This window comes from Cheilinus undulatus, linkage group 11 (genome assembly GCF_018320785.1).
Source record: "Cheilinus undulatus linkage group 11, ASM1832078v1, whole genome shotgun sequence".
NCBI classification, from domain to species: Eukaryota; Metazoa; Chordata; class Actinopteri; order Labriformes; family Labridae; genus Cheilinus; species Cheilinus undulatus.
This window is the reverse complement of record NC_054875.1, coordinates 32,752,981-32,897,159: the sequence shown is the minus strand read 5'-3', so window position 1 is coordinate 32,897,159 and position 144,179 is coordinate 32,752,981. Positions and strand designations below refer to the sequence as shown.

The 144,179-nt window shown below is 38.5% G+C and overlaps 1 protein-coding gene across 1 annotated transcript; it reads right to left on the bottom strand.

Moving 5' to 3' along the window:
* Positions 1–38,335: 38,335 nt before the first annotated feature.
* On the bottom strand, positions 38,336–140,984 carry opn7b (opsin 7, group member b). Its single transcript, XM_041799706.1, has 6 exons — positions 140,765–140,984; positions 60,485–60,572; positions 60,243–60,405; positions 57,428–57,555; positions 42,646–42,980; positions 38,336–41,969 (listed from the first exon to the last, which is right to left on the bottom strand). Exons 2-6 carry the CDS (start codon positions 60,570–60,572, stop codon positions 41,487–41,489), a joined length of 1,197 nt encoding a protein of 398 aa, XP_041655640.1. The 5' UTR covers positions 140,765–140,984; the 3' UTR covers positions 38,336–41,486.
* Between the last annotated feature and the right edge of the window lie 3,195 nt (positions 140,985–144,179).

Below are 144,179 nucleotides of genomic sequence, written 5' to 3'. Positions count from 1 at the left end.
TTTGGAATAGGGGTTGTAAAAGTCCATCTCTTATTACTGAGCTGAGCCATCCTTTAAAAGAGACAGGTTTCCTATTGCAACCAGTGGGATCAGGGTTTACCATGTCAAACTGTACTTAACCAAACCAGACCTCTTGGTGGAAAATGACCATACACGAGCCCTGTGCATTTTCATAGCTCATCTCTGTGAAGAGATCACTTTTTGCCCCTTAACTTCAATACAACATAGCACCATCTGCAAACAACCTGCTTGAAAACTTGCACTTTTATCAATCAGTACCATCTCAATCAAACTATGTGGTAGTAAAGTGGCATTGTAAGCTGGTTCAGCATAACAAGCAGAGATTTTTCTTTTAACAGTTCTTCCTTTGCTGTTATCATACAGGGAGTAACTTTTTTTTAATTTTGGTTACTTTGTATGCTTCTGTGCATTACCCCTAGCTATTGCCAATCAGAAAACCTACATGAAATCTGGGACGAGGATATTTTTCATACATTTGCTTCGTAGTGCACATTCAAAATACAAAAAAAAAAGGGGCACACTAAAGAAATATTACTTGAGAGCACATCTGTTAGCATTTAGCTACATCATAGAGCTGGACTTTCTTGTGGACTTTGAATTCAGACAACACTGTGGCTATGACTCATGATGTTTTGGAACTTGAAGCTTACGAAAAGAGAGTGACAGTTCTATGAAATCAGCTTTTCTAATGACATAAAAGGTGTCCTGATTAAACCAATCAACAGAAAAAAAAATCTTAATTACAGCATTACAATCTTTTACCCCCCATGCTGAGCCCCATTAATTACCTTTTGCTCCACAGGCTTCTCTTATCCACGACCTTCCTTCTCCTTCACGTGTAATCTACGCAGGACTCATGTCTCCAGTGTGTCTGAGAAGTGAAGACGAACGTGAGGATGGATGTGTTCGAGGAAAAGTAAGAAAACGTCATGATAAGCTGCAGCTTGATGAGTGAGGAGAGAGATTAGGGGCAAAAATGAGTCCACCTCAAAGCTGAACATATAGCCGCCTGGGGCAGAAACTATATCCCTGTATGGTAGATAAGCTTTGGCCCAATGACAGCTGGAAGTCTTATCTGTTCATTATCGAATAATAATGAGCGGTACATTTCTCCAGACTATAAAAGACAGACAGATTGGCACTATGTGTTTCAGAGAAACTGCAGCCATTCTGTCTTCATCTCTAAACGACTCTGTCTTTGCATCATACTACTGTACTTTAGAGGTAAGAGAAGTTTTAGATGGACTCAGTGATACCTTCAGACATAGAAATGAGGAGGAATAAAGAAGACTGCAGATGAGGGAATCAGAGACCACAAAGAAGAGCTAATTTCCATCATAGCTCTTGGCTAATTTGTTTGAACTATTTCAAAGACAGGCTTTTGGGTTTCTTCAAGCCCCTGCTCAGTCTCAGATTTACATGGTCTGGACCATTGCAGAGCTACAGGGTTAACAGTCCTTAGCCACTTTTACATCCCTAGTTTAAGAAAGGTCTATGACACCTTACTGTCAAAGAAAATTGGATACTGCAGCAATATTAGAAGTCTTATTGTATATTGCATGCTTTTAATAAAAGTTTACTATTGTGTAGCATCCCTCTTCTTTTAACAACATTATGTAAATGTCTGCAAAGTGAGGAGACCAGTTGCTGGAGTTTTTGGAGATGTCTCAACAGTCCTGGGTCTCCTTCTGGATTTTTTTGTTTTATGATGCACCAGTTGTTGTCTATTGGTGGAAGGTCGGCACCCAGTCTGTCCCTTGTCAGCACAATAAGTACCTGACAGACATGTCAATCAATCAGCGCTTACAGCCTCATCCAATCCCTCTCACAACTCAACTCTCACAAGCCAATGACAGCCCGGTTTACTGACCCAAACTTACCGGTTTGTTAACAAAGTTAGCTAAAACAGCAGGAGGAAGGACTTCTGAAGCGAAGAGACGTTTCTGAGATTTATTTTTACAGTGAATGTTTGTAGGAACCCTGATGCTCAAACCCCGCAGCTGCAGATGCTAACTAGACATCGGGCAGCTGCCACTTTTAAACCCATGTCATGATCACAGACTGATAGAACATCAGTCTCCTCTGAAGCTCAGCGAGAAGCAACATCACAACACCAGAAGCTAACTTCTCTTCAAAACCCCACCACCAAGTCCAGTAAAGTCTTGAGCTCTCAAAATGAAACGCTGCATGAAAACCCCAATTTTTTTTACCCCTAAAAGGCTGCAGCAGCAAGATCATACCTGTTCTTAAGAGTGCAGATTTTCATCTTTCAGACTTATTTAAAAACCACCATGTTGGCAGTTAAATGGATCTGAAGAGACTTAATGTAGGCTACTTCCTACAAACTGTAGCCTACAGAGGACTAACTGGCTCAGAAAACTGAAAGGATGCTCTGTGAGGGTGTGTAAGCTGGCTGAGTAAACATCTAAAGGGCTTCATTTCACCTGTGATCATCTGTGATAAAATTAGAATTATGTTCTAAAACCGTGCTTGATTGGAAGTTGAGGGGTGAGCGTATGGCATAGAGCTGCTGTCTGTGTTGTCCCACACCTGCTGTTTAAGTTTAAATCAGGTTATTAGCCTTATTGTGCAATATATTTTTCTATGTATTTAGTACATGCAGTTGCTACAGGCCTGCATGTTGACTTGTGCAGACTATAATAATGTTGACGATTCCAGAATCTTTGTTTCAAAAGCCTGTTTGCATTTTGCTTTTGCTGTCATTGCTCAGTTTTTTCTTGTGCAGCTTTATTGCATCGAGCTTAGCAGATATTGGTGCTTCTCATTGTTGGCATGAAAAAGGAAAGATTTATTAATAGTTGTTCCAAGCTTTCCTAGAAATAAGAGTTCTGCTGATTGTACTATTGTAATTTCTGATAAACTCGGTGTGCAAACAATATTCAAAAATCCAGAATCTTTGGAATTTATCAGGCGAAAATTCCGGTCTATGTAAATTTTATGATTTGTTTATTTCAATGCTGAGCAAAATTTATTCTCAATAGCTTATAATAAACAGATTTTATTTACAGCCATGGTTTCAATACGTCGCTCTGATAAGTTTAGAGTTTATAATAAAGACAGCAGTGAAAATCCATGCAGCTGAGCAGCTGATCCATGCGCAGTTAGTGCCTGTTAGAGTCCTATAAAACTGGAACTGTCTGATAAAACACAGAAGTCCACAGTGCTGTTTGCAATATTCACTGATAACTGAGAAATACTGTTAGGACAGATGATCAGCTGGTTCTTTTTTTGTCACTTCTCAGTCATTTTCAGTGCGAGGAGCAGGAGCTGACTATCATGCCATCAAATATAAAAAAATGTTTTCAAGATGTTATAAAAGTGTTATATAGTTAAGCCAATGATTATTATATGGTTATATGACTGGGCAGAGGTTGGCCATTGTGTCCTCACAAACTACGCACAGTAAACTCAAAAACCAGGTGATTCAATCTTTATTTATAATGCAGCAATCCATAACCAAACAAGACACTTAACAAAATGGGCAGGTAATAGATCATACCCTTTGTTAGACTGTTTACACAAATAGAAAAGAATGAGATCCAGAAAAAGAGAAAAAGGAGATGCAGAGAGAGAGAGAGGAGGCAGAAATAGAAAGAACAGGGTATAGAAAGAAAAAACAGAGAGATACAGAGAGAGGAGGTAGTTGTAGAAAGAAAGAAAGAATGCAGTGCAAAATTACTAAGATAGATCTGTGGCCGTCTTGGCTATAAAGCTTTCTTAAACTACCTTGGATATGGCTATAAGGTCAGCAATAACGACAACACAATGTGAACATGTCTACCCCCTAACACTAAACCTAAATATGGGTCATAATGAGCCTTTTGGCACAGACAATCTTTGCAGCTATCTGGAGAATTTTTAGCAGTTGTGGATCTGATATCTTTCCTCTTTAACTTGTTTCTGGCCCATCTTAATAGCCTAATCCACCTTTTCTGCTCCTTTTGAACTACGCTACATATAATGAAGGGCATTAACGTCTGTCTTCAACCTGTTAAAGCCAAGAGCTCAGCCAAGATGATCCCTTACCTGCTTTTCCTTTCAGACACTGCTAAGGTAAAGCATAAAGCTCTTGGTGCTCCTTTAACACCTGAAAGCCAGATAGGACATTTCAGTACCATTTATCATTTCTGCCTTCAATTACTGGCTTATATTGACTGCATTCATGTAGTGCCTCTGTCAAATGCTTTAGAATCTGTCACAGAATCACATTTGCACAAATGGATCATGGCAGTAAGTCGACATGCCCGGCTCTGGATCAACCACTGGAAGTAAATGAGATTCAAGTATCAATGACATGATGACATGAAGGCAGGAAGAGTGGGGGGTTTGGATTATGCAGTCATTCTTGTGTAACCCAAGCAAGTTCATAATTATCTGTTTCTGATACAGCTCAGTCAGAACAGAAGGTCAGCGGGGATGTCAAAAAGTCAAACATGCTGATCACATTTACTGAACACTGAAACTAACACGGCTGTATGCGTTCCACGCTGTAAATATCATACCCTGAATATAAACGGGAAGTGGCTCATTATTGGGATACTGTCATGTGTGTAGACATCCTAAGTCCAAATAGGTCATTTGGAAGGTCAGTGGGAATATGTGTTATGAAACAGCATGGGTGCTGGGACTGTGGGGTGAAAGTTGACAGGGAGGAAAGTAGAGAGATAGAGAGGGAGACATATGGTGCTGTCCCAGAAACAGAAGGGATGTGGAAGTGGCCATGTGAGAAAAGATGCCGGATCAGCAATGGCTCTCTCTCTCTCATGTTCTATTGGCATGAACAAACATTTAATGTTATTGCCAAAGAATTGTGCAAAAATATGAACACAATTATATTGCTCTTTCAGAGCAGATCTGCTATAACTTACTGGTTGAACGTATTCACAGTTTTAATTTTTCTTTCAAATTTCAGCTCTATTCATAAACAAGTCTGGCTGTTACATTCATGAAATAACCAAACTGCAAACATTACAGACTAATGGTGTGTTACATTTAATCTTAGAAACTCAGAAATTTCCACTACACATCATCAAAAATGCGCCCTGAACTCAAAATACTGACTGACCTTCAGGACCCCCATTTATAAGCTTGAGGCAAATGTAACACATTAAACTTGGGTATGAACTCTTCACCAACTCATCCAAGGTAAATGGTATGCAGCATAAGCAACATTTCAAAAATAAAACAGAGACAAAGGTCAAAATCTTATCTGAGGAAAAATTATGTATAGACCCATTTGGAGTCAACATTACATGAATGTTGACTCGCTTTAGGTTTGTTAAATTTAGATGGAGCTAACGTAGCTATGCTAGCCATGTGGTTGATGCAACTACAAGCCAATTTAGTTAAGTTAGCTTTACCAACGTGAGCTTTAGCAAGCTTTAGTAATCGTAGATAAAGTTAACGCACAGCTTATATAGCTGCTTTGTGACCTTAGCCTTGGCTATGTTAGCTACATTAGCTGTGTGAAGTTTGTTTAAATGCTGTGTAATGTCACACAGGAACGCTGCAGGACACACCCACTCCTTACGATCCGAAAAGGAAAAACGAGAGGTTTCCTCTTGACCGACGATTAAAGGTTTCAGTGGTTCCAGCAGGTCCATGAAATGTGCAAGCTTTAGATAACCATCTTACGTCAGTGTGCACACCAGATCCCCACAGTGAGTGTTGAACTCCTCGCATAGCAGTTTGATAACATCTCCCATCATGTCATTGAAACACTTAAACCTTGCAAATAAGGCCTGTTGATGCACTAGGCAGTGGTGTGAGAAAATATCAGCAGCACTTTCCTTTTTCAGCGCCTCTTTCAGCAACGCCATGGCCCCATTCCTCTTACCCAGCATCACAGGTGCGCCATCAGTTGTGAATGTGGTCATTTTTTCATGTCCAACTTCATGCTTTGCAAATGATCCCAGTACAGCATTTCTTATCTCTGAACCCATTGTTCCATTTTCTAGTGGAACCACATTCAGCAGCTCTCCTGTAACTTCGTACTCACTGCTGATTGCCTGGACAACAATCAGTAACTGGCGTGTCATTGGTATCCAGACTCTCATCACTCAGCTGACCCCTTTCAAAATACATCTAATGTTTTCTGAAATGTCTGATGCTCTTCTAGCCACAGGAGAGTCCGATAGTTGTCATTTTTCACCTTTCTTTCCAGGTCTTTTTTCTCAGGAAAAAAAGTGGAACAAGCCAGCAATAAGCAGTCTTTCACAAATTCTCCGACAGTATACGGCTTCATTTCTATCAGTTCATTCCTCAGTTAATCTCTCACTTGAAGTCACGTGAAAAACATTTTTCTTTGCAGCTCGGCTTTGTTTTAGCTTTGCTAGCTTTTCAACCCTTAGCTCTCCATGTTTTTGGAAAGTCTGCTCCGAACTTTGGGTGTTTAGTTTCATGACGGCGCTGCAAACTGGAGCTTTTAAACAGTGAAATGACATTATCACAAAGCAGACACATTTCCCTTGACACAAAGTAAAACTTGAGATCCCACTCCTCTTTAAATGTTCCTCTTCATACTTGCACTTTTTGCCATGTTAGCTTCATGCTTAGTTGGTTTAAATCTTGTTGAGTTTGCGCTTGTTTTAGCACAGTAAACAGAGTATGAGACCTGTGATGAATTGTGTTAGCTGGTTGATGCAGTTGAGGGTTGCAACAAATTATTTCTGTAGAGTATTTTTCCATTTTTTCATTTATATATTGTACTTTTTTTAATTAAGTAGGGCTTAAAGGAGCCACAACTAGTTATAAAGAGCAACATGTGTCTCGAGAGCCGCAGGTTGAGTATCACTGATTTAGAACTTTATTTCTGATAAAGGCTTAATCACCGACACTAGTTGGAAATAAGCAATGGCTGTGAACTATGTGCTGCACTTTTGCTTCAGGCTCTTTACTGCCATTATGTTAAACTACATTCTCCACATCAAACCAAATAAACTCAATTACTGCATGAAACACTGACAGACCTAGTTGGCAGGCATGCTTTTATGACAACTCCACTATATGATCAAACAACTTGCACAATTAAAATGTGGGAGTTGGACTGAGAAAATCTGTCAACTTTATATATTTTTATTATTAAGATTTTCATTGCACATTGTCTTCTTCCTTAAATAACCAAAGCTGTCCCACCAAAACTCATCCTTGAACAGCCACTTTCTAACTTTTGCAACCTCATAACATTATGGAGAACATCATAACCTGCTGTAACTTTTACATAACTTCACATAATGAGCAGAAAGGATTGAAGCTGGAAACAGTCCAGAGATTAGAGAGGAGACACATTTTCATTGTCTTAAGATCTCTGCGTAACTGTTTGATCTGCATGCCCAGAATACCCCAAGGATGTTGCAACCCAGACTGCAGTTTGATGCACTGTTTTTATGTGCAGAGTCACTTGAGCATCTCTGATATTTTGATTTAAGTGCTCAGATAATGTCTGTGAAATAAAATCCCTATGAGGGAGTGAAACACTCCCAACCAGACTTAAGGTAAGCTCAATCATTGCCTCTTCTCTCTGCTTTTCACACTTAGGAGAGGAAAAAATAAGTTCTTGGTTTGGCTGACAACCCTGGTCAGAAACATACAGTGCAAATATGACATTGTCACAACCTAGCAGGACCCATCATAGGCATCATACCGCCACTCTGAATCAGTCACGATGGGGCCAACGGCTGCCCATCATGTCTGTCATTTTATGATCAATCTGTTGCCCTTGGCCACACTACGGGGATATAACCTGGAGACGGGCAGCATTTCACCCGTGCCATTATTCAGCAGGAATCAGTCACCGTCAGATCCTTCACCCGAGACTTTTCTGTTTCAGAACCTCAATCCCAGAGTGAATGAGAATCTACAGGCCAAAGAACACGACACAGAAAGAGTACAGGCACGTGGGTAGAGAGCTGTGGTTATTCACCCACCTGAAGCTACTCTTTCATTTTCTTCTGTAGGGTCTTAGTCCTGCTCAAGCAGAGATGGCACAGAGGAGCGGCTGGAAATCAAAAGAGATCTTCTGAAAATTTGCCTTGAGCATCTAGAGAGAGAATTTCTCGAGGCCTCAAATAGCAAATTCTGCTCCTTGTGAAAACTTCATTGCATTCTTATGTAGTCAGGTAAGCTTTGCAGAGGGATAAGAGGTTGCAAAGTATTCATGTGACAACAGTTTTAAAAAAATTACTTAGGACTCAGGAGAAAAGAAGACAGTAATTTCAGAAAACGTCAATAAAACAAAGTCTGCATGTTGGTTTAAGATGTTTAAGATGTTTGGACAGGATTACAAACCCATGTAAAATACCTCCAACATTTCTAACAGAGATGTTAGAAAAGTCGATTAATATCAGAATTGCAAAGATCATTCAAAGGTCACATATTTTACCCTTTTAAGACAAGTTTATTTTGGCCTCAGAGGTCCCAAAAACATGTCTGTAAAGTTTGTTGCTGAAGAAACAACTCAGTATTGGATTTTTGCATGTATAAAACCCCACCGTTTCAGCCCTGCTTAAAACGAGCTGTTTCTATGTCTGTGGCTTTTAATGTTAATGAGTTGTCTGACCTCGCCCCTGGCCAAGCCCCTCATAGGAAATGGATGTGGCTTAATGGATGAGGGCGGAATTTTCTTCCAAGTGTTGAGGGCTAACTGATCCTGGGGGTGGTGCTAACTCCCCATATGACATCATGAAGGGAAAACCTGAGAACGGCTTGTTTCAGCAAACATTTTCTGAAAGGTGGAGAAAGAGTGGGGGGAGGGGATGGATTTTTTTTTATTCTTGGGGGTGATTATGTACGGCCAGGGGCACATATTTTTGTTACAAAAGCCTGAAAGAGTATATTTTGCATAATATCTGACCTTTATCTGGTTGTGAATAGATTCCAAATGTCCAAAAATTAATGTATTCAATTTACATTATATCATCCTTAATATATTTTCAACGGCTTGAGGTTTAAGCAAGGCAAACCTGTTACTGGTATTTTCTCATAGACTGTAGAAAGAATTGGACAAACCCCATGTGACGTCAGTCGTCTGCTTACAATAGGTGGAGTAAAATGGCTTTTGAAGCCAATCCGTGGAGGCTTCCACATTGAAATCGCGGTCTTAACCAAACTTTGGATCAACCTAACGGCCCGCCCACTAAGCGCGACTTCCTGTCAGCCTGCTAGCTAGCATTCTGGTTGACAGGAACAGAGCCTCTGCCTGCCTTGAAGGGCATGTACTAAGAGTTGCTGTTTGTATCACATCACTTGCATAAAACTCTGACGTGCCAATGAGGCCTTTATTTCCAAATTTGGACAAATAGCATATGTGGTAGCACAAGCTACATATTTGTAATTTGTGGTTGATTGCTAAAAACCTGGTATCCTTGATTCCTTACATCATTGATACATAAAATCAGCTGGTTCTTCTCGGAATAAAATATTTAGTGAATGACTTTTCGGCCTTTAAATGCAAACTTAAATATTATTCGCATGGGATTAATATTAGACGACCCCTGATAATTTGTATACTAATCCCTAAATGCTATTAATAACCTGTATGTTTCAAAATTTTGTTAACAATGTTCTCTATTATTATTTTTCATCAGAAAGGGAGCAGAAAAAGCCACGCAGCTGTAAAAAGAAAACATAATTACCCCCCTAAATTACAGAGATGCCAATTCCCATGGGCTTAGCTATACTGGTGGACCCACAGCTGAAATATGTTTGGCATGGTTAATTCATATGGGATTTAAATCACAGACGTCCTGAGTGATTATTACAAATTAACAGAGGTCCCTATAATACTGATCCTGTGCATAACAAGCTTTGATAATGGTGAGCCATTCTGGTTAAGCTTGATAGTACTGAAAAATAGCAGAGAGTACTGTCTATTGCAACAGAAGTGTGAGAAACTACAGTAGTTGGTTTATTTGCTGGTCATAAAAAGTAATTCTTCAAATTATTCAGAAATACCTTTGTCGGTCAACTAAACAAGCAAGGTGTTTTTCCATTGCGACTGTAAATGCAGACATGGAGTGATTTTTGTATGAAATTTGCTTAGAGTCAGGTACAGGTAGACACAAAACAGATAGGGAAATAGATGGGATGGTCTAGGTTTAGGGGATAAACTTGCAAATATCTGCAGGTATATGTTGCAAAATGCTGCTCATTTTATCACTGTAGCTTGTCTCAACTATGATGATTTGTCAGCATGCCAAATTGGGCATAATAAGACTGAAGCTATATGTCATGTAAAGCATATTTCTGTCATTGAAGCATTACTCTCCATGGCTTCTTTAAGGCCAGCTCTATCTGGACTACTGATTCAAGGTCCAGTATAATGTCTCTGTGATGTCTCACCTTCAGTGTGAGGGCCAAGGAGACGTAATGCAGGGACAAAGTGATTCCACCTTTGTGCCATCAGAGGCAGTGGAGGGAGGAGAAGGGATCACTATAGGAGAGTGGAGTCAGGGAAGGAGAGCTGTGCTGCATGAGTGTGTGAATGTGGAGACCCTGAAGTCTCACTTTGGCAACAGTGTAATGCAATGTGAAATCATGGACTGATATAACCACCAATGTTACGCCATCAGTGTGAAAGTACTAAAATGTGATGATGACAGAGCTCTAGGCAGGAACATTCTGTCATATTTATTATGGGCCAAAACATATGTCATAGGCGTGCACCACTGCCAAGGAGTAAACTACATGACACAGGCTTGACAGGCAGCCGTTATCGATGTTAAATATTAATGAAGCAAAAAATCTCTTCCAAGAAAAAGCTTACAGTGCAGTCTTTTGCTTTTCTTTTTATGATTTGAAACCCTGCCAGCAGCTTCCGCCCCATGCTTCTCAAATGACACTGATTTGTCCATTCATTTCCAGACCAGGCTAAATGATTCAGATAGACATGGAATCTGGTCAGTCCATTGGCTGAACAGATTTTTTGAGCATGACTGGAGTTAGTAGAACTCAAAATTTCAGAGGCAAGCGATTACATAAAAATTTGAATTAGTACTCACTGAAAAAACAGTATTTGTTTAGTGGCAGATACTTAACCATTTTAAGGTATCAACTCAGTTTTCAACTCAACTTTATTACTTTAAATAACACTTTGGAAACTTTCCTACACTTAAAAATTCTATTTAAACCAACCCAAAACAGCATGTTTAAGTATTTTTTTTCATAAAGCTACATGTTCTTCATACACTGCAACTCAATTTGCAAGAATGTAACTTGAGTTTCAACTAGTTAGCATGAGTTCAATAAACTTAATTTGATTGCTTGTTACAACATAAGCCATTTTTAAAAGTTTCTTTCCCAATTTCTTTTTAGAGTGTATGCTGAAGTTGGCCAACACAGGCGGGACTGCTCTGAGTCATTAACTTCACTAATGGTGCTAAGGTGTGTAATGGCCAAAGGCATTCTTGGAAAACGTTTCTGATTAAGAAGTGATTGTGAAATAATTTGAGAACAAATACAAGACATATTTAAAATGATTAAGTACTTTTTACTTGAAACTAAAAATGTGTTTATTAACTCATAAAATAGAGATGAAATGTTTGTTTTAGATATTTAGGTCTTTTTAACATCATTCAACTGTTAAGTCTTACAGTGAGGATTTATAATACAGTTGACTTGCAGATCCAATCCTATTTGGAACCAGAATAAAACATCAGATGAAACTCTCATTATTCCATTCTTTTTTTTTTTTTTTTTTTGTATTTGACAGAAAATAGATAAAACTGTAAACAATCCATTTTCTTGTTTTCATCATTTCAGTCACAAACATGGAGAAACAGATAACACATTTTTTAAAAGTATAATAATAGGCATATTTGCTATATATAATGTATTAAAAACAATGTCAGTGGTAAAAGTACTTGTGATTTAATGAACTATGTTAATATTGAGAGGAGAATAAATTCATAGGAATAAATAAGCCTGGACTGCTTGAGGTATTTATCCATGTATACAGCAGGAGTCAGCTTTCCCAATGGGTCACATGATTTCCTTTTCCTCAAGTATTTCATTAAGACAAAGAAATTAAATAATTGAATTGAAAAATTGTATTATTCGTTTATCTGTTTTTGTCACGAAAAAAAAACAAAACAAATGAGAAGGCTGTTGTTTTTCCATCTTTTCCATGTTCTGTCAAAAACAAAAAAGTGGCAATGAGAGTTTGTCTGTTTTTTGAGTCTGGTTTCAAACAGGAAATGGATCTGCCAAAAAATATACTGGCCCATTTACCGCTCCTGTAGAAGCCAGGAATAACTATATATACCACACACTACGGGTGTAACGGTACAGAAAAATTTCAGTTCAGTACATACCTTGGTTTTGAAGTCACGGTTCAGTATGCTTTCGGTAATTAAAGTGAATAAATAACTTTAAAAAAAAAAAATTAAATTCTATTAAAATAAATAGGCTGAATGAATTACATTTAAATTATTAATGATGCTGCAATCCCCTTCAAAAGGTCTTTAATGAATAAAAATATTGATAAATAAATTTTTCTTTAAATTACTAGGTTATTTTTATTGATGTATTGACACATTTACACCTATTCTTTGAACGCTACAATTTCCCAGCCAGCTAAGTCAGCTTAAGCATCTATCCTGCTGATTTCACCATGAACTTCAGCACTGGATTACTTTTTTAACCACTGGGACCTACTACAAAGTTTGGGAGAACTTTTCACAGCCCATCTTGGTGGATAAAGAGGTTAGAGCCATGTGAAATCTGAGGATAACTTTACCTATGACACAGCTGCAGACATGATGGCGTACCCTCACCCCCTCCTCTGAGGCTGACAGGTTGAAGGTATGCATTTAGAATTAGTTTGATTCACAAAACCAGAGCATCATTGTTATAATAAAACGATCTTAAATCATGGAAAATTCATAACTGGCTGGTGAGACTTTTTGTTATTCCTCCTCGTTACAGTGACGTTCCTGTTTGAGTGGTGCCTTTTCAAATGCTTTGATTGGTCTGCGGACAACTTGCTGTCAGCGACACACCTGCTGAATAATGTCAGCGCTACTGTTGTCTTTGTCCACTGTTGTATTTTACTGGGAAACAAAGTGTTCGTAAACAGGACACTTTTATTTGGGAATATTCAGGCTGTTGCTGTCTGCTGAGGTTGTGTGGTTGCCAGGACAGTGTGACAGTGAGTTGTTCTCTCGTTTTCTGTTGTGTATGAGCTTCATTCAACATGTATCCATTCAGTACACGTCTGTACTGAACCGAGAGGCCTGTACCAAATCACACACACATAACATACATAACTGTAACCAATCAAGGTCAATTTGGATGTATCTGTAACTCCATTTGAAATAGGATAAACAGATTCCAACAGGAAATCAGAAAACCTGGGTTAAAACTGCCTTTCCTTGTCTGGCGTTTCAGCATAGTGTCTGAGTCACTGGCGGAGTCGTTTAATGTCCAGAAATGTCCAGCAACCCAGCCCACAATAGTTCCTGGGCCTTTGGGAAGCACTACCCTTTCAGCAAGGACTCTTTAAGGGATAGACTTTCTAATCTGTAACTAATTCAGACCCTGGTTCATGTGGTCAAAAAGCACCTCAGTTTGGCAGCATCATGGAAAGGCTGAAGAGTATATTAGTGGCTCAGTAAACTCATGGTGATGCTCATGTTTAGCAGACTTTAAAAGGTAGTCAGTATGAATGAATAATGTAGGAAAACATTTTAGTTTTTTCTGACATTTTAAAGATGATTTTCATGTATATAGAAAGCATATATAAGCTTCATACTGCTCTATGAATTGCAGTTTTAACCTTTATTTTACTATGACAGTCATATACTTGAGGTAAGTGTCTACTATGGGGCAATATAGTTTTCATTTTATTGAAAACTGACCATAAACAAGAATGCTATACTGTCTTTCTGCCACATTTTACAATTCTCCATTGTGAATAAATACTGCCCTTCACATACAACAGACAGGATGCATTTGCCACACTTGAGTCTTGTTCAAATCCAAGCTCATCAAATTGGATGTGTGAAGTTATCAGAGCATAAAAGATCCCTGTGAATGACACCTCTGCCTCCAGTGACCAGTGGATGATAAATCACTGAATATAAATGATAATGTGTTCTAGCATCTGCTCTGATCAGCACACTCTTCACAGCACAGGTCTGAGGTAGTCACATAAAACAGCTCTTCATCTGGACCTTGAGATTGTGTATTTTGAGTAAGAGGCCGTGACTGGTGTCATTCACTGAAAGAGAAGATAATCTCTGAGAGAGACTTTTATAGAGCTTAGATTTATCCTGTTTCTGATTTATCCTCTATGTATGGGATGATGCAAATTCTAAATACTGGCATTTTCTCAAGAGAAAACAGAATGATGTTTGGCTTGTTGCCTTGTCAGATTCAGGACTGTAGTAAAAAACAACTATTTGAACTGGATTGCAGACTGCTTGTAGCTTTTGTATTACTTTTCAGAGGAGCATGTATCCAGTTAAAGTTGTCATGTTGTACACAGATCTCATTTTTGAGTTCTTTTTGAGCTCAGAAGATTTTAAAGTGGCCACTTTGATATGTGTGTTTTTTAAATAAATAAGATAACCCCCCAGACAAATAAATAAATAAATAAAATCACAATAATAGGAATGAAGATAAATTAAATGAAATAATAAGATTGAAAAAACATCTTGTACATTTTAAACACATAGACTGGTTCATATATCCATTGCATGAATATATTTCACATTAATCTGGGATAGCTCCCATAGAAAGCGTCTGGGAAAGGCAGGACTTTTCAAAAACTTCTCAGAAGGTAATTGGACGAACATTCTGTCTGTCAAATTCATGATGGACCAATCAGAGCGACAAAGCCAAAATGGCATTGTGCGCATGCGCCACTCTTGAGCTGACAGACTACTGCTGCCTTAGATTGTTAATGGTGAAGCTCCTTGATAAATAACATTGATGCCAAGGCCAGTCGGGGGATTGCAAAAACATCTTCTCTGCCAAGAAAAGCTTTTGTTTTTTTTAAAAAGAGTTCTAGGAAAACTGATGCTATGCTAAAGCTTTATCCAAGGTATTGACCTTGTTGGAGGCAGCCATTACAACGGCTTTGAATACAACTAAACCCCGCCCAGTAGTGCCCCCCGTACAGCTCTAAAGGTATAGTCAGTCAGTCAGTCACATACAGACCCATGTGGTCAGCCAAAAATGAAACACTTTACATTCAGGGCATAAATATATGGCTGTTCTGCCCTGTGCAGCATTTCTTTTTACTTGTATAGTTCTATGAGGCAACTTCCTGTCTGGACAGAGCGTAGGAGGCAAAACACCACATGTAGGCCCGAGGAGGTAGACTGTCGGCCATAACAGAGCACAGGACGTTCATCCGTTGCCATCCTGTTAATGTGACATAAGGAGCATTGCCTGTAAGTTCTAAAATGTTCATCATCTGTTCAACTATTTGTATCAAAGCATATTTTGTGATATTATTGTATAAATGATGGGAATGTGTTTATGCTAACACTGTTGGCTGCTTTAGAGATGTGCTAGCAGGTAATATACGATTTAGTGATTAGCATATTTAACATTTAGCATTATAGCATTAGCCTGTTTCGCATTTAGCTTGTTTATTGATCTTTGCTTGTATTACTTTTAGTTTAGTATGGAGCTAATCGTGCTTTGACATTTGACATTTACCTCTGTATAGCAACAGCACAGTGACTGTGTTGTACTACATCTTAAGTTTCACTCTATATTCACATCTTCATGCGCCTTAAGTCTGCAATAAATATTCAGAGCTAGAATGTGACATCCCAACTCTAATATCGTTTGTGGAGGGAGTTTAGCTAGCTGTCTAATTGGGGTTGCTACGTGTTAAAGAGGACAGTATAATGGCACTGAGTAAAATTAGGACAAAAAAATACTTAAATGGTAGAACATCTAAAAATAAATAGAAAAAGTTATTAGATAAAAAAAATGTAAAAGAAGGCACTAGAATATGAAATAGGACTAAATGAAAACAGCCATGAAATTCTTAGAAAAAAGGCAGACATCCTCTTGTCAATAGTCGGATGTCGAGTTCAGAGAGAGAGGAAATGACATGACAGCTGGAGAGTGGACGGCTGTAACTTCCAGACACAGCTGATAAAACTTGTGGAGGATTGAAGGGAGGAAGGGATTCGGTTGACTTCTTGAAGGATTTAGTGAAAAAAGGTTGACAGTAGATGGAGGTAAGAGTTGTTAAGCAGGTTTGGAGAGTGGAAAGCACTGCATGGTGACAGCAGGGTGAGGAAAGTAGAACAAGAAGAAAGCACGTAAAAATACAATCTAAATATAGAATCATTAACAGTTGTGAAAGCTACCTGGTGTATGAACAGTTTTAACGTGAAAAAGCATCATCTGTATCATGACTGACATTTCCATAAGCCAGAGAGTGTTCACTTTGACATAAAGCCTTTTTAAAATGTTTAGTGAATATATAAAGCACTGTCCTAAATATCTTAAGAGCCCTCACAGGCATACACACGTCTGAAGGAGTCTATTTTAAGATGTCCCTGGGACTTCAATATTTAATCCAGTTAAATTTATACTTTTCAGATGATTAACTCCGTAGTGAGCCCTGTTTCAACTTTTCTAGAGACTCTGTATTGATTTTTTTGGGGCACTCTCCATCAGCTATCCTGCGTCCTGCTGGGCCAGCAAACTGACTCCTATCAGATACATCAAGGTGCTGAGTTTTGACCTAAAATGAGTTCTGTACAGGCCTTTTAGGAAACCAGCTCTGCATGTGCAATATTTCTACAATCAGATTTCTACAGGATCATTCTGTCTGGGGATGCCAACTTCACTGTTTACATGGATGCCAAATGAAACTATCTGATGTGGTAATGCATGCAGTTAGAATTTTTTTTAGAATGTAATATTTTTGACATGTGAAGAGTTGTCTCTCATTTCTGATCTGATCTACCATTTCAGCAGTAAATGTTTCATTTTCAATTGTTAATATGTACAGAAGAGGATTTGGACCAGTGTTCTTCTAATTGGAGAAAAAAACCCTCAGAATTCCAAGCTTAAAGTCAAAAAAGTCAGATTTCTATATTCTGTATTATATTTTGTCTTCACAGGGAGATCATAGATATTTTGGTGTGGGTGGTAGCGACTGCACGCACTGCTGGAGCGAGGTGTAATGGTCGGAAATCCAGCATGAGCAGGCAGGAGTGGCATAGAGAAGAAAGCCCCACTCAGGCTCAGCCCTGGATGATCTATTAGTTGAAAATTCTTGATACCTTCAGGTTTATGAACGCTTGTGCAACGCTTCAGAGTGAACAACACTTAGGTTTCCTCTGATTTAAGAAATTAGCTGATCAGCTCTTCATTCATCCAAAATTTGGGTGCTAAATACACACATTCATTCACAGGCACAACACTATAAATGAAAATGATGCAGATGCTTTGGGGACTTTCTTTGTGGTTATTTTTATTTTTTATTTTTTAAGGGAAATAGAGCATTTATTTCCTTTAACTGATTAATTCAATGAAAACGTAACAAAGTAATGGTTTACTTAAATCAAACTAATGCGATATATTGCATCCTGTTCAACAAAAAGTAATCTGAATTCTTTGACAGATTAATTTTAGGTCCTTTCCACCGAGCGGTCTGGTTCAGTTTGGTACGGCACTGCACACATCTTTTTGTGTTTCCATATATCAAAGGTTTTGAGACTATGAAGCTTAAAGGGATACTTCAACATTTTGGCAAATTTACCCATTGCCATAATCCCTATAGTTTTAGGAGTAGGTTCGTTACCTTTAGTTGTTGGTGCAAGCTGTTTTTAGATTGGCGAGGCTGAGATGTGAGCTGCTCAGCTAACACTATGGAGACATATGGTATTTCCGGCTTTCCCTCATCAAACTCATCAAATACACAATCAAACAATTCCAAAATGCTCTCGTGGACAAGTTGTGACCTGCACATTCACCACGCTATGAAATAATCATAGAACGTTACGAGAGTGGATATGTTTTAGAGGCAGATTCAAAGCTGGAACTACACTCCAGACATGGCTGCTGGGCGGAGTGATTTTCTCCTCCTCTCCCAGGAGGAGTTGGAAAATGTTGCTAGGGAGAGAGATGTCTGGGTTGACTTGCTTAGCCAGCTGCCACTGCGACCCGACCCTGGATAAGCAGAAGAAAATGGATGGATGGACATATCTGACAAAAATGAGGATATACTGTAAACTCACAAAATAAAATAAAATGCTTTATACACAGATGGTGGTCACCAAGCTGTCGCATATAATTTCTGCATGTGCCTCCTAAAGAATGCCTGCTATATTTCCACAAACACATTTTTGATGCCTGGAAGATTGTATCAGGAATAATTTCACAATAATCAACACGTGTTATTCACAAAATAAGAAAAACAATGCTTTACTGGACATGGAATATATAATAATAGCATATCAGTGCCACATGTGATAACATGGAAACATTTTTATGCTGTTGGTTTGGATCTAGAAGAAGGAATGTGCTCACTTTCAGTTCCAGCCTTTTAATTTTTGAGTCCTTAAATCCTCCACTGAAATCATACTGGATGAAACTTTATAAATGTATTTGCTCCACCAAATAAATCCCAATTGCTTTATTATCCCCCGCTGTTTCATCCGAAGCCATCGGCAAGCAAAAGACTATACTTGTCATACATTTGCATGCTAATGGGCGCATTTAAGCATCACACTCACAGCATGGCTGAGCTGCAAGAATAAAGGCTGTTTCATAATATTTGAGTAAAAGCTGGCGATGTAAAGTTAGGGGTTTTAAGATGAGTAAATATGTTTATGAGGACACAAACAATAGGAATCAGGTAAAACAATGCATCATGTGAGTTTGTCAAATCAGCCTTTACCAAAAACAGTCTTTCATCACACAGGCTATTTATACTGAGTGTTATACTTTTGTTCCTCCTGTGGAAGTTTTCACAGCATCTCTTTTGGGGATTATAGTGCTTCAGTGAAATATAACTTAAAATCCTTCATCAGCATATTTATATATATGTGGCACAGTGAAAGGAGAGAACCAACTAGAGTTCAGTGAACTAAAATCTGCACTTTAAATACCATCACATCCAGCATGTGCACTTTCTTCTTCACAAGAATTAGAGCTGACACTTGGATTGGTTTGATCATGTTAAACATTCCCATGTATAATTAATCCACTTAATCCAACCTCTGTCTAGCTTGCGCCTAGTTTGCCCACTTTCAAGATAGCAAAATGTAGACGGACACGACCCAAACTGCTGTGCGATCTTTAGATCGTCATCGATAAAGGGACCAATATGCCCAATACTGATTACACCAAATGGGTAACACATCAAATTCAAAGCCAACACTGGAGAGCTTCAGAAAGACAAACATGAAAGAGAGAGGTACATTTTCACATTTGCATTTCTAAAAAATATGAAAGCCCTAATGATGAGTCATGAATTCTGAGCAGACCTACAAAATGTAATTAGTTATATGCTGAAGTCCAAGGCATTAAACCTACACTCCTGCAAACTGAGCTTTTTCTTCTCATTTGAATAAGAGTGAGTCAGCTGCACCCGCGCTGATACAGCATGAGTGCACAAACGAACATAATTTTCCCCAAAAAGTCAACATTTCTGTATTATAAATCCTTTCTCTATTGGTGTTTTGTAATATTCTAATATTTTGAGATAGTGGAGTTTTGCTTTTTGTGAGCTGTAAGCTGTAATCATCAAGATTAAAACAAAAAGGTCCTGAAATATTTCACTTTTTGTGTGATGATTGAAGCATAAATGGAAGTTTTACTTTCTGAATTCAATTTCCAGAATATTCTGGGTTAGTTGTACCTGTATGTTTAGAGTAGCCCAGGACTTAGAGGAGTGCTGCATCTCAAACTCAAATAAACAAGAATGCAGCTCGTTTCTAATATGTTTTTAACACAAAATTCTGCGTTTCACCATCTGCAAAGCACTGCTTATTTTACACATCCTGGTTGAAACCCTGGTACTGGACTCATCAGCCAAATTGTATGTGTACATAAACTCACTGGCCACTTTATTAGGTACACCTTGCCAGTGTCAGGTTGGGCCCCCTTTTAACTTCATAACTGCCTTAATTCTTCGTGGCATAGTTTCAACAGGTGTTGGAACATTAATTATTTTGGTCCATATTTGGTCCTAACCCATGCATTTGCTGTAGATTTGTCAGCTGCACATGATTGATGTGAATCTCCTGTTCCACCACATCCAAAAGGTGCTCTACTCGGTTAAGATCTGGTGACTGTGGAGGCCATTGGAGTAAAGTGAACTCATTGTCATGTTCAAGAAACCAGTTTGAGATAATTTGAGCTTTGTGACATGGTGCATTATCTTGCTGAAAGTGAACATCAGAGGATGGGTACACTGTGGTCATAAAGGGATAGACAGGTAGGCTGTGGCATTTCAACGATCCTCAGTAGGTACAAAGGGGCACCAAGTGTGCCAAGAAAATATCCCAAACACTATACCACCACCACCTGCCTAAACCATTGTCCAAGGTAGGATGCTTTCATGTTGTTTACGCCAAACTCTGGCTCTACCATTTGAATGACAACTGAAATCAGGACTCATCACACCAGGCAACGTTTTCCAATCTTCTATTGTCCACTTTTGGTGAACCTGTCTATTATCCTGAATCAGTCTAACCATTCTCCTCTGACCTCTGACATCAACAAGGCCTTTTTGTCCACCTAATATTTACATCCCAATAGATCAGCAGTTTCTGAAATACTCAGACAAGCCCGTCTGGCACCAACATCCATGCCATATTCAAAGTTACTTCAATCCCTTTTCTTCCCCGTTCTGATGCTCGGTTTGAACTTCAGCAAGTCTTGACCACATCTACATGCCTAAATACACTGAGCTGCCATGTGTGTTCTTATGACCTACAAAAACTGAGAGCTAAAGAAGATAAAAAAAGAATGCTTGCATTTCTCCTTTTTGCCAAGTTGACTGAAGAGAGCCAGGACGGCCTTTGGGTGGAATTAACTTTTATTTGTTTGGGATGGGAGAGGAGTTAAGGGAGAATTACAGTCCACTACTGCAAACCAAGTGTGCTTATTACAATTTATGACTAAAATTCACTTCCTGGCTGTGCCCTGTCATTATCATCTGATCTAATACCTTACAGTCCAGATATAATGCCAATAAACAGTAATTAAAACAACCATAAATAATTACCCATCCATAAGTCAGTGATGGTCCTTCTCCAAGAGTTGATGCAAAGAGCTGCAGTTCTCTCAGACAATAATTCAGCCATCATCACTTTTATTTGTCTCAAGTGATTAAAGCACATCTCTAAGATAAGATAAGTGAACATCATGATGAGTTGAATGGTTTTCAGGTGACAGCTGAAGTGATATCTGTGCATAGTCTCAGTGTGGGATGTGGTGGACTTCAAAAGGCTGTGTAGCAGGTAGTTCTAAGATTTCAAAGTGATGTGAAGCATCAGGTCTGTTTCAGATTGAATTTGGGAGTTCAGATGTGCTCTAGGTAAATTACGATTGAAATAAGAAATATGAAGCAGGTGAGGCTGTATCATTATCAGGATGTGCAACAGAAGTTTGAGAAGTGTAAATCTTGGTGCTCAGTGATGAGGTTTTCTGTGCATTTTGTCATTTCGTACACACAAATATTTGAGCTCTTTCCAGGGTGAAGATCATTACAGACTCTGTGTTCAGTGTTGATTTGTGTTGGGCTTGTTCTCCTACTGTGCTGATCAACTGAGAAACCTGAATAAACTATAGAGGCTGCTACAGCTTCATACAGCACCCTAAAGACACAAACCGTGCCGAATAAGACCTGTTTTTTTGACATGGCATGCTCTGTTCCACTTTAAGAAATGCATTTTCATGTGGATGAAGCTGTTTTTGAGAACATACTGTCATATTGGTACAGGAAATGTGCAGGTCAGAAAATTCATTGTGTCATTTCCTGTGTTAAAGGATAGCTCATTCATGTGTGGATGATTGGACCTTAATTCAGCAATGACATTATTTATAAAGGCTGATTTGTTTAATGCAGGCGGTCCGTGGGAGTTGAGTTAGAGTCACTGGAAATCTGCCCATGGGAACAAATTCTCTTCTTTGGTGTGGCTTCAACAGAAAACACAGAAAACAAACAAACAGAATGATGGGAATGTATTTATATTGACTTCACTTTATTGAGTAAATGCACAAAATCCTCTGTAGCATATCACTGTTGACACATTCACAGCATTTTACTGATATTAGGGGTGGGCCAGATGGAAATAATCAATTATCATGATGTTTTTATTGCCGTATCACGATTTTGATTTTATCACGACCCTTTTTCCTTCTCATATTAAGGTTAATTGTAAGTTACTGATCAAAAACAAACAAAACAAAATATTTCCTAAACAATTTTGAAAATGCACAAAGATTACATTTACAAGTCAAGTCTGTCATTTTTTTTCCTTGGCAACACACCGATGGTCAGTGCATACAGTATTGACATAAGTGTGCATTTAGTGTTTTCACTGCCAAGTAAGAGAGTCTGGAGGTCTCCTGAATATTTTTTTAAGCACTTGACATTTCTTTCCCAAATTCTGATCTATTTATGAAGCCAATTTGTGATTTTCCCATCACTTTAGAATTACGATTTGTGTTTACTCTTTTTTTTGTTTTTAATCTACTTTAGTTTTCATCAGGCATGTTTCAACATAGGGATATTTATTTAAAAAAACTATATAAACAGAATCACTACAGCAGTACATTTATACAAAACAACCCTCTGTTCACAAATTCAGCTTTGAGTTTAGTCTCGTAAAAATGACAAAATGATCAAATTAAAAGAGCCTAGAATTTGATTAATTTATGACATGTAGTCCTGCAGTGAATAGGTTATGTTATTTTAATTTAAACATAATCTTGATTTTAATTCATAAAGGGGTCCTGAAAATGTTTATTAAAGAATGACTTGGGACATTACACTTGTACAAGCCTGCTGCAGAATCGCATGAGAGACAGAGCTGCAGTTTTGATGGCTTTGAGCTGCATATTTGCAAATAAAAGCATTAAACTCGATGATTACAGAGTCCAAACTTTTTGAAATAACTTTTTTTTTTTTTTTTTTTTTTAAGTTTCACTCATTATGCTGTTATCCAAACAGTTAGCCCCGAGTAGGCAGGCAAAGAGTCTTGTTAATAATGACACTAAACACAGAGAGAGCAGAATGATATCGGCTGTAGAAATGACAACAACAGGATCAGATCTGCTTCTGCAACGCTCACCTCTGCTGACTGTAGTGTGTCACATCTCTTCCCTGTTTGACTCCCAGTGGACCATTCGAGATACAGCCTCTTGAGATTTTCAAAAAGTTTGTGCACATAAAATCTTTTTTGCACCCTTACAGCTTAGAAAAGCCATGTGGCAGTTCCATATGGGTCAGTTAAAGCTAAGCAAGGATCCTTGAAAAGTCTTAAAAAGTCATACATTGGACATTTGAAATTTAGGGCCACAAAAAGTCTTGTTTTTGCTTGTGAGAGGTCTTAAATCTGAGATAGCACTTAAATAAGGTGTGCCTGTTGTTTAGTAGCCAATTAATCAGATTGATGTCATTCAAGTAGGCATGCAACATTCAAATGAGCATCAAATAGTACAAATTATTACACTATTGATAAGATAGAGGCTTGAAATTTGCCAGAAATCATCAGATTTGGACATTTATGGCCAAGAAATTACTTTCCCCTAAACCATCTGACATGTCATAAACATGTGTGCAGAGAAGTCACATCTGCCTTTCATTTGTCCGTTTGCTGCTCAAAAAGTGGTATTAATTTTTCCCAGTTCAGATCTTTAAAAGGTCTTCCAGTTGATTTTAAAAGTCTGTGGGAACCCTGTTTAAGGCTATTTTAAGTAATAAATGTGAAGTTTCTCCGCTCCATAGGGAAGCTGGAGGGGAGGGCTGAGGGAGCGCAGAGCTGCAACGGTAGAGTGTGTGATGTGGTGATTTCTATGCTTTGGCAGGTCTTTGATAAATTCTATTTCTTCATGTTCTTAGATTGTTGTGCACTGATTTTACCTTAATCATAATTATTCAGAGGGTTCATTTTTCCTTTCAGCTTACTTTAGTGAAGCCACTGCAGCATCTCCCTGCAGCCACAGTGATGTAAAATAAGTCCACCATTGCTCCTTAATGTCTCGTTTAACTTTAATAAACAGGCAGTTCAGTGGACAAGTCAAAACTTATCTGTTTGTGTTGTTACACATTCACCTTTTTACTGTTCCCTTACTTCCTTCTCAATCCATAACAAGTTTCTTTTTCTTCAGTCTACCTGTAAAAGCAAGTCTGTATCCAAACAAGAAGTCAACTGACCTTAGGTCAAAACAGTAAAGCAATCCACAACGGCACAAAAACACTTGAATGCAAAGTTGTGTAATTTTGAAATGTAATAAAAAGGATGTGATTGATTGTGCTCAAGTTCAGAAATTCTGAGACTGATTGTGATGAATAGCCCAATTTGAGTGTAACACTGTAACACTGCAGGATCTGAGTTTGTTAAGCACTTTTTCTAAAATCTGGGTGTGTTTTTCTTTCTCGCTGAAAAATGCAGATTCATCCTTGATAGGCAGAACTGCTTGTGCAATGCTTTAACATTTTGCCACCTTTTCATATAGATTAAATCACCACTGAAGCTCTTCTGCCCATCATACTAAGTCATGACTGACATGAAGTTATGCTGAGCTGCTGCTTTCCTCTCAATCCTGAAAAATCCCGCTCCGGGCTCCTGCAGACCTGGCAGAGTGCAGACGTTTTGGCAGATGGTGTTCAGCAGGGATGTGTTGTTAAGGTGAGGCAGCCTGATTGTGTCCATATGTTTGTGTAGAGTCTAAAGTGCCCTTGTTGACAATCTGTTAAGTGAATGCAATAAGCCAGGTGTGTGGAGAAGCCGCACAGTACCAGACACTTTTATTATTATGTATTCAGAAATTGAAGAGGAAATTTATAATGTTTTCTCTCCAGTTGGTTCAAGGACAGAGATCTAGTTGAAATGGGATTTAGAATTAACAGATTAAAAGTGAGTTTTAATTTAAGGTCATATTGCAGTCAAGCCTATTATATTATGCAGATGGATTAGCTTCTAATAAGAGATTATTGATTCAGTCATGAAGTCAAATAATGGAAAACCATAGAAACATACTGACAATCATTTAGATTATTGTGCGTCTTTCTAGAAAACTCTCACAGATCAGTCAGTAGTTTTGAGATAAAAATGCAAAACACAATGACAAAGCCATTTAGAGCTCAAAATAAAATCATGCCTCCTAAGAGATCAAGTAGCAGTGTGTTTGTGAAGCTATATAGGCTACTCACCTGAAAAACATAGACAGGCACAGGAGAACACGTGTTAGTTAAGCTTAAGTGGGATAAACAATCTTAGACTGTGACTGGCCGGCCCCCCACATCAATCAGTACTTGACTCAACACCTCAGCGTCACCTTTAAAGAAACGTTTGCATTTCCTCAAGGCCATCTTAAAACAATAATCACCCTCCATTAAGAACACAGTGAAGATTTTTCTTGCTGTTGTCAATTAAAAGTTAAAGAAAAAACACATTCCAGCATTCATCTTGAACTAATACCAGACTTCAGGAAGTTAAATTACACAAATACAGTGGGTATTTTGAGGGTTTAGTATAAATTCCTTCCACACAGTGAGAAGAGACAAGCACTGTCTGAGGAAACACAGCGAGGGATTTTGGTATAGACTGTACCTCTAGAAATTATCCGCTCAATCTGCTCAAGTTAGACTGCTGAAACCTGGCTTTTGATCAAAATTCAGGGTATATTTGCAGGGAACAATAACTGTGGTGTTTGATTGTACATTGAAGTGACATTATATGGATCTTGTAATGCCTGTAATTGAACAGAATGAATTAAGATTAGTGTCAGATCCAGTATATTGAGACAGAGTTGAAACAAAAAGGAAAAAGTGGAAATGACATGCAGGAAACGAGCCTAGGGATGAGGAGAAGATATGTGTTTGGTAGATTATTTCTCTGTTGTAAAGACGCTTCAAGGCAATAATTCTTATACCATTGCAAAGCCTGTTCATTTCCCTTTTAAATGGTGCCACATTTGTAAGGAACATACATTTGTAGAATGAACAGGAGAGCTGAGTATGCGGGTTGAGTCCATGAAAAAATGTCCAAATCTTCTCTGTCAATAACAGCTTATTCTGCCGTTGACTCGTGTTTGGTTTTGTTCGGTGGATTGGATAACTGAAGTCATATTGGCAATTTATTCATTTAACAAACAGGAGCCTCAGTAGCATTTTGGAAGAACCATACACAGCCACAACAGCCTGTCACCTCATCCTCATGCTGGTCACACACTGCCGTGGGATGGCATCCCATTCTTCCAACAGTATTTGTCGTAAGTCAGCTTATGTGGTTGTGTTGGTCACTCTGGCACCCCATAGCACACCCAAGATGATCCCAGGAGTGTTCAGTGGTGTTGAGGTCATGACTGCTGGCAGGACATTCCATCCTCTCCACTCTCAAATTCTGGAGGTAGTCTCTGATAAATCCCACTTTGTGGGGTGAGTGTTGTCATCTTGGAGGATAGAGTTCAGTCCCAGACTATGGATATATGGGCTTGCCACTGGTTGCAGAATCTCATCTCCATATCCCTCTGCATTGAGATTGCCTCCAAGGATGACAAACCTCATTTTCCCTGTGAGGGGGATGCCGCCCCACACCATCACACTGCCTCCAACAAAACATGTTACTCTATTGGTGTAGCAATCAGCATAGCGTTCTCCACATCTTCTCCACACTTTGACTCTACGATCCAACTGTCCAGAATCTGGACTCATTGCTGAGTATAATGTTCCTCCACATGTTCATATCAAGCATGTGTTGCTGACACCAGTGCAAACAGGCCTGATGGTGAAGGGCAGTCTTGGCAGGCCTCCTGGCAGCCCTTTGAGAATGGAGATTGGCTGCATGTTCCAGATTGTCTGGGCAGAGAGCCATCGGCCATCCTGCAAATCTTGACTGCAAATCTGTAGAAGACAACCTACGGTTCCTAAGAGCTGACAGGGTGAGGAATCGGTCTACTTGGTGTGTTGTCCTCTTGTGATGCCCACTTCATGGCCTGTCTCTGACATCTCCCATTATGAGGAACTTGGCCTTCAGTTTGGAGATGGTACTTGGGCTCACTCCAAACGATGACACATCTTGGTTTGGCAGAAGATCACTTTGAAGTTTCTTTATTGCAAAGGGCCCTCTCCAGATAAGTCAAATGTGGTATGCTGATTCTTGGAGCAGGCACCTATTGACCACTGTCAGAGGGCGTATGCTCACAGGTGCTGACAATCAGCTATCAATCAGGAACCTGATTGTCAGAACCTGGGGGTATCGGAAGCTTGAAATAAGAGCAACAGCAGAATAAGCTGTTTGGCATCAGCAGAGAAGGTTTGGAAAAATTTCTCATGGGTGCATCCCACATACTCAGCTCTGCTGCTCATCCCACAAATGCATGTTCCTTACAAATGTGGCACCATTTAAAAGGGAAATGAACAGGCTTTCCAGTAATTTCCTTACTTATAGGCACACCCAGGATGCTATTTGCTTTGCAAAGCAGTTTGCATAGTTTTACCCTTTGCATGTGCCCATGGTTTGAATGTATTTTTCTCCAATCTACAAAGGTTATGCATGTGTAAAAGCCCATTTGGTCCAGTTACTCTGTATGGATTTCAAACTTTTCTTGTTTCTTTGTAAAAACACTGGACACTGCTCCACGTTGCTGAATCTCTTCCATTCAGTTGCATCCAATTCATTATTGTACCCAGAGGATGAATTCTATCATTTACATTCCCCTGACTTTTGACATTTTTAGTGCTTACAGGAATGTCAAATGCCCTGACATCTCTTGGATGGATTGCCATGACAGGCTGGTGAGTGTTAGGTCGTCTTGAAGTGTTGGCATAGGCTGTTCTGTAACATGTGTGCCTCATCAAAAATATGGCCACATGTCAGGGCTACAGGAGTGGCTGAGATAACACTGTTGGACTCAGATTAGCCAGCTTGGCAGTTATCTTTTTCTTTCCTGTTTCACACATCAAGCAGAAGCTGTTAAACCTGCAAACCTTGTGCTCACTGCGTCAGCGCTCTGTCACAATGAATCAAGGAACACTCAAAATATGTTAATTGTACAGTGTCTATCTCATATTCATAGAGTGATTTCTCAAAGTAAAAAATAACCTGATAACTTTTATGTCTGCTAAAAATTATTAAAATCTAACTTTATCTTCAGTTTTTTTTAATCGACTACATCAGCCTGGCGGAGTGTATCCAGGGCTCTGGGTTGTGCCCCTGCATTTTCTGCTGTATTGCAATTGAATGGTGCAATTTCTGTGTCCCAGAGTGTGAATTCACATTACATTATGGATTGTGAGAGCAAACTAGGCAACAGAGATTATAATGGGGGCAGAGAGAAGAGTGACAGGAAGCTTATGTTTGTGTTTCTTTCCAAATTCCCCTCTGTACTCTTTATTGTAATATCTCATTTTTCCTATTGCCAAGTCTAATGTTCTAAATGTTCAGTTTGTATCCCTGTAAAGCTTTTAGAATTGCTTTGTGTGTGAATAAAGTGATTCTGCCTGCTCTATAAATACACTTGCCTGGTCTTGCCTAATACTTGAGATATTTTGTTCTTCTTTACAATTTGCAACACAGCCACATAGAGTCATTAGTATTCTCTCTATTTGTTTGACAACAAAGCTGCAGTGTGGCTTGTCAAGGTTGTAGCTGGCGGAGTGCATAAAGCCTCCTTATGACGCACTTCCACCAATAGAAATATAACAGCTCAATAAACTGAACAAAGAGCACCGTTGTTTTCTTTCCTGGAAACCTGAAACATCTTTATTCCATTGACACCCCAGAACAAATCACAGTCCTTGGATGGATGACGTTTTTTTCATACAATCCTTTATATTTTAAACAAAAAAGATGTAAACATTTGTCACAATGCATTTAAAACTTCACTGACAACAACAACGGTAATTTTAATATTTTATAATTATATTTAAAACCATTATAGATACATAGACAGACTTTTTAAACATACATTAACACACATTTATATGTACAACACTTCACATTCAGCCTTGTTTGTGTCTTGTACTCCTGGGGGGCTGCATTAAATTGTTCATGTACACTAGCAAATCTCCTGAGGACAATGTTTGCTTTTCACAAAGAAAAAAGGAAAACAAAGACAAAGACTTTGCTCTTCAGCTGCTGACAGGAGATTCAAGCAGCATCCTCTTCATCACACTGAACTTTATTTACAGCAAATGACCACTGACATACAGAGAGCAGCACACTTCACCATATCATTCAGAGCCCGCCTAGGCTCCAGCATCCGTCATAAAGCATTACAAATGCTGCACATGGATTTTCTGCTGATTCAGGGCCTCATGTCTCAAATGGGACTCATAAAGTCTCTGTCATGTTTACAGGCATCTTCATGACAACTAACAAGACATTTAAGATGAACAGAAAAATTCAAACAGATGAAACAACAGCAGATAAAATGGAGCAAGGGCAAACTGTAATTGCAACTGACTGTCTTTCATGCAAACATTTAACAAAACAGCACTTTGATTTTTCATGTAATTAAGCTCACTTGCTTTAAACTGCTCATCCAAGCAACTGCATACACACAGAATCCTGCTGCTACTAAGATTAATCTTGTTTCAAATGCTCAAGACTCAAACATAAAAGCCACAAATACATTCTGTTATTAATTAGGAGGTAGAAAAGTCACCTTCATAGAAGCTGTATCAACTAGAACATTATAGATTCAATTTCCCACTGGAGTTTTAGAGTCTCTATGGAGCCCAGAACTGAATTATTGTTAAATTGAGCTCAGTTTGAAGTACTCAACAGTTTTGGCCATTATTTCATGGCCGTGTAAGGTTGGTGATCCTACAATTAGGATATAAGCTCAGCTAAGTTTGTCCCCCTTCTAGATACTTAAAGAGTTGAGGGAAAATGGATTCCAGCTGTGTCGAGGGAATCCACAAACCTGCAGGCTGTTTGGCACTAAAACCTTTTAATAGGAAACATTTAAGGGAACATTTTCAAAGCTACCATGTAAGAGGCTGATATATATCATAAAAAAATAAAACCTACTACACTCATGTCTAGACACTGTGGGAGCACTGTGGAAACTCAAACTAAGCAAGTGTATTTGTCTCATTTTTTAAAGAAAATCACACTACACTGGGCTTTGGTTTCGCTCAGTTAGTGGAGAAACTGCCCAGACATGAGGACCTCGGAGTGGTTGCAGGTTTGAGTCCTGATTCTGGTGCTGTTTTGTGCATGTCTTTCCCCAGTCTTTACCCCCCATAAGTCCTATCTTTCTTAAACTGTTCCATCTAATAAAGGCAAAAAGCACATGATATAATTCTTCAAAAATCGTATTATTCTTATAATCCATATTTAAGATATAGGAAGCATAAAGTAGGCCTCCATTGTTTGAATATTTTTTCAAAAAATCTGCTAATGCAGCAAGCATATGAAGTGAGTGTCTTGCTAAGAAATGTACTAAGGATGACCCCAAATAATCGAGTATTTGACACTTTGTTTAAGAGAGCCTCAAATGACCGCCAGTCTCATAGTTGAAAAACAAGGACTATTCTATTTCTGCTTTATGGGGGTGTTAAATGTATAGTTTACATAGATTTGATTGTGTTCTCAGAAAAAAGACATGAGACGATCAGTCAACTATTGGCAAAATCTGACCCATCAGATTTAACTATGCAGATCCTGAGGTGGGGTCATCCCTTGTGCGGACTAAGGCCACATTTACACAGAAACCATCCACTGGAAACAGAATCATCATTTTTATGTCAAATAGTTCATAATGCATCATGACATTTTGCAAGATAGTCTGGCTGCAAAGTGCAGAGAGAGTGGGAGATGTCATCTCTGTCTAAAAATAAAATTGTGTTAAACTTCCAGTGAGGGTAAGGGTTAGGTTTAAATTAAGGGCTGGGATACCGAAAGTTAAAAGTCAAAAATTTGACCAGCAAACCTGATTCTAAACAGGAAATAAGACTAAACAGTCTGCTTACATGAAAAAACGCTTATCCTCCATGAAAACACTCCAATGTAGATAACCTAGACAAGACTAAAGCTAACGAAGCTGTTTTGGCTATGTAGGTAACTCAGCTATGTAGCATAGCTGAATCAAAGGCTAACGAGGCAATGTTAGCTACCTAAGCTACATGGGTAATGTAGCTATGTAGCTAACATTGCATATACATTTGTATACACTCCAAAATGTCAATTTACATAACAGCCAAAACTGTCAACCCCCCCCCCCCCCCCGGCCACATTCTTCAAGCAGTTTTCAAACTTTCAACATTTGGGCACCCAAAACGCCACTTAAGTTTAAAATAAAAAGACAAAATGCATTTTATTTTCATGAGCCCTAACCGCATAGTAATTTTGTATTAATAAGTTGTAATTACCTAGTAATTTCTTGAAAATAAGGTGTAATAATTGAGTAATGAGTGGACTACTTACCAAGAAATAACTTGGAAATATGGTATACTAAGAAAGTATTTACCTAGCCTAGTAATGTATTAATTATTAAGTAATTCCTTGTAATACTGTGGCAATTTTCTGGTAATTAGGCAGTATTTTACCCTGACCCCTTACCCTAACTACTAACTCCTAATTCTCATCCCAGTTCCTAACCCTAACCCCAACCTTTACTCCAGCTCCTAACCCCTAACCCTAAAGCCAGCTCCTAAGCCCTAACCCTAACCCTACTCCTTACAATTTACTGGACCAAAATAAAGAAACTAAGTGGGATTTATCAAGCTATATAGAAAAAATAGTTTCTTATTTCTTAGAAATTACTTGGTAAAATACCACCTAATTACCAGATGATTGCCACAGTATGAGGGTGGTTAGGGTTGGGGTAAAATACCACATAATTACCATTATTATGAGGAATTACTTGATTATTAATACATTATTATTAGGTAAATACTTCCTTATTATCACTCAGTTATTACATGGTAAAATGCCAACTTATTACTAGGTAATTACCACCTTATTCTCATGGCCCACTGAAATTTTTCCTCTTGGCCAATCTTTCTCACAAGCCTTTTTTTCTTGATATCTTGAGAATAGATTAAAAACATCCAGACTCATCATGTGATTTTAAGTACAATGAGACATTTTGTGACAAATACTCTTCCTTAGATTTGAGTTTTTCCAGTCTCTATCTCCTTTTAACACTTTTTGGCTGAAATAATAATCACAATATAATAAATGACTTAGATTTGGCATCTGTACATACACATTATATACATACATGCAAACAAATGTCTACATGAAATCCCTGACGTCTGATATATTCATATATATATATATATATGTAGAGAGAGAGAGAGACAGATGGAGAAAGCTAATGATGTAGAATATACACCCAGGTACTTGCAATAGATTAGAATAGAAAAGAGACATCAGAATCACATTTTCACAGTTATGTTCAGTTGTATCCTGGTTTAGTCTTCCACCTTTGCCCCAGAGAATATGGGCTGAAAAGAGAAAAGCCTGTCCAGCGCAGGGCTGGAAGCCATGTCTTTGATATGTTTATTTGAAAGGTAACCTGCATATTGTTAGAAAATGTCGCCAAGAACATTTTGGCTCAGAGAGTGAGGAAAAGGTGAGGGCAACCTTTGGTTCCAGCAGAAAATCCTTTATGAAATCAAATAATTCTTCAATTTTAACAACACTGTTCTCCTAAACTATCATTGAACTGGAGCATCTTCATCACATCAGGATACAGCCGTGCAGGAAACATTTGCATCATAAACCTTAAATGGGATTCTTGTGACCCATGTGTTCACGCTGGACCTAATAAAGCAAGACATGGAATTAGCTGCTTCCCTGTACACCCACACAGCTGGATACAAAAGACCTCTGTTATATAGATGACAAGATTTTTGTTCATGTCCTTTAAAGGCCTGTTTGCCTCTATAAATGGTGCTTTTTTCCTCCCTCTGACACCCCTGTGTGACCGCCTTAGGCTTCAACCCACACAGACTATGGCCAGCCTCAGGCTACTTTAACCTCGCCTCACACTTAGCCGCAGGTGAAGGATTTACATTTGAATGACACAGCCTAATGCTATCAGAATTTCCACAGCATAAGATTTGTATGACTAGATAAAAAATCTGCTGCTGTTTACACTCACTGATTCTCTCGATAATCTCATTTACTTCTTGAATCACCAAAAAAAAAAAAAAAGTGCCAGGTAAATATAATTCAAATGAGGGTTTGGGAAAGCTTGTGACACTTATATTTTGGACGGGATTTATTTGTCACATGGAGTACAGGACAGTGAAAACTGGATGTACTGTATGGCAGTGGGAGTTCCTTCAGCGAGCAAATCAGGGGCAGCCTCATATGTTTATTTTTACCTTAATCTAGTGGCTGTACTGTTTAGACCAGTGGTTCTCAACTGGTTGAGCCTTGAGACCCACTTATCAGATTCATTCTGTATAAAAAAGTACCATTTGGACCTCAGATTATACAAAACATGATAAATCAATAAAACAGGACCAAAAAAACATGCTGAGAGTTTCACAGACTTTTTGGAGCATTTTTTGTTTCATATTCAAAACCCACCAAAAAAGGGCTTTAGGAACCCACTTTCGGGTCCCAGTTTACCGGTTGAGAACCGCTAGTTTAGACAGAACCATACTTCACTATTGTTTGTTTCAATTTCTCTCTGTAGTAGTTTTTTTATTACATGGACTCCAATGTCAGTTAACACTGAGTATCAAAATGGTGCAAAGGAGTCTAAGAAAATTTCATGTATTGGGAGAAAAACAGATTTTTAACTTTGTTTGTTTCTAACAACAGTAGTTTTTGCCTTCCTCTGCACTGTTGGTGTTTGTTATCATGATCATTTTCATGAAATTTCATTATATTTCATGGGAACAAAGTGCTTTCCAGTCCATGTAGCAACTAGAAAAATAGGGCTGAATGATGCTATTTAGATGCTATTTAATGCTTTTATCCTCATCCTCATCTTATGCAGTTTCCAACAAACACAAGCAAAAAAAAAAAAAAAAAATCATTCAATATTATAATCAAGACAATATAAGATTAAACTGCAGCTTAGCACTTTTGAAAAAAAAAAAAAAATCTGTCAGTTATAACTCTGAAATATAAGAATATCAAATAAGTATTTAACTGGTAAAAATGTATTTACTTAGAAATAAGAAGCTAATTTATGTACATACAGTGCTTTAAATTCCAAGGTCATTTCTTTATTTTGGCCAAAGTGAGTCCGTCCTTTGTAATTCCTTTGTAATTTTTTGGTGACTTCTGCATATCAGCCACTAAATTACAGTGAACCCTTTGCGAATAATTCCCAAGTAATGTCCATATTATCAAAAATGAAACAGCCTTATGTTAAGTTACATAAAGGGCACAATACAAAGCTGTAGTTTGAATGCCATAGAAATGAATTGGGAATTACTGACAAAGGATTCACTTTAATTTAGTCTGTGAAAATAAAGAAATTACACAGAATTATCAAGCAACTGATATAGAAAATTTTCATCTTATTTCTAAGAAATTACTCAGTAAAAATCCACCCAATTACTGAGAGTTGCCACAATATGTGGGGGGTTAGGGTAAAATACTGCCTAATAACCAGTGAATTACTTGGTAAAGTTATATATCAATTGCAAAGTAATTACCACCTTACTCTTGAGAAATTACCACATAGTTATACTATTACTATTGAAAACTCACCTATTTGCGCTGGCTTTTAATACAAGTTGAACTTGACATTTTGACATGCATTCTCTTTGATATTGCTAGATGATTATGTGTTTTATGTGGTTTTTTGTGAGTCATTTATTGTGCTTTTACTGTTTTGTCAAAACCATGTAAAGCACTTTGGTCAACTAAGGTTGTTTTTAAATGTGCTATATAAATAAACTTTGACTTGACTTGACTTGAAAATTACTATGCAATCACTCTAAATTTACTAGGTAATTACCTAATTAATGAGGGAATACTAAAATATAGTGTTTTATGACTCATTCTGATTTAAAAAAAAATCTACAAAAATGAGAAAAGTAGAATTTTGTGAACTATTATAAAAATGACACCTGAATGATTGCATGATTTGTAGTACATGATGTCTCTGCTGCTAACATTTTTGAACGGGTATTTTGTCACATTTCTGCAATATTGCATGTTCTGGAGTGTCAAAATTGCTGCATTAATCTGAATTTTGATCATTTGCCCAACCCTACTAGAAAACCTTTCAACGCCCAAAGCTGGTACTGGGAATGGTATTTGGGACAATAATAAACTTCTTGTCTTATCCATTCCCTCATTCTCCGATAACCATCGTCATGAGTTAGACTTTTGTAATCAGTCACAATGAACGCAAATGTGCAAGACTGCTCAACACTGAAGTTCTTGTCTGACCCTTAAGATTGTGAAATAAGGTCAGTAATGGGTCACACTGGTAAATACTGCTTATTAGTCTTTAAAGTACGAGGGCTTTCACTCAGAAAACCCTTTTGAGTTTCTATTACTTGATTTTCCTTAGTACTTTATAGCACACAATGAATGAGGCATGATCCTTAACACAGCAGTTCTCTTGCTGGAGTCAGGCTGGGGGTGGGGCCTGCATTTGTTATGCTGCAGAATCAGTCTTAACATGGCCTACGCTCTCATCTGACAGAGCGGTAAGTCCTGAGCTAAGCAGGGTCTTACCTCAGAGCTAAGTGCTCTTTGAAAAGCCAAAGTGGCCTATTAGCTCAGGTGGTTAGGGTGGTTTAGTATCAGTTTCTCAGGCAGACACATCCAATTTTCCAAACACTACTTTGAGGAGTGAAACCGGCAGCAGAATGCCTCGCGTGGTGCTGACACGGGGGTTTTGCATGACTTAAAGCAAATTATTTCATGACAAAGTGAAGCGCTTTATTGTCAGGTACTCTATGAAAACTGCACATGGCTGCAAATCTCCCCTCTCAGTCTGTAGGACAAAAGAAATCATGACATAAAAGTCTTGTAAGTGGACCACAACATTTTCCCCAGCAGATCTAATTAATCTCTCCCATGGCAGCTTTTTTTCTTTGATTTCATGACCCATTGAGGAATAGATGACAAAAGTGCTTGTTTGACAAATGCTGGGATTAAACACAACTGTGCTGGGCATTTTTAAAATCAGAATAATGTTGAAAGTGCTGAGGCAAAGCTTTGTATCTCTCATGTAACAGATCTTTTTTATTGAGCAATGCATTGTCTTTTTACTAAGAGGAGCCCTAAAGGCATGTGGCCTAAATCCATGCATAGACATCAAATTAATTATTCCTCTGGCTGGAGGATCAAGTTTATTATGCACATTGCAGTGTTCTATTTGTTGCTGTTTTGTGCGCTGAAGCTAAAAGAATTTGCTGATGCTCTGTTTGTTTCTCTGAGGAGCTGCATGCTTGTATTAACATGATTCGGGATAGAAGATTGGAGAGAATGTACTATGTATTTCTCACACATACAGTATAAATAAACCACAGGATTAATTCCTCTCTTGCACTTTTACATACACACATACGTCCAGGATGGCTTAGGGTCATTCAACCACTCAGAAGGATCCCTCCAGTTTATTACAATTTCAGATCTCATCTTCATGCCTGTCAGTAATAAGAACAATACTGACAAAAGTTAATTGATTTAGTCTGGGAATGAAACGACGGAGAAAAAATAATCTGACCAAGAATGCAAGTTTGGCCTCATACCAGTTTGAAACAAAAACTAACAAAACATTTTCAAGAGAAAATTGCTGGAAAATTTAATCATCACTACTGTCTTTTGTAAACATCATCAGTTTACAGATGGCCTTCCTGCAGCTGTGACCCACAGCCAGGTCAGAGAAATACTTGCTGTTTAACCTTTTATTAACCGGCTGGTTCATGAATGTAATTCTACTGTACATAATTAACAAATGTGTCATGTGCGACTACCTCTAGAGGGTATTACTCTGAAACTACCCGATGTACACAGCCGACATCAGGACACTTGAAGAAGTATTATTGAAGAGTCTTTTCATTAAACCAGCTCTCCATAAGGTTTATGTACGTAACAGTAAATCGCTAGCTTTGCAAAGCAGATGGATACGCTCATTTCCTTGCTTTTCACTGGCGAATCCATCTTGCAAAGCTCTCATCGGAACCATTTGGGCCCGGTTAGAAAGTGAACAGACCAATCAGCGACTAGGGGCAGTACTTTTGGGTGCGGCAGAGTCGTGGCATAAACAAGCAGCAACAAAAGAGGCCGGTGCAATTACGGCAGGAGTACCTACATGTCTATAGTCGCCATGTTTCGTGTTATTCCTCGGTAGCTGCACATGCGCAGCTCGATAGTGGTATGTCATGTGTTTTGTTGCTCTTATTGGCTCATAGAGATGTGACAGACAGAATGTTCATCCAATCACACTCCAAGTTTTTTCAAAGCCTCTGCCTTTTCCCAAACATTTCCGATTGAAGCTGCATTTCAGGTTAGTATATCGCTGTTTTCTTTGAATGCATGAGGATGAAAAGATGGATGAAAAGTGGCACCAACCCTTGCCAGTCTGGTCTCAGTCACTGAAGTGCCTATAAAGGTATTCGCCCCATTGGATGTTTTATTCTTTATTGATCTTACAAATCAATCATGGTCCAGAAAATTGGTGCTTGTAGTCTCACAATTTGTGAAATAAGGATCACCTGAGAGCAGTGAATGTGTCTCAAGTGATTGTAGTTTAAAGATACCTGTGTCTGAAAGCTCCAGACACTTGTTAACCATTATTCCTGGCTGCTATTACACCATGAAGACAAAAGAACACTCCAAGCAACTCAGAGACAAGGTTATTGAAAAGTATAAGTCAGGGGAAGGATAAGAAAAATGTCCATGGCAGTGAACATGCCCTGGAGTTCAGCTAAATCCATCAGGAAATGGAAGGACTATGGCACATGAGTAAATCTGTCTAGATCAGGCTGGCCGTGCAAGGAGACAAGTGAGAGAGGCCATCAAGACACTTATGACTACTCTGAAGAGTTACAAGCTTCAGCAGCTGGGATGGGAGAGACTCTTCATTCAACAACTGTTGCCCAGGTTCTTCACCAGTCAAAGCTTTTTGGGAGAATGGCAAAGAGAAAGCCACTGTTTGGACTCAGGACTAGAGTTTGCCAGAAGGCATGTGGGAGACTCCATGGTCAAGTGGAAGAAAGTTATTTGGTCTGATGAGACCAAAATGGTCTTTTTTCGCCAGCAGACAAGATGCTGTTCAACTCTGTTTCTCTTACATGTTCCTCCGTGCACATTTGCAATGACTCTGGTGTTTTGGTTTAATGCGTTGCCTTGTTAACTGGTGACCCTCAGCTCAATGCATCCATACATAAACTAGTGACAGCAGGCTGAAAACAGAGTTAACATGTGCCTCTTCCCTTAGTTTTTCCCTATAATGTCAAACTAAACTCATCAGGTATGAGTTTCATGAGGAAACACAGGATGAGGGTCAGCACCTTCAAGTCCAAGGCTATAGTTCTCTGTGAGAAAAACGTGGGTTGCTTCCACTGGATGAGGAGTGAATCTTTGCCCCAAGTAAAGAAGGTCAAGTTTCTCAGGCTGAGAGTGGGCAGAACGGACCATGAGACTGACAGGGGGATCGGCAAGCATCAGCAGTGTCGTAGGCGTTGCATTGAACTGTTGAGGTGAAAAAGGAGCTTAGCTAGAAGGCAAAACTTTCATTTTAACTGACAATTTTTGTTCCAACCCTGATAAAAAGGTTTGGGTAGCAACCGAAATAATAAGGCTGTGGATACGAGGGATCAAAATGAGATTCATCTGGTGGAGAAACAGAGCGAGAGGAACAGGTTAAATGAATGAGGATGGGCAATCGTGGTGACTGATGGATTTCACATCATGTAGCCCACAGGCCTCCATAGAAACACTCGAGTCCAACTCAAGTCTGAAGCTTTTGAAGGGCGAGTACTTCAGCCTGGAGTCATAGTTGTGTACCTGTGTACCACACCTCACTCACTCTTTGACTCACTGGTGTGATGAGGTAAAATAACTCCAGTTTTCTAAGAGTATGTTCAACATTAGGTTGCACTGCACAGCACTCAGTAGAGCTTCATAGTGTTTTCCAGCTTTCAGGCGGCCGCTTTGACACATTTGCATTGTTTTGGAGGGGAGCAGGTGAGTATTTGTGAAGTGATGCACACGTTGTGCCAATCATTAGTCCTCCCCCCTAGAAGTCTCCCCAAATACACATTTCTCTCTCTCAGGAAAGTCAAACTATGTCAATTTCTGTGATTTTCTGGGTTTATCAGTGGATTCTCTTTTTACTGGATAATTCTGCATTTCTGTCCATGATTCATGGAAATCATAGGGCACTAGAACCTGGAGTAGAGCTGCTGTTCCATTATGATAAAGGGAGCCAGTTGAGGTAGTTTGGGCCTCTGACGCCTCTCATGAAGCCTCCTGGTCACCTCTTTTTGGAGGTCTTCCAGGCATGTCCAACAGGTTAGAGATCCTGGAGCTGACCCAAAACTCACTGGAGGGATTATGTATCCCATCCCATTAATGTTGCTTGGATGAGGGATGTCTGGGTGACTTGCTTGGCCTGCTGTCACTATGAACTTTGGAAGAGGGATGGATGGCTGGATGGATGGATGACAAATGCACTAGGTTGGAATTCACCAGCTTATAGGACTGCTCATTTAACTAATATAATTGTTGTTTATATTGTTTCTATACGTTATACAGGTTTCCATAAAGACTTTAAAGACAAACCTCTCTGTCCCAGATATATGGTCTGCCTGCATTCAGCACCACTGTTATCCCTGCTGCTGTGTTGACTCTGCGATTCTTCCCTGCCTCTGCACTGCTCCAATTTGCCAAATGAATACTGCACTTCACCTCAACATCATGCTAATTTTTTAGGACGTGCACCAAAGAGACACTTGGGACATGGCGGCCATCATGCGCACGCATACATTTACTTAAAAACTTATAAAACAAGTTTATCTTCCTCCTAATGTCACTAGTTTTTACAGTTCAGCAGCATAGTGGGCTTACTTGAACTTAGACAATAAAAAACATCAAACTTTCTGCTTAAATACAGACTAAAATGTCAGCCATTTTTTAAACCAATTTTGATGTATGTTTGTTTTCACTCTGCATTACTTTGGTTGTAAAAACAAAAACAGAATCATTTCTTACTTGTCAGCACTCCCTGGCACATTTTAAGATCACATGCCTGCTGCAAATTAAACATGCCATTGTGTGACTCAATTTCCATTTTCCTCTTAATCCTTGTCCACAGCAGAAGAGTCTGTTTTATGAACTCTACAAGACTAGCTAGCACTAGCTAATACCTCTGATACAACATAATATGCCTTTTCCTTCTCTTCCCATAATTACTTTCTTCTGAGCATTTTTTTTTTTTTTTTTTCTGGATTTCATGTCTGGAAGCTGCACACATTACTTAATACAAACACGTTATAGATTTTGTTATCCTGAGTCCTTCCCCTGCTCTCCTGCTTTCCTTATTCAGTCATGCCTTCTATGCTGGACACAGCTGATTGAACAAAATTGATATTGGTGACTTGTCTTTGCAGAGGAATCAATGCAAACCTCTCCTGGGCATTATTGATGGAGGTCCTTGTTCATTTAAACTCTAGTTACAATGGTCTCACAAAGCCAAATCCTTCCTTCAAATGTTTTGTTTTCCACCTCCTTCTTAGTCTTAATTAATGTAGATAGAAATGAGGCTGACAGTAATTGAGGCTTTGAAATCTTAATGCATTTTCTCTTTAAAGATAATAAAACCAACCCTGTGGTCCTTCAATTTGAGGCATGCATAAATAAATACTTATCAAATCAAATACATTATTAAATACAGTACTTATAAATACATAAGAGGTCATTTAGGGAGTAGAAGTTTCATTTTAGTTGCTCCTTCAAATCCAGCTTGAATTGATCCAGCTTGAATTGATTTGCATTGGGACTCCATGATCTCAGTCAAAGTGATCAGATAGTTGTGGATGCAGGTTAGATTGACCTAATGAGACACAGATGTATACCACTACAGTTTCCTGTTGTCTGTTTGGCTTGCTTATCCTCCTGGGTTGGCGTCTAACTCTGTGGTCAGTTGTTTTTTTGGCAGTATCACATATTTGAGGCATGAGGAAAAAAACACACTTCTCCAACTTCGACCTTCATCTTTGTAACATTTCTTCTTTCACATAATCTCTTATTTTCCCTTTTCCCAAACCTGCCGTTAATCCTTCATTCCTGCCATATTCATCTCTATTCCTCCTCTTTCCTTTACCTATTCATTGTCATGCTTTGTTTGCGACTTTAGAGGAAGTCGCTCTGCATCTCGTTGGACAGCTGACTCACAGCCACCTCGCTGTGTGCTGATCCTTTAAGTATCCTGGCAGTCTGCTGGGGGCTGTAGTCCAGAAAGTTTTCCCCGGCACCAGCTGCCATTTCAGGGCAAGGACAGTGTCTGCAGGTCCTGTGGTTTTCCACTAGCCCATTTGACAACCTTGTCGAGTTGCACTCTTCTTTGTGATGCGGTCCCTTCTGTGCCGAGCTGGACGGACATCCACAGAGTGACCTCCTGCACAACGCCACATCCCGGCACAGGGACTTGCGGAAGTTTGGCTTGAAAACCAGATAGACTATGGGGTTGTAAAGGGTAGAGGACTTTGCTAATATAGCTGCCACAGCAAAAGCCATGGGTGGAACAGTTGCTGGGTTTCCAAAAGCTGCCCACATGGACACAATGGCGTATGGGCTCCATGCCGTCAGGAAACCGATGCAAACTGCCACCGAAAGCTGAAAAGAAACAAAGCATGAAGTATTTGTACTGTTAGTACATTTACTTAGCAAGCACTACAGTAAACAGGAAAAACCTGTGCTTTTTACTCTCCAGGTTTGATGGCTGTTCTAACAGCATAGCATAGCATGTGTTTGCTTTGAAGAGTGTATCTGTTGTACTGTCTGGGGCTTAAACACAAACTGGGTCATCTTGGCTTGTTTTTAGCCCAGTGCTGTGATTCAGCTTAAACAAAGTTTCCGATGTTGGCGTTGAGGCAAAGTTCAATAAAAGACCCTGTAAAGTGAAACCCAAAGTTTTTGTCTTAACACACTAGATATGTTGGAATAAGGTTGCTGTAAACATGTGAAAACACTGACATCTACATGTGACTGAATTTTGGATTTAGACCATTAGAAAGTTTTTCATCCCACTCCTGGCTGGGTTTAATTTGGGCAGGGCAATTATGTGGGCTGGCGATGTCACCGGCCAACAATGGGGAATTACTCCACCCCCTAAGGCTACAGCAATATAAAATCACTAAGCAGCCTGTTGTTAGCTGATGTCACTGTCTTTATTGTAAAATTCCGTAGTTGTTATTATTTCTTAAGTGCTTTTATTGTGAAGCCCACAATCGGAGAGCTCATCACACCCCAAGTCTTTATGGGTTCGTTTAAATTGAATCTGTTCATTTACCTTTATGATAAGTGCATGTGCATTGGTGATCTTGTTCTGCGGGGACATGTGCTGCTGCACAGCCTGTCGTGATCCCCGGACGGTCATCAGGATGAACGTGTAGGACAGGAAGATGATGGTGCAGGGTACAATGTAGCAGCAGAAGAAGAGGCAAATGATGTAGCTCATAGCTGCAGAGTTCTGGCTGGGTGCGTGCCAGTTAATGCAGCAGGCTGTACCGTAAGGCTCGGCGCCAAACTCCCCCCAACCCGACAGTGGACCCACGGCGAAAATGGCAGCGTAGCACCAGACCCCAGCCACCAATAGGTAGGCGTGGCAGTATGAGAACTTGTTACCTGAGGAGGAGCAGAGCAGGGGAAAGACAGAGGGAGAGTGGGGGGGTGATTACTAACTGATGAGGACATAAAGGAGGACACAGAAGCAACAATATGCTGCTGAAGCATATTAAGTTTGGTTACCTGACACTGAAACAAACAGAGAGCGAAGAGGAGGAAGAGGGAGACAGGAGGAAGAGGTGGGAAGATACATTTAACACAGATTAAACATTGCAATACCACTATAACTTTGGAAAATGGGGGAACTTTTTAAGCAAAGATTGCACTATTGGGTGTGGAAGTATGAAAAAGAATAGGGGGATGGATAACTACAAGAAAACAGCCTAGTAGGGTTAGAACTGAATGTCAGTTGGATGACAGCACAGACCACACCCTCTGGTGGATGCAATTTTTTAGTGCCCATTACTACAGAAGGATGTTTAAATGAGGCGTATGATGTATAAATATTACAGACTGACTTTTGTTTTCAAACCATGAGGATGACTTTTTAATCCTGTGCATCAGCTAATACATAAAATAGAGTGTAACCTCTGGCTTGCACCAATAAGAGATCACCTAGCCCTTGGGAATGCTCATGTAAAGCCGACATAATGACACGGAGCCGAATGCAAACATTATTCTGTGTGTATGGAGTGTAGCTGTACAGCATGTTTACCCAGAGGCCTTCATGTGTGATTAAAAAAAAACGAGGAGCTTCCTGTACCCCTCACACTGTGCACACAAGACCTCACATAAGCAAACACAGCCATCACAGTTTGTCAGTATAAGCTGTTCTCTTTTCTTTATAAATATCTCTAGATTACATCGACTTTGGTCCATTATATTTATATCTTCACAATAACACTTAAACTACTGAATAGCCCTCTCTTTGTTCTATCTCCTCAAGTATTCAGCTGGATTTGATGGATTCTGGTATAAGACTGTTTCACATGTCCACTGAGTGGGATAGACAGTATTTCATATCCATCTGGGCAACACCCCATGCATGGTGTTTGGAAAGGGCAGAAACACTAAAAAAAATCTCAGTGGATAATCCGTCACAATCAAATGTCCAGTTCTGATAGAACTACCACTTTAGCAACATCCTTGCTAATCTCCTCACCAAGTGCCATTGTTTATATCAATATATCTACGTACTACTATATATGTACTTGATGGCTTTCAAGATTAATCAAGTTTAATCAAGTTAATCGCGATTAGTCATAGTCTAAAATTAGTGTACTAATTTTTTTTATAGGGGTAAATCTCATTCTTCGTGGTCCTTTTCAAAAACCTCAGATTAGTACACATCAGCATCTCTATGCAGCCTCTGTGATGTGAAATAAGTCCACAACTGCTCATTAATGTCTCATTTCACTTCACAACTCACAGTGGACAGGTTAAAAGTCCTCTTTACCTGTAAAATGACTTCTTATTTCATTTTAAATCCAGAACAAGTTCCCTTTTGCATGGTTAGGTTCATGTTAAAATCATCGATCTACCTCTAAAAGCAGCTCTGTATCCAAACAGGAGGTCAACGATCTTTGGTTTAAGACAGTAGAAAAATCCAAAATGATTGGCATACAGTTCAGAATGCAAAATGGTGGAATTTTAAATGCAATAGAAAGGTTGTGATTAATTGTGATTAACCCATTAAAACCCCAAAACACAAATTATAGCCAGAAAATTCTAATTTTTGGGACTGAAATGATTATCTAGTTTTTTACTGAAATCCAAAAAAATCAAAATTTCCATAAAATTTAACATATATACATATATTGTGTTTCATTTGATACATTAGGTGTTTTTGGTGACTAATAATCCACTTGAGGGCATTTTTATAATTATCAGAGTGTATTAAGAAGGTTTTTTTAGTAATTTATTGACCACATTGATTTGATAGAGGTATCATAAAAGTATCAAATATGATAAAACAGGCTTTAAGGGGTTAACTACAAAAATTATGAGAATAGTTGCGGTTAAAAATGTTAATCTTTCAAAAGCCCTTATTTTTTGTTGTTGTAATGGTGAGTTACATGTCCTATAGCTGCCATGCTAAAGCTGCTGTGAAAGACAAACTTTTCGTTATTGCTGTGGTAAATCTGGATATTACAGTGCCTATAAAAAGGATTCACTGCTTTGCATGTTTAACCCTTTAACTTATTTTATAAATCAATCATTGTCAATATAATTTGGCATTTTTGACTAAAAACACTCTTTAGTGTTGAAGTGGAAACAGATTTCCACAAAGTAACTCAATTAAATAAAACATAAGTAACATAATATTTGCAAAACTGCTCGAGCAAGTCCAATCACAAATTCTCTATTGGACTGAGGCCTGGGCTTTGACTGGGTCACTCCAGAGCATTCACCTTGTTGTCTTTAAACCTTTTCTGTGTAGCTTTAGCTGTATGCTTCAGATCATTGTTTTGCTGGGAAAAAATCTTCACCCGAGCTGCAGTTCTCCTGCAGACTGAATAAATGTGTCCTCCTATATTTTGCAGCATTCACTTTACTCTTTACCTTTACAAGCCCTCCAGGGTCAGCTGCTGAGATGCATCTGCACAGCATGATGCCGCCACCACCGTAGGAATTGTGTGTTTAAGTGTCAAACATAGCATCATGTCTGATGGCCAAAAAGCATCATTTTGGTCTCATCAGACCAAAGAACTTTCTTCCACCTGACCATGGAGTCTCCCATAAGTGAACAGTGTTCAGTACAGATTTAATGAGTTTCCTTCAACAGTGGCTTTCTCTTTGCCACTCTCCCATAAATCTTTGTTTGGCGAAGAACCCAAGCAACAGTTGCTGTATGCAGAGTCAGCTGCTATAGCTCGTAAACTCTACAGAGTAGTCATAGGTGTCTTGTGACCTCTCTCACTAGTCTCCTTCCTGCACTGATCTGGATAGGGCCCATGTGACAGGGCAACTTCAAGCTGGTGATCCACAAAACCAAGTTGTGGCAATGTTTGGAGAGAGCCCTAGTACCATCTCCAAACTGAAGGCCAAATTCAATATAACCGGGGATGTCAGAGACAGGCCGCAAAGTGGGCAAGAAGATGGCACCCCAAGAATACTGTTTCCTCACAATGTCAGCACTTAGGTACTGTAGGCTGTCTTCTACAGATTTGCAATCAAGGTTTGCAGGATGATATGCCCAACGGCTCTCTTTCCACACAATCCAGAACAGACTGCAGCCAATCTCTGGTCTCATAGGGCTGCCAGGAGGCCTGCCATGACCGCCCATCACAGTCAGACCCGTTTGCACTGGTGTCAGCAACACATGCACTGGAACCTGAACATGTGGAGGAACATTATGTTCAGCAATGAGTCCAGATTCAACTTGTTGTACGAGTTGTACTTTTTGTGCTAAGTTTATATTAATTAATATGACTAAAATCTGATGCAGAAAAAAAACAATATGTGCTTTTCTAAGATGTAGAATAGAGTACTGTAAGGGTTTTGTGTTTGTGTAATGTAATTTATTTGTATGGTCTATTTTACATCCTAGTTTTAGATTTAGTTTGTTTAAAAGGGAAACATTTTCACTGAATGTGTTCATGCTGCATTTACAGTATGAATAATATATTCTGTTCACAGTCGCGTCATTAGTGGCTGATCCCAATTTTATCATTGCTCATGTGCCAGAGTGTGAATAAGAGGATCCATGGGAAACACCGAATTGGCCCTCACTGCTAACTGACTGTAATTGATTTAGACAAGAGCGTCTTCAGTGTGGACTCAGTGAGAAGGAGAACACAGAGAGCCTTATCTCCGATAGCACACAGCCTCTTCAGCTGGATGTCAGCCCTTCTTACATTTCAAGCAGAGGGTGATTAAGCCCTGTGGCACTTGCTGAACTCTGCAGTGCTGGGAGAAGGGGGCTGGTGAGCCTTTACAGATGGATTTTTCTCTTTTCTGATGTGAAGCATCCATTCAGTGATCAAACTCTCCAGCTGTCTGAGCAGCATGTGAAGGATTGAACCTGAGCTCTTTTTAAGAGAGCTTTTCTTAAATTTCAAACAGGAGCCCTCTCACATGGGCTCCTACGTTTGCTTATTTTTGAAGTAACAGAACCAGGAGGAGTTGCTACAGTGATTTTAATGCATTTCAAACAGAATTCTGACTGAAACCTAAACAGTATTCTGCATTCCTAGAACAATAGCCAGTAGTCAAACTGAAGCATGCCTTGGCTTACAAACAAATATAATGTGGTCTGAAAAGAGGAAGGAAAAAGATTAATAAAATGCCAGCTGTCACATAATTTGTGTTCCAACAAAGAATTTACTGTCATTAACTTGACATTTTTTATTACATGACATATACCAAACTGTGTTTGCAGAAATTTACAAGTGCCACAAGATGGCTGTTACAAAACGTCATGTGATGTAGAGGAAACGTACATTTCACTAAGTTTTATCAACATGTGACAGTTTCTAAAAGAACAGTCTTTTAAAGAATGTCAGCAGAGCAGCATATTAAGTTATTCTTACTTAATAAAATCAATGGGCATCATTATTCAGAGTATTTGGGTTGAAGTGATCAATATTCTTGAGTTAAACTCAAACATGAAACTTTGAGTGAAATCTACATATTTTAAATAAGGTAATTTAATTGAAAGAAATAATGACTTGACCAATAGATTAAATTGTTTAAATATCTTTAATAATTTTTGCGTGTTTCATTGATATATTTGAGTATACACTATGAAAAGTTCTCATTTTTACGAACAAAATGTTAGACAGTTCTACTCAGTATTATTAGTGACTTGATTATTCTACTCAGAAAAATGGAGTAAGTGGGGAGGAAGTGAATGAGCGATGTCATTCTCCAACGGTTCTGATTCAAACGTTGCAGTTTTTGCGGGAACAGCTACTCTCAGTCTGACCAGACTTAGGACTACTACAAGACTGCAAAGTACTTTTAAACAATATTATATCTTTACATACACAGCAGTTACAGAAGCAACAGCTAAGCACCCTGTAAGGCCAACTAGCTGGAGGTTGTTAGAAAAATAAATTGTTTTAACTTAAAAATCCCAAATAGCTATTTTCGCTCAATTTTTTTGAGTTGTTGAACACATTTTTAGTTTTAGGTTAACAGTACTCAGTCATTGTAATTGTTTTTTTGTCCCAGAATGCCGTTGGGCATTAGACACATTTGCACCACATGTGAGGACACGTACTCAGGGAGATAAGTTCTGTCTGTAGGGGGTGGGTAGGACATACATTGAATGATAAACTGAAGACAATGAAAGAGAACTCCATGGTTCAAAGTGCACTTTTCACTAATTGTGGTTTGAAGTCACATAAGTCTGACTACATTGGGAGGCAGTAATATTCAAGATTTAAGTATGTGATTGAATAAAAGGATAATTACAGTTGATGTAGAACACGTAGCTTTATTGAAACTACCCAACATAAACCTATGAGTAATTATTACTCAAAAATATTGATTTCTATCACCTAAAAAGTTTGGTGTAATCAGTTTCAACAAGAATTTTTGAGCAGTGTGTACTTATTTTTTGTGGTTCCTCTTTGTTTTCTGCATTTATTTTGAGTAGGGGAGACTGCGGACAGTTGTAACATTTTTAACATTTCTGTCTCTAACGTTGAGCTATTTTAACCCAGTGTGTTCAAACTGCTATACAAACTAGCTTCAAATGTCTGCTAATAAACGGCCTAGAAAATTCCTGTGCAACACAAACAGAAAACGCATGGCTTAATCTCAAATACAAGGAGTGAAATGTTACAATTGACCCCATGGTCCGGGTCAGTTGTAACATACCTCGGGGTAAAATGTAACATTATGAAATAAGGACCATGACAATGACTTAAGATACTGAAAGCTTTTTGTTCAAAATGTTTTAAACAAAATTGCTGCGGTTCTGCACAGTACAGGACTTAAACCACACTAACATCTGAACATTTATAAATGATAAAACTGTACAAAAGGTGCAACTGTGCACTAGCTTCAACAGTCAAACATTAGTGTGTGTTTGTCTAACACTTAAATTTAGAAATAATAAAAATGAACAAAGTGTGATATCATACACTGGCTTCAACAACTGAACATAGGTGTGAGTGGGTGTGTGTGTGTGTGTGTGTGGGGGGGGGGGGGGTTGTATATGCCTAGTTTGTTACTTGGTGTCAGTGTCAGACAGACAGTGGTGACAGGTGTATGGCACTCCTAGAGTGCAAGCTTCATGGGCCCACAGATTACATGTCGTGCACTTAACCCAGGCTTCTTTTGGATTTGACTTATTGAAGTGTTCCATGCAGATAATACAGAAATTATCATCATCAGAGGACTCTGTCTCCTGTGGCTCAAGGTTTTTATTTCCCAGAGTTTTCTTTTGTAGCCTGGGACGTAGTCAGTTTGCTTTGTAAGTATATATGTTGTATAATCAACCTGATATATGTTTGATGAGTACAACTACAAAGTAGGCTATGTAATCACAAAAATAATTTGAGCAAAAAAAAAAAAATTACTTTTTTACCTCAAAATTATGTTTTCCCTCACAAATTTTGCTGTGTCTGCTTCAGGGCACTACTTCTTCACATGTGGACTAAGGACTAAACTGAGCATGTGCAGAGTGGATCAGGTGATTCCTAACTTGTTCCTGATTGGAGCAATTGCAAGTGTTACAGATGACCCATGTTACAACTGTCCCCAGTCTCCCCTACATTTACTCAGTTTAATTTGTTAATTCTACTAACTCAGTTTATGTAGACATAGTTGAAACTATAAGTTAGATTTACTCATTTTTGATGATTTGTTTTCCTTCATTCCAAGACCTTGAAATCTACTCAATATTTTTGAGTGTAATATTTTCAGTGATTTTATTAAGTAAAGAGCAGTTATATTTTTTAGAGTGTATGTGTTCACTGAATTTTATTTAGGGCTTCATAACACAGTGACACAGTGACCTGTCATACAACAAACCTAAATACAGCTTTATTTTCATTTTACAGGATCTTTAAATAAATTAAAACAATAATCAAGCGCCCAGTCTGAAACAGGCATAATAGCCTTCTTTTTCTGCTGTTTTCTAATACAAAACTATGACATTTCAATGTTTTAAGTGCTCATATCCCAAGCATCATAACACCATCATCATCTGCTGTTTTAACTACCCTTTTTTTGTTCTGCACTCAGATTACTCTTATTTAACTTTTAGAGCACTGCTGTGCTTGTGGATGTCACAAATGACATGGATGAACTAATCTTTACATCCTGATATAAAGCTGTGCCAATGCCAGTACAGGATTCCTTCACATTGCTTTCATCTTTTTTGGGATATTTGAGGAGCGCTCTGAAAATAAGGTTGTGCCATGAGTGGATAGTGATACAGGCCCTTATTTGCACTTCTGATAAAGCATTCCCTCCTCTTCTCCCCATGCTCTTCATGTATTCCCTTTATTTGTGCCACACTCAGTGATTGATGTTGACATTGCCTCTGATTGAGATCCATTTAAGCTCATTGGTGCCTGAAAGGCATCTATTTTACAGCCAATAGCACTTAACATCAGGACAGATACCCCATATTGATTCTGTTGTCAGTTAACTGTACGCTAGCTGTCTTTAACTGAACAGCAATTTCCCACCTCCCCTTTGCATTTGCTTCTACTTATACCCCGCCTCCCTCCTGCCATTAGTCCTCTCACTGAGGACATGTCTGACTCATCCAGCTCAGCTGTTTGATGGCCTTCGATCCAACGCTCACAGCCTCATCAGCAGTTGGAGGTGGTCTGAATTTTAACAAATCTTCAGATTCATGTGTTTATGTATTATCACCAAGAGAGAGCTAATTTTCTCTGCCATCAGTAGGAAAAAACAACATAATGTACTCCAGCTGTGACTAAAAACAATAAAAGAGAGAAAAGAAGAAGCCCCCTCCATTACTTTCACTCAGATCCCCAGTGTAACATCACTTCTATTAACTGCACCGTGGTGAGTCATCAAGTGCCTCTTGTTGCACATTCTTAAGAGCCTCTCTCCAGGAGATTTCTGCAAAAATGAGTCAAAACATTTTAGCTGCATGCACTCGGGCCATCTTAAGATCTCCTATAAAAATAGACAAGGTTTGGAGGGGTTGTTGAACACTGCTCATCAGTTATAGTCAGTCCTGTGTGTATTTGAATATTTCTTGTCTCTGCATAGCCAGTTTTCTCCATTTATTTGTTGTTTTCAAATCCAATCAGACTCCTCAAAAAGGCAATGGTATCAGCTCATAATAGAAATCTGTGGAAAGACTTGATGTCTTATAGGCGCAATATGATGAAAGCATAGACTTAATTTTCTAAATTACAACAGTATTTCTCCCAAGGAAGGAAACTTTTAATGGTCTCTTAGACGGAAGAAATTCTGTTTTCAGTGAGTCCTGAAGTTCACAGACATCTAGTGCAGCTAAACCTCAGTTTATTGTACTTTGTAAGGCGATACTGTAGCCCATGTTGGATTTAATGTGATGACCTCTGCATAATAATAACTCCACACATGGAAACTGAACCTTGTGTCAGCAGTGCATGAATGTTATCATGATTATCCTGTAATTTCATTAACATAGCATTCCTGCACAGCTTGTTTCTATTCTACTGTATTTGCAAAGCACAAAATTAAACAGGCTCTATTTGCCCCTATGAACCCACTTGTTCACGTTTGGCACGCTGCGGATTCTTAAAACTGAAAACGTTTCCTCATCATAGGTGGCTTTGCCTAACCTAAAAATCTGTTTGGCTACTGTAGAAATGGTGGTTTGAAAAACATTTTTCAGCCATGTTTGAGAGGTTTTCAGTAAGTTTTGTGGCAAACAGTGTGACTCCTTTTCTTACCGCAAAATCTGGGCTATATGTTTGCTATAAGTTGCATTTGGAGGATCACAAAAACAGAGGATGAGGATAAGAAGAGACAGAGCAGGTGTACCAGGCGACTCATTTCTTCATCAACTTTACAAATATACTCACCACTGTGCTCCTTAAATGTTATTAACCATCTCTGAGGACATTTAAAGTTAAGTTTGGCTGACATGACCAGGATCATGAGTTAACCTGATGGTTAAACTAATGCTTAGAGCAGTGATACTCAACCCAACTTTTATAGTGATGACTTGTGGCTCTTTAAAGTCTTACTTGGAAACATAATTCCCCCAGAAAACTTTAAAAAGGGAAATTTTGACCTTGTAAATGATCCATTGTAATCAGTTTATTTCCAGCACTTATTCAGAAGACTTAAATTGTCAAATTAACCCTTTTTTGTTTGTATCTTACCAGTGGATGTGCGCAAGAAAGAACATGCAATATAGATCAATGATTCTTGAGAAAAGGGAAAAACAGGTTTTAAGCTTGACTTTTTTACATCCGTATTGAGTAATGCATTTTTGTACAATGACCAAAACCGTCGTCTGACAAAGTTCCCAGTTATCTAACACTAATTTTCAGTACTGATATTTAGTAATAAAAGGCTTTATTTTCACTTATTTGACAAGAAAATCTTATAATCATCTGAAATATCTTATCTCTGAATTTCATGACTTCCTAACTTTATTCTTAATATTAACCATAATAAACTAATCTTGTTAAATAAATGAGATGTTATGTAATACAAATTAGCATGAACAGAGAACAATGCATTTTTTGTAAAATGAACAAAACTATCATCTGACAAACATCTGATAGAGTTGAAAAGTATCTGACATAGTTATACGGGGGAATGTACACACTCACACTAACTGGCCACTTTATTAGGTACACCTTTTCAATTGCTTGTAAACACATATGGCTAATCAGCCAGTCACATGGCAGCAACTGAATTCATTCAGGCATGTAGACATGGTCAAGATGACTTGCTGAACTTTAAACTGAGCATCAGAATGGTGGAGAAAGGGGATTTCAGGGACTTTGATTGTAGCATGGTTGTTGGTGCCAGACGGGCAGGTCCGAGTATTTTAGAAACTGCTGATCTACTGGGGCTTTCACACACAACCATCTCTAGGGGTTACAGTGACAGTTCTGTAGACGACAATGCCTTGTTGACGCCAGAGGTTTAGAGCAGACTGGTTCGAGATGATAGAGTAGCAGTAGTAGCAGCCCTTGGTGCTTTCTTTAGCATGTTATTCCAGGGCATCATTCTTTACTTGCACATTTTTTAATCTGCAGTGTTTCCAGTCAGGTTTTCAATGCTGTGCTTAAAAACTGGTGGATGGAAATCCCACTTGTGCATCTGCAAGCTACACCTACTTTCCTTGCATGGAAGTCTAATAGAAACATTATTATTTATGTTCATTTGCATTTCAAACACTTGTGTGAAGTTTGTAGTCTGAGGGGTTTTACACGTTACAGTGCCTCTAAAACAAAAGAAAGTCTTGTCTTCATTTATGTGGCGTCAGAAAACAACAATCTTTGATGTAGACAAATGAAGACTGATTACCTAAAAAGTCTTTCTGACAGCTAACCACATATTTCTGACAGTGGTTGCCCCATGCTGCTGTTATAGCCTGTGCTGATTTTTTACATGCCTGGATTTTCCTTTCTCTTTATCCTTGTTCATGCATCTAGTACCTTGTGTTCTTGTATTATGAACCCTATAGTCTTAGCATGGGTACATCTGTATATCCCCTGCAGTGTGTATGGGAAGTGTGACTGTGTGAAGCATATAAATGTGACAATCCCTGGAGTGGGGGATCAGCCCTCTAAGCATGCAGCCAGACTGATACACAAATGGACAAAAAAAAGACTTGATGAAAACAGAAAACTATCAGAATGTTGTTAAATTATATAAAGTTTAGAAAGACAACTTTATATATTTTTTAATATTTTAAAGTGTGCATTGCAGCAGCAACAGATAGTTTGTGTTTGACACATAGACGTCAACCTCATCGCTCAGTGCAGATTTATTTTGCATGCAGAATTTGGGGATTGATCAGATTTTATCTTGGATGGATGCAGGTTAGCAGTGGGTTGAATGCAAGAGTGCAGTACTAACTGAAGACAGAGTCAGCAATGGCAGAACACAGGGAGAGACCAGAAATCAGACCTCTTATTAAGAGGATATTTGTCAGGTGATTGGATAATGATGCATGTCAAGTGTGAAATCAGCACAGCTTGAGTTGTCTGTCTGAGGATGCTCAAAGACATTGCTGTCTTTTTCTTAACCAATAAAATGTAAGCTGTCTAATCCTGTCATAATTAGAAATTAATTAGAATTGATGAATTATGGCTGAGCGGTCCCCTGTGAAATGATAGCATTTCTATAGAAAGAGAAAAAAGCCTTTAATGAGAAAATCAGGAGTGGAAAAAGCCCAGATTGATTTGCCTCATATAATTAGTTATAAAGTTCATTGTAAAAACATAGAGCTAATGGAAATGTGCACATGAGGTAAAGTTTTCACCATCTTTTTCTGGCTATGCATCAACTCTCAATGCTAGAGATACAGTCCTGTTACAAAAAATCATTGACATATGTTGCAAAAATGTTAATTACACTCATTAGCACTCATTGTTCTGTATTTTTTTCTAAAACCTGGCCAAATTACATGGTACAAATCACTGTCTGCAGGGATCCCTGAGGCAGACACGCCTACTTCGCAAGCACCACACGTTTGATAAAGAAAAAAGTAACTACCACTTAAAATTTGTAATATTTTTTTCTTTTTTAATTTGTCTTTAGTTTGGTTAAAGATGCTTTAAGATTTAGAACTACATCTCTGTCATACTCAGAGGTTATATGAACCTCATTTACTATTCAAGCACATTCAATTTGGCCTCTGTGGAGCTGTGTTCATCATCTGGTGTTGTTTTGACGATACACAAACCGGGCCTGTTTATTGCTACCAATTAGCAAATGCAACTCATCAATCTTGGGCTTTAATTGTTTTTCTGTTCACTCCACGGGAGTTCTATCAAAGCTGCTAACTTGCAGATCTTTGTGTGTAGATGGAGAAATTAACCCAGAGAAGGACATGGAATACAGCACAGACATTAGAAACACAGGAATCAGCAAAAAACTGTTACTTGAGTGGCCTTGCTGTTGATAACAGCTGAAAGAAATGCAACTTTTTCTTGTTCTTTAATCTTATCATAGGATGGAATCAGCTCATTCCCTGTTGCACTTTATTTTTGTTGTTTGCAATAACTGCTGTCTTCTTTCAGGTTTGCTTTGTTCATGGGACAAATGCAAACCTGACACACCTGCAGTACACAGCAAAACCTTCATACTCAAATAAACACAGTCAGAGTTGATGCTGAAACTTTAACAGTGCCTATATGGGTGCTGATTTGACTCTTTTTGGAGAGTTGGTACCTCAACACTAATCACAATATGTAATAATTGACATATTGCAACATACTTTTTATAGTTACCAAAGATTGCCATTTTTTATTTGACACCTTAGGCAAAGTTAGACATTTTATGGTAAGGATGGAGCAACGAGACAAATACATAGTTGGAAAACAACAGTTGATTAGGTTCAACCCATCCCCCATCCCACTGCCACAAATAGGAAGTCAGTAACTCAGTGGATAACTTCACTCATGGTGCAGAGGCGTCTAACATCAAAAGCAACAATAATCTAGCAGAAATGAAGTCCAGCATTACTTCATGCTGGATGTGATAGTAATACGTCCAGCCGTGATCAGCTGATCCTTATTACCAACTCCCTGCTCCTACAGCCAACCACACCTTTTTCTGTCAACATATTGTTGTATTTTAAAATGGTGTACTTCCTGTTTGCAATAATGCAGATACATCATTCTGCTAAACCTCCTCCACCCCAGCCTCTTCCTCTGTAGTATAAAGCTTGTTGCACCCTCATTTTCAGATTCATGATGTTATGGATTAATTGCTTTTGAACCAGTTTTATTGTATTCATTACGCACTATGCATCCATTTGAGGGCTGCTAGCCATTCCTTCCCTGGAAAGTCAAAACATGCTGCACAACTAACCGAGGGAGCATCTTTTTAGCAGGGTTTCTCCGACAAGTAAGACTGTATATCCATTTTGCAATAAAATGGTTAAAGGAATGAATAGAGTGTTATGAAACATGAGCAACGGAATCCCAGCAGGGATCACTGTACAACAAGCAACATCTAAACACATCTAAAAATCCTCAAAACACATGTAAACAACCAAGGCATGATGGGAAAACTCAGATTTCAGTGTAGTGCTTCGGTTGACTCTCTGTATAGTTGGACTAACACTGAATGCATCACCACTGTTGACTGACTCCAACACTGAAGACCATTTGACTTAGAATGGAGTTAAAATTACACTTTGGAGCTTAAAATCAACTCTGAAATGTTCAACACTGAGATTTTGAGGCTAATTTATGCTTTCTTTATGTAGGAAAATAGACACCCATTTACTCCCACATGTCTTACAAATTGGAATTCAGTTCCTGTATGATCCCAGCCCGGTTCTAATGTAAACCCTGCAAAGCAGATGGATTGGCCAGATTCCATGTCTGTCATCAGGCAAATCCTTTTAGCAAATCTCCAATCTGAAACAGCTTTGCCAGGTCTGAGAGCAGACCTGGCAGTTGTACTGGAAGCCAGTGGTAATGGCTGCCACGGTGTTGATATAGATATTGTAAAGCAGCATTTTTGGTCAGAACTGATTCACATTTCTTTGTTAAATAAAGAGCAAAGAAAAGCGCTGAAAGCTTTTCTCAGCTGAGAGGATTTTTTCACTCTTCCCTGATGGGCCATGGCAAGAGTTTATCCACTGAAAAGCTTCATCCTTCATAATCTACAGCAGCGCCTGTCTGTCAAACTCAGGATACTTTCGGAACTGAGCATGCTGGACTAAGTCATTTTGTCTTGTCACTTTGATTTGCCCATAATGACTGTGACAGACAGAATGTTTGACCAATCACCTTACAAGGACTTTTTTCAAAGTCCTACCCTTTCTATACCCTTTAAACTAAACTGATAGAAACAGTCTATCTGGCTTGTCAGGTTATTAATTGCTATGGCTAGAAGGAATTGAGCTTTAGAAGAAATTGTTCTGCAGTACACGTTCAATAATGATTCAACTATGCTTCTCTGAAAACTCCTTTTGAAATTCATTAGCAAACACTGACAGTATGGCTGCAGCTAATAAATGCAGCCTGGGGATCATGTATGCCAATAATTGGAGAATTTGTATGTTTATCAAATGAAAGACCCTGCGGGGGAATACATTAAAAGGGAAGGGAGTTCTTTTAAATGCCTTCCAACCATCATCTTATTTACATAGCCTGCTGTGTTGCTACAACATAACCTCGCACATCTATGTATTTTGCATCAAGGCAACTTTAACTTTGAAACAAACGCTAAAGATTTTGGACTCCCTGCCTAAATATTCCTCCCTTCAGGGGGAGCTTAGTTCATCAATATTGGTAAGGCCTACCTGCTAGATGATCAATTTTAATACATTGATACTAAAAATGGGGACAGAATGATGAAAATAATCTCAAAAATGGCTTTCTTACCATAGTTTGGGCAGCAGACTTTGAGCCAGCACACGCAGGAGAGCACCGTGAGGTTGGTCAGACTGCACAGGCCAAACAAAACACCACAGAAGGCATAGAACATGCAGGTGGTCTGACTGAACAGCCACCTGAATGATGAGAGAGAAAATAGATCACATTCAGACTGATCGACATTCTGGTCCTAAGCCAGGATTTCTATGTAGAACCCCTGTGGTGGGTTATAGCATTCACATCCCCACAGATGAAACATAGAATACACGGCCTGGCCTTCGCCTGGCCCAATTACAGCTGCAATGAGGCATTTTGACCCAATCACAGCACAGATGACAGCTGCATGTGTTCAGAGGAATAGAGCTGAAAACTGGTAAGGGTTTAGGATTAAGTTGGGCTTACTATAAAGGTTATACAGGCATAAGGCTTGACATATACTCAGATGAATCCTTAAACCATTTATAAGAAGATGTACCATTAATGTCCACTGATTAAACTAAGTGGGTGAGTATGTCCAAATTTGCAACATGTTTTTTGTATTTATACTAATCTTGAAAAAATAAATTATGACATGACAGGTTTCATCAGCAGAGACTGTGCTGTGATTTTTTTTCATTTGCATCTTCACTACAGAGACCCATGTGCTTCATTTTTCACTGAATATCAAATAGTGTATTGTTTGGGCAATAAAGAAGGTGGAGTGTCTTTTTTGTGAGATAATTTGTACAAATGGCTTCAGTTACTGTTAGTTAAAGGTTGGACTTAAGCGGCTCAGGGTATAAAAAGTCAGTTAAATGGAACAGTTTGGTTATTTTAAGTGGTACTGTATGACATACTTATCAGTAGTACGTATAAGCCACAGGAGATACCGGCAATGTGGCCCCTTTAAGTAGAAAGCAGCCAGATTGCTACCAAATAAGCTAGGTTATATATTGCTGTAGATGGGGCCATTTGTATCTTGTAATGATTGATTTTAAGTTTAAACTTAAGCTTAAAAAATGTTGGGATGAATGTAAGCTATCTTGACTTTTTTCCAAGATTTTGTAATAGAAAGCCACTTTGTTTTAGCCTTTCTTCAACACACCACATACATGACTGAATCTCTTTCTCAAATCAATTTGATTCGAACCTTGTTTAACAGGACACAAATTGCTTCTGATGATTCATTAAAATGCAGAACGATTCAGTCCAAGCCAGTTTGGTTTGGTGTCATCTGATGCAAACTGATTATGGAATCCCAATAGTTTTTTTCTTTGTAAAATTAAGAAAACAGTGGAAAAGAGTATGGCCCAAACAGCTGACTGTCCAACTGATTTAATTTGCAGTTATAGCCTATTTAAAATAAGCATTAATTGGAACAACCTCTGCAAATAGACGCCAGTGTTAACACTTGTATTTTCACTTATAAAGTGCAGGGAATATGACTTCTGTGTTCTACTATTTATCCAGTAGAGGGCGCTCCAACTCCTCTCATGTCACATGCTCCATATTTACCTCCCTACAGCAGAATGAACAAGAGACCAGAGCAGCTTGGCTGAGCATCAAATTTGTTGAGAGAACATAAGTAAGTTGGTAAGTTTAGAACTAGTTTGTGAAATAAACAAAAATAAGTTTCCTGTTTTAACTCAACCCTCTTGTCTATGAGTCATGACGAGCCTCATTGTGTCAGTCACGTTAATCTGTTTGTGCTAGCAGGCTAAAGTTAGGATAACCTATCTTAGCATTAGCTAGTTAAAAACTTTAACTGAGTCAGTGACCATACAATGAACGTAATGGTGAAATATCTCACAGTAATATCACGTTCCCTCAGGCATGCTGCCAGATAAGACCAGAGCAAACTAGAGGAACACGAGTTAAAACCAGTGTGGGTGGGGGCGGTCAGAGCTTGATTCATAATGACTTCACAGTTCACAAAAAGAACCGTGATAGAGGAGAGAAAATGTGAATGCACACTTAGAGAATATCAGAGATGTATATTTCAAATCACTGACTTCTATGTATCCACTTACCTACTACCTACAGATAATAAATCTACAATTGTAAATGCATTCACTTCCCTTCATTTGCTATTTCTGTGTAGTGTAATGCACACTAATAACTGACAACCCAAGTTCCCTATTGCCAAGTAGACTTAGTTATATTGTGAATTTTGATGTTACTGTATTCCAGTTTGAAATAATGTTTAGTAAGTGACGTTTGATCACTATCTGACTAACAGAAAAGTTTAAAGTTTGTTTTCTAGCCTCATTTTCCTTCTTTAAAACCGGTACATACAATGTTTTGATCATGAACTGTGCCAGCTTTCTAAATTCAGTAAACTTTGTGGTTCAAACAGTCCTGTCACTGCAGACAGTGTAGTTCAGCCTAGTTTCCGGGCTTGCTATCCGGCTGGTCTCTCTTAAAGGAGCCACACTTATTGGCATCTCCTGTGGCTAATGCTTTTACCACTGACAATTACTTTAAACAACTCCACCTCAAAAATCTCTCATACCTCTTTACGATATACATTTTGATTGCAAAGTTGTATTAAACAATAAAATAAGGTCACTCTCAGTATGGTATTAAATCATCCCATGAACTTTCTCTTATTCTGCCAATTAAAACTGTTTATGTACAGCAGTTCTAATGACAACTCGGAATCTGCCCAGCATCAAACAGGAGAGATTATGCAAAAATAAAAGTTACATTTCATCCAGTCAAGCGCAAACAAATGCAGACTATCTAAAATTTATCCCATATTCTCTGACTATACTTATCTTTTATCATTTGTCAACCAGTGATGTTGTAATGACATAATGTAAAGAAAATCTAAATGGTTACTCACATGTGAGCGTAGGCTGAGGCGATAGCCATTGGAAACAGGCTTAAGGTCATACTCAGGTCACTGATGGCCAGGTTGACCACAAAGAACTCTGCAGGCTTCAGGGAGGACTTCTTTCTATAGGCCACAAACAGCAGGATCCCATTCCCCAGCATTGAGAGTACACCTGGGAGATGCAACAGTGTTATTAAAAGTGTATTCACAAAATAAAAGCCATAAATACCAGGAATTATCACATCACTCACCAAAAATGGTGTAGAGAGTTCCCATGAGGAAGTCATTGTCTTTTGATATTCTGGACACGATCAGAAATGTTTCGGAGGCATTTCCCATCTAGAACAAAAAAAAGATAGAGTCAGAGATCATTCTCTGAAGGCATTAGTGATTTTGTTCCTGGGCCAAACACAACTTGGTAAGTTTTATGATTCTCTGTTTTGGAAACAAGTGTGTTAAGTTAATATGTGCAGGTATTTAGTCACCAGATTAAATTATTTTAAAATCTAGAAACCAGGTGTGGTATGCTGTAGATATATTTTCTCATTTGTATTTCCAATTCAGTGGCGAAAGATCCCATGGTTTTAGTATTCTCTAAGCTGATACCTCATGTCTTAATGTCTACGTCCACTTTTGTTGACTGAAAGGCCCAAAAAAAACTAACCCGACTCGCCAGATAGACTATTTCATATAACCATTGCATGGATGTATTTTAGACGGCTACATTAGAGCTAATTGCTCTCATGATGGTAGCCATTGTATCCACCAGCTTATAGTACAACTTAACACCACCTTTAACAATCACAAACTCATGATATACAGGTCAGCAGAAGAACAAAAACATCTTTGCCATCATGTAAAGCTATCAGTGGTGTTCTTTGCTTTTATTTAATAAAGAAATGTGTCCAGTTCTGATAAAACTGCAGCCACAGCAACATCCAAGGCAAGCTAGCTGCTACACTGGAGACAGCCATTGCTAACGATTCACAACTTAGCCCCGCTACTGCTTTGTCCTCCTCGAATGAAGCTAGCCTAGTAAGCCTAGCCAAGCTGAGCTAGTTTCCAATTTTGGAAAAAGGAAGTAACAGGGCTGCCAACTTTCCAAAACGTTAGGAGTGAGATTTTAAAGAGGACTGCATGCGCAGAGCTTGCCTTTTTTTGAGTGTGTCAGTGCATACAGCGGTTTATTTATTCATTTTTTTATTTATTTAGATTTTTTTTTTTCTGAAATACCAACCTAACATAAAGAGACCATGGCACAGGGCAGAGCATGGCACATTTCATGGATAATGTACTATTGTGTTGATTGAAGATGCGAGTCTGAGACAAACTTCCTTTTTGACAACCAAGTGTTTCTTGTTCATTTCCTTAAACCCTTGGTGTAGTGCAGGGCACACACAGGTATACAGAGTTAACTACTTCTAAGTCTGCAGTACACCCACTTCTTAATCCCTTCTGATGCCATCATACAGCTTTGTGCTGCATGTTGTTCCTAGGACGGGGTAGGCGTGACTCATTCTTAGTTGTACACTACTCTCCTTGGTTGTTCTGATGAGAACTGAAGAGTAGGTCAGTCACAGGTAAAGTAAAGTGGATCACACGTTGTAGTCCTATGGTATATATTATATAGCAATGCAAACAGAGCTGGCTGTGCTAGGTTCAAATAATTAATTAAAAACATAACTGAAATATTCACTAGGACACTTATTAAGACTTGAGCTGAAAATGCCCTAAACTAATAAAGTACCATATATCTCTTTAACTACAATGTCTACGTGAATAGAGCTGGTATCAAAGTAAAGCTGGCTTTCTACAGTGATGTAAACTAAATAAAGATGGAACATGGCATATCTGAAAGATTTGTGTCTGCTTTAAAACCTTCACTCTTGTAGAGTAATTAGCTCAAGTAAAATGCTGTAGAAGCCTTAAGAACTCTGTTGTATGTCATACACTATTATCTTATACTTGCCAGGATTTATTTACAAAAGTTAAGCAGTGCAAAGTTGCATTTAGTATAGGCACACAGAATCTCCATTGTGCCATTTTGGCACTGATTGGCACCATCTTTGCCATTTCATATTACTCATAGACCAGACTGTTAAACTTTTTTTATTCATTCACTGGTGACGACATGATCTCTCTCTACCACTATATGTAAAAAAAATAATAAATCAGGCCTTTGCCTGTTTTTCTGTCCAAAGTAAACTAACACAGCCTATTAGGTTTGACTCCGCTCAATATAGATCAAGAAAGGGCCCAACATAAAAGTCATTGCAACAGTATTGTTTCAAAGTATTTCTTGGTCCTAATGGTCTTCTGGAGTTTAGTGTGTTTTTTCCACCCAAGAGGGCAGTTTAGTGTGTTTTGTCAACCAGGAGGTCACTTTAGCACACTTTTTGGATCTTGAGGGCACTTTAGCATGTGTTTTGGCTCCTAATAGGGCACTTTAGTTCACATTTTGGCTCCCAAGAGGGCACTTTAGCGTGTGTTTTGCCTCCCAAGAGGGCACTTTTACAAGCATTTTGCCTCCCAAGAGGGCACTTTAGCGCGCGGTTTTCAACAATTGGGCCATGAGGGGGCGACCGCCCCCCTTGCCCCCCCCCCCCTTGTGCACACCACTGATCCTCATGGTTTAACAGACCTCTTACTTGTTCTATTCCTTCTGACAGAAAATGTCAGATATGGGTAATGGTCAGGGCCCCAAGATCCTCATCTTCACTTTAGAAATAAAAAAAAGAATACAGCCTGGGTTGAAATATAATGTGCTCATAATATACTGTATAATATCAGAAAGATGCCTTGAGAGGCTCATAATTGATTGATTTCTATTGTCATCAAAATGAAAATATCAAAGAAGCGTAAATGCTGTTGCTGTCCATTATTTCCACGTCTGACCATATGGTGCTCTGCATTGTGGTAAACAGTTCCCAACCATTTTTCCTTGGAGCGCCCCCTACTCATTTCAAAGATGAGCTGAGCCCTCCCAAGACCCTGACAAATTTTCTTTTCATCATATTGTTGCCTAAAATCAATATCCATTTAATTGTTTCACTGTTAAAGCTGTAAGGAAGTGGCTCTAAACATGCTATTCTAACAAAAAGACCATTGTATAAACTGTTTATGAAGTGCTTTATCATGATTTTACTAAATATTTGCGAATCTAATTTTGACAACGTCAGAGCAGACAAAGCCTCGCGCCCCCCCGACATCTATGGCATCCCCCCTAGGGGGTCCTGTACCCCAGGTTGGGAAGCACTGAGTTAGACTTATCCAATGCATAATGCAGATTTTTTTTTTTTTTTTAGATCAGTACAGCGTCCAAGGCTGCCCATAAGGGAGGAGCTTTCTGGGGCACAGCCATATGAGGGGCCCATCTGAGTCAGGAAAATCTGTGATAAACATTTTTTTATATTTAACCTGAATAATAACCACATTTATCAAAGCAAAAATTGTTTTATTCATTTATGCCTTAGTACAATATAACCTTTTTCAAAATATGAACCTATTTTCTTACAACAGAAATACTTTTTTTGTGACAAAGTGGATGGGCACTTTGACTAAACTGCTTGGGAAGAAATGTCAGGATGCATAGCTAAGCAATGATGTGCACAACAGGTTAAAAGTGGCAAAAAGAACGTGGTGATAAGAGGTTAAAGGAGGCCAAAATGGTACAGAAGTTTCAAAAATGGCATCCAAAAATGAATGGGAAATGGTGAGAGCAGTTAAAAAAGCAGCACAAAGGGGTTAAATTGGCATAAAAAGGGGGACAATTGGCATAAAGGGGTTAAAATGCCCAGAAAAGTTTAAAGATGGCCAGATTAAGTTGTAAAAAAAGGTTAAAAAATGGCATTAAATAGTTAAGAATGGAAAAATTGGCTAAATGTCATAATGTTACAAAAGTGGTAAAAGTGACCTCCAAAAATGCTTACATTGAGAGGAAATTGTGAAAAACAGTTTAAAAAGTGGCAAAAATTGGCAGAAAGGGCTGAAAACAGCACAAAAAGGCAAAACAGCTAGATAAAGTGGAAAATTGTGTTACAATACAGGCAAAAAGGGGCTAAAACGGAGAAAAAAAGACAAAAATGATCAGAAACAGTGGTGAAAAGGGTTCAAAGTGTATAAAAGTGGTATGAATAAAATATTTTTAACATCAGAACTCAATAATAGTTTGATTTACTTTTCAGCTCCAGTATAAACTGTTAACCAGGATGCTTTCCCCAATGCTACTGATACTGAACACATGCATTGATATCATGGATAAATCACGACTGGGGCGGGAACATTCACTAGCTAGGATGTTGCATTCATTCACATACTGCAGAATGCATTTTGGTAAATCCAGCACGTATCCAAAGGAATAGGTAATCCAGAGGAAAGCGACCCTCATGAGGGAATATTTGAACTATCGGTGCCACAATAAATTAACAAAATTACGCAATGGGTATTTCCTTGCAGCACCCCTCTCTGCCCTTATCATCAACAAGAACAATATCTTCTATCCATAAACTGTTTTGTATTCTTCTCCTCATTCTGAAATGTCCCTTTCCTCTTCTCTAAAACTAGACAGTATCTCAGAATGTTTTTTTTCTGCAAAGAAAGGAAACACAAATGATGCAACCAAGCTCCTGATTTTACTTTAATGAGCTCAGAGCCAAGGTTATTAAGGATGTTTCTGATATGAATCATATCCAGCTGGGTTGATTTTGTCAAGTCAAAGGAGGCCTGGAAATACTGAGCATATTTCTTGATACAACCTTAAGCTTTTTTTTTCAATTTGTGGTCTTACAGTGGGTGTTGATCTTCTTTTTAGTGGTTTAAAGTCAAGAAAATACAATGTCATACATTAAAATGTCATGATGAGAATATTTACCAAGGCTTCACCTCCCTGTCTTTTTATAATTTTCTTCCTGCACCCAGCCTCACAGAAGAGCAGGGAAGATTCTGCTTCCATGTTCGAAATTTAATACTGCCCTTCACGTCAAGATCAGTGGAGCATGTCATCAATCAGCTTGACCTCCTGCCAATACAGTATCCTTTATGGGCCATGGCAAGCTGCTGAGGCAACCATTTTATGGATGTAGATAACATGAAAATGTATTCATAGCCTTTCTATTTACTCAATGACTTTACTTCTACTTACAGATTAAAGGGAGCCAACAAAGGGGAGAGACAAGTTAAATCACCTGAGGTTAAGAGAGGAGCTTCTCATGGATAAATCCCCATTACCATAAACTCAGGAGATTATCTTCAAAGAGAACCAGAGGTGAGGAAATTATTTTCATCATATTCTGTGTGGACTTTCTATTAACATTTTAAATAGCCTCAGTGCATGTAGCGAAGCTTGTAAGCAGCAATTCTGCACCAATTTGTGTGGAAATCCGAGTGCAGCATGTCTCACCATGCAAATGTGTGTCAGGGCAGGGATGTATGAATGTTTATAGTCAGGGTTTCATACACAGAGATGTTACAGGCCACTAATCGGTTTCTAAAAAAAGTGCTTATTCATTTTGTCATTATAAAGAAGAACCATGATTTGTACTAAAATGATATAAACTTTCATACAATCATATCTCTCCCAGAAAAAACCTTGAGTTTGCACATGTGCAACAAGAATCTGTTGGAGTGATCATGTGAGTACCAATGGTTCCCAGCCTTTTTTCCTTATGCCCCCCACTTTTATGTAGAAAAGCAAAGACCCACTTGGAAAAATTACAAATCAATTTTAGTTGTTTTCATTGACAAGATCCCACATGATAGGCCTACATACACTTGTTCTAGAGCTAGATCTATTTTTAAACTATCTTTTATTACAAGAGTGTATTAGGGCAAATCTAGAAATAATAATTATTAAAAAGGTATCTGTTATTTTTTTAAAGAAAAAAAAAGAACATGACTTTAAAAGTTTTAAGTCTTTGTGAACCAAGACCTCAAGTTTTTTGTGATTATAATGTAGAAAAGACAAAAATACAACATTGTTTCCATTTTTTTTTTGTTAATTTTGTCCTTACACTGTTGTAGATTTATCATTTTGAAAACTTGACAGTTTTCAGCCTCGAAAATCAAAATTTGAGACTTTTCGAACCCTGAAATTGTGATTTTTTTCTTGTAAATGTATAACTTTATAATCATAAAAGACCCCCCCCCCAAAAAAAATACATTTTTTTTGAGCCAAAACCTTGTATCACCATTTTTTCATTATTTTTATGTTTTTTTCATATACAGTATAAGTGCTATTCATCACCCTTTACATATGTCAGTGGGTTTTAGTCAATTTTAAAGCAATAAAAAAAAGATCAAAAGAATCTGACTATGACCATTAAATATTAAAATAAGTGAGAGACCCTTTATTTGTACACACAGGCAGTTTTTCCACATTTTGATTCAACTTTCCAACACCAAGAAATCTTGTCAGAATTTAAAAAAATCTCTTTTTCAAGACTTTCCTGACTAAGGCAGGTAGCAGTGCAGTTCAAAGTTTCTGGGAAACAGATTAAATTATAAAACAATATATAAAACATATGCTACATTCAAAGACATAATGTAACACATTAAAACTGTCAGTTTTGGTCAAGCTCACCCACAACCACAGCCATATCAGGCTGAACATCTCCAGCCAGGTGTGTGTGCCTCCAGATCATTTAGCATCACCTTTAAAGTATCCAATGAGACCAGATCATTAAGTCTCAGGTCTAATTGTATTTCAATGTAGAGGGAGCAGCAAACTTAAAAGCCTTTTCCCAGTTAAGTTCTGACCTTTGAAAAGGTATTACCATAATGGTAACACTTTCTATGCCCCCCTCTCTATAATGAATTTTAACACATTATAACTATACTTATAACTATGGTTATACATCATTAAAAGTGTGTTATAACACATTAAAGTATACTTATAATATGTTATGATGCATTATAGAGAGGGGGCATAGAAAGTATCACCAAAATAATCTTATATTTCAGATGTTGTATCTTTTAATAGATGTGATCAGAGTTTGAGATCCTCTGGCAAGAACTTTCTGTTTGTCCTGAATCTAGACTTATGACTAAAGCTGACCGGGTCTTTTCTGTTCACTTTGGAATTTCTCGCTGGAGGATCTCAGAATAGCCAACCTTGTGTACACTTTTAAATCATTGCTGAAAACATTCTTTTATCCTAGTGCCTTCTCTTAACGGATGTGATCGTTTCAGTCACATAACGTTTTCATGTTAAATTTTACGCATTTCGTCCTGTGTGCCAGCGATATATGCCAGCATGTGTCACACATGGAAAACAGATGAATCTAAAGTGCTTGCTGTTGTGAGAGATGATAATAACTTTATTATGACAACCACTTTGAAATTATACTGAAGGACTCCAGTCTTCTTAGAATTATCATAGAAAGTGCTTTTTAAGGGCTCTCCATTAATCAAAGAGCTCACTTAAACCCTCTGGCTGGCTTAACACAATGAAGCACAGTTCAAGAATAAGCATTGCTTGAAACTATGAAAAATCAACTCCATGACATTAATGGATTACAGCTGGAAGAGCCTGCCCCATCATCCATTATAACTAGTCTTTACATTAGTGCTAAAGCCTTCTGCCTCTCTGTCTTGTATCTGTTTTCATAAAGCAGTCTGGTATTTTTCCTGTTAAGGTACTTGAAAGAAAGCACACATATAGCTCACTCAAAATACAGCAGACCTGTTGTAAAGGCTGCATTTCTGTTTAACCTCTGAAGCTGTCACTTACATTCCCTGCAGGGAAACCATTTCATTCTTCGTTCTTCTGCCTCTTTATCTCCTCTGACTAAGTTTCTTGACTTTTCAGTAACTCACAGTGATTTAACATCATTTCAAAACAAAACAAAAGTTCATCACCCTGTCAGCCAGTGGAAATAAAATTGTAAATGACACGAAGATATGAGTAGTAATACTTTTTTATTATTAATGATGGAGGAAATGAGTTCTCCAGAGTGAACTTTAGACTTCACTTTACATGTAGATTAGAGCACATGGAGTGCATTTGGGATCCAAGATGATTTCCTTTCCTTCTGTCGGTCTTTTTTTCCACGTTCTATTATTTGGGACAGGGGCAGGATGAAACTTAACAGTTGATTTGTACTATATACAGTGCCTATGGAAGTTATTCACCCCCTTAGATGTTTTATCCTTTAAATGATTTTTAAATCAATCATGGTCAACATAATTTCCCTTTTTCTGACAACAAACCTTTTTAATGCCAAAGTAAAAACTGATTTCTGCAAATTAATGTAAATTAAATAAAAGTGACAATATAAATACTCAGTCCCTTTGAATCAGTATTTGGTAGATGCACCTTAGGCTGCAATCACAGCACTGTGTCTGTGTGGATAGGTCTCTATCAGATTGAACATCTGGACACTGCAACTTTACTCCAGTTTTTTGCAAAACTGCTCAAGTTCTGTCAGGATCCGGCACGAACAGCCCTGTTCAAGTCCAGCCTCAAATTCTCTATCTGAGTGAGGTCTTGGCTTTGACTCTGCCACTCCATTACATTCCCCTTGTTGTCTTATAACCGTTTCTGTTCAGCTTCGCTGTATGTTTCGGGTCGTTGTCTTGCTGGAAAATAAAACTTCCTCCAAGCTCCCAAGTTCTCTTGTAGGCTGAATATGATTGTCCTTCTGGATTTCCTATGTTTGACTGCATTCATTTTACCCTCTACCTTTACAAGCTTTCAGGGCCCAGCTGCTGAGAAGCATCCCCACAGCATGACGCTGCCACCACCATGAGCACTTGCTTCCACTTCACCAAGGAGTCTCCCACATGCCTTTTGGTGCACTTTAGTTCAGATTTAATATGACTTCTTCAACAGTGGCTTTCTCTTTGCCAGTCTCCCATAAAGCTTTGACCAGTGAAGCACCACGGTAACAGTTGGAGAGTGGATTAACATTCAGAGAGGATGAAGTCAGGAGGCAGAGGCTGAAGTAAGAGACAAAAAGGTGCAGCAGGGGGCTGGGGTAAAGGGGAGGAACTCTTGTTCACACCCATCAGTCTGGATGAGAGGGAAAGTGCCACACTGAGTGAAGGAAAGTCAAAAGTGTCTGTCAGCCAGTAGCTGAGTGGCTGACCAGGGGCTAATGATGGTAGAGGACGCCCGTGACAACAGACAAAGCCCTACTGTCACAGGAATAGAACCTAGGGTTCAGGCACACACAGGGACACATAGAAACACACATACAGTACAAACAGTCAGAGAGGGTGAAATTGTCAGGAGGAGGAGGAGCAGAAGATTGAAGAAGTTGCAACAATAAAAGGCTGAAAGGAATAAAGGAGGACGAGTGAAGGACAAAAGGAAGCCCGTAAGTGAAACTGTCAGATGTACTGGATTGAAAACAGAATGATCGAGATTACCCCTGAGATGAATAAGAAAACGTGACATTGTCAGGATTCATTTACTGAAAGCATCCTAAACAAAGGGCCATTGAATAGAACACAACAGGAATACACAGTAGTGTTGAGTGCATACAGTGATACCTTGAGTGCTTTTATACACATGATTCCCTGACAGATCATGACTACAACCTATTCACTTTTACTTCACTCTTATTTCCCATCATCCTCTCCAAGGACCCACATGAAGAAGTGATTCATTGCTTTCAAAAATTAACATATATTTTAACTGTTTTCATTGATAAAATCCTAACATAATGGAGCCTAAACATTTGTTCTTACCAAAAGATCTGTGTAGCTGCTAATTAACCTGTAGCTGTTAGAGAACACATATTCATGTCCTGCTGTTTGGATGCTTACATCTCTTTAATATATTTAAAGGTAGAAAACATCTAACAATTTTTGACGGTCCACTGCTGATACAAAAGCCAATAAAAAGAGAGGGTCTGGCTGCAGACTGTTCATCTGAGACACCGTTTATCTCAGAAGAAACTGATGTAATTTATCAGTACAACATATTTCCAGTTTCACATTTTTTTAATTCAACTTTATTCATAGACAAAGTCTGACGGTTACTTTCATGAAATAACTACACTGCAAAGATCTCAGGCTAGCAAAAATGTCATTAATAAAACAGAGGAAAGGGTCAGAGGCATCATCCAGGACTAAATTATGCAAACTTTAACTAAAGCTAACATAGCTACGCTGGCTTTAAAGTTATTACATAAGCCAATGTAGCTAATTAAGCTTTGGCAACAAGAGCTTTAGCAAACATAGCTACAAAGATAATGTACTTACGTAGCTAACATTGCTGCTTCTCGAGCTTAGCTTTAGCAACAAAGCTACATAGCTCCATTATCTACTGCTAAGTTAGCTTGAGCAATGAGAGCTTAAGCAAACATAGCTAAAGCTAACAAAGCTACATAGATAATGTATCTACATAGCTTACATAGCTGCATTGTGAGTTTAGATTTAGCCATGTGGCTACATTGCTCTTTTATCAACCCCAAATTGGCTTGAGCAATGTGAGCATTAGCAAATGTAGCTAAAGCTAACTTAGCTAAGCAGGGAAGTAAGATATGTAGCCTACATAGCTGCTTTGTGAACTTAGCTTTAGCTATGTAGCTACATTAGCTTCGTTGCTTACACAGCTAACAGAGCTACATAAGCTATGATTACTGTATTAGAACGTTTTTATGGAGGATGAGCTGTTTTCCTGTAAGCAGACTGTTTACTCTGCTTTATTCAACGTTTTGTAATTAGGATTTGCAGGTCAGGTTTTTCACTTTTAACCTTTAGTATCTTAGCTCCTACCTTCTCACCTAACCCTAAACAGAAGTTGAATCTGATTTTATTGATTTTATTTATTTCCATTCTGAGATATATGGCGTCTCAGATGAACGGTCTGTGAGAGTGGCCGTCAGATATTAATAGTCTGTAGCCAGATTGTCTTTAATAAAATCACCATTCCTTTACAGCAGTAGTAAACATATTTATTTTAACATCAAAAAGTGGTAGATTTTGGTGACACGACAAGCAGTCAGCTAGTGGGCTAACAAGCCAATTCGTGTACTCAAATTAACCTCACTCCCGATGTTTCTTCGAAATTAAGAGATAAAAAGTCACAGTTTTGAGATTATAAAAACAAAATTATAAGATAAAAAGTCAAAATTATGAGATAAAAAAGTCGAAATTCTGATATAAAAAGTCAGTTATGAGATAAAAGTTGAAATTATGACATAAAAAATCTATTGACTATTTATGGATGAAAATGGATGGATGGAATATCCAGCCATATTTGTAAGTTGTTTTAGTATGCCAACCTGATATCAGCAGCTCTCTACAAAACACATGAATAAAAAAAGATCACATCTATGAGCTTTTACTTAACATGATGATCTAACAAGAACTGCACAATTCAAATCTCATTTTCTACACACAACAGAGAAAAACACCCTGATCTTTAAAGTGAGAAAACAGAATTATATGCGTACATTTGTTTCTCTAAAATGCTGATTTGACAAAGTAATCCATTTTCTGTCATGCATGGGAAATGTATTACCATAAATTTCAATATAGATGACACTATTTCTCTGTCTTGGCTTGCTTTCTGTCTTTACTCAAAATGAGTGGTAAGCAGAACATTCAAAGCACACACACCAACATGAACCTCAACATGCCCACACTGACAAGGAATAAAGTTACAGTGCTCCTTATCTGCTTACTGAAAATGTCTGGGAAAAAACGCAATTGGTTGCTGAGATTTCTTGTATTTTAAAATATGTTCAGAGTAATTATTTGTGCAGGGCTGGACAGCTGGAGACTGAAACAGCCTGAGGTTTTAAAACTATAAATTCCTGAACTTTAATACTAAGATTCTTTACTTGAGCAGGTAGTGTGGGCTGCTGCCCAAACAGGGGTTGTAATGTAATGTAATTAACGGGTGTAGGATGAAGGCATTGTGCAGCATGTCACTTAAGTCTTGCCTGAAGATGTGTTTATGTAAGCGCAATCTCTTTCATGGAAGCTGTTTGTTGAATTTCTGTTTTTTCTTTTAACATGAAGTGTGCTTCACTTTTACTTTTAGGGCACAGGGCAGGAAAAAATTATCTCCAGGGACATTAGAGTCTGTTTCCTTCCATCTTATCTCATTAAGAAAACAAGAAAAGCTGAACCAAATGAAAAGACACAGCTTCAGTGAGTCTTACAGTTTTTTTCTAGGATAAATTGTAATTGATCTTGGATAAACAGAGCAAAATTGAAAAAAAGAAGAAACAACACAAAAAAACCCACTAACACACTTAAATAGCACATCAAACACATATGCACAAAGTCTCCATCACACACTCACATAACAGTAACACTGATCACACATGTGCAATTGCAGATTGAAGACCCCAGTCAGAAGAAATCTGGAGTTTCTTTACACTGGCACATTTATGTTTACATTTCACGTCAATCCTCTTCAGTCATAAACTGATTGTTGATTCTTCTATATGTGCATCAGTAAGGCATTATGCTGTAAACTGAGTATGACCGAGTGCAGTGAGGAAGAACAGTAAATGATAGATTGTTTTGAAAGGCATGGCCAACAGCTTTACACTCTGATTGGTTGCTTGTCTATGGACTTGAGTTTGCTTATATCTTGACACTGTCATGAATCTTTACATTTCAATAAGCAGTCTCAAATAGGTGGACAGTATATAACAGAATATTGTTATTTAGGAAACATTTTTTGGAGGGGGACTTAAGTTTTGTGGAGACTATGAAAAAGTTGCACAAAAATAGATAAGAAGATAAACACAGTGGACTAGACTGGGCTTGGTAACAACTGGCTGAACCATTGAGCCAATCTGGGCCAGTTTGGGTTGATTGTCTTTTTTTCATTTATTCAGAACCTTCATTTTAGAAAGCTGCTTAATATTTCTATTTGAGTAAGGATACTGCAGCTGGCCTGACCTGAACCCCAAAGAGAATCTTTAGGGAAATGTCAAAAGGAAGATGAGAGATGCCAGACTCAACAATACAGATAAGCTGAAGGCTGCTATCAGAGCAACCTGGGCTTCATAACACTCCAGCAGTGCCACAGACTGATCGCCTCCATGCCATGTCACAAAGATGCAATGATTTGTGTAAAAGTAATGGACATTTGATTTTTGTGAGCTGAAATCATCAACATCAACACAAAAAAATTTTGAAATATTTTACTTAGTAATGATGAATCTAGAACATATGAAAGTTCCAATTCTTGAATAAAATCACTGGTGAAAATTAACGTTTTTATGATATTCTTTTTTTTTTTTTTTAGATGCACTTGTATGGGCCAAAAATGTTGTTTGACATTACGTTTACCAGCAGACTTGCAGGACATGCTGCTTTACAGTGCAGTTCTACAAGTCACAGCTTACAAAGATCACTTTTTCCTTCAGTGCATGACAACTTTGGAGACAATGCTAGCAACATGAAAAAGACAAAGACAACGTTGGAGTCACAGCTCAGGCTTCTTTTCATATGTTGTATGCAAACATCAGAGTCAGCAAGGGTTTGTGACAGCAGAGGGTGAGTAATGTTGAGAGATGGCTTTCATTCCCTTCTTATCTATTGGTCTTGATACTTATATACACCCTGTCATCACTCTGCATTGGCATTGTGTTTTATTGTGTTATTTATTGCCTTTACTTTATATTGAATGGCACTTTGAACACCTTTTTGTTTGCTTATAGATGTGCTTTATGAATACATTTGGATTGGAATTGGAAAACATGAAGAAATCTTGATGCTACCTTGCTCATTCATGATTCCCAGTCGCATTGTTCCATTGAGGAATACATATTATTAATTTAGCACTGGTATCAGATTGCTGCTTGACATAGTTTGATACCCAGGGCGTAGCTAGGGCCCCCAGGAAGACTTTTACTCAGAGCCCCTATTAGCCGGTTAGCCAAGCAACAACTTTTGCATCATTTTTACAAATATCTATGCATTTTAAAGTATTTTTCAACATTAATTTAGCAATATCTTTACTATGGTTAAATTATTTTTACTCACATTATTTTGGAGTGCTGGACAACAACATTTGGACATTTTTAAGGGATCAGCCCCCCCCCCCCCCCCCATTGCTGACTTCTACTGTGGGTAATCTGTGCCCTTTTCCCCCCCTGTGCTACGCCCATGCTGATACCTACTGGAACCTATTAAAAAGTTAGATCTGAGAGTCCCAACAGACATGAAAGTGCTATGAAATGCCTTCAAGTAAAGGCTTTGCTTAGGTTCAGTAAAGGCTGCCAAGTGTAAATTGTGCCTGGACTAATAAAGTTTTTACTGTAATGGTTAAGATTTTAAAAATCCATTTTAAGCATCGCAGGCAAACTCCAAACAAGGACAAAACATGCAGAGTCAAGTATGTGAATTTGTGAAAGCGTGGCAGCCTCATGTTGAGCTCTGATTGCAGCTATGATTCAATCAAGAAATTGCTTCACTTTTTATGGTAGAAAAGGGGAAAGTTTTGGTTGACGAATAAAAAGTGATTGACAAATTGAACTGTAAAATGTGGTCTACAAACATAAGACTCCAAATGCAGCTGTGCAAGAGTTACAGCAGCTACCCAGTTGTGGCCACTTAGTGAGTCATTAAAGACTATTTAGGCTCATGAATAGTAAGTCAAAATCTGTGACCTAAACTGTGCATAAATAACGTGCAGCCCTCTGGAGGAGTGAGCGCACATTACCCTGCAAATCGACCGGTCCTTCTGCTTATTTGAGGTGCTGCAGAGCCTGACTGTCTCTCTGGTTTATTAGCATGCCGTAGCTGTGACAGGGGAGAGCAAAATTTCTACACATTAATTTTATTCACAGTGCTAGAGAGACAAATGAGCAAAGAGGAGAGCAGAGATAACCAGCAGGGGATGCATATTCAAGATGCAGAGCAGAGTACAGACTCGTACTATTGGAACAGTGGGAGCCAATTATAATAAATAAGCATGATTATGTAAACAGGACATGACTGATTATCTTGTTTCCTTTAGTTATTGCTGATGAGGAAGATGCAAAAAAAGGAGAATTCCTTTCACCCTCGTTTTTAAGGAAATTTCCAGAGTGTTCAGCTTTAAGTCTGAAAAATGGATGGATTTCAGTCTCGCTCTTGACCATTTGCAGGAGTGACCTTAGCTCATCTCCACAGCAGGCCAGTCATACACTCAAAAAATATGTCTCCAGCAGACATCATAGCTCACGGTAACACGTCACTTCGTTTCTAACTTGTAACCTCGCCAGTGAGCGTCAGCACTAGTTCATACTGCAAGGTTGGCTGTGAGTCAGATTTCATGCTGGGTCTAAATCAGGTCTAAAAAAGGCCCGCTTCATCACTTACTTGTGTCCATTTTTGATGATAAAGTGGAATATAAAGCATTCCAAACGGCCTCCCTTGTTGCTCTCTCCCTTCATCCCTCATCCCTGTTTCTCCTGTCACTTCTGAGAGTCCTTTCTTGGGAAATGAGGCAACAAAAGGAGCAAATGTAGAGAGGCTTTTATATCCACCCCATCTCTCTACTTCCCTTCCACTGTTTCATGTCCTCATTCTTCATCCTCATCTTCCGCCTAAGGGTATTTATTCAGCCAACCCACATTCATTTTAATCTTGTTTCTCCTATAAACTTTGTTTTTCTCCTCTCTCCCCTCTCCCTGGAAGATTTTTGTTTGCTGTGAAAGCACAGTTCACAGTCTAGCCTGTTGTAAGGGGGGTCACTCTGAATTCTGGGCCCTGAGGTATCACTGTGGGATCCACCACAACGGCCCTGTCTAACAAATGTGAATATTTGGATTAAATTATCACGAGAGTGAAAGTGTAGCATATCTTCAGCAGAATCTGTTTGAGCTGAGTTTTAACAAACACCTTACATATTACCTTTCAACAAATGCAGAAGCATGGAGGGACATGTAAACTGTTTCAGCAGCATTAAAATAGACTGCTTCATCCTCTCAGTTTAACTTGAACTCTACTGACATGAAGAAACAGAGGAACAAAGTAGCAAAAGACAAAAATAACTTAACAATTACACCAACAACATCAGCAGAACCCAAAAAGTTCAAAACCATAAACAAAAGTGACCAAGATAATAACCCAAAAGCTTCATAAGACCTAAAAGACCCAGATGTCATGAGACCCCATGCAAAATAAGACATCACAGGACATTAGAGCACAGACATCCCATTGACATCATAGTTACCATAAAAAGGACAGGAACTCAGGCAACACAGGACCCAGCTACACAAGTTGAGACTGAGGGAACAATCATTTAAGAAGATGTGAGAAATAAAAAGAGAAGCAAAGAGAACTAAAATGGAAAAGAGAGATAAAAACAGTAAAAGGCAAAAGATATGATCTCCATAAACAATAAAATATAAATGGGAAATATCAAGTTAGAATAGGTCTATAAATAAAAAAGCAGTAAAAAAATAATAGCAAAGATATAAGGAATAAAAGTAATAAAAAAGTTACGAGCATTAGGAGAGGGTAGCAATAACATTTAAAAACACAGCCATAAGGGTGATGAAATAAATCGAAATTAACAAGATTTAAAAGCAACTAAAATATTAAGAGGAACTGAAATATACTTAAAATCAGGAAGATAGAAGACTAAAACCAAATAAAAAGATGATTTCACATAGAAGCAAGTCTGAGAATTTTGTTTTAAGAAGTGATTTAAAAGATGTCGCTGATTCTGCATACTCCGTCTCCTCGGACAGGTTGCTCCAAAGTTGAGGGTCACCTTTGGTTTTAAGCCTCGACTTTGGAGCAACCAACACTGTAGAAGACGGCGAGTCGGAATGCGTCTGTTGTGGCCACTGCCTTGCCTAGAAATAAAATTACTTAAAAGGACATTTTTTTGAGTGCTGAATCTTTTGTTTTGCACACCTTTGATTGTAACACCTTTGGGACAACAAGAAGGCCCCCACCAAAGGATCTAAGGCTGTGGCCAGATTCATAGGGGGTTAATATCTCTGACATAAAGCTTTGAGCCAGGCCTTTACATACTTTTAGAGTCACTGTTAAAAACCAGTGGAAGCCTAGCCTCTGCATTTCAGACAAGTTGGATGCAAGAGAGGGATTTGTGGGTGATAAAAGGGAATTGCAGTGGTCCAGTCTGGAGACGATGAAAGCATGGATGGACTTTTTCTAGATCTGACTTGAGGGAGTATTGTTTTTATTTTGGCGATGTTATGTAAATGCTGATCGGCATGATCTGACAAATGTTTTGATATAAGGCTCGAATGAAAAGTTGGAATCGAAAGTACACCCAAGTTTCGGGCAGATGGGTCTAATATTCAAAATAAAGTGACCAAGGTTGCTACTGAAGTAAAGTGAGTGTTGTGGATTGAATGATATAATTTTAATATAATTATATAGTTTCAATCGTTAGTTTAAAGCTCTTTTCTTTGCTGATTTTGTCCTGTATGAGCATTAAAATGTTGAATCTCATCCTACTATCACAATCATTGGTATCTTTGCAATGGACATTGAAAAAAAAAAGAAGCCTGTTTCTGCAGTTTATTTATCTGACATGAACACCATGGCTATAAGTACAAATCACTGCAGACATAAGGAATCTTATTTGTGATGGTTTCTTTTGTGTTAGTAGGTAGTGGATGAAAACACACATAAATAAGCATTTTCTTTTGCCTTTTTTCTAAAATAAATGTTTAAATTCTGCGATACATTTGGACAGAAACCCCACTCCTGTTACACTGTAATCTTGCTCTATCTTGCTCAAGGCCAGCTGAGAGCATTTGAAAACAGATGGTGAGATCAAACAAAGACAGATGTTTGAGGTGCATTAAGCATCTGTGTATGTATGTGGGAATATTTCTCTGAATCCGTTTAATCAAAGCACCTTGTTCAGATGTTGTGTGACATCTAAAGGCCCATTATGACTGCCATTATTGTAGCTGTATTATCAATTTAAAAAGAGCAACTGAAAAAAATTGTTAAGCATTTTCCATGTAAACAGAAACTCATGTGCCAAAGAAATATCCCATCATTCAGCCTCATCTGTTCCGTCTTAAAACAGGTGAAACATTTTTCCTGAAATTATAATTTTAAAACGTGTTTTTCACATTTAGCCAATCATACATCATTACTTACAGTGGTGGAGTGAAAATGGCGTGTCATTTGAAGTGAAAAGTGACATTTTAGAAATTGAACACATGCATCATCCAGATTTTCAAGTGGCAACCTATTACCATTTCTCTGAAGACAATCTGACAGTCACCTGCTCTGTATCACATTTTACAATTACCCACATACCTTCTATTATTCACCAAAAAAGAAGGGACAACGCTCTTTCTGTCAATGCCATGAATACCAACGAAGAGAAATCAAACCTCTTTGAGGTTGAAGCGGTTGAAAATGACGAGACCAAATGTACCTTGAATTATTGAAGGCACGAGCATGAGCAGGGTGTCGCTGCAGTTCATTCTCATTTGAAATACAGAGAAATGGTGATGATAGGATTACATAAAACACTGGAGCAGCTGTGCACGTGACTTTCAGGCCACGAAATGTCAGCAAATGTTGTTTGTGGTGGTACATTTTATGCTTCTCATTAAGACAGGGAAAAAAATCTTATTTTCCTGTCCTTTTGCTTTTGTTACTTTTTTTTGGCCTAACTGGCAATAGTTGGCTGTCCAATGACTTTGGTCCTGAGATCTACTCTTTCAAAAGTGTCATACCTTTTGTCATTGCAAGGCTGTTTTGAACACTTGATTCTGATTGGCCAGTTACACAGCAATGGTCAAGTAGCCCTTAATAGATCACCACTCTTTAGGAGGAGAAACTGCCACTATAAGCTGGGTACAGACTAGGTGATAATGCTGATTCAAAGGCGCCCCCCCCACCAATGTCTATTGATCTAATGGTCCTAAAGATTAACTTGTCATGTCAGCCCATGTAGAGAAGTCTGGCTAACTTGATGTTGATGTGTTTTAGGGACGCACAAAAATATTGGCATGAAATCCATATGGGAAGATATGAGCCTGTAAAGCAACCTGTCAGTATTGGCAGATGGGAACATATCTGCCAATATTTACAACCAATATTCTGACAACAATAATCTGCCTATAAAGCTGTGAATTTCGGCTGTACAAAGAAAAAAGTTTGCAGATTTTTAGGCTAGATGAACAGACCAATGTCAGCTTTAGTCTTTGTTCATCATCCTTCCTTACACTTTTTAAGTGTGCTTTAAGGACTACAATTTGTTCATTTGTTCATCCTCAAGCTTTAAATTGTTTTAAGGACTGATGTTAAAAGTCTGAACTACATTTGAATATTGGTTTTAAAATTTATATCTTTTACAATTGATTTTCAGATATCTGCACGTCGAATATCAACAAAAATCCAATAGGTTGCAGCCATAATGTGTTAGACAAGACAGGAAGACCCCAAAACTGAACACCACGATGAAGAAATCCACAAAACTGTCACTGACAACTGGCAATGGCATGGAAGTACAAACATAAAGATATGTGCCTTGGGATAGAGTGATGATGGTGAATGGAAAAGAAAATGTCAACAGACAGGGAAATGAAGGGGCGGTTAAGCTCAATCAGAGCTTACACTGATGCAATTTGTCTCACTCCATCACCAGTAGAAATGTTCTGTTTAATGTGAGTGTTAAAAGCTAGCAACAGATTTAACTGTTGTTATTGACCCAGCTCTAACTGTGGATTACAACAGACTGTTTGATTTCCAAACAAGTATTTTGCTCTAGAGATTTGATGTCCGCCTTAAGTTGTACCCAAGCAAGCTGGGTGATATATTGTGAGCAGGTTGTTATGCTCAGTCACAGCCACCATACAATCCATCATCTCCAATGTGTTGTTGGGAAAAAAGCTTCCAGTGGAATATGAAGTGAGACCAAAGGGCTAATTTAGATAATAGAAAAAACACAAAATAGCCCACACTTTGGCAAATTGATGCCTGTGACTTCAGCTTTCATTGGTTCATCTTCTCATCCTTTCATCATTTTCCTTCGGGGTCGCTTCCATCCTCCGGTCCTTCACTTATTTAGACATTATCTGCCCATGTAATCATAACATTTACCCATGTTTATGCAAATTACACGTGTCAGACTTGTTTTTCTCCACTTCCCACATGCCCTGTCCCTCCATCATTCATACATCCATGTGCTCACCTCTCCGCCTTTTAGAAACATGTTGTAAACAGCAAAGTGCTCAAACATTGACATGATCTCTTGATGCTTCCACTTAATTATTCATATAAAGAGCGGCTGACATGTCCCTTACTCTCCCATCACTTCAACTCAAGGCTGCCTGCTGCAAGCAAACCAACACCGGCAGCACCAGGCCGCCATTGATCAAAAGAATCAGAAAAGTTTTTTGATTTGACAAGTTTTAGAAAACCTGGGTTCGAGCTTCATCACTCAGGACTTCCACGGTCTGTCATGTTTGATGAAGAGACGTGGAACTCAGGGAAAAACAAATGTTCTCTCTCCCCCATATATCGCCGTCATCTACATCACTGCCTCATGTTGTCTTACTCAAACCCCTCGCTTAATTGCAGCTTTTAGAAGCATGGTGAGTAAATTGTTATTTACATTTAAATATGCTAATAACTGCATGACAGGCAGACAAAGGAGAGACAACATCTCACTTGGATAGGCAATTTTACAGCCAGTCATCACAACAGCATGCATATGGAGGTGTTTGATAGGGTGCAAACATCCAACCTGAATTATCAGCACTGCACAGAGAGAAAATGGATGAAGGACAGTTCAATTAAAAAGGTTTATCTAACCTTTATATAACCATGAGTATTCCCACTGAGATGCAAAAATATATTTTTAAAATTTGGGCCAAGACAGCAGCATAAAAGTTTCATTCAGAGAATAAATAGACCATAAAAAACAAAAATTACGTCAATCAACAAATCTGCAGCATTTAGAAGAAAAATATGCTCAAGCAACCCTTGATTTTGGTTTTAAATTCTTCCAAGCAAGACTCAGGTTTGGGTAGCTCCAACCAAGATGATGGAGCAAAAACATTAAACATTTTCAGGGAGGATGAAAATATCTGTATGGTCATTACAGACAAAAGTGTTGCTTGAATGTGTGTTTTCCTTGCAGTAGAAGTAAAACTGTTTTGATTGAAAAAGCCCAGCTCCACCTTAGTTTTGTTGTTAAACTTGCAATATTTTGATGAAAAGACGTTATCTCATCTAGCAAAAAATACTTTATACATTAATCATCTTGTTTTTCAAGGTAAAAATCTGAACAGGTGGCTTAGGGCCAGGGCCGCCCCTGGCCAAAGTGAGGTCCTAAGCAGATCCTGGTATGAGGCCCCCCTACATTAAATAACAAACAAAATCACCACACACCTTTGTCTTTCAGCAAAGCTAACTTTTATCTGGAAAAAAGTCATAAAAATGATCATTGCTTTTGATGGACACATTCCTTGTTGTAGTAATAAAGATCATTTATTTCCATCTGTCTTTTATTTTGAAGGTATGGTCATCACTGTTAGGCCGGCAATATTTTAATCTGAAACGATTTTAAAACCGTGAGAGGCCACAGACTTCAGGACATTTTCAAAAGATTTTTCATCTTTAATCCTCTGAATGCACACACTAGACGATTCAGCCAGACTGTCAGATCACTGGACACCACACACCTGCCGTCCTGCCTACAACCTTGCGTGATCACGTGACTTCCGAGAAAAAAAAAAAAAAAAAAAAAACACGGATGTCTGTCGATACCGTCTTGCTGTCTCTCCACAACAGGATGTCCTGACGTGTGTTACAGGTGCATCAACATTCATAAAACGAGGGAAAGACTCAGGACGAAATCCTGGCTGGAATTAAGGTACAGTTGTGTTTATGGTTGTGAGCGGTGAAAGTATGATTCGTGTGGTGACGCCACTGGTGTGCTTGATCTCATTGGTTGTTGTGGGTACTCCATCAGCGGCACTACGACCTAGAATCGTAAACGATTCAGGGTCTGGGAGGCTACAACGCGATTTGGAGCAGTAAATGAATCGTGTTGACACCACACACACGTGACCTTGCAAAGCAGATGAATACGCCCATTTCCTTGTTTCTCACTGGCGAATCCATCTTGCAAAGCTCCCATCTGAACCGTTTGGGCCTGGTTAGAAAGTGACAGGACCAATCAGCGACGAAGGGCAGTACTTTCAGGCGCGGCAGAGTCGTGACGTTAACAAGCAGCGGCAGGAGCTGGTGCAGTTATGGAGGAAGAGATTAGCGTGAATGCTGCTAAAGTGCCAGTTTTATCAGAACTTGATGAAATTTCTTTGTTAAAAGAAGAACAAAGAACAGCAGTGAGTTGTTTTCTGTTCAAAAACAACAAAAGTCGAGTACTTACATGTCTATAGTCGCCATGTTTCGCGGCTATAGCAGCTACATCACGTGTTTTGTTGCTCTGATTGGCCCGTAGAGATGTGACAGACAAAACGTTCATCCAATCATACTCTGAGTTTTTTTCAAAGCCTCTGCCTTTTCTCAAACATTTCATATTGAAGCTTTCCCAGATGGATGTGTGAATCACATCCATCTGGCGTGTCAGGTTAACACACATGTAGACTACTCAGGCAAATAATTGCTTGCAACGAGGCTGCAGTTGGTATACGCTCCCACAATCGTCGGGGGAGTCAAATCTTGGCTAAAATCGGGCTTAAAATCCTGTAGTGTGTGGCCGGTCTTAGTCAATTGTTTTTGTCATAACATTAATCACACTGTATTAGCTAGCGGTTTTATTGGTGTCTTCACCTCAAAATAAAACTAACATAAACCAGTTGAACTTGCCCCCCTCATCCCACCACACACTCCTGCCCTTCCCTCACACCTAGAAGCTCATTCATTTTCCTTCTTCCTCTTCCCAGCTGTGTTTCTGCTTTAGTATTACCACCAGTACCTTATCTTTTATTGAATCACCTTAAAATATACATTGTCATTGTTTTCACCCACAATCTGATTTTAAAACAGTTGATCTGTGCGAGGAAGTTCAACAGCTTTGATTAATTCCTGATCAGAATCAGCGCAGGAACTTATAGGGAGTTTTATCATAAATCAGCAAACTAAACAACGGTAGAAGTTGAAGTCTGACAGCAGAGGTTGCAGAACAGCGGGTGAATTTACGGGTATGAGTGAGGAGAGAGAGAGGCAGAGCGAGAGCACACATCACAGTTAGCACTGATCCTCCAAAAGCAGATATCTTGAGAGTTGATTTAATAATGTGTGACGCCAAGGCAAAGTTTATGTCTGGTCAATGTTGTTTACTGGTATGCATTAACTTGGTCATATTTATCATAGAAACATCGGCCTGATGTGCAGGGAAAGGGAGAAGAAAAAAATGCTCAAAGTGAGGCCCTCCTGGCGGTACAGTTAAGTTGTGGTCTTGATCGCCATCATTTAAGTGGGACATTATTCATAAATCCTGTGGCGTATTTATCTCCAGTTCTCATCAGATAGTTAAAATTCCTCTCGTCATGGTAAAAATGTTTTTACCCCTGAACATTTAATCCTAATCTAGACACAGGCTGTCCTATGACAAGAAAGGATCGCTTGTTTGGTTTAGGAGCAGTGCTTAAAGGCATCTGAAATTACTTAGAGAGATGGCCCAATTCATGGCGCGTGGAGGGATGTCAGGGGGATTCGGAAAGAATGGGCATGCAGAAGAATGACTGTACGATTCAGTTGAGTTTAAAAGTCTGAGTCAGAGTCCACTAAACTGTGATTATTTAAATAGAAATGAGACATGCAGACTCAGTAGTGTACTTGTTTTCCATCACTGTGGCTGCAGGAAGAGGCTTCAGTGGATTGATCAAAGTGGCTGAATAAGACAATAAAGCATTTGATTAAAAACATGAACTTTAATCACATTAAATGCATTAGTGCTTACAAACATATAAAAATACAGCATAAAACATGTATTATAATCTCAGGCACTCTTGTACTTCTCAGTAAAACGATTACCATTTCTATACAGATCCCCTCATTAAGGTGCAAAAGTTGTTTGTTGCTAATCAGATCTTGCCAAATATCTTTACTCTCTGGCTGAAGTGTGTGACTCTAATCTCTGATGTGCTGTGATTTTTTTTAAATATCCAATTTTGCACTTATGGTAAGTATGAAAATCAACATCAGATTTTTGTTTGATCTCTTCAAAAATGTCACAAATCTCACAGGCCTACTAACACAAGCCAATTTTACCCACCTGATCTAATATACTTGATAACAATCAACATTCAAGTCAGATTATGCCTATCAAGCTCAGCACACTTTAACACTGCATTAATGCTATTTTAAGCAGATAGCAGAAAAAGATAAACTGTCCGTCATCCTGCGCCCTCCTCTTTGCATTTCAAGGTGAATAATAAGTTGTTTTTCATGCAGGTCTATATCCGTCTCCTCCATGCCCTGCCATAACCCTGCCATTTCCCTGTCAAATATCCAGTAAATACTCAGACCATGACTATCTGCCCTGGACCCGCCTGCTGCAGACTGCAGAGTACCAGGCAGAGAAGGATTGACTCACAGATACAAGCTGGCACAAATCAAATTCACTGTATATTTACATGCAGCAGTTGGAGGGAGTATGTCTGAAGGTGTTTTCATAATCATATAGAATATACAAATGTGTCTGTTTTTACTCCTCTACTTGTTTTGGATGTCCATCTCTGTGGGCTACACAGTTTTTCACCCACAAATAATGTGCAAAAGAACAAAGAAAACACTGTCTACTCCACATGTGTAAATGGTAAAATACTCCTGCATTGGTGATGAATACACTGCTACAACCCTGCAAGGTGTTTGATTTACCAGATTCAATGTCTGCCATAAGGCTGATCCATCTGGCAAGGCTTTAAGCTGAAACACTTCTTCCTCAGAAGAGGTCAGAGCAAAAAATCCATCAATTCAGCATCATGTGAGGAGGAAGAGGTGGTAGCACAGGCAAGGTTTACTTCTACAGCAGCCTTAAAACAAAGGTGATGGTCAACACATGCAGAGAACGTGTCCAACTTTGTGCTGCGGATGCAGGCTTAACTGTCATTTCTCATCCTGCCACAGCAGCCCCGGGATCCCATATTCCCACAGTATCCCCCTCTTGCCTCACTCTGGGGACACCCAGAGCCTTCTCCTAGTCCACAAAACACATACAGACTGGATGAGCAAACTCCCATGCTCCCTCAAGGAGCCCTGCAAGAGTAGCTGTCCCATGACCAGGACATAACCTGCATTGTTCCTCCTGAATCCGAGGTTCAAGAATCAGCCGGAGCCTCCTTTCCAGGACCCTAGAGTAAACTTTCCCTGGGAGCCTGGGAAGTCGCAGACCTCCATGTGACATTGAAAAAGCGTGTCAGCCATGACAGCCCAACAACGTCCAAAGCCTTCAGCATCCCAGGGAGAATCCCATTTTAACCTGGCGCCTTGCCACCGGGGAGCTTTTTGACTACTTCAGTGACCTCTGCCAAGGATACAGATGAATCTTCTCCAAATCTTCAGACTCTGTCTCCTCTGAGAACATGTTAGATGGATTCAGGAGTTCCTCACAGTGTTCCTTCCCCAGTCCGAGTCAGCAGTCTCCACTCCTGCTTACAACAGCCTGCTTTTCCCTCCTGTTGTTCTGGCAGTTTGCCAGAGCACCTTTGGAACACCTTCTCCATCGCCTCCCCTAACTTCTCCCACAGAGGGGTTTTTGCTTCCTGCCTCCAGAGATCCCTGGACTAACCAAGCCTGAAAGGCCTCCCTCTTCAGCCTGATGGCTTCCCTCACTGCTGATGTCCACCAGCAGGTTTTAGGGTTGCTGCCAGGATAGGCACCAATGACCTTCTGGCAAAAACTTCCAGCTGGTGTTTCCACAATGGAGGCTTTGAACACAAGAAGTTCTTCCAGAGGTGAGAGTTGAAGATTTCACGGACAGGGGCTTCCACAGTGTGGACCCACCACCTGTAGGGATAGGCATGAGGGCTGGGTGCATCATAAAATGCCATGCACAAAGTTTCCAGTGATCAGGAAAAAAGAATCATCTTTGGGGCCTAAAAATAAATCGTATGTACTTACAGCTTGTCAGTTATAATTTGATGTCTCTATTTCTTAAATAACCAGGGGTTAAATGAGCCCAGGGCTGGTAGCAGCTCTGCACTTTATCCACATGTGTAGATTTGGGCTGGAGCTGTGACACGGTATGGATGCAAGGTGTTTTTTTCATTTGCTCTTGCTTGCTCCATTTAGAGTAGAAGCTTTGTTTATAAATTCGAATCTCAATTATATTTTTTAAAGTTTTGACAGCAGAACACACCTTGAAAAAGAACTTCCCTCCCCTCTATGCTCATCATCATGAGTGCAGTTCTATCCAGATAAAGGAGTAAACAGCTTCTCCATGTTCAGAAGAGAAACAAGCACATTTTTGGGCACATTTGCAGCTGAGTATTACCGCTGTATACTTTATAAATAAGACCTTGAGACAGAGCAGATAGGCTTTTAACTGAAAAAAACTTTTGCATTAATAGGGATATTTATTATTCAAGGCCTGATGTGAATTCAATGAAGTTCAATAAAACCAGTTGTGTAGAAAAAAAATCTGTCTGGTTCATTTGCATTGTTCAAACTGAGTCTTTTTCTATTAAGACATGTCTGCAGAGTCTCTCAGAAGCATAAAAAGTAGTTCAACTTTACAAACCAGGTTAGCTTAAGGAGTTCTTTGAGAATTTCTAAAACAGTCTTGCCTCTTCATTTTTTTTTTTTTTTTTGTCAAATCAAGTCAGTTTTGCTGTCACAGTTCAAATGTGTAGCGACGAGTTTGGTTCAGAGGGCTTTACAGTCTAAAAGCTGTAACATCCTCAAGCTTTAGACCCTCCATTTAGAGAAGTGGAGTGGAAAAAAACAATAGAGAAGTGGAATTACAACACCACATTTGAACTTACAAAAAAAGAACTGCTTACTGTTCTGCAGTTGGAGCAGCATCCAAATTCAGCTTGAAAATCTGTCCAACCTGCCACTTTCATGGCCACCTCAGCCAGAAAGTCTACCATTTATTAGGATGAACTTCAAAGCTTTTTGCACAGCAAAATACCTCCCACAGCCAAGGAAAACATTTGGTACAAAACTGTAGGTGAGGTGAAACTAAAAGAACAGAGTTCAGCAAATTTATTGTAAAATGAAAAGGCCTATAATTTTGTTTGGCTCCTAGACCAATTCCAATGTTTGGAGAGTGCAAACATGCTTTTTGTTGGCCTTTACAGCTACATCAGCAGCGCTGTCTCTGTGCCAGATGGCAGCTGTGGTGGCAAAAAGCCAAACCTTGAGTGTTTGCTATGGTTTCACTGTTCTTAGTCCTTCAATCCAATTATGTAAGCAAATTTCCATAACATGCAAATGTATGTAATATGGGCAGAGAAAGAGCCAGCAGAGCAGCGGTTATCAGCAGAGAGGGTGGAGAATTTCAATACAACATATCTAAAAACTATGGCTGGGAATGGTAGTGAGGATTTTAAGCCCCGCACAGCAGAAGAAAAGAAAGTGAGAGAGAGAAGGTGTAAAAAAAGTTAGCCGTGCTGTTTTACTGTAGTGTTTATTTTCCCAGCTGGCATGCTGGGATCTCAGAGAAAGAAAGCCTTTCACTGACAATGGCTTCACTTGACAACACTGGTATAGCAGCCTGCTCAGGTGAGATTAGCATAGAAAGTTCAACAGCTGGATGAAAAAAGTTCAAGTAAAGCCGGGCATACACTGTGCGATTCCAAGCCGACTCTATGACAGTCGTTGCAGAATGTCAGCTCAGACTGTGCAACCTACAAAGCAAGACTATCGCACAAGATTGATGTTTTCACACTATACGGGGTGCTCACACTGTGCAAGTAAAGTCGAAACAGACGATAAAAAAACAGAAGATAAAAATCTTTTGTTTGAAACACATACTGAGATTTAAGTCATATCCAATCATATCCTCTCTCTCTCACTCTCTTTTCTGCTTTCTCACTCTCTCTCTCTCTCTCTCTCTATATATATATATATCTCACACATGCAAAAAATGTGCCATCCGCATCACTAAGGTCCGGGGGTAGGAATATTTCCTGCTCTTTATTTTGCTTTGGTATAGCCTTGGTGGGCATTAAAACATAATTCCCGTTGATGTCATGATGATTTAAGCTGGTGTTTGACAGTTTATAAAGGAAGAAATACCCCAAAGTTGAGGATTCTGGTCTTGGCTTTGCTCTCACTGTAGGAGTGTCTGGAGTTGCACAACCAAAATATCAAACATGTAAGAAATCCATCTGTTGGTCTGGCTGTAGTCAGGTCTCGGTCAGCAGTCATATCCCTCAGCACACAGAACAACAAAAGATGCACAATCTGACTGAAAGTCAGTGTAACTTCCAACTGAGTCATGTGACTCAAAATACATGGCTGTATCAAATGAAATTCTCACACCAAGCTTGAAGAAACTGGTGCAGGACAAGGACTGATATATATATATATATATATATATATATATATATATATATACACATAATTTTGAGCTAACAAAGACATGCAATATGTAGACTGCAATTCTCAGACTCCTCAGCTTTTGCAGATCATTGACACATTCTAGTTCTTCCATGCAACTAGTCCTTCTACTTCTATCATGCAACCCTACAATATGATATGATACTATTTGATACAATATGATTGGATACGATACAACACAGTACAACACAATACTTTATGATACAATGTGATAAGATACAGTTTGAAACAATATGATAAATCTAATACTAAAATAATCTATCCAACCATCCATCTTCATCCAGTTTTCCTGGGCCAGGTCACAGTACCAAGGATTTCTGGGTCACATGGTACGTCTTGATATCACACAACCAACTGTAAATCATATTATTAGAAAGTGGAAGAATTTAGGAACAACCGCATCTTAGCCAGATGGGTGAGTGTGGGTTTGGCGGATCCTGGGAGAACATTACCTGCCTGACTGCATTGTGCCAGCTGGGAAGGTTGATGAAGGGATAATGGTGTGGGGCTGTTTTCAGGGTTTTGCCTCAGCCTCTCATCGCCAGTGAAGCTCTTAATGTTCAGCATACCAAGGCATTTTGGACAAAGCATGCTTCCAGCTATGTGGCAACAGTTTGGGAAAGGCCCTTTTCTATTCCAACATGACTCTACCCCAGTGCACAAAGCAAAGAATATAACGACATGGTTTGATGAGTTCAGGGTGGAAGAACTTGAGTGGCCCGCACAGAGCTCTGACCCCATTGAGCACCTTTGGGATGAACTTGAACCGAGATTGCGAATGGACACAGATTCCCACAGAATCATTCTTATTGAAAGTCTTCCAGGGAGAGTGGAGGCTGGAATAGCTGCAAAAGGTTAGCCAACTCCATATTAAAGTACATGTATTTTGATTTAACATTACTGTCCCTGTTGGTGTAATGGTTAGATGGCTGCATACTTTTGTCCATATGGTGAAAATCAAGATCAAAAAGAATCAAAGAGTTGATACTTTTGACACGCCTACTTCCAGAGATGTTAAAGACTGTCACCACTCTGTCACTGCTGAGTCCATGATTAATCGATGCGTCCTTCATTTTCCACACACAGTTTGGGATTCATGAATAGAGCGTCTTGTTACTAATGAAAAGCATGTCTCAGCACTAATCAGATATGTGAGCATGACTCTTCAGCACTTAAAAGCAGCTCTTTCTGGGTTTTTTGCTTGTCATTCTCTTTTCTGTACCACGTCTCACAGCCTTCTCAATCTTTATAATTTCTTATTAGGCAGGTGTGATTGAATATATTTATATAGCAGGAGTCTCATACATAAAATGAATACATACGTATGGATTCTCACTCTTTCGATCTCAAAGTCACCTCCTGGATTCTGGAGCAGCCCATATGCTGCTGCTAAATTAGATATGGTAACTAACTACACTAACCTGATTAGATTTTCTGCTGTGTACATTAACATGGATGGAACACTTATGTAATAGATATTGAAAGCAAATTAAAGGTCTCACATGTAAGTCATAAATCTTCTGCAGATGATTATCTTGATTCTCATGGGACCAGGAGGGAGCGACATCCTTGTCTGGGTGGAATTAATAGCTTATTTTAAATAATGGAGCTCCATCAGACATTAAAAAAATCCCACCGCTGGGATCTTTACTGTACATAGAAAACTGTACACATGCTGAATTATATACCACAGAGCTATTGTGGGGCTCGTAGGCAGCAGACATAAATGTATTACATTAAATAGTCTCTTTATCTTTATAATACAGAGAGAAGCAGTAGATTATAGATCATTTCATAGCGAGTAAACATAAGAATGCAATCTAATATTGTGCTCACTTACAAACACACTCACAGACATATTCTTACACATTTCTATAGGGCTTGAATGTTGCCCTGACGCATTATAATTATGTGATTTTTTTTGTTTCCCATTCACGTCAGCAGCAGTTTCTACAATACTTTGCTGACGTACTTAATACTTCTTCACCATGTAAGCCTTATAATACAGTGCCTATGAACAAGCATTCACCCTCTTGATTGATTTACTCTTTTATAGAAATATGTAAGGTAAAATAAGTTTTTGCATAAATGCCCCCCCCCAGCAGTGGGGATCACCTGTTTGCAGCGAATGTGACTCCAATGATTGTAGTATAAAGACACCTGTGTCTGGAAAGTCCAGTCACTTGTTGATCAGCATTCCTGCCTACCATTACACCATGGAGACAAAAGAACACTCCAAGCAAAACAGAGAAAAGGTTATTGAAAGTGTAAATCAGGAGATGGACACAAAAATGTTTCAAGGGCATTGAACATCCCTGGAGTTCAGTTAAATCCATCATCAAGAAATGGAAGGAATATGATACAGTGCATGTGTAAATCTGCCTAGATCAGGTCATCCTCACAAAGTGAGTGACAATGCAAGAAAGAGACTAGTGAGAGGCCACCAAGACACCACAACTACTCTGAAGGAGGTATTAGCTGAGATGGGAGAGACTCTCCACAACTGTTGCCTGGGTTCTTCACAAGTCAAAGCATTTTGGGGGAGTGGCAAAGAGAAAGCCACTTTTGTAGAAAACTCAAATAAAATCTTGACCAGAGTTCGCCAAAATGCATGTGGGAGACTCCATGGTCAAGTGGAAGAAAGTTCTTTGGTCTGATGAGACCACAGCTGTGCTTTTTGGCCATCAGATAGGACACAATGTTTGGCAGACATCAAACACTGACTGCACATCTCCACAAACACACAATCCCCATTGTGAATAAATGTATTTACCTGTATCTAATACCACTTTTTTCATTTAAACCTGGCACGCCAGATGGATGTAAGGAAACCACTTGAACACAGTGTTTAGGAAAGGGCAGTGCCGTTGAAAAACAAAAAAAACTCTAAGGGTGATTGGATGAACGTTCTGTCACATCTTTACGGGCCAATCAGAGCAACAAAACACGTGACGTCGTAGCCACTACCAAGCTGTGCTCCCACCAAAGGAGCAAACTCCATAATGGCATAGCACGAACTATGGCGACTGTAGACTTGTCAGCACATGACTTTTGTTGTTTTTGAAAAGAGGACAACTCAAAGCTGTTCTTTGTTCTTTTTTTAACAAAGAAATATCAAGTTCTGATAAAACTGGTGCTTTAGCAGCATACACACTAATCTCTTCCGTCATAATTGCACCACCCTCTTGCTGCTGCTTGCTTACGTCACAACTCTGCTGTACCCGAAAGTACTAACCACGCCCAAACGGTTCAGACGGGAGATTTGCGAGATAAATTTGCCAGTGAGAAACACAGAAATGGGCTTGTCTATCTGCTTTGCAAGGTTAGAAGTCATTTGCATGGTGATGAGACTATAGGACTGTGTATTTTTCCCTTAGTTATATTATTATACACGCATCAGCAACAACATGCATCCTTGAAACATATTACTGGTTTATACGCTGGCCTGTTGTTGACATTTTTTCTTGCTCTTAAACGCTGTCTGTAAAGTCTGTATTATTGCAGTGGTTGTTGTGTGTGTGAAACTAGATAGCTTCTGCTCATTATTCAAGCATTGACTTTTCATTTTAGGAAGTGGCCATAACAATATTTGAGTCACACACAGCCCTGAGCTGCCAAAGACACTGATTAATCAGTAACCGGAGCTGTAGAGGCCTAATGAGATGAGTAATGAAACAGAAGTGATATTTGGAGGTTGAACAAGACAAAGTGCTGTGTCATTCAAAATAAGTGTTTCTTTTTGTCTCTGCGATCTCCATAAAGACTTGGCTGACCTTAAAAAATTCAAACAAGTCATTCACTCTGCTGGTATTTTCTACACAAGAGAGTTTGGCCTCTTGGTGTAAAACTTTGTTGGCATTCTCTCTTTTAATTTCTCTAAGTGTGATGTGTCATTTCAAAAAAAGAAGGCATCTGTCCTGTCCAAAATCAAGATAAGCTTTGACAGTCATATCCTTGAACTAAAAACACAAAGTGATTAAATTTGAATCCTCAAAAATAAAAAAGAAAATTGGGTGACTTGGGCCAGGAAGCTAATGGCTTTATCTCATCAGTCACCAAATTCATCTTCTTTTACAAATCCCTGCCAATGTAGAAAAATGAAGAGCAGAAAAACACTGAGTTTCAGTTTTTGTCTTGTGGATATTTTTTCCTGTTAATTCTACAACTAATCACTTGCATTAACTTTAAGTTTTTCCATTAAAAAATGACTTAATCACTGGTCTAGGTCATTGAGCCTCATTTTTACTCCTTTTTTGCAAATCCCAAATCTCATGAACTTTTTTAGAGATTTCTTTCAAACTTTGCACAGATGTGAACTCTGACTTAAGGAAGAACTGACAATGGAGGCTTTAGGTCAAAGGTCAAGGTCATTGGGCCTAATGCATATCTCATTGTGAGTGAGATTTCTAACAAATTCATTGAGGGATTTTCTTCAACAATTGCTCAAATATCCACAAAAGAAGCCCCATCCACTGTGCTTTCACTGTCCAGCAATCGCATGCCTTGCAAAGGCATTTAAACACCACGCTGTAGTTTTAGTCTGTAATGAAACATTCAGCACTTTTGCCACTTTTGTCTGCTAGCTTAGGTTAATGAAGGATTATGTATGTTACAGTACATACTCCATTTTCATCTCCCTTTCATTATGTCATTTTTTCATTATTATTATTATTAGTAGTAGTAGTATTATATTTCCAGAGTAAAAAGGTGCTTTTATTTTACCCAGGGTAAACTGGGTAATCTCTATCTGGGTATTCTCTACTGTGGTCTGACTGCTCACTATACTACAGTAAAAGGAACACAGACACAAAATACACAACCAACTACCAACACATGGGTAGAATACAGAAAGGCATTTAAGTACTGACAACAGAATAAAGTACTACTGCACATCCTCAATCTATAACACAAAATTAAACATTTTCTCTTACTTAAAAACTTTAATCTTTTGGGTCTGAATTTAAGAGACTACTTTAAGTTTTGTCTCTTTTCAACAATTAACTCACTGAGATCAAAAACATGCCATACCATACCATAGTATATACACAATTAATGGGGTTGTACAACTTATCTTCAAGTGTGACAGGATATGATACAAAATGATAAATGTGCCAATGTGATGCTGCATAATACAATCCAAAGTGTTATACTGAACAAAACCATAGGATATGATACCATACATTGTGATGTACTACAACACAATACTAAACAATATGAAACGATGCCATTCAGTGCGATGTGATACAATGACACAATACAATACAGTGCACCAGGGTACATTACAATATGATACCATACAGAGTGACACAATACGGTACGGTTGGAAGGACAGGAAATGATACAGTGCAGTAACCTGACACGCCAGATATCTGGAAAACCTTTAATACTAAGCTATGGGAAAGGGCAGAGGTTTGAAAAAAACTTGGGAGTGTGATTGGATGAACGCTGTCACAGGTTCAGGCAAAAACTCAAAACAGAGGACCCAAATGCAGATAAACTAAGGAACTGATTTAATGAAACAAACAAACAAAAACTTACTTAACTAAAACACTGGAATCAAATCAAAACTCAAAGTCCAAAAAACAGAATTCACAAGAACACGGGGAAGCACGGGGAAGCACGAGGAGTAACAGGAGTAACAACGGGGAAGACATCAAATGAACTGGCACAGACACAGGGAGACAGAGAGCTTAAATGCACAGGGAGTGATTAACAACAGAGAACAGGTGTGGACAATCACACACAGGTGGAACTGGTGAAGGTTATCACAGTGGAGGGAAACTCAGGCAGGAAGCAAAACTGGAATCACACACAAAGGAAGGCAAACTACAAAGTAAAACAGGAAACACGGAACCTAACACAAGAAGCACACGAGGACTGAATGACAAAACTAAACACTAGAAGCTGAAACACAGAACACAGAAGCACAGGAGGATACAAAGAACCAAACACAAGGAGAAACACAGGGAGGAAAACTGAACATGAAACACAGGGAGTAATTCTAAACATGGAATAACTAAACAAGAAGCACAGGGAGTAAAACTAAACATGAGACACAGGAATTAACTAAACATGAAACACAGGGAATGTAAAACTAACATGAAGAAGGGAATTACTAAACATGAAACACGAGGAGTACAACAAGACATGAAACAAGGAATAAACTAGACATGACATACAAGGAGTAACTAAACATGAACATGAACTAACATAAGGCACAAAATACACAGAAACACAAGGACTGCAAGAAACACCTAAGAACTAAACACCAGAAATATACAAACTAGAAAACCTAAGTACAATGTAAAACTAGAAACATGGAGATCACAGAACAAACAATGAAAACACGAGGGATCAAGAACTAAACTGAACTATACAGAATAAACACAGGAAAATACTAGAGAATCTCAAAAACATAATAAATCAGAACCTGGATCATGACAAACGTTCTGTCTGTCACATCTTTACGGGACAATCAATGCAACAAAACAAGTGACGTAGCCGCGACTGAGGTGTGCATGCGCACCTACCAAGGTGGAATAACGCAAACCATGGTGACTATAGACAGTCAGACTGACAGTGTCAGTCACGACTTTTGTCATTTTTGAAAAGAAAACAACTTAATGCTCTTCTTCGTTCTTCTTTTAACAAAGAAATGTTGTCAAGTTCTGATTAAAATGGTGCTTTAGCAGCATCTACACTAAGCTCTTCCACCATAATTGCAACGGTCTCTTGTTGCAGCTTGCAAATGTCACGACTCTGCCACGCCTGAAAGTACTGCCCCTCATCGCTGATTGGTCCTGTCTCTTTCTAAACAGGCCCAAACAGTTCAGACAGGAGCTTTGCAAGATGGATTCGCCAGTGAGAAACAAGGAAACGGACGAATCTATCTGCTTCACAAGGTTAATAGTGCAGTGCCATGCAACAAGATCTGCACATTACCTGCATCATTTAAGAGCACTTTGACACTGTTGCACTTACATATGTATGCGTTTCTTGAAAATTAATTAAATCTTAAACCATTTAGTCTACAGTATATACAGTTGCAAGGATTTCGGGCTTTTTATCTTACTTTATTTTACCAAAAATGTTAATGTAATCATTCAAATTGATGTCTTTATTTGGAAATTTGTTTTTTTTAATAATCCATATTGTGATTCAGCCTGTTGTTTGTTTCTGGTATCTGTGTTGTTGTTGCCGTTTTATTCACTCTTGTCATTGACTCAATGTCATTGTAAATGGAGTCGTTCCTCAATGACCTAAAGAGAGATGCATTACAAAAGGTTGAATAAATGAATGAGTAATTGTCCATAAATAATAAAGCAGCTCCTTCTGGTAACCCGAGTTAATAAAATCAGAAAATGTTACACACTTGAAAGATCTTAAAGTGAACAGAATGTTTACTGGAATGTGCAAGGTTACAGTAATAGCTCTCTAGCATTCTATGCACTGCATGAGAGTGTTGAGATGTATCTGGCTCTGTGTATGTGTGCTTTAGTGATGCATGCATCTGGGCTTCAGTGCTTTGTTGTCAGTGTTTTGGGATTTACTTGTTTCCAAAGAAAAGAAGGAAAACAAGCGGTGGCATTTGGAGATGAGATGGGGATGAATCTCAGGTGATGTTTTATTCAGAGCAGAAAAACCCAAGAGTGTGACATGCAGGAAAAAATGCACAAAAAAGGGAATGACAGAGGGGCTCAAGGTCTGATTACAACCTTCAAAGATGGTCAGCTTTTCTAGGCTTTAAGTGTGATTGTGTCTGTCTGTCACCTGATGCCTGCAAAGGACAGATTATGTTGAGTCCCCACAACATCGCTTTAAACTTTCATTACTGAACTGAATACATACATTTGAATGATTCCTAGAGATGGATTTTAGAGCTTTGGTTGGATGTCATCGAAATACTAAGATTTGATAGTCCTAACCTCTTTCCTTATGAGACTCCCAGAAGGAAAACCTTTTAGACACATATCAAGGGAAAGAGACAAACCTCCATATTGCAGTGTGAACAGCTGCTTTTATCCCATAAAGGGTAAGTGAAAAAAGTTCTTGAGTCAGTCTTACACCAACAAAATGGGCCTCTTCACCAACCACTCTTGGTAGGAAATATGTTCTTTAAAGCCACTGGTAAGCCACTAGTAAGACAACAGCCTGCTGTCAAAGTTACACAGTGCTAAAAGCAGGTGATTGGAGCACTCTGTGGAAAGTAGTTGTATTAAATTTACTTTATTCATCATTCCTTACACTTTAAAGAGCATTTTTAAAACTTAAATGTGTTGATTTGTTTGTCCTCAAATATTAGATGGTGTGTTTTAAGGACTGAGGTTTTGGGTCTCTACTATAGATATCGGTATTGATAGCAGTATTAGCCCAAATTATTTTGTAAATATGGGCATACTGGATATTGGATTTCTGCTGATGCGTCCCTAATGTTAGTGCAGGTCAGCAGGGGAGACATGCTTCAGTATGGTACAGGACACCTAGATAGTACAATCTTACAGAGTCCAAAGTTTGTCATTTTTTTAATTTTAATTCACTTATTCTGAAGGTCTCCCTACTCTTCTCCTCTTTACTCTTTCCCATGTGACTCATATGTGTGCACATGGTGTGCTGCCCTCTATTGGCATATCCTCCTGAGACCTGGCATGTACATATGAGGACATAACATTTTTTGCTTTTGTACAAATAATAATTCCTACTTTAAGAATTTTTCAAATCAATGTCCAAAATGAAGTGTAAGTAATTTACCAAATATGATGGGAGAATGTGCAATGAAATTTTTACAATGAAATAAAATTTTCGGGAAGTCATTTAGATATTTTGGGGGAAAATTTAAAGTATTGTCATGAAATTTTTGTTGATACATTTGTAAATTTTCATGAGAATGTGTGATATTAGTTTGGAAGTTTGGAATTGGTAGGTATTTGGAAAATTTCAGGTATTTCCAGAGAAATTTAGGCAAGGTTAAAGCGATTTGGAAGAAATTGATTTGGGCTTTTAGGGTGAATTTGTGTTGATAATTTTAGGTATTTTCAATAACATCTAAGAAATTTATACATAACTTTTTAGGATTTATTTGGGAATTACGGTGGGGATATCCTTTGAAATGTTCAAGAATTTCATGGAAATTTTAAGGAATTTGGATGTTTGGAAGAATTTCTTTGAAAATGTTCAAGTATTTTCATGAAAATTATGGGATGTGGATGTATATTTTGGATTGCTTCATTGGAAGTTTTCAAGTTAATTTGCTTTGAAATATTTTTTTGGAATTTTCATGGGAATTTGTGAGTTTAGTTCAGAATTTTGGGATTTGCTTAGTAGATATTTGTATGGAAATCTTAAGGCATTTTTTTGGAAATCTGTTAAATGTGTTTGTAATTTGGGGGAATTTGATTTGGATTTTAAGGGGGAATTTTTGTGGATGTTTCAAGGAATTTTCCACCATTTTTATGGAATGTTGTGTAGCTGATTTGAATTTTTTTTTCTATTTTTTATAAGAAATTTTGGAGGGACTTTGGTTAAAATTTTGGGTTTATTTACTTCATGGTTAAACTAATAGTTAGGGAAAATATTCAAAAAAATTTAAGTCATTTTTGTGCGATATTTTTAAACATGTTTAAGAATATTTACAGAAATTTTGGAAATTTGTGTGGAAAACTTCCAAAAATTCAGAACATTTCCTCATCCCAAATAAGTGGGATAAACTAAATGCATCCCAAACAAAAGCTCAGGTCTTATGAGGATATAATGTCATCATAACAATTCTGTATTAATTTAAGCTATGTCTTTTAGAATTGACTTTTTTGGCCTGCCAAGGCTACCATAATTCAATTCAAAGAAAAGCAGTGGTGCAGCCCAGTAAAGTAAAGTTCATAAATTAGTAAGCATCATTATTGGTTTGCAAATGTAGTTGATGAATGTAAAAAAAACCGTCATGCTATAAAGAACTACAAAAAGGTCGATTGCATTTTACGTCATCAGCCGAGGATATGAGTTAGAGGCCCAGTTGCCGCGCTTGGGGTGATGACGTCTAATGGTCCCGACAAACACTGTAGTCCTAGTAAGCCACCCTTTAGTAACCACCTTTACTTAGACGTGAAAAGATATCAAATTCAACAGTGGGGTACTCTAGACACATATTCTATGTAGAAAAAAAAGTTGAAATTGTGTTCACCACAGAATTTATTTCAGGCATTTAACCGAAAACTCAGTTAAAATTCCCTTTGATGTCCAGATGAGGAAACCGGAAGTGGTAAAATGCCAGCTCACTTGCGCGTTTTAGGCATAGACTGTAAAAAGAATTGGACAAAGCCTGTGTAATGTCAGCAGTTTGATTACAATGTGGACTCAAACAGCTTTGGAAGCCAATCCACAATGGCTTCCATATTGAAGTCGCTGTCTCAACTGAGCTTTGGATCAACCTATTGGCAGACAAGAGCCCGCCCACTAAGCTTGACTTCCTGTCAGCTAAGCTAGCTAGCATTCTGGTTGACAGATAGCATATGCCTGTCAAAAACAATCAGCCCCTATACAGTGAGAGGACATGAAGATATTAGCTGATGAGACACATTTGGTTTTTGAACCAGGCTGTAAACCAGTTTATTTCTAGGGTAAAAAAACAGCTTTTTAATATGTGTTGTGTACGTGACTTCTGGTGTTCCTGCAGCCAGCCTCAAGTGGACACTCGCAGTATTGCAATTTTTTGCACTTCTGAATTGGCTTTATTGTTCAGGACAGGAGGTTACAGCTTAGTTTTAGGACTCATTCCTGCACCACTCTATGGCAGACTGAAGTCAGCGAATATTTGCAATTTAAGTTTGTTTTTCAGGAGTGTTGGAAACGTGACGGTGAGTATGGTTATTTATGATTACATATGTCGTTTGTAAAGAAATGTGTCATATAAGTTTACCTTTCAGTAGTGAAAATAGTTGTGATGGCAATGCTAGCTTTCTTTGGCCTGTAATTGGGATATTTAGCATTTTATGTAAGCATCAAGCTAACAGGCCTTTGATTAACTTTGAATGAATGCAGACAGCATGCTAGCTGTACAGAGCACCATTTAAAAACATTTGACACAGTTACAGTGAAAATGTTATTAAAACTCTGTATCATGACAGACTATATTTTCTGTTGTGTTGGCAGTTTTACAATGCTTTTGAGTGTGATGTCTCAAAAAACAGCCAAACAGTCTCTCATTTCACAAAGAACTGTTATCCTATCTGACAAACTCAACCAGAACATTCAATGAGGGTAGAAAATGTATTTTCAATGCTAATTCAGGGCTTCCAACTGAACAGAATTTGACATTAATAAAATAAGCTCAATGGTTTGAAGAATTTTGCAGCTTAGGAATGGTTTCATAAATCTGCCAAAGAATTTTCCTTGGATCTGTTTTATAAAAAGCTGAAGTAAAAAAACTCTGTAAAAAGTTGGTGAAAGAAGGACAAAGAAAAACTATTTTCACCAACTAAGCTCCATAAAAGCTCTACTTTTATCAGACCTGCTTATAGAGAGTGACAATGTGGAACATTTACAGTGCATCATACAGTTGTGACTTTTGGCCTGTATGTTTGGTTAATTCTGCAGTCACCTTCAGATAAGATGAATCTGTCAGCCATTCAGATACTTGACTTGCTTTTATGAAGAATAAAATCCAAGGAGACTCTCTAAGAAGACTATAATTCACTCTGTTCTGATGTCACTCTCATCCATTCAATCACACTCAGTGATCAAGGTTGCCACACTTCATGGCAAAACACCAAACTCTGTTCATTCAGGATTTTAATGCATCATTTATTTTTCAAGAAACTAACATTTTCATATGCTGCACTTCATTTTGGTTTCTTAAGATAATAAATAGACATGCTCTCCATTCAGTACAACAAAACCGCTTCAGTCTGACCATTATATGAAACACTTTAGACATGTAGGGTTTAAAGTGGATTTACATAAACAGCTCAAAAACAATAACAGCCTTGATGACTGGTAGGTTTACATGAGAAGACACACATCGTGATAGCACCTCAGGCGGGGACACAGGGGTCTCATCTGGTTACATGATGGAGATCAATGAGGAACACAGATCACAATTAGTTCTGCTACCATGCACAAGAATGTCAGTCAGAGGTAGTAAAAACAATGTGCACAGTGGATCTCTTTTTTCTCTTTTACTTTAAGATGAAAAGCATGACCAGTCACTAGTATGGCGTAAGAACTGTGTCAAGCATTAAGCACAAACAATCTAAATCCCTTTTTAGATGCCATGTGTAAAGCTTTTAACTCTTTGGCTTCATTAAACCTTACTGAGATGTTAACACACAGCTAAACTCCATATTTGGTAGAATTTTAGTACTGTTACAAAAAAAAAGTTTCTGTAATAATCTTTGATTATTATTTAAGTTTTGTTCTTTATCAGAAAGAAATTGCGAATATAATTAGCTTATGGTCCCAGTGAAACTCTTCCATAAAAAAAAAAAAAAAAATTAATAATTGCAAAAATAAGGATCAGAAATGCCAGTCATAGATACCCTATTAACTGGTCAAAACTTTGATGATTGCATTTAAAGTTTATTAAATTACTCGAACTTTGAATTAGTCTCATACAGCGTGTATTTCTATTTGCAATGTATGCAGTATGACTAAATGTATATAATTTATCCTGCTATATATGTGCGCATTTATTTTAATTAAAAGTTGATTTTGCTTAAAATTGAAATGTTGAGAATATCCTCTATTTTTTAACATTGTAGCCATCTGACAGCAATTACAGTCAACTTTCATAAAGACGAGCTCTGTGTTAAAGTCACACTGGGTTTCCCCAAAGGAAAATACTTGCACACATGATGACATAACCTTTGGTATCTATATGAATTGGAGGATTTTAGTAACCAGAAAACCTCAAATTAAATTTGATTTTAAATGAATTGCATACCCAATGTGCAAAACCCTGATAGCAATCCATAATAATTCATAAAAAGTGTTGTCATAACATCTCAGTAGGCAGACACAACACTGCTTTTAACTGTATTCTTAGTACTCAGTTCCATACTTGTACTACCTATATAGGCCACTATGTTTAAAAACTATGTTAATCCATTTTCTAGTGTGTACATAAAGCCCTCTGTTGTAGCAATAGCCCTGAGAACAAAATCTACCTTTGCAGGAGTGTTTTTACTAATTTCAAGGCCCCATAAAAAGAACAAATGATACGAATTATTAGCTTTATTGCTAAATAATACAAAAAATGCTTGTAGGTATTATTTCTAGTTTATTTAAGTCTGGAGGGGTGCATGGATGCTGACTAGACATCATCAGAAGAATAAAACATGCAAGGATGTGGGCAGATTTACAAGAGTTCCATAAAATGATTTAAGATAGTTGATTGATTAGTACAGATATAAAAATGAAGTGAGGCATTTCACCACAGAGAGCCTTCTTACAGCATTTAAGTTACAGTGAATATCTTAATTACTTGCAGCATTTAAGTACAGTAAATGGATCAAATTAAACTGGTAATTAGTACAAAAAGTGGATAGATTAATTACTTGCAGAATTTGAGTGTGGTTAATAGATTAACTAGTCAAAAGAATGATATGAAGATTAATAAGTGCAAATATGCATTTTATGTGAGTCATGTTACCGCAGTGATTTAAGTTATGGTTTACACATTAGCAAGGACAAATGTGTATATGAGGTGAGGCTTTTACCACAGTAAAATTAAGATGCAGTGAAGGAGTGAGAGCATGATGTTTTACATTACACAGGGCTGCTGAGTGGTCATCAGAGTGACTCTGTGACTATTGAGTGGTCATCAGAGTGACTCTGTGACTGTTGAGTGGTCATCAGAGTGACTCTGTGACTCTTGAGTGATCATCAGAGTGTCTGTGACTGTTGAGTGATTTTTCAGAGTGACTATGACTGTTGAGTGATCATCAGAGTGGCTCTGTGACTCTTGAGTGGTAATCAGAGTGACTCTGTGACTCTTGAGTGGTAATCAGAGTGACTCTGTGACTGTTGAGTGATCATCAGAGTGGCTCTGTGACTCTTGAGTGGTCATCAGAGTGGCTCTGTGACTCTTGAGTGGTCATCAGAGTGACTCTGTGACTTTTGAGTGGTCATCAGAGTGACTCTGTGACTGTTGAGTGGTCATCAGAGTGACTGTGACTCTTGAGTGATCATCAGAGTGACTGTGACTGTTGAGTCATCATCAGAGTGACTCTGTGACTGTTGAGTGGTCATCAGAGTGACTCTGTGACTGTTCAGTGATCATTAGAGTGACTGTGACTGTTGAGTCATCATCAGAGTGGCTCTGTGACTTTTGAGTGGTCATCAGTGTGTTTCTGATTGTAAAGTGGTCATCATAGTAACTGTGTGACTGCTGAGAGACCATCAGATCACCTCTGTGACTGCTGAGCAGGGTTTGACATTAACTTTTTTTCTCACTGGCCGATGTGGCTACTTGTTTATGACAAGTTACTAGCCACTGAGCATTTCCACTGGCCACAATTGTGTTGATTGGAAACTATGTGTGACATTGCAAATTGTGTTTGTCGGGTATGAGATGAAACACATGCTCCATTTCCTTCTTTAATGGATACTAAGTTTAAACTAATATTAAAACATTGACTTTGAATTAACGTTTTTCAAAAAAGTCAGAAATGCAGCTGCTTTCATCTAAATTTCACTCAGACAAATATCTGTCAGAGAATGCTGAGGGTGTGACACTGATAAATTCCACTGGCCAATGTGGCTAGCTGAAGTCAATCTGGTACCTGCCACAGCTGAAATCCACCCGCATTTGGCTAGTTGGCCAATGTAAATGTCAAGCCCTGCTGCTGAGTGTCCATAAGTGTGACTGTTACTGTTGAGTGGTCATCAGAGTGACTCTGTTACAGTTGAGTGGTCATCAGAGTGACTTTGTGACCATGAAACCCTTGAAACACTCTTCCAATTTGCTGACAGCAATCACAGCTCTTAAAGAACAATTTATAGAAGCATCTTCATTTATTCAACAAAGGCACAGAGCAACATTATAGCAACTTGTGAGCAATTTTGCTCATCACTTCTTACATGGACGATTGTAACAAAGTCTCCACACAGATAGCAACATAGGTAATGTCATGTTATGTTTTGGAGTAATTTATAGAATTAAACAACATATGCACACTACGGGTGTAAAATCAGTTCTTCTGCCATAAATCATATCTTTATTAACTTCAATAATTTTATCACACAGTAATCGGTTATTTTAAGGATTCATTTCTTTGCTATATTTTCTTGATAGAAAGAGAAAGTGGGGCTTTTTGATATGTTCAAATTCAGGTGGGGGTCAAAAGGTCCTTTCCAGGGAATTTTTGGACTATCAACTTCTCTTTCATGCACACTGAGTACCTTGTTTACATTCTAAATACTCACCGTAATTATTAAAATAGTTTTTGATGGATACCTCACATTTGATGCACACCTTTGCCTATTCCTTGATGCACCCTGGAGCACAAGGCCCCAGGCTTTTGCCTGCCTTAGCCTAAAGCTAGAACCACCTAAGCTTTCTTGTCACAGTGGAGTTGGATCAACGGTCCTTTTACCAATCAGTTCAAAGATATTTACTTCTCTCCTCTGCATTGTGTTGAACATGTTAATGGTGCACTCTTAACATTTCTGATAATGATGCAGGTCATGTCTCCTGAAAGAAGCGACTGCTTCAAAAAGGAGACAAGAGAGAGTACTTGAACTGCTTCAGCAAGCCTTTTACTACATTCAATTCTAATCATGTCGCGTTTATTTTGAGTAAACTAATGAGCCCCCATGCTCAATGTTCCGGATCAAAAAACAAGCTAATTCTTATTCATTTCAAAGGCAGAATGGATTGTGTCTTGTTTGTGTTGGCCCACGCTTTTAATGAATGTCGTAGCTGCTGTCATAAGCATTTGGTAAGAACCGTGTTGGTGCTGAACTGTAAATTACTCGGAGCTTGCCCCTGTGACTTTCTATAACAGCTAATTTCAGGTCCGTGGAGCAGTCTGTCAGTCCGTATAGCGTCACGTGGTGAGCTAGCGTGACCTTGGAACTCTCAGCAGAAAGCTCTAATTATCTTAATCATCATAAATTATCTTTTATCTATTGGAAAAAGATGTGGCGACAACACTGAACCATGTCATATGTGCTGCTCATGATGGAGAACATACTAATGGTTTATTCCTATTCATCAGTATGAAGAAAAAGTTTATTTAAAGTAAACTAAAATAACCATCCAGGAAGATCATTTTATTTGTTCTGTAGGGATTTGGCCTACATCTTTACTCAGTGCAAAGACTCAAATCTCAAATCAGTGGCCAAAAACATCTAATTATCCTTAATACAATCCCCATTTACCTGAAAAGTTCAGAAAAACACCTTATTTCTAAATGCAAAAAAACAAACAAACTTGCCATTACTAAAAATATCTGCCAATGCAGCAAAAGAGTTTTACTTAAATGTCTTTATCTAAATTAGTTAGTACATCTCATTAACAGACTCTAAACAAGTCAAATCCTGTTGCTCTAGTGGCAGATTATTATTATTTTTTTTTTTTTTACTTTTTATAAGTATGTCTGTGTTTTATGACTTTGAATACGATCTGGACTTTCAGGGGAATTCAGCTTTTTACATGTAAGGAATTGTTTGGAATTGAATTGTTTTCTATTAGAAATAAGCAGAGGTGGGTAGTAACGCGTTACATTTACTCTGTTACATGTACTTAAGTAGTTTTTGAAAAATCCTACTTCTGAGAGTAGTTATTTGGCAGACTATTTTTTACTCCTTCTCCGTTACATTTGTGATGAAAAAACAATACTTCTACTCTGTTATACTGGGCAACATACTGGTCGCTACTTTTACTTGTCTATAATTTATTTTCATCAAGTATTTTTTTACACTCAGCCGAGCTCTCACAGCAGCATGAGGTAAAATCCTGTGTAAACGGAGGAGTGACCCCCTCCTTCTTAACTATCAACAGTTGAAGACAATGACTGAAGATGTAATACCTGCTCCTCCTTCAGAGGAGCATGTCCAACACCAAGACTCCTTGTTTTTTCACACGAGGAGGAACAACAGCCACATAATGCGCTGCCTACTGTGTCTACCTAAAACGGTGGAAATCTCAAGCTTCAAATATAGCAAATCAAATCCAAGAAAGCACGTTATGGTAAGTAAGCTAAACAAGCTAACGACTGCACGGCTAGTTAGCTAAACGTATAAGTTCAAATCTCTGTTTTAACCTACAGACTGCAAAGACACAGTCACGTGTCCAACCACCTCTGCAACTCTGCCACAAGTGTGGCATTAAATGCTGTATTTAACACTTTTAAAAAATATACTTAGAGTTAAATAAAGGAGGTTTGAAAATGTCATCTCTTTTGGCTATGCGGACTGATACAGAATGGTAGAAAATGTTACTTGTGATTCTGATGTGACACTTACAGTTTGCAGGGTCATCCAATAGCACTGTGTTAGTTAAATGTGCTGTTTTACAATAGCACAGGTCTTTGTTTTTCTAGTGAAGTACAGTCCCTTTGGGGCAAGTGTGGAATCAAATGAAAAGGGACAGCTTCATCCTTTTTGTGTTTCAGGCTGAAACAATTGTTTCCTATTCTAGGAGGGCCCGTTTAAAGAATCTAAATCTAATGCTTAATCAGACGGGCACAATGACAGAGACAAAAGACGAAGGATTACACTGTGCTCCTGATTGTTTTTCTTCATTTCCACTAGGGGATACACCTCATTTGATTCCTATGCCTGATGGATGAGCGGCAGTGATGGATTGTGAGCAGATAAAAACATTTGCATGCTAAAAGCCTTCAGGATGGATTCCACAAGGCGCTGGCATGATGCCCATGCTCACTCACTTCTAAAGCTTGCCAACTAATTGAATTTATTTCCAAGCACGCTGAAGGTCAAAGGACTTAAAAGAAAATGATACAAAAATGTTACGCTCCTCAATTCCAGCCATCTCAAGTCTTGGTTTCTAACATTCAGTAGCTGTGTGCTGCTGGAGGCTGGGCAAGATGAAGAGAAAATGCTTTTTTCAGTAAGGTGTCAATAACCCCGCGTGTCAGGCTACATTCAACATATCAGCTTGAGTGTTTCACATCAAAGGAAATTGGCTTTCCTGTGCAGGCAGTGGTTGAAAATGGGGCTGATAGACAGATGGACCGTGGATCAATTCCTGTAAGAAACTGACAGCAGGAATTGAATTGTAAAAGGTGGAAGGAGGAGATTCAAGGAGGATGGTGTAATTGTTGGATGGTCTAAGACACACATCAAAGAGAAAGTCAAGAGCATACATTCCCTTTGTTTTAATATGATCACATGTTGAATGTGTTATACGTGCTGCCTAAGTTTAGCTTTGGTAAGGCTTGTTGTGGTGTAACAGTTCGATTTGGGTCCAGTTTTGTTATTTTTGGAACAATGAACCCAAAGGAAGCATTATATCCTCCCTCTTACACATGCATGTCGATAGACTGTGCAGTGTTTGGTCCAGTCTCTGAGGAATAATCAAATTAGGAGACAATCTTTTCCATTCAGTTGTCTCATACCAGCCCATACTGGATGCCAACAAAAAAGATTAGATTCCCCAGTAACACTGGTGTTGGACAAAAACAACTCTCAGTAGCTTTCTTGTGCTTGCTGATAAGGTGTTGTGTTAAATTAAGTTGTTGTTGTCCTGTTGGGGTGGGTTTCAAACTGATTCAGTCTCAGAGGAGTGTGGGAAAAGACTTTTCTGTTTGCCGTTATGAAAGCAATACCCTCAGATGAACACTTCCCTAACTCCCGTTCAAATACTCAGAGATGACAGAGCATTCTTCAAATAAAGGAAAATGACCGTATAAGGATTTTAATTAGGACAAAATAGAAGGAACCTTCCAACTTTTGAGTTTTGGCTTGAACATTTTTTGCCCATCTTAGTGCATTTATTGTGTGAATAACAATAATTAGCCCTCAAAAAAAAAACCTGAAAATCCATATTAGCTTGTTCAAAAGGCGGTCATTTCCTCTGTATATTGCAGAATTGTCAGGCTTTGTCCATTTGAATCTCCTAAGACCCTGCAGGTACATAAGAGGACATTCCATCATGGCTTTCCTGCAAGATAGTGACAGTTTCTGTGATTTGAATTTTTGAGATAATTATCAAGGATGTCTATAGAAGTTTACTTGGAATGTTGAAAGAAATCGCTGTAATTTTTTTGGCAATTTTCCCTGATATTTCAGAATATTTGTTTGCATGGTTTTGAAGAATTGGCTTGGAAAATTTCAAGTATTTTCATGATATTTTTGGGATATGTCTGTATATTTGAAATTTGAAATTTTGGGCATTTTCATGAGAATTTAGGATGTTTGTTTGGATGTTTGTTGGAATTTGATAGGTAATTTTAAAACATTTTTATGGACACCTGGGGAATATTCATGTAATTTTGGGGATTTTGGGGATGGCTATAAATTTAATTCAATAATTTTTGTGAATATTTCAGGAAATTTGCATCATCAAATTTCTTTTGGGGAGTAAATTTTGGGATGCTTTTTACGGGACACTTTTAAATATAAATTTTAGAATTACTGCAGATATCTTGGGGGATTTCTTTGAAATTTTAAGGAATTTGTGTGGATTTTGAAACAGAAAATGTCTAAGAATTCTGAACTTTTAACAGAAATTTTGTCCATGCTTGGTCTTAACATGTCCGTTTGGTCCATCGGTGCCACTGCAAAGTGCATCTTACCCTATGGCTTTGTTTTTACCCTCCAAAATCTCATCAGATGTCCTGCATACAATACAATCTGATTGGATAGATGGCACAAGTACTAGTCAATCAACACTTAAGCCTAGGAGCCACTCACACAAACAGAAATCACATCATTTACTACTTAATTTTCAGGAATTTTCAAGAAAAAGTTAGGAGATTTGTTTGGATATTTTTGTAGAATTTGCTTGGGGAATTTTTAGACATTTTCATGAAAATTTAAAAATACCCTTTTATTTGGGAATTTGAGAATGGCTCTAATTTAAATTCAAGAGTTTTCATGGATATTTCAGGAAAGTCATTTTAATGGAATTTTCGGTAATGTATTTGGAAATTTGGGGGAATTTTTAAAGAAATTTTGGGAGGGATTTGTTTTAGGGAAATGTTTATTAGAATATTAAGGCTTTATGATAAAATTTCATTAAATATTGTGGGAAGTACGTGAAGAAATGTTGGGATGCTTTTAACGAGATACTTAGAAATATATACTAAAGAATTTCTGCAGAAATATTGGGGAATTCCTTTGAAATTTTAGGGGAATTGGTTTGGATTTTGGAAAGGAAAATTTCCAAGAAATTCTGAATGCTTAGTGGAAATTTTGTTCATGCTTGTGATCAGATCAAAATGACTCCCCCTTCGTCTCTCAATGACTGACACCATTTGTGAATGTCTGAAGACCCTCAAAAATGTACCAACTGGCTGACACACAGCCAAACATCTGGTTCAAAACCAATCCAGTGCTGTATTTTTAGCACAAACAGGACCCTCGGGAGATTTGCAGATACCATTTTTGGTAAAAACAAATTCCTGTTTAACAACAAGGATGAGTTGTCAAAGTTATCAGGTCATACTTATACCACATAAGTGGGAGAAACTGAAAATGCATTCCAAATAAAATCCCGAGTCTAAGGAGGTTAAGGATTAGTATAGAGCTCTGTAATATAGCCTCTTTTAAAAAGTCCAAAGATGAACCCCCAAGTCATTTCTTATTTGCTTTGCTTTGGCCTCAGTGGAGACTGGGCAAGAAAAAGGTGCAAGTAGAATGATAAGAGATTTCAAACATCTCTGATTGTGGTAGACACTTGGGTCGTTTCACCCTGGAACATCCATCCATCCAGCAATTTTGTACAATTTGGCTTATTCAGGATCACACGGAACTGGTGCAGATTCAAGCACTCATTGGGTGAGAGGTGGGGTACACCTTGAACTAGTCACCAGTCAGTCACAAAGCTGACACAGGGAGCCAAACAACCAGCCACGCTTGCACTCAAAGCTATGGTCTGTTTAGAGTCAACAATGATTGGAAAGAGCTTCGGAGGAAGCCTGAGTGCCCAGAGAGAACCCACACATGCACAGAGGAACAAGCAGAGAAAGACCCCATCCAACCAGGATTCGAAGCCAGGAACAAGACAACAGCACTAACCTGCACCACCATGCAACCTGCCCAGGAACCTTCCTGAACAAAAGTGACTTCTGTGACAGACCTCTTGACTTAAGCTGGTGTGATGGAGGTAAACTTTCAGGGTGTCTGCACCAAAGGACCTATCAATGGAGGTATCACTGCCAAAAGTTGCAATATTTGTTTATCCTACTGCAAAACAAATTTCTCGTAGACCCTGGATCAATACATAAAGTTGGTAGTCTCCCAACAGGATGGTCTGGGGTTTGAGCTCCTCTGTTGATTTGTCCTCGGGCAAGACACTTAACCCCAAATTGCAGTGTCATTGGTGTGTGAATGTGCATGAATGCATATGAATAGGTTTAGTTGATACAGACAGACACTCTACATAGCAGCCTCCACCATCTGTGACTGAGTGTGGAGTGAATGGTTATGAATGGGTGTGACCTGCAATGTAAAAAAGCGTGTTGAGATGTCAGACGACCAGCGAAGTGCTATACAAGTTAAAGCCCATTTACCGTTTTGAATCTTAAAACCGTTAATAAAAGGAATTTCAAGCTTCTCAGATAATTTAAAAAAATGAAAATGAAGCCAATTTGTCACTTTGCCTTGTTTGGTCCTGTACTTCTCTGGCCTGCAGGCCTGCACCAGGCCCATACCCCGTCTCTCCAGGTATCCTCCCAACTAACCCCTCCATGACACATGCCACCAGTGTCTGGACCAGCTTACTGGGTCCTGTGCAGCCAGCATGCGGTGAGCTGGATCACACCTGGGAAAGCGTGCCAGGTTTCAGGCAGCAGACCCTTCCAATCCTTGCTTTTCTGAGCACATCAGAATTAGACACATGGTCTTGCCAATGATACCCAAAGATGTGCTGGGCAGAAGAAATCCCAAAGAGTTCAGTCAACATTCAGGCCTCACAAGAGTATACAGTGGTTGGACCAGGAGGACCGAGGACTGAAAGACTGTGACTTTTGTCTGCATGCTCAGATACCAGGAATACCACACTGTCTTGCACAGTGAACCTGTCGCTCCATGCATGAGCCCAAGCCATGCAGTTGAGCTGAGGTTAAGCTCAGCTGACAAGGTAGGTGAACTGCTCCATTAGGGTGGCCAGTCCAGGATTTAAATGCCTTGTCTGCCCTACGGCGCAACCTCAACCCGTTCGCTTATTTGTCCTCCTTTTGGGGTCACACCTTAACGTAACGCAGCATATTGTCCAGTGCCGTAACACTTACAGTCTAACGAAGGATCGGCCATGATTGGCTGAAAGTGGTGTCAAATGATTTTCTGATATATCATCGGTTGTAAACAAGCCCCCATGTGCTATCTACCTATGTCACGTTGTCACATTAACAGAATGTTAGCATGTCAAAACCACAGACCTCATTCAATCTGGAATGGTCAAAAGAACACTCATTAATTGCTAAAAGCAGCAAAGATGACCTACATTCACATTGTACTCTTTGTCAACGTGATGTGGACGTCAGTACCAAAGGAAAGGGGGCCAGTGATAGGCATGCTAGCACAGACAATCACAAGAGCACTAGATGAGCCATGGGTACCTCTTACTTGAAGTCTTTTTTTTTCAATAAGCATATTGCCCAAGATGACAAGATATTCGCTGCAGAGTTTTATAAAGTCTATCGTGCAGCTAAATATCACCAGCCATCTCAGAATCATGATACCATCAGTGCTATGGACAAAATCCTATTTGTTGGGATTACGCTTGCTTCACTAAGTGCTCTACTGTGTCCTCCTTTTTGGTGCTATGGAAATGACCACCCTAACGTCCATGCCCTTACCATTCACAGACACAGATACGATTGCAGCATCCAAGGCATCCCCAAATGCCTTGGCCTTTGTTTAGGCCCAGGAAACGTGCATTCCCAACACTTCAGCACTTAATGATGCCTCCTGACACTAGCAGCTTCTATTAATGACTGCTGCTTTCCTGCCAATGCTTTCCCTGGCACTTCACTACATGTAAACATGAGAAGCTTAGCGGTTAGCGTGATGCATGGTATAACAATTTATTGAACTAGAAAATGGGAAAAAAGTGGTCTGTATGACTATTAAACCAAATAAAAAGAAGCTTCATGTCAAATCTCGAGATGAATGTGCAAAGAGGAATAAGGGCTGACAGAGCTAGCTGCTAATGATAGCCACACTCTATGCAATATCAGGCTAACATCACACCTGCAGACACAATAACCCTGTGATGAATTTAACTGTTTTCTACATATTTTATCTTCATTAGACCAGTCAGTTTGAGGCATGTAAGTGGGTTTTTAGCCAAATAGGGAAAAAGATGCCTGGGAACACCCTTAGTGTTATTACAGTTCACCCTCAGCTGTAATGAATATGTACCACAAATTTAATAGAAATTAATCAATTTTTCTCACGAATTCAAACTTTGACCCAAAGGTCATCAGTTTAGGAAAGTCTATAAGTCTATCCTCTGGAGACCACCATTATCTGCATAAAAATCACTGTAAATATATATCCAATAGCTAATGAGAAAATTAAAAGCAGTTGGTCCATATCATCAGCCATATCATCAGAATGGCTGAAAAAAGTCTCATTTCCATAGACTCTCCTATGAGCTTCTACCTTACTCTTCCTTCCTGAGTATATTTTCTATATAATCAAGATGATAAGAACGGAAATTAAAGGGGCCCAAGCCATCTCATACTGAGAGGTTTCATAAACAAATGGAAGTTCAAGCAGCACATCATTACCATCAGGCCAATGATTTCTTTGCAAATGGGGTCAAAAGGAATACAAACAACCAAAGTTCCTTAGAACTCCTTACACTTCCATAGAACTTAGTTGATAGTGTTTTGGTTTGAGTTGCACCAATGTCTTATCTTTCCAGTATAAACTGATATTCCTTCAAAATCAACACAGCAAACACTGACACTACAATACCTCTTTTTCTCTACTTTGTCTTTAGGTCTCACCTTCCTTCTTATGATCTATATTGTCCTTTAGCCAGTTCAGGGTTCACTTAATGAGCTGAATATTGCATGTGCATCTGTATAATGACTTGTCCACTCATTAGAAAGTGTCAACCTCAGACCTGACCCAATGACATAATGGTAGGAGGGGGAGGGCTGAATCTGAGTCACGCAGAAGACAAGAACCAGAGGGAGAGTAACATAAGGGAGGAGGGTCAGAATTAATGTTTTTTTAACAAAGACATGAGGAGATGAGACTTGGCTTTTCTTTCTTACTTCAAAGCTCAATACCCAGAGATGCTTAAATGACACTTTTTGATGTTAATGAGATTGGGGGTGTATAATACATACTGTGGGAGTTAGCAGTAAAGACTCTTAATTCAATTGTGTACTGATATATGGAGGTAATTTTAAATGTGTGCATATGGCCTCTTTGTTACAGTTAAATAATCACACATGCAGCTTGCAGTCGTCATATAGAACCAATTAAAATCAGACACTGTAGAATAAAATAATAAATATGTATGAAGCAACATAACACTATGGAAGCTGTGAAAGGATGTGCCTCCATACATTTGATTTTACTTTGTTTTCCCTTTATAATGAAGTTGTTGAGCTCCTGCAACCTGGGTGATAACAACACTGTTATTTCTGTATTACCCCGTTAATTTCAGTCATTACCTTATCCCAAGAAAACCGAGTGAAATAAAAAGGATTGATGTTTGTCCATTTAGGATTCCAAACAACATTACATTTTAAGTCCCTGTTAAGCAAAATGCTGAGCGCTACACAATATGGACAAAAGTGTTCAACCGTCTGACTATTACACCATCAGAGACTGTATTGACGTATTCAAATATGCACTTTAATACATATTTGCAGCTGTAACAGCCTCTTCTAGGAAGGCTTTCCACAAGATTTTTGATTGTTTCAATGGAAATTTAAAACAAGATATTCCCTTATTAGTTCCACAAGGGGAAATTCCAAATTTGTGTCCATTAATTCATAACAGGTTTAATAAGGTCAGGCACTGATGTTGGATGAGAAGGCCTGGCCTTCAATCTCCATCCCAGTTAATTCCAAAGGTGCTCAGTGGGGTTGAGGTCAGGGCTCTGTGCGAGCAGTCAAGTTCTTCCACGCAAAACTCATCAAACCCCGTCTTTATAGTTCTTTCTTTGTGCACTGGGGCACAGCCATGCTGGAAGAGAAAAGGGTCTTCCCCAAACTGTTGCCACAAAGTTGGAAGCATAGCATTGTCCAAAATATCTTGGTATGCTGAAGCATTAAGATTGGCCTTCACTGGAGATAAGGGGTCAAGCCCAAACCCTGAAAAACAGCCACCTCCACCAAACTTCACAGTTGGTACAACGCAGTCAGGCAGGTAATGTTCTCCCAGTATGCAATCAACAGAGCATTGGCGATCTTGTGCACCATGCACCTTAGCAGTCCCACTCTATGATTTTATGTGGTCTTCTGTTTCAGGGCTGAGTTGCTGTTGTTCCTAAACACCTCCTCTTTCTTATAATATCACTTACAGTTGCTTGTGGAATATCCAGCTGTGATTAAATTCACTGAACTGTCTTATTGCAATGGTGGCATCCATCACAGTACCACACTTAAAGTCACTAAGCTTTTCAGAATGACCCACTTTGTATCACAAATGTTTGCAAATACAGACTGTATGGCTGGGTACCTGAAATCAATCATTTGCTGTTTCATTTCAACAGCAATGTGATCATTTTCATAATATTACAGTTTGATGGGTGACTTATGCATAGAAATACAGTAGTAGCAGAGGACCGCTGAAGTCTCATGAGGACGCATGAGCCACAGGACTAAAATAAGGCGGACTCCTGGTGAGTTTATAACTTCAAATTTTCTCAGAATGCAGGTATATCATGAGTTCAATAGACATACAAGTTCACATACATACACATACAAGTATCTATCCATTAAGATGAAATTGTCTAATATGTGGGGTTCTTTTAGGGCCATTTGATTTCATTTCCCCCACATTCAATCACCAGTTAATTTTCTTTTTTTTCTTTTTTTTTTTTGTCTTTTTTAGCTCATTACCAGAAAATTGTAGGGCTTCATTCAGCAGTTAATTGGTACCTTTGTCTGATTTTTACTGAGCTGACTAAAGAAAGAGCCTTATCTGAGCCTCTTGCTGAAATGTATACCCGCTACTGCTGAATCGAAAGTTAATGAGAAAAGTAAGGCTTATTCTAAACCAAAACAAGAAGTTAAAAGATGCATAAATGCTCCATGGAGTGTTGGGGTTCATCAGATCCAGCTATTTAACTGAGTTGTAACTACAGGAGACTGATATGGAACTACAGGTCCTCAGACTGCTATCCCTCTTTACACACTGGTTCTGGTTGTGTGTGTGCTTTGTCCCAAATACTGGAGCAATGTAAGGACTGATTAAACAATTTCACATTTATGAGTGACTGAACTCTATTCACACCGCAGGTTCAAGGTGCCATCTATATGCGGCTATCATGTCTTGCTTTCAGTTAAATGCCCCAGAGGCATACAAGAGGATACAAAGAGATCCCATTTTTCCCAGTATAAATGAGGAGAATTGATTTCTTGATGGAAGAATGTCCACCTTTACAACACCAAGTAGCAGTATGCTTCTTCCAGCTTGTTACTGTGGACCGTCTTCCTGTTAATCTTCCTTAAGAGTAACCAAGCAGCTAAGCAGTTATATGTCGAACAGTATGTATGTATGTATGTTGAACAATTTTTCAACACTATCTGTGTTTTTCTTGTGCACTAAACAGTGGCACTGAACACACCCACATGCAAAAACATCTCAACATAGCACCCACTAATGGTAACAGGAAGGGTCATATGTTTATTCCTGTTACTGTGCTGAGCCTGTCAAGCTCAGATTGTTCAGCTGAACTCCTCAATATTGACCACAACACTGACATGTTTGATTAAAAGACACCTTTCTGGCAATTTCAATATTTTGCCAATTTCACAGGAAGTTGCAATAACTCCCTTATGAAACATCTGATTTACTTCAAATTTCACATTTTTGTCTAAGGTCTACCCCTCTCTTTTGATAGAAAAACCTCAGTTGTCCAGAAACATTGACATGTCTTATTAACAGTGTTGGGGTTAACGCGTTACAAAGTAATCATTAGAGAACTTAGATTACTTTTTGGAGTAACAAGTAACGTAACACATTAGTTTTACAATTCAAGTAATCCCGTTATTAGTTACATTTTCATAAAAGTAATCAGCTGTTCAGCTGTTCCAATTACGTGCCGTTATTACGCACAGCGTTTGAGTGATTCTGTCTGCCTCTGCTCAGCTTGTTGTCTGATTGTGAGCATGTTAAAGAGCTGTGAAGGTTTTCCTGTCTGTTAGTGGCGTTCTCAAGCTGCACAGATACAGATTATGGCTGTAAATTACGCTGCACATTGGCATTAGAGTCTACATATTCAAGTGCAGACGTGTGGTCGTTATCTGTCGTTTTTACAACCGCCGAGAGGATTGAGTGGCTAAAGGGTTTTAATATTCAGTAACGCGAAAGTACTCTAATGCGTTAGTTTTAGAAGTAGGTAACGCAGTAACGTAACAAATTACCTTCTCAGTATGTAACACAGTAATCTAACGAGTTAGTTTCAAAAGTAATGCTGACCCAACACTACTTATTAAAGGATACCAACTGCAGATCGTAATTTCCATTTCCTGCAAATTTGACAGGAAGTTGGTCTAATACTGATATGAAACATCTGACTTGTTTAAAATTTCTCATTTATGGCCAAGGTCTAGCCCTCCACACAAGTTAAGGTTAAATTCAAGGCATTGCTTTAGCGCCACTTAGTATAAGATGCCAGAAGCAACTAATACATAAAACAGCTCATTTTCTTTCTACCGTACACAATAAATATTAGTCCTGCCCTGATTACTTTTACATATCAGCATCTTTCTTCATAGTAATGCCACCCAGTGTTGACGGGGAGTACTACCTTATATACAAAGTGAATTGTGTATATTATTTTTAATTAAATGTGTGTCCTCAGCGGATCTACATGGTCTCTGCCATGCTGCAGCACACTGCACAGATCGCTAACACCCAATTATTCCCATACACCCAAACATGTGCCAGGGTGTGAGGGCCCGTTAGGCCTGCTTACAGCTGTAGTTTGTATTGTTTTATAGTAATGTAAGTCATAAAATTTCATAACATGGGGATTTGAAAAAATTGGATCTGTGTGAGCATAATAACCTTCCATACTAATAATACATATGGCTTGGTTTCACAGTTTTAATACTGGAATTATAGTCATTTTAAAGGTAGTTCCCCACAATTCCACTCAGTAAGACATGTAAGGAACAATTAGTGACTAATAGATTAAATGCAAAACCTTATAATTTGATAAATTTCTGGATTTAAACAGGATTGCTACTGACTGCATCTAATGTGTTGTTTCCATGTTGACTTATGGTCTTTGACAACCCAACGGGATTTGGGAAACTCTTGCAATGACAGTTTTACAAATTTGTGATTTAATATTACCATCATTTTCCTGTAAGTTTCCCAATTTTGGTCATATAACTTTAGAATTAGTTGATTATTTCAGTAACCTCCCAAGGATAATGACTGAAAAGTAAAGCCATGTTATCATGAAAAACAAACTAAATATCAGATTAACTCCAGGCAACATGAAAAGACATAAAAATGTGGCAACCAGAGTATCAAATGCTTTGAGAGATAATTACCTAAATAAAGATAGACAAGAGGAGCATTCATAGAAGTTAATTTATTCAGCATTTTATTGTTGGTAAAGGTGGTTTGATAATATCAGTGGTGAGAGCAGCACTATTTTCTACTTTCTGGATGTTATGGTTGATTTTTAAATAAATGTGTCTGGAAAGGGTTAAGTGAGGGACATGCCACACTTGTTGAGTGTGTCTCATCTTCAGTTATATAACAAGCAGCTATACATGCAATTTTTACACTTAAATTGGTATTACACACTAATTGTTGAACCTTAGCATGGCATGTTCTGTGCTGGAGTGTAAAAGTCTTTATTTACAGTGGGAGGGTGGAGGGGAAGGCATTTGGCAACCTAATCTATTTACTCAGTGACCAAACCCTTGCCAAGAGAATTTAGCATGTAAATAAATGTGTGTGTGTGTGTGTGTGGGTGTGTGTGTATGTGCTGTTATGCCTTGATTAGCGTAGTGGTGTCCCTGTGTGTAAGAGCATGTTCATGTTGTTCTTACAGGCTAAGCTGGGAATGACAGCCTCATACATAATGCATGCAGTACATGAGGATAAGGATAGCTGACATTTGGTTGCTTGTCATTCAGGATATATCCACCCTGGGGGTATGACAACGCTCGTAGATAATCATACACGGGTATTTATACTCACACACACGAACACACACATCACTACCAAAGTGAATTTGTCTTCAGGGTACTGTAAATGGCAGATGTCCATGTTAGAGTCAAAGGCTTCTGTCAGCTTTGAGGCAAATCAGCCAATCTAATGTGTAACATCATTTAACAATTGCTCAGTTCCCCAGTCACTAACGGAGCACACAATCTAGTGTATACAGCAGGCTCAGAGAGGTCCCATGATTTATTGCACTCTTTGAATCGTTAGTTGTACAGTAAATTACACAAGTGTAATTTACTATACAAAATATACAAAAATATTTACCACCATTTTTCAGTGAGGTAAGTCTGGATAGAGAACAAAAAAATGCTTTCAAGAGCAGCTTAGCCATGTCTGACTGTACCTGTGGGATTCTTGCTTTTTACATGTTCAACATCACACAAAGGCAGAAATTTAAGCAGGTTATAAACTGTGTGATTTTTCTGTAATTCAGCCATGAATTTTGAGTCGCATGACTCATTTTGAAGATGGGCCGACTTTCAGTTGGATCGGGCGTCGTTTGTTGTGCTGTGTAGAGGGGGGTATACGACAGCCTCAGCCTGACTGTGACCCAACAACTGACTGGTTGGAAGGATTTCTGGCATGTTTAAGATTTTGATCACACCACTCCAGACACTTCACATTGAGAGCAGAAATACGAACAGCAACTTTCTGATGCCCCTCCACCCCAGCTATGATAAAAGAAATAAACGAGCAGGAAAAATTCCTACTCGCAGACCTGCAGCTAACACTGATGGTGATGCTATTTGTGTGTGTGGGATAAAGAGATAGAGAGAGACAGAGAGAGAGAGAGAGAGAGAAAGCAGAAGAGATGGGGGGGGGGGTATGACTGGAAGCACTCACCCCTCAGTGTTTGAAACTTTTTAAAAAGGAAACTGCAGGTTTCTGTCACAGTCTGTCCCAACTTCACTCGTACAGTGTGAGCACACAACTCTTGCGCAATGGTCGTGCATCATAAGCGATTCAGTCGCACAGTATGAGTTGACATTCTGCACACGACTGTCATATGGTTGGCTTTAAGTTGCACAGTGTATACCCAGCTTAATTAGAGAAAAAGTGTCCCTTTTAATTTAAACGATCATGAAAGTAAAAGTTTAAATATTATATTACTGTAAAATCTTGAGTATAAAGTGCACTTTCAATATCTTAAGTGCCTTAAAAATATTCACCACCTTGGGTGTTTTACCCTGTTACTGATTTGTAAATTAGTAATGGTCAACATAATTTCCCTTTTTTTGACGACAAGCTTTTAAATTGCAAAGTAAAAACAGATTTCTACAAAGTAATGCCAAAATAAAAAGATATTTTATGTAAAGTAGGTGACTGCATAAATATTCACACCCTTCAAGTCAATATTTAGTAGATGCACCTTTGGCTGCAATCACAGCACTGAGTCTGCGTAGATAGGTCTCTAGCAGGCTTACACATCTGGACACTGCAGTTTTACTCCAGTCTTATTTGCAAAATTATTCAAGCTCTGTCAGGTTGCACAAGGATTGGACGTGAACAGCACTCTTCAAATCCAACCACAAATTTTCCATTAGATTGAGGTCTGGGCTTTGACTCGGCTGCTCCAGATCATTCACCCTGTTGTCTTTAAACCATTATTGTGTTGCTATGGGTCATTGTTTTGCTGAAAAATAAATCATCTCCCAAGATGTAGGTCTCTTGCAGACTGAATAAGATTGTCCTCTGGGATTTTCCTTTATTTGCTGCATTCATTTTACCCTCCAGCTTTTCGAGCCTTCCAGGGCTGGCTGCTGAGAAGCACCCCTTACAGTGGGGATGGTGTGTTTGCGGTGATGTGCACAAAGACAAAAGAACTTTTTTTCATGTGACCATGGAGTTTCCCACATGCCTTTTGGCCAACTCTAGTCAAGTTTTAATGTGAGTTTTCTTCAACAGTGGCTTTCTCTTTGCCACTCTTCCATAAAGCTTAAACTGGTGAAGAATCCGGGCAACAGTTGTATACAGAGTCTATCCCATCTCAGCTGCTGAAGCTTTTAACTCCTCCAGCGTAGTCATAGGTGTCTTGGCAGCCTCTCCCACAAGTCTTCTTCTCGCATGGTCACTCAGTTACCCATCCCCAAAATGATACTTTTCAATAGCCTTTTTTCCAGTGGGCCGGGTTGGTTTTACTGCCGTAAGGGGTTGTGTACTATGACAGTAAATAGATCATACAGGCTGCGCTTGTCAAGGATAGGCATGAGCACTTATTATATGAGTAGTTTTTTTCTTTACATCTCCCCTCTCTCACACTGCATCACCCAACAGTAAAGCTCCCTGACAGACAGCAGAACAGTAGGCTTAGTTTGGAAGGTCTGTCCATGTCCCTCTGACTGGAAACAGCGGCTAATCACATACAGTAGTCTGTTTTAATGCAGAAGTACCAAATTCACTTCAGGAGTCACTGTAGTGTAATTGTTCATAAATATCTTACTCCAGCATTATTCGCCCACTGATTGATTCCACTGATTCTCAAACCTGAGAGCTGCTCTTGAAGTTGTTTTGTACATTGGCTGATATTTTGCAGAACATTGGATAGCATGGCAACACTGCAAGGCTCGCACTATTCCAGCACACATTTCAGAGCCTTCTGCAACACCCACAGCATGATGTAGACGCACAAACAACAGTCCAGCAGAGTTATGGGGAAGCAGCTGCTCAGACGGAGCTTACTGTCGGAATAACTTTTTATTTTTAACACTGACAGTTCAGTGACAAGAGACCAAATGAGGAGAATGACATGAACTCACAACAAAGCTTGTAAAGGGACACTTTGAAACTGTTGAATCATACGTTCCCACCTCTTGTGAATTATCTAAATGATCCATTTCAACCTTTTTTCCCCAAATTCAGAGCATAAGTAGCCAGAACATTCAATCTAATTATAAAAACAATTCTCACTGTAATACTTTGCAGAACATATGAATATGAAAGTGTTAAATGACAGTTACAGTGTGCTTCACACTGAAGAATCCAGCACTTACGTTGCATCCATTAGGCTTGATTAATATTCTTAACTATGACAATGTGGCAAGCTGTTCAACATTAATCTAAGAAAAACCATGGAGGGGGCTAAAGAAGTGCCATGATATGCATTTCTCCTGCAGTGGTTTGGAGTAAAAGAAAATGAATGAAATCAAACTGGAAGTGAAACATGGTGTAGCCACAGATTTAAAAGAAATGTAGGTCCAGTCAGAGAGTGAAAAACTGTAATTGGAAAATGAGAGGTAGTAGGCGATTATGGTAATTTCAGTAATCTGAGTAAATTGTGAAACCTGTGCCCGTGGTCTCCCCTGAGTCCCTATTTGACTTATTGGAAAATGAGAGAACATGCAAAATATTGATGTTAATTCTTATGCTGGATGAAATCAGAACCCTGCTAGTTGTGGTTTTAAAACAAGCAGACCATGTAATTAAGATAACATTCCCTCTTGTCCTCTTCTACAGACCATGTAGCAATGGCTTTGGTCACAGCTGTTGGCAGGGGGATGTCAGCGCTATGTCAGCTGCTTGGAAATCAACCCCAGGCTGGATAAAACACAGTGAGTGAGTAAACTGCTGCTTCCTTTACGATATAGATATGATAGAGACGGACCAGTGAACCAGTGAAATGATATATGGAAGTCCAAAGTGGGCATAAGTCCAAAGATTTTATTTACTTAGTTTTCTCAAGACAGTCTGGCTGCAAACTGTAGATTCCTTGTGAGATGCCATTTCTGTCAGAGTGGAAGTGCCTTAATTTGCAAACTCACAGTTTTAGATTTCTTTTTTTATTCAAATGTATTCGTAAAAAATTCTGGCAGTTACATTCATGGAATAACTACACTGAAAACTATAGACTAAGCAACATTTTATAAATAAAACGAACACGAAAAAGGTCAGCGGTCTCCTCGCAGGTTATATAGGTTAGATAATCCAACGGGGGCTCACTTAAGCTTGGTTAGCTTTAGCTAAAGCTAACATAGCTACACTAGCTACATTGTTAAAGTCATCACATAAGCCAATGTAGCTAGGTTAGCTTTAGCAACATGAGCTTTAGCCAATGTAGCTAAAATTAATGTAACTATGTTAAAGTAGTGTATGTGGCTAACTTTAGCCTTGTAGCTTTGTTAAATTAGAACCCATGAACCTTGTGAGCTTTAGCTGGAGCTACGTTAGCTACATAACTCATAATCTATGGAGTTTACACAGCTAATGGAGCTACGTAAGCTACATTTGCTACATAAGATTTTTTTCATGGAGGATGAGCTTTTTATTGTAGCAGACTGTCTACTCGGCTTTATTAAATGTGTTTTAATCACGTTTTGCAGGTCAGGTTTTTGACTTTTAACTTTTGGTTTCCTCACCGTTTCCTTAACCCTTTCCCTAACCTAACCGAGAGCTTAATCTGATTTTATTTTGAACGCTTTAGCGTATATTTCTGTTCTGACAGATGTGTCATCTGACTGTAATGTTCTATGAGAGGGGTCATCCAAGAGCTACAGTCTGCAGCCAGACCCCTCTCAGTTTAATCAGGCCAGCACTTAAATGTTCTCAAAAATAAATAAATGAATAAATAAATAAAACAGGAAAAGGTCAAGGATGGCATGTCATGGTCTGTCTGGTACCATGACCAGACAACTGTTGTTTTTTAACATTAACAAAAAATATCCTTTCACTTAACAACAAGCATTGCTTTTAAGACATTCATGGTGAGATGTGTAAATGCCAATATTATCAAGAGATAATGAGAAAAAATAAGTTACACAGGAAAAGTGAGTAAATAAATGTATGGATACATGACCACTTTGGGCCTCTGTACAGATACCATTCAAATTTTTGATATTATTTTTTCAACTAACGCATTCACTGCCTCATTTTATTTTTGTCCAGCCATGAGTTCATAATGTGTACTTCAAAGTAAATATACCTCTGAGTAATTACTTTAAACAACAATAAAACCTCCAGGTTTGTTATCAGCCATGTGTTAATGTTTCACTAAGTCTCAGTCTTTAGACATGTCTAAATTTCATACCGGTTTTAATGTGTATGAATTTACCCTCTTTAGCTGTTAGCCCTGTCGGCTCTTAGGGGAAGAGAGCCGCCATTGCCCACTCAATTCAAGGACAACCAATAGACCTAAAAAACCAAAGAAAATTCTGTTTTCTGAGTGGAGATCAGATCAGCAAACACCTACACAGTCAGAGCAGTAAAGGAGGGGTGGAAGAGGAGGGGAGGCAATGTAAGTTAGCAATTACACCTTTAAATATACAATGGCCATTCATCACTATCAATCATTAGCTGAAATCCAATGTTGTCCATTACAGTAAATCTTTATCTATAGAACACTTTGCCAAACCCAAGTAACAAAGTGCTTCACACACAAAAAACAAAGCAAAGCACATTAAGCAGAGAAGCAAGATAAGCAATTACATGGACAATAAATAAATAAACACCCCCAGTTAGTTGTTTCTAACATTACACATTGGGATAACAGTGGAGGATTACATTTTATTTTTTTTTTAATGCACACAACTGTTGTCTCTAGAAATAAAGAGGAAAAGTAGGTAATCATAGTATGATTAATGTTAGCCTTGCTAGCAGCCTTTGGTTAGAGGCACCGTCTCTGTCAGACATCAGAGATCTGTTTAACTTCTGTTGTTTTAGGTTAGAGTTAAGGTAAGGGTTAGGACACTCATCCCCAAGGTCTGGATTGGGACCCACAGTTGGGTTGCAGGAGATTTCTTTTGGGTTGCCAAAAGAGCTTTCACAAGTGTTTTGCCACAGTATTTAATGAGACATTTAGGCCTACAGTACACATTATGCTTACAAAGAAGACCTATGTGATGGAGTTGAAGTGGCTTCATCCAGGCTTGTAAAGCAGAAAACACCAGGTCAGGGCCAGATTGAGTCTGAAATTAATGTTATCAAAGCTAGTGCAACCAAACAGATGTGGATGGTGCAGAAAGCAGACTTGGTAAGCAGTTACATGCAGAAAACAAGCTGCTGGGTTGTGATAGCTTACACCTTGTTAAAAATGGGTCACCAGAAAAAGTGTGGGAAACACTGGGTTTGGAAACCAAAGTTAAAAACCTACGGTGTATTGCATTCACTTGAAAATTTAAAAAAAAAAAATCCTCCTGTTTTTACAACATATCTATCTCGTAAAAACAGGAATTTATTTATTTTTGAATGTCCTGTTTTATGAGATAGTGACTTGTAAAAACAGGAATTTATTTATTTTTGAATGTCCTGTTTTATGAGATCGTAACTTGTAAAAACAGGAATTTATTTCTCTTTGAATTTCCTGTTTTTACAAGATAGTATCTTGTAAAAACAGGATTCCCCCTGACCCTGTCCTAAAAAAAGGAGTTTTTTTTTTTTTTTATTTTCAAGTGAATGCAATACGTCACCGTTAAAACCTGACCTAATTACAAAATGTTTAATAAAGCTGAGTAAACAGTCTGCTTAGAGGAAAATTCTGCTCTTTTTAAAAAACATTCAAACCCAGGAAATGCAGCTTACATAGCTCTGTAAGCTGCAGAAGCTACAATGCTAATGTAGCTAAAGCTAAGCTATACAAGCTACATAGCTATTTTATCTTTGTAGATTTGCTAGCTTTCACTATGTTTGCTAAAGTTTATGTCAATAAAGAGCATGTGGCTAAAGCTCACATTGCTAAAGCTAACCTGACTCATGTAGTAACATTAATTGCATAGCTAGTGTAGCTATGTTACCTTTAGCTTAAGCTAACAAAACTAAAGCAAGCTACTGTTCAGGTAACTACTTCTAAAATGGGTTCAAACATAATTTAATTCTAGATTAGATGTCTTATCTTTTTTCTCTGTTTCACTGACAAAATTTTATGAAGTCTTTAATGTTTGCAATGTGGTTTTGAGATTAAAGTTCACTTTAAAACACAATTCTTAAACAAACACGTTGCACCAGCAAATGATGGCACTTCCATTCTGACTGAGACGGTATCTCAAATACATTAGACCAGGGACCACCGAGTGCTGCTACAGCCCCAAATAGAGGTCGGTAATTAAGCTTCACAACATCTGACCTGTTTGACAAAGTACAGAGTGAAAGATTACCAAACCAAATAAAATGCACAACAACTGTTACAACTTCACTCTTAAATTTAACCTCTAAACTGATTTTCCACACAGTACACACAACTTAATGTTCTTATCTATACCTTCTATTTCAATGACAGAAGAAAAAACTATCTGGGGAAAGGACAAATTGTCTTGTGTTGTGAAATGAAGTCTTGTAGTGGTGACCAAATCTACAGTAAGGACAAGAGAAGATTTTAAACATGGAATCATGCCTTTGCTGTAGAAATTTTGCAGTCAATCAGTCTGCCAAAAAGACTTTATATAATAAATAGTGAGCCATGACATAAAAAGGAGGAAGTGGACAGAGAGGGACAAACAGGCCCTTGCAGTCACAGAATGAGATGCTAAATTATAAAAGACATGGCACTGCAAGGGGAAAAAAAGAAACATCTGACCACGCTCAAAACAAAACTGAATGACTGCTAAGCAAGAAAACACATCTTGGATGACTGCATTGTGTTTGTTCTCATGTCCTTTACTTCTCATACGAGAGAAAAACACATATAATAGAGTATACATAAAGCTTTGAGAATGGCATACCTGAGGACAGGGAAGGATGACGACAGTAAAGGCCTCTTATACCTGGCAAACATAAAGACTCTTTTGTTGAATATAGATCTCGGGCTATCTTTCACATAGGGTGTGCATTGTTGTAGTCATATTATGATTATTTATAAATTTTGTGATGGGAAACCAATAAAACAAGTATAACTTGTGAAAACAGAAATCAGAGTACATGTTATTGTTGAGTTGCCTTTAAAGCTCTACAAATTCTCTGTGGGCTGTCTTGTGACTGCTTTTGATTTACAACAGCAGCAGGCTTTCAACCCACACTGGAACATAAATTCTCAAAGATAAGATGTTTTGATCAGAGGAAAATTATAATTAGTGCTCTGTGAGAGCAATTATTGTCTCAAGTTTCCCCAATAACTTTTTAAAGAATCCAAATAAGGTGTCTTGTTTCTTCCTGTCTTAGTAGTGAATAAATCTCTCTGTACAACCACAAGATCATGCATATTCGGTTTCCCAGACATAAACAAGAGCAAACTTCAGACAAGTCTTTTTTTTGTTTGTTTGTCAATAATATACTACGTGATATGATGCCATATGATGCAGTACAATACCACTGGATACAATACCATAGGATACAATATGATATGATGCAATACAATGAGATATGATCCAATACAAATTGAAACAATACAATTTGATTTAATACCATACATTTCTATGAGGTTAGGTATCAGTGTATTTCTTTATTCCTTCTCTTCTCTCTGATTGGTGTTGAATTCTCCGTGTTCCCTGTCATTGTGGTTTGAAAAGCCATCACTCTTCGCTGGCTTAACCGCCAGCATACCTTCTCAATCAGCATGCCAGAAACGCTTTGCACACTGCCAACATGATGCTCTTTCATATCACCTGTCATCTGAATATTATAATCCAAAACAGCATCCATTTATCCCCCTCTTCTCTACTGTTGCTTTACATAACAGCTGAGAGTCTATTGCGCTTTTGGTTTCTTAGCATATGCAGTACGTCATGCAAATATTCACATTATCTTTATTATTATTATTTTGACTCATATTTCAAATTCGATTTGAGCTGCTGTATTAAAGGGAATTATGATTTCATGTCTTCCTCATTTTTAAGATAAACACAGAAAACAAGGAAAGTGGGATTAGGGTCAGTGTTTTTTCTGGCAAGCTGTTTTTCTCATTTTTCTGTTTTCTGGAAAAAAAAAACTGAAAAAAAAAAGGAAAAATTAGCCATATTCAATATTTTCCATGTCAGTCACAAAAACGGACAAACAAAGAATATTTTAAAACTAGAAAGGCCTCTGAGAACACAGACCTCCCTCCATTAGCCCTATCTCCCGATAGTAAATAATCCTTTAAAAAATTCCTGGATCCAGACAGTGTTTTGGATCACTCCCAAAATCTAATCAGTTCTTCCTTATGCCATTTCTGACATTTCCTAAAAATTTCATCAAAACCTGTCCACTACTTTTTGAACTAACTAACTATAGTTAACTAACTATAACTAACTAACTAACAAACAAACTCTGCTGATCACATAACCTCCTGGTGGAGGTAAAAATACTTTTTTAAGTTTTCTTTGAAAAAGACAAAAGACTTGAGGAAAAGGAAATCGTGTGACCCAATGGGAAAGGTGAACATTTCAAAATAAAAGCCTCCATGTAAAAATAATAGCCATTCATTATGTTTTACAGTATGATAATAGGCCTAACTGCTCTATATACAATATATGATAAATAATGTAAATTGTGAATGTACTGGTGAATTAATGGAGTATATAATTATAAGGTGGAAAGAAATAAAGGAATAAATAATCAGGGTACCAAAATATAATTTATTTTGAAAGGGCATTTGACCGTATGGAAATCAAGAAATGGAAAGCTTCACTCTTTTTTGGTTTTTGAACAGAAAACAAAACAAAAACAAATAAATGGTGCCAATTTCTTTCTTTTGTGTGTGTGTGTGTGTGTGTGTGTGTGGTGGGGGGGGGGGGGGGGGTGTTCAAACATTAAAACGGGGGCACAAACTTTGAAAAAAATGTTAAATCTAGTTTTATGTTTCAATTATACTTTAGCACCCTGTCCCACATGATTTCCTTTTCCCAAAGTCCTCTATCAAATCAAGAAAACCAAAGAAACTGATCTGAAAAAACAAAAATTGGACCCCTTTAAAAAAAAAAAAAAAGAAAAGATGAAATGGCTGAAATGAAAAAATGGGAACGGCTTGTTCTTTCATTTTTTTTCCCCATTTTTTGTCAAAACAAACAAACAAACCATCAAAAAAAAAAAAACGAGAAGACGGCTCATTTTTCTGGAATAACAAGAGTTTCTCCTGATCTGTGAGGCAGATTTCTAACAGCAGGGGAACTACCAGCACTGATTTTCTGTCAACCATTCTAAAAAACTGACACTTGAATGATTGCATGCTGCGACAAAGGAATTAAACTAGTGTACTGACACACATTCCATGTTAAAGAAATATTTCAACCCTCATATTGTGATTTAATCTAAATTTTTATTAATTTCCCAGTAGTTCACGTTACTGAAGGATATTATCAGGATCACTGTTAGCTATCACTATCAGTCTGTGTTCTGGGGCTTCAATGTTAGCTAAAAGGCATTCATATTTTGATCAAGGTAACACAATATTTGATGTCAGGATTAGATGAATTCTTTTTTTACATACACATTTTACAATCAACTATATTTATCTAAAACCTGATTTCTGGACAACAATATGGTGGCTGGTTAAAACTTAGAGAGTGGCTTGTTTCTTTCAAAGCCACTGGCCACAGTGGCTGGTGATATAAAAAAAAAAGAAAAAGAAAAGGAATATCCAGGACTGTGGCTGAAAATAGTGAAGGCTTTTTCTTGGGAGTGGAGCCTCCAAAATGCCAGTAGCCCAGAGTGACATTAAACCCCCTGTGCATGGTGGGATAGTGGAACTATTATCCTGACAGTTGTAGCTGATCCACACATTGATCTGTAAACATATCAACCATCACCACAAGCTAGTCAGCCAGAACATTTAAATTGCAGCTGTATGACTCCATGAAAAGCCCAGTGTGAGATGTTCTTTATTGTTTCAGCACACTCCAGTTCTGTTGCACTTATACAAGGAAATGTTCCAGCATTAGAAAATGCCAAAGCTTTTGGTTTCACACGGCATGCTTTTGCTTTAAAACTGAATATTCTTTTGTCATACAGAAATAACTTGAATTGTAGAAACCATCAAGATATTTCTTATGAAGAGGCTCTTCCTGGAAAACAAACCACAAAAGGACAGCAGTAGCACGCCTCTCTTTTCATGTGCATTTCTGAGTGCATTCAAAAGTTAAACAATGTGAAGCACCCTCAGGTATCATACACAGGTAGGTTTTCATCTTTCTAAAGCTAGCATTAGAGAAACAGAGCATTTCTACTACTCTTGGTCTATTACTTTCCATTTGTCATAAAAATCATGTTTTCGGCACATGGTTTCTGTTAAACACAGGCAGTATTTGGACCAACTTATCAGAGGAGAGACAACAAGCTTCAGTCCTCCAAACAAGAGCTCTCACTCGTTATTTTCTCATTACTCTCTAATTTCCAGTCACTTGGGAACAATAAAGTGCCTCTTTCAATCAGTCGTCTTGCCTCTTGTTTCCATTCATATATCTTTAGGACGTGAGTCAGCCGGAAGTCCATTCATTTCTATGGGAACCTTCATGACCTCCACTTTTCCTATGAAGCCCTTTCCCTCTGTCATGCCCATTTTTAATAGCTCAGTGCACTTTATATTTACTTTATACAGGGAAATAACACCAACAAAACCTGAAACCAATGTAGAGGAATCCAAACCTGATACACCAGATACTGTTTTTTGTACCCATTTTCAGGTCTGGCACCAACAGTGAAGGTTGAAGCTTTTCAAGATGGATTTACCTGATGACAGATATAGATCCTGGAAAATCAATCCACTTTGCAAGGTTTGAGGAATCCTGTCCTGGCTGAGCAGAAGATCAAGACCTGGAAATTCTGCCCTCAGAAAGATCGGTTTCATTATGAGTGTTGCCCCTTCCTCATTCTGATTGGTCAGTATGGGAGAAGTTAAGAAAAGTTGACTTTTGCTAGTAGCATAGTGACAAGACAGCTGCAATAGGGAGTTTTTGTGCTTCGGATGATGAGCGCTAACACCATTGGACAACATCGGTTTTGTATTGAAATTAAGCGCTGCCAGGCCCTAATGCCCTCGGCCCTAATTCTTGCATGTAGTGAATAGCCCAAAACTGACAAATTAGCCCCTCCTTTATGGACACAGGTAGTTTCTATCAGGTTTCAATAATCTGTAAAGAAATACCGTTCCTTGGGCTGCAAATCTTGGATTTATTGACACATACACCTGTCACATACGTCCTGAAAGTCAAAACCATAAACTACAGAAAACACTGGGCAAAGCCTGAACGATGTCAGACTTTGTGGTAACGCAAGGGGCCTTTGAGTCCAATCTGTGGTGGCCATGATTTTAAAATATGCTGTTTCAGACTAACTTTAGATCAACCCAGTAATAAGACAAAGAAGTGGAGTTGAGATAGATTGTTAACATTTTGATGAAAAAGCTACATTGTGGTGGTTTGCAGTGATATTAGCCATGCCCCTAATTATGCATGACTTAATTTCCTTATTTAAACCAAAATGGACTAGTTATTAAAAAAAAAAAGATTCTCCCCTGTACAGGGTGGCCATGAAGTATAGCTATTCTGACCAGAATCATTCTAATCAAAGCTATTAACAGTTTTATTTCTAATGTAAAAATTGACTTTTTAACATGGGGTTTGTATGCCACCTGTGTTGCTTCTGCAGCAACCCTCTAGTGGACACTCAAAGAACTGCAGTCTTTTGTACATCCACATTGGCGTCATTTTTCAATCAAAAGTGTTGTCACTTCAACAAGGTACTTAAACTGGACTCTGAACTGATCAGTGCTGTCATGATGGGAGTTAAGGCTCTTTGGAGAGATCCAGATTACTTGGCTGAGTTCAGCCAAACGACTCTATTTGGTATCATTTTGGCTAGATCTCAACATTGATATTTTTGCTTGTATTTTTACTTTGTGCTTTGAAATATCTTGTTTCCCCAAAATGCCTTGTCTTGGCCAGATTAAATCTGTTTACTGTCTAGGCTGAGTGAAATCCCTGGTAGAAAGCATTAATGTTACACCATCAACCATGATCTGCTACCATTTGGTGCCTGTAGCAGAGCAGTGTGGGGAAGAGATCATCCCTATTCTTTCAATAAAGTAATAACAACAACAACAACAACAAATAATTCTTATATCGATCACCTACAACAGTGACTCTACAAAACTGACTCATCACTACTGTGCAACCTAGAATCAAACACATATCGGCAATAAAGAGCAATAATCCAAACTGTGTAAAGATGTAAGGAAAGTTTGCAAAGGGAGCAATTAGCATTCAGTTCAGTTACAGCCAAACCATCAAAGGTCCTCTAATCTCTGTTTTGACAGGGGTCTCTGAGGGAGAGAGTGAACATTATCCATGTGAAAGGGGAAGTATACATTTCTAAAATTGACCTTCTAAACTGTTCACATGCAAACAGAACATGTTTACCATTTACTAAAAGAAAAGACAACCCCAGCAGGTCAAATTGATATTCTTGGTAGATTAAACTGCAGACTATTCTCTGAACCCATGCTGCATTGTTTTGTAGCTTGACACCAAAGACATATTTACATGGTTACGTGGCAGTCTTTGATAATACACATAGACACCTCTCTAAAAGTGTAGTGATGACATCTCAAGCTCTTGAATGGCCCACACAGAGCCATGACCTCAACCCCATCGAGCACCTTTGGGATAAACTGTTGAGGACATTGCCAGTCAGGCCTTCTCGTACAACATCAGTGCCTGACCTCATAAATGCTGTACAGAGTGAAAAGGTACAAATTCCCACAAAAACTCCAAAATCTTGTGGAAAGCCTTCAAAGAGGAGTGGAGGCTCTTATGGCTGCAAAGTGGGGCCAGAATTGTTACCTGCTACTTAGTTTATTTCACTTTTGTGCAGTGGCAGGAGATAGACAAGGCCGCCCATAAGGAGGATAAAGGGTAGAGCTTTCTGGGGCCCAGGCAAATGGTGGGTCCATGGGGGTGAGGAAAATCATGGTTCATTTTAAATTATTCTAAGGGAAAAAAAATTAAATAATTGCCACAAGAGTCAAAAAAAAGGAGGAAATTGGCTAAAATGTGCTAAAAGTGTCAAAATCTAGTGGTAAGAAGAAGTGGTGAATAGTGGTTACAAAAAGGTAGAAATGAGTAAAAAGTGGTAAACAGGGTGGGGGTGGAAAACGGTTAAAAAAAAAAAAAAAAACTAAAAAGTGGAAATAGATGAAAGGTGTCAACAATGGGCAAAAACTGGCAAAATGGGTTTAAGGTGGCACCAGTAAGTTAAAGGCAAATTGGGCAAAAGTGTCAAAATGGGTAAAAAGTAGGGGTGTGACAAGACGCTTATCTCATGAGACAAGATCTAGGCCCACGGGACAGGAGATGAGACGAGATTTTACACTTTTTTTATTTTGAAAAAATACATAGGTGGATAACATGTCCTTTATGCGACTGAAAGTCATAATTGCAAAGCATTCAGGTCTATTCAGAAATTTTTTAACTAACTCTTCTTATACTGAATAGGCTATTAATGCTTACACACCATTTATCTTGTCTAACTTTGACTCAAACTGTTGTTTTTAATACTCTTCAAATCAAACCTTTCATTTTAATAGTCTACCACATCTTTATTTTACTACACTATGCACTCATTGCTACAGCTAGGATAATAATAAAAGCATTTGGATGATTTTGAAAATACTTTAAACACTGTTTATGACAGACTGAAATAAAAAGAGCTGCATCAGTAAAATCAAACTATTTCTCATCCTCTTTAAGTACATCCATCATTAAATCACTCAAGGAAGTATTTCTGTTAATAAGACACCAGCTGTAATTTAGAGAAATGGATTATTTCATCATTTTGTGGTCTTTTTTTCTCATATGAGCTTTGACAGTGTTGGACATGACACACAGATGGGCGTGTGTGTTCAGGTGTGTGCGTTGGAGAGCTAGTGTGTCTCTGTTCTGTCTGCTGTCAGACGATAGGCCTGGAGATAGATGCACACCATCTGTTGTAATAAACAGTCAGTGGTAATGTACAGGAAAGGCTAATATTCAATAATGTCATTTAAAAGTAGATCAGACAACAAAATCAGTTGATTGCTAAAAAATTATATCAAGTTAACATCAGGTAAGGAATACACAACAGCATGATTCACTCCTCCCCAGAGAAACTCCATTAATCAAAGATACATCATCTCAGGAACAGTTAGTTTCATAAGTCCACTGACTCTCTGCGTGGTGTTATAAAAGAAATGTGCATCTAGGTAATTAGGGCATATGTGACATCTACCTACACAGAAACTATAATGAACGTCCATTCAAGGTGCCCTCCTACACACCATACGTCAGTGAACCTCCCCACCACCACCCCAGCTCATCAGTTTCAAAGTAAAAAGGCATTTTTCTGCAAGTGTGTAGGTGTTAGTGCACTCCTTCCCATTTCTAATTAAGCACTCTTAACTATTCCTCCAGCGTGTTTACATATCCCAAAACCAACAACAGAAAATCTGATCAACGTTTAATTTTTTCTAAATATGCTTTTCTGCTTTTTACAGTGCTCATGACTACAAACATTTACAAAGAGAAAGAACAGAGGTGATGTCCAAGATGGATCAACAATGATGAAATCACCACCAGAGGGGAAAAACACACAAAACATCACTTTCCTAACTCCAATACTCCTATATATATATATATATATATACATTTTTTATATATATATACATTTTTTAAATTAGTAAGTTAGATTTTTCTATATCATCTTATCTTATCTTATTTTACATCACTACAAAGTGACTTTCATCCCACACTGATGCGGAAACTGCTGCCACGATAACACCTCCATACTACACACAGCATGACTAACTGAGTTATGTCACCTCTGCATTCAAGTAGCACAAAGCCATCAGGAGGAAGCATTCTTACAGTAACATAGACAGTAATGTGTACATGCATTATGACGTTAGACGGGATCATGTTTTATCAAACTATCCCCTACAGCTAACAAATTCACAAACAGACAATCAATGCTTCCAAATAAAACATTATCATGTCGATTATGCATTAAATATGTATTTCTTTGACTGATTTCCATTGTAGCCTGAGCTTTCCCATAATACTTTTGCACTGCACACTTTCTTAGAGGACAAAATCCAAGAGTAAAACCCGTAAAAACATAAAAAAGTCATGTCTATGTCCTTGGCTTCACCTGTATCACCTGTATAATGATGAAAGTTATGTGCATGAAAGTTTAGGTTCTTTGTAGATGATGTCACACAGCAGCAGAAAAATTCCTGATGGGGGCAAGCAGTGATTTCTGCATAGAGCAACGCTACCAGAGAGGCCATATTTTGAGCAATTTCCAACTATGCTAAGCGTTTAAAGTTCGTAAAACAAAAACATTTAGAATTCTTGAGCTACTTTCGTGTCCTAAAAGAAGTGAAATATTGATGCAAAATAAACAAAATAACTCACAGAGAAACAGCAGCAGGCCAGAATCTAAAAAAAAGCCTCCAGCTTCAGCCTGGGCAAGCACTGCCACACAACTCTCATGTATGGTCTGTTTGCACAAAGCAGTCCAGTTTGGTTCAGTGTAGCTTTTTTTTCTTCTTCTCAGCTTATGTCTGTCCAGTCTCACTTGTTCTGACTCTAGACTCTTATCTTCCTTCCTCTGGCTAGACAACTGTAGGAGGTCGGCAGACCTGACAAATTTGTAATATTGATCACCTTCCAGCAGGTAAATCAGTTAAACTGTCGAAAAAATCACTTATTTGTAAAGTGTAGGAACTATATTCAATGTATGTAGATATTTCGGATGATAACTGCAGCACACAGGTCCATTTAGTGCAGCAAAGTACTATCATCTGTTCCCATTCATTCTTAATGGCTGCGTGCTACTCGCTGACCCCCATCAGACATGTGGGATCATGTGATTGCAAACAACCTATTCAGCTTTGACTGAATGAAGCCCAACAAGTTAAAGCAACTTCATGGAGGAATTCAGTCTGGTGCACTCTGGTGCCCACCATCTGCACTGTCATTAACACATACTGAGCCAGATCCTCAAAGGAAACTGCACTGTTTTTCCACATGCTAAACCTGTGCAGGTGAGAGGAGCAGATAGGGTTCAGTGCCCAGAGCGTGTGCAAAGGGTGAATCGACTCAAACTGCTCTGAAAAGCAGACTGCATCCTGGGTGTGCTAATCCCATGTGCAGGCATGCAGAGAAGGGAACAGTCAAAAATTCTGTACAACATTGCTCCTACCTGTCTTTGCAGAAAAGGATACACAACATTGGATTTTTGCTGATATCTGATATGCTGATATTCACAAATATATCTCAGCAGATATCGATACTGATTTATGAATGTAGTTCAGACCTTAAACTTCCCAATGGTCAGGCAGCTGAATACTTTAGTCCATATAGTCTTCATCTTCAGTTTTCCATCTGGTGCATAAAAGAAATGCCTGCCATTATTAACATCATATTGACAATATCCGGCATCACCAGTGCAGTTACTGCAGATAGCAACTCATCCACAGAGATCTGTCTTTAAGCTAAAGTGGTGCAATTTAATGCCATCTAAACTCATAAGCGCTAATAAGTGCCATATATATTGATCTATCTCTCTTTCTCCCTCAATTCAATGTAAACATGCTTTATTAGCATGAAAAGATTATGATGTTTTTTCCAAAGCAGTGGGAATAATTATTTATCATAACAATTTTCCACTTATATCAATTATATTACATACATTATATAGATATACATATTCAACAGAAATATGCAGCACATTTCAGTGCTATTTATCAACATAAAGTTAATTGACTTGACACAATGAAATAGTACAACATGTAAATTTACAGATGAGGTGTAGTCAGGGTGACAGTGTGGGTCCTTCAGGCTGTGGAATGCAGAATTATATTCTCTCTCTCCCTTTCTTTGTACTCAGTTTTTCCTGTGTGTCATTAGCTAAACTTTTTATTTATAACAATGGACCGCGGCGCGAGATGGACTTTTGAATAAAAACCTGCTTTTGAATGAAACGTGTAAAAAAATGAAATAAATTATGAGTCAAACAGCCTGCGGCCGTGTGTGCCCCCTCACATCCTATTAGAAAAGCAATCAATTCTTTGTCTAAAAAAGCATTCCAGCTGACTGTGAGCAGCAGTAGTGAGTTTAAAAATGTCAATTTAAAGGTTACAGAATGAGATCAAACTCAGAGTAGCCCCTCTTACAATCAGATGCAATATAAATACATATATCAATGTTTATTTTTAAAAAAGTGTATGCTTACCCCTTCTTATAGGCAACACAGAGGAAGTTTAATCAAAAGCCAGATTTTTCTGTCCTTTTGGTATTGCTTTTTCTCTGCAAACAGTTCCTGCAGAGTGTCTTGATCATTAATTTACCACATGGATGGTGGAAAAACGGGCACAAAGTAATTGTGCATGCAACTCATTAAACTTTGGGTTATTAAATGCCAGCTAGGAATGAGTAGTAATACTGTATTCAAAGGTAGCCGCGTTATTGCGTCAGTTACAGTTGTAAAGACGCTGCTGTGTAATGAGCACACTTTTCTAATAAATGCATTGTCATTATGTGTCCATTTCCACCAACTGTCCGTGTGTAAGGATGCTCTAAGAGTGATTAAAGAACTCTTTTAAATGATGTTGTGCTAATTTGGCAACGACAATCGCACGCTTGTATACTGGCAAATATATGCTCGCGCACCATGAAGCAGCATTCCTGGCTGGCACCACAGTGTGTTCTTCACTAATCAAACTGTTGAAGCCAAGCTGTTAAACACTTATCACTGGGGGCGCACGGATAGCCTAGCGGGCTATGGTTCTACCCATGTACACGGGCGGCCCGGATCCGAATCTGATCCATGGCCCTTTGCCACATGTCACTCCACTCTCTCTCTCATTTCTCATTTCTAACCACCATCCCCCTCTATGGAATAAAGGCAGGAAAATACCAAAAATAAATCTTTCAAAGAAAAAAAAACACCCACCATTGGCTGTAATGTTATCCAAGAAAATGTGAGTTTAAAAACATTTGAGTTATTCTTTCTGGGCTCTTCTTTATTTAAGTGCAATGCAAGAGCACATAACCAGTAGCCAAAGCCTGCTTCCCTAACAGTGACAAAAATACAGAGGCTTTCTGGGTAAAAAGTAAAATGCCCCCATTTTTTTTTTTTTTTTTTTTTTGATGGTGCGTATGTTTGAGCCAACATTGTTTTGTGGCCCATCTTTACCAAAAACTTACTAACTTCCACAGAGAATCTGTACCCATCTGTAACACAGTATAGCCTAGCTTCCTTGCTGGTGCAACCAGCAAGTCCGTCTCAAAGGAGCAGTGCTCACTGAAACCACTGGAGGCTAATGCCACCACTACTGCTGTGTACCTTATACAACTCAAGCTCAAAAATACTGAAATATTCCTTTAAAACAATTTTTCAACCAAAAATCCCTCCCAGCGCTCCTATAAACCTTGCCTTATAAACATTATTTTCAGACACAAAGCATTTTGATAAAGGATAAAATGAAATGCAGGTGGAGGCGTGCGCTCTACTCACTGTGCACGCAGACAAGTGCCTGTATAATGTGAATTGAACACCTAGAGGTAATACCGTTTACCCTGGTAAAAACTCAGGAAAGGTGTGAGGGTGTTAAAAAATCAATAGGCCTACTCACCAGGCTACTATGCTGGCATTAGGCCCAATCAATTAGTCCTAATCAAATGGTCCTAATGCCAGCATTTGAGAAGTGCTCCTTATAACCTCCGCCAAGGAGGTTATGTGATCGGGAGGGTTTGTTTGTTTGTTAGTTTGTTAGCAACATAACTCAACTCAACATAACTTTTGGGAGTGATCCGGGTCACTGTCTGGATCCAGGAATTTTTTAAAGGATTCTTTACTATTGGGGGATAGGGCTAATGGCGTAGGTCTGCACTATCTGAGTGATTTTGTAGTTTGTTCTGTCTTCTGTCTCATCTTTAATTGTCCTAACTCTGTCTCTTATTTCAGCCTTTGTATCAAACAGTATCAAGATGGGCTAACTGGCTTCTTTTTACCTGAAAGATGATGTATGAACTAGTTCTGTAAAGCCATACACACTATTGTGAGAGAACAACAACAGATGTAAATTCACAGGAAGATTATCATTAAGGTGTTTATTCTCAGGGAGTTGATCATCTTGAAGAGTGAGTTTAAGTAAAAAGATTTAAAACAATGAATTTTGGTACAATTTAAATTTGAAAGTTGCATGTTTAAAGTCACTTTAAATAGTTTATTTTATAAAAGTGGGTTGTTCCAGAGAACATAAAGTCTTCAGTGCACTGTTTGTGGGATCTGCGCTGTCATCCCACTCTCTCTCTCCATATTTCCTGTCTGTCTTCAGCTCCTCTATCTCCAGAAAAAGAGGGTTTGGAAAGGACTGACATAATGCATTACACCACGTGCTGTCTTTTATTTTTGTTCTTCTGAGTTAATAAAAAGTCTTTCCTTACATAGCCTTTTATTAGCTAGTTGTTCTGTGGTCTTATACATCATGTGAATCAAAAATAAATTTAGCAGAAGGCACTGAATGAAACAGATTGTTTTCCAGCAATGCTGGCAGCAGCGCTGTACAAAGCATGCTCTCTCATGTCAGAGATTGGATGTATGCTTCTTGATTATTATGATGGCTGCAGGCGAGCATGGAATAGCAGCAGCCTTGGATGTTTCAATTTGCAGACCTGAACTTAATATACACATATATAGTATATCTCCGCCAAATAATCATATAGCAAATTCTGTCACATGGATGTCAAGCAGATTCAGTCCTTTCAAAAAAAAAAAAAAAAAATACACACATGGATTGACTGCTCAGTCTGAAATTCTCGTATTTATATCACTTCAGAGCTTGAGCACTTATATCAGACAATAAAAAGCCTTGAAAATCCTTGAGGGCAGTTTCAATTTCAAGCAGTGATTTTGCTATAAAAATGCTCCTTTTGTGTTGAGTAAGCAGCATAAAAGCTCAGCAGATCAATTAGAAGAATCAAACTGACATCTTCTTCCTGCAAGCATCAGCTAATCAAGTAGAGTGCATCTGGAAAATGAAAACTAAAGCATGACTTAAACATTTCACTTTAGTTCTCTACAACAGCTGCTAAAGTGTTTGGCTTATTATTCTGACAAGTTCAATGCCTTTTATGTAGTTAGCATATCAGCAGCCGGCTCCATTTGAAGTGCCAGTGGCTAATTATGCAATGTAAGATCATGATTACTAACATATGAAAGACACGTACAGTGTGACAAGTCTGCCTGTGATGCAACAGCGGAGCGCTTCAGACTGCAGCTCTTCACATTTCAAAGGAAGAGTTCATATTTGGGGGAGCCCTCCAGGAGACATTTGATTGTCCCGATTTGTGTTTTATAAGGGTCTTCATCACAAACAGTCACACAGTCGGAGCAAAACTCCATCCTCCCCCACTCCTCTTACTGGAGCAGCAGCAGTCCAAGACTTACGTGATAAGGAGCCACTTTGTGGCACTAAAACAAACATGTTTAAGATTTTAGACAGATATAAATAATGGCTCAAACTTCAGCTACATTTATACTTATATGCTGACTCAACAATGCATGCTGTTTAAATGTTGAAGTGTATACATCAGCGTGAGAAGGCTGTTATGTCATGGTTAATGCAGCCCACATGACAAATTCCAGCTAACTTTCACTCAGTTATCTGTACTTTACTGTCCTCTACAACAGTGATTCTCAACTGGTGGGTTGGATCAAAAGTGGGTTTCCAAGTTGGGTCCCCAGTTTGCTGGAAAAAATGTGGCAAAAGTCCATGATGTATGGAAGCCCAAAGAGAAAATACAGTATATCCATAAATTTTTCAAATGTTTTTCTGTGATGACGAGTATTTTTCTTTTTGTCTATTTCTCAAGATTTTGATTTAATTATCTTCTTTTGCCTGCAGAACAAAGGTGGTTTTGCTAGGTAAATAAGGGGAGTCCTAGAGAAACTACCTAGTGTATTTGGTATTTTGGGAAAAAGAGCAATTCTTTCTGCAATTATTTGCTTCATAAACATGCTTGTTTTGTCCTCTCTCTCTCTTTCTTTGATAACGTAGGGCCCTAGCTGCTCTTTATATAAGAATTTGATTGGTTGAACATTTTAAAAAATGTGCGCGTTGACTTCTCATAAGGGGGTGGATGCCGCACCAGTTGAGAACCACTGCTCTGCAACACACATGTGCTCTATAAATGCTTCGGATGAATACAAAGACATCACCAGAACCATCTCAAGCCTTGTAGAACAATCAGACAATTGCCTGCTGCTGCACTTAGAAGCAAAGGCAGCACATGTGCATGTGTAGTAAAAATCATGTTAGAAGTTCAGCTGCTTTTAAGGCACTTTGAAACTTGTTTTGTTAGAAGGTTCAACATAAATTACAGTCATTATTTGCCTTATGATGCTATGTGCAGTCATAACATAGAGATAAAACCTGATTTGTGCAAGCACACAAAGAAGGTCAGCACTGTCATAGTAAACAGTGAAACTAAAGCCAAGATAAATGCAACAAGATCCTCACTGCAGAGCTTTGCAAGCTTGGTTTTCAAACTAAGACAAGCATACTTTTAAAAAACTCAAGAAAGCACACAAGAAGAAAAAAAAGACAAGTAAAGAGGGCAAAAAACCCCCCACTTAATTAAGCACTTTTTTCTTACCTTAGTGATGAGAGAGGATGCCAGAGATGGCAGGGGATCATGGGTTTTAAGTCCGGTCCAGAGCCGAGCTGGTCAACCCTTCACCCATGTGGCAGCAACACACCCCGAGCAGCGCAGTTTAAAAAGCAGACGTGCCGGTGTACGCACTCAGCTCTGTGAGCGAGAGGATCCACGAGCAGCTGAGCTCAGGGGAGATCCAAGAGGCGACAGATCGAGGCAGACGTGCTGCTGGTTTCTGCTCTTCTCTCTCTCTGTCAGCCCTACAGCCCCCTCTCTCTCTCTCTCTCTCTGCCTCTCTCTCTCTCTCAGTCCCCTTCTCTCCGCTCTATTCTCTCTCTCCACTTAAATCTCCTTCTTGTACATGTCCATTCCCCACTCTCTGCCCCCTCCTCTCTCTGTGTGTCTCTCTCCCACACACTTTTGCACCTAAATCAATCTGATCCTGACTTATTTTCTTTACACAGCATGCTCCCAGAGTAGCATGCACATGATCTATAAAATGGTTTCAGCACTTTAACAACATTTTTAATGCTTTGAATTTCATGTTTGGCCCATAGTTCTCCTTTTACTCTCACAGTTTGAGCCTCACCTATTGACAGAGATGCTTATGCTCTCTAAACAGTATTACACCCTGTGGCAAAATGCTCAATCAAGCCTTTATATTGATTTTAACTGTTGGAATCATGGCGAAGAAGGATTGAGGTAAGAGATGACAGTGAAGAGGTAGAAGGATAATGACACTATACCAAATGGATATCTGGATGTGGAGAGGTCTGCAGGGTGGGGTTGAGGCCGGGGCATAGGTGTCTTTGAAGTGCAAATGGAAGCAAAATGTCATGGTTAATATTCGCAAGTTAGTCCAGCTGTTATTTTTTGTTTTATTTCACCAGCGAACACACATGGTGTGTATCTGCATTCCATAGTTCATACGAAAGTGTTTTTCTGTTACACTGGAGGATCTGCTGGGAGCTTCATTCATATAGAAAACAGAAACAAAGGAGTCCACATCTGTCTTCATTCTGTGGCTGCACACAAAGGAAATGGATGCGTGTGCAATGGCGAGGAATTCAATTCATGAACACTGCATTATAAAGTAGTACTCGTGCATCCATTCATGTGCATGTTTGAATGCAGGGATGTGTCTTCATTCAGTACAAGTGGAATAAGTGAAAGAGAGGTGGGAAAATGGAAGTGGGGGCGAAGCCAGTTAACATTCATTTACCCCCATTTGATCTGGAGCATATTTTAGTTCAGAGTTTATTTTTTCAGGTGTGCAGGGACCCCCCCCCCCCCATCTCTCTGCAACCTTTTTGAGTCATCTTGCCTTTTCATCACCTGCTTGTATTTGGGCATGCTACCTTGAAGCCAGCTTGAATCAGCAGTTAACTGGTAAAAGGACAGAAAAGACACCTGGCTCCCTTCTCTCAGCCCACATATGCATAAGGCAACTCAAGGAGAGAGGATATCAGATCAAAACACAATATGTCTTTTTTTCTTTGGTTTGCAGTTACTTTTCTGACATGGAGGTCATGTTTTAAGACTCCTGAGATTAAATCTTGGCATTCGGTCTTGATGTATGATGTGATCGGGGACACTCTGGTATTGCTTTACATGTAATGTAAGTGCACTTTTGGCTACTGTTTTTCTCTTAAAAGGGATATGTCCATCAAATTTGTTGGAGCAAATCCCATTCCAATAACAGTTGGTGTCTAGTGAATCTGTGGTCTAGTCCACACATGGGCCAAAGGAAAACAGAGTCTTGCCCTATCTACAGCAACACGTCTTTCTACGATGTTTTTTAAGCGAATGTTCTCAGTTGATCCCGGTGGTGGTGTAAGGTTCTGGTGCTGCCCCTTTTAAGAGGAGACCTTCTGTGTGAAGATACAGGAAAAATAAAGAACTGCAGGCTGTAGTTCAAAAAGTTTTGTTGGGACATGAGCAGGAAGCTTCTTCATTCCTTTTATGTAACACTGAGAGGAATGGAGAAAGATTTTTTTCTATAACATTAATTTTATCGTGACATGCCGCTGGTTAAAAATCAGAGGGGTTTAAACAACATTTTTTAGCCTTCTTGGCTTGTGGCTGTGACTTTACATGGCAAAATTAATCAAAGTTGAGCAAATACATACTTAAAAATAGAATTATACCTTATCAATACCCGTAAGCAGAACAAAATAATACTTGGAGATTTCTGGAATCGACTGCATCAAGACTAAACATAACTTGACACAAAGACATAGCCATGGATCTTTCTTTCAGTATATAAATGTGCGTCTAAGTAGCATCCAATGCTATCTTAAATAAGGTGAAAGATCCTGTAATTTACAAAGTAAAAGGAACATTGTGCTCAGAATCCTACACAGGCATGCACTGGAGATGAGACTGGCTTGCCTGAGGAAAAGAGATGACTCTCAAGCAAATACCTCATCAGTCAAACACTGTCACAGAGTTGAAAAGTGGAATTGTTCAACAATAAAATGATTCATAGTTTGTTCCTCCGATTCGAAAGTGTGCTGCCTTTGTTGTGTAAGTCTGTAGGAAAAAAAAAACACGATTACTCTGTGGAAGATACACAAAAAAACTGTGAATCCCATTTGGTCTGTTCTCAATAAGGGAAGAGATGAAAAGGAAAATACGCTTGAAAAAAGTTTTTACTTTAGCAAGGCCTTTTTAAAAGTGTTAGTGTTTGGCATCAAGGCTTGGGTGATGTAGAGAGTGAAGTAGCTCAGTCAGTCAGAAAATCATTTAACTGCTGTGACATTTTTGTTAATTAAAGGTACAGTATGCAACATTCTCAAGATGAATTGTCTATAATACAATCAGGAGAGACTTAATTCAAGTTTGACAATATCTTATTTTACAAATTTTGAGAGAAAAAGAGAAATGTGCAACGCCTTTGGGGATTAGACCCTATCATGATGACTTCATGTCCTTGAAGGGGTGGTGGGGCAAACGGCAGGAACAGGTAACCCCCTTTGGAGTCTAGATGCTGGTGGTGTTCATGAGGATTGCAGGATCAGATTAGGAGTAGACTTCTGAGAAGCTGGACCAGGAAACCAATGAGGTGGCTTGGAGAAGTCTGCAGGATGAGATGAGCAGAAGACGCGTGAGGATCTGGACAAGATGCCGATGAACTGAATGGAGGTGGCTGGGGTGGAGGAGTTTGTAGCTGACCGTAAAGGAGAGGACAACAGATTTAAAATATAACAGGTGCATGATGACTGGTCAAACAAGGTTATGGCAGCATCTGATTAGCTCAGTACTTAATAGTCAACGGCCATAATCAGCTGATAACCAAAGTGAGAAGAAAGAAAGAATGGAAGAAGGGAGTCGAGCTTGACTAAGGAATGAGTAACACAGTCTTCCTGCTTGCACTTCCACTTCCATTTTGTTGTAAAGTGAAGAACATTGGTTA

What these genes read in the sequence shown, in the direction of transcription:
- opn7b (XM_041799706.1), bottom strand. Translation starts at nt 60,572, where the DNA reads ATGGGAAATGCCTCCGAAACATTTCTGATCGTGTCCAGAATATCAAAA. An exon ending in GCCTCAGCCTACGCTCACAT is followed by an intron (nt 57,556 to 60,242) that starts GTGAGTAACCAT and finishes CTCATCATTCAG; the next exon opens with GTGGCTGTTCAGTCAGACCA. An exon ending in AGTCTGCTGCCCAAACTATG is followed by an intron (nt 42,981 to 57,427) that starts GTAAGAAAGCCA and finishes GCTCCTCCTCAG; the next exon opens with GTAACAAGTTCTCATACTGC.